General features: G+C 39.3%; 1 protein-coding gene and 1 pseudogene across 3 annotated transcripts; both read right to left on the minus strand.

The window, feature by feature from the left end:
* Nucleotides 1-22,414: 22,414 nt before the first annotated feature.
* On the minus strand, nt 22,415-118,695 carry CUL3 (cullin 3). 3 transcript variants are annotated; one of them, XM_045481466.1, is made up of 16 exons: nt 118,201-118,695; nt 96,824-97,021; nt 76,132-76,245; nt 54,802-54,962; nt 53,680-53,794; nt 51,473-51,701; nt 46,712-46,857; nt 45,548-45,724; nt 44,186-44,356; nt 43,445-43,552; nt 39,774-39,898; nt 39,222-39,318; nt 37,602-37,736; nt 30,976-31,162; nt 25,519-25,664; nt 22,415-22,882 (listed from the first exon to the last, which is right to left on the minus strand). In XM_045481466.1, exons 1-16 carry the CDS (start codon nt 118,264-118,266, stop codon nt 22,751-22,753), a joined length of 2,307 nt encoding a protein of 768 aa, XP_045337422.1. In that variant the 5' UTR covers nt 118,267-118,695; the 3' UTR covers nt 22,415-22,750. The 3 variants fall into 3 exon arrangements, with proteins under 3 accessions (XP_045337422.1, XP_045337423.1, XP_045337424.1); XM_045481467.1 differs by lacking the exon at nt 96,824-97,021; XM_045481468.1 differs by lacking the exons at nt 96,824-97,021; nt 118,201-118,695 and adding an exon at nt 95,474-95,536.
* On the minus strand, nt 56,301-57,195 carry LOC123599552 (annotated as a pseudogene).
* Nucleotides 118,696-137,112: the final 18,417 nt, after the last annotated feature.

The following is a 137,112-nucleotide window of genomic DNA, read 5'->3' on the forward strand; positions in this document are numbered from 1 at the left end:
CGAGCGTTCGCCTGGGAGTCTGATTCTCTTTCCTTCGCAGGCAAACTATATTTTGCGTCTCTTTTGGAAAATGCTTATTTTTAGCCTTAGAAGTCGAATCCGTGTTTTTCAATTTGTTTCTGCTTTCTCAATGGTCCCGCCAACATTGGCGAGGCATTTTGAGTAAAAAATTCACATTCTTTTTTGTTGTTGTTTAAATTTATTTTTTAATGTTTCTTTTTGAGAGACAGAGACCGAGCACGAGTGGGGGAGGGGCAGAGAGAGAGGGAGACGCAGAATCCGAAGCAGGCTCCGTGCCCCGAGCTGTCAGCACAGAGCCCGACGTGAGGCTTGAACCATGAGATCGTGACCTGAGCCGAAGTTGGACACTTAACCGCTGGAGCCAGCCAGGCGCCCCCAAAATCCACATAATTGTTAAAAGTGGGGAAATGTTCTCTAGGTACCTGTTTTTTTTTCTTATTCTCCATCTGCTGGCTGGTTTCCTAACCCTCCTATGCACGAATATGAGGTCCCTTTGGTCTATTCTGTATGTCTCTTCTTTTAGAAATTCTCTTCCGTGGTCTTTTTGCTTTGCACCCTGGCATACTTATTTACCCTTCTAAATCATTATTTCCATTTTGGGGAATGTTTTCCCCACCAGTGCTTCTAATAAGTTAAAATTTTTTTGACAGTTATGGTTTATTTCTAAGAAGTCTTTCTTATTTTTTATAAGTAGTCCTTTCTAATGACAAGATTGATTTATTGCTGCCATATCCCTGAAATGTTTAAATCTTGTTAAATTGTCTTCTACTGGGGCCGCTGAGTGGCTCAGTCGGGTAAGCATCTGACTTCAGCTCAGGTCATGATCTCACTGTGAGTGAGTTCAAGTCCTGCATTGGGTTCTCTGCCATCAGCACGGAGCCTGCTTCAGATCCTCTGTCCCCCACTCTCTCTCTCTCTCTCTGTGCACCTCCCCTACTCGCTCGCTCTCCTCCAAAATAAAGAATTTAAAAATAAAAAAAAGACTTAAAAAATTGTCTTCTGCTTTCTGCATTCATTCTGTCTTATCGGGGCCATTTATGGACTATTAATTTGGCATCCTATTTCCAAGTGGCCAACATGCTCAAAATATCCTGCTGTCTGCCTGTCTCCAATTTCACCTGTGATACTACAGCCCCGTTGTTTTGTTGGAGATGTGGGCTCTGTTGGTATCCATGTTGGTTTGACCGCAGGAGGCCGTAGCTTAGGTAGAGAGGGTGTTGGGGTGATCTGATCTCTTGGGAGCTAAAAGTGACCCTCCTGAGCGGTGGAAGCCTGTGGGGGTTATTCGCTTCCCGCAGTGGCCACAGGGAATTTGCTGGGTACGGAAGCTTCCCCTGCAAGAGAACGGATGGTAAACAGGCCCGTCTCATCTGTACCCTCTCCGTTAACACCTACGGCACCGAGCGCTGTTGATGGCACCCATCTCTGGTTTGGATGGTGAGAGAGTATTTTCTTTCCACATTAGGATTCCTGGGTGAGGAGCCAGGAGAGGGAGGAAGATCAAAACAACCTGTGTCTAGACTGCACTTTTGCTCACAAGTGCCTGATCGTTAACGGCTGGGGGTGGGAGGGACTGAGGCGTACCAGCTTCCGTGCAGTGTGATATTATTACATAATCCATTCAAGGCAAACGGTAATAGTTTAGGAAGAGGAAATCCTTGTCTTCTCGTAGTAGGTAATAATAATTTCCTACCTCAAGCCCATCAGTACCAGCAAATTGTTCTGCATGTGAAAGAGGTCGGAATGTAGAATCTCCTAGAACTTTCACAAACAGGGAAAAAATGTAAAATCGCAAGGAAAGAACTTCATCTAAATGGTCATATTTCACGGAAGCGCGTGTGGGCTATATTAAAAACTGTTTGTTTTATGGAATACTCCTTGGCAATGAGAAAGAATGAAATCCTGCCATTTGCAACAACGTGGATGGAACTGGAAGGTATTATGCTGAGTGAAATAAGTCAGTCAGAAGGACAGATATCATATGTTTTCACTCATATGTGGATCTTGTGGGGGAAGGGAAGGGAAGGGAAAAAATAGTTACAAACAAAGGGAGGGAGGGAGGCAAATGACAAGAGACTCTTAAATACAAAGAACAAAACTGAGGGTGGATGGGGGGGTGGGGGAGAGGGGAAAATGGGTGATGGGCATTGAGGAGGGCATCTGTTGGGATGAGCACTGGGTGTTGTATGGAAGCCAATTGGACAATAAATTATATTCATAAAAGAAGAAAATAAATTAAAAAAAACTGTATGTTCTAGTTAAAGACCTGACATTACCTGGCTTCAAGACTCACTATATATAAAGCTGTAATAATCAAAATAGCATGCTATTGGTGAAAGAATGGACAAGTGGATCAATGGAACAGAATAGAGAGCCCACGAATAGACTCACACAAGCATAGTCCATTGATTTTTGACAAAGGAGCAAAGGCAATTCAATGGAAAAAAGATAATCTTTTCCATAAATATTTAGTGGCAGAATCGGATGTCCTCATGCCAAAAAAAAAAAAAAAAAAAAAAAAAAAAAAATGTGAATCTCAACACAGACCTTGCACTTTTCACAAAAATTAACTCAAATGGATCATATACCTAATGATGCAACTTGAAACTATAAAACATCTGGAGTGTAACACAGGGGGGGAGATCTACGTGACCTCAGGTTTGGCAATGAACTTTTAGATTCAACACCAAAAGCCTGATCCATGAGAGAAAAAGCTGGTAAGATGGACTTCACCAAAATTTAAACTTTTGCTCTGCAAACATGGTTAACACATGGTTCAAAGGATGAAAAGCCACACACTGGGAGAAAATATTTGCACAACACATATCTCATAAAGAACTTCTGAAAACGTGCAAAAAACTCTAAAAACTCAGCAATATGAAAACAATTCGCTTTTTGGAATGGGCAAGATATCTGCGCAGACACCTCTCCACAGGAGATATACGGGTGGCAGATAAGCACGTGAAAAGACGCCCCTCATCATGTGTCACTAGGGAATTGCAAATGAAAATTAACGATGAGATACCACCACCCGCCTTTCGGAAGGACTAAAATCCAGAAACTAACAGTAACAAATGTCTGCGAGGATGTGGAGGAATAAGGACCCTCACTGCTGGCAGGAATGCCAAATGGTAGAGCTGCTTTGGAAGACAGTTTGACAGATTCTTACTGAAGCTCACCATGGTCTTAAGACACGATCCAGAAATCGTCGGTATTCACCCAAAAGAGTTGAAAGCTTAGGTCCACGCAAAACCTGCATACGAATGTTTATGGCAGCTTTCTCCATAGTTGTGAAAAGCTGGAGGCAACCAAGCTGTCCTTTGCTAGGTGAATGGATAAACCAACTGAGGTACACCCCTACGATGGAATATTATTCAGTGATGAAAATAAATTCGTTATCAAGTCATGAAAGGACTTAAATGGAGGAAACTTAAATACGTATCGCCAAACGAATAAAGCCAGTCACAAAGGGCTATGTGCTATATAGAATTCCAACTATGTGACCTTTTTTTGGAAAAGGTAAATCTGTAGAGAGTAAAATGCTCAGTGGCTATCAGAAGTTTTAGGGAAGCAGGAGACATGAATAAATGGAAGCTAGAGGATGTATTTTTATTTCTTTTTTATGTTTATCCATTTTTGAAAGACAGAGAGAGAGCACAAGCAGGAGTGGGGCAGAGAGAGAGGGGGACACAGGATCCAAAGCAGGCTCCAGGCTCTGAGCTGTCAGCACAGAGCCCGATGCGGGGCTTGAACTCACGAACCGTGAGATCGTGACCTGACCCCAAGTCGAACGCTCAACCGACTGAGCCCCCCAAACGCCCCTAATGGAAGCCAGGGGATTTTTATGGTAGTGACACTATTCTGTATGATACTGGAATACTGGCTACACGATATTAAGCATTTGTCAAAACCCAATTTAACTGAACCACACAGAGTGGACCCTAATGTAAAATGCAAATGTTAGTTAACAATAACACATCCATATTGGTTCATTAGTTATGACAAATGTAGCACACTAATGCAAGATGTTAATAATAGGGAAACTGTATGAAGAGAAGAAGGGATATGTGGAAACTCTTTGAACTTACTGCTAAATTTTTTGCAAACATAAAACTGCTCTGAAAGAATAGTCTATTAAAGAGAGTCTATTAACTAAAAACAAAACAAAACAAAACAAAACTATATTTTCCTATCCATTCTCCTTCAATTTTTCCCAAGTGAAAATTGAGCCAAGTGAAACACGGAAGGAGCAAGAAAGAACATAAAAGCCTTTCTGGCTGTAATGGCTCTCTCTCTTTTAATTTTTTTAATGTTTATTCATTTCTGAGAGAGAGAGAGAGAGAGAGAGAGAGAGAGAGCACAAGCAGGGGAGGAGCAGAGACAGAGAGAGGGAGACATAGAATTCGAAGCAGTCTCCAGGCTCTGAGCTGTCAGCACAGAGCCCGATGCGATAGTCGAACTCAGGAACCATGAGATCATGACCCGAGCCAAAGTCGGAAGTTTAACCAACTGAGCCATCCATCCAGGCGCCGCTGTATTGGCTCTCTCTCAAATAATGCCTGCACTCCCCACTCCCCACATGGCTAAGTAGTTGTGTGATCCGTCTTGCCTTTTCATTTGGACGGCATGTTCTTTAAGGTAGTTAGGTTCCTTACATGTAGTAGATTCTGGATGGCAACTAGCTAGATCAGCCTAATTTTACACCAGTTTTTCAAATTACTTTTGATATTTCAGACCCAAAGAGGATACATTAGCAAACACACTGCCCTCAGCAGGGAGAGAATTAAGACACAAAATTAAACCGTTGGCCTTATCTTCACATGAGTTTTCTACTGGCAAAACGCTTTTACATGGTCTTCTTCAAATGAATTGTTCAGCCCAATTAAAGGATGGACTTTTAGTAATTCAAAACTAATGTTCATATTGTGAGTAACCGAAGAAAAGGAACTGGTCAAGGGGACAAAAAACTAGAGGGGATCTAGAAGCTCCTCTGAGTTTTCACTACCCAACACTCATCACACAACTGTAGAGGTCTTTAAACTCCCTGGGCTTCTATCCAAGAAGAAAAGAAATCTTGATCTATGGTTCATTTAACTAATTATAATGTAGATTTTGAAGAAAAAGGTAAAATAGTTTACTTGGGTGTGACAGGCTGAATAGTGCCTCCCCGCCCCTCCCCCAAACGTCCACACCCATCCTAATCCCTGGAACCTGTGAATGTTATTATTTTTTTCATTTCCAAGTATTTTTTTTTAATTTTATTTATTTCGTTTGAGAAAGAGAGAGTGAGAGCAGGGGAGGGGGAGAGAGAGAGGAGAGAGAGGATCGCAGTCGGGTTCTGCGCTGTAAGCACAGAGCCTGATGTGGGGCTGGAACCCACAAACCATGAGATCATTCCTTGAGCCAAAACCAAGAGTCAATTGCTTAGCCAGCTGAGCCCCCAGGTGCCCCAAATATGTTACTTTATATGGCAAAAGGGACTTTGCAGATATGATTAAGTTAAAAATCTTGAGGTGGCTCAGTTCGCTAAGCATCCGACTTTGGCTCAGGTCACAATCTCGCAGTCTGTGGGTTCAAGCCCTGCCTCGGGCTCTGTGCTGACAGCTCGGAGCCTGGAGCCTGCTTCAGATTCCGTGTCTCCCTCTCTCTCTGCCCCTCCCTCACTCACACTCTGTCTCTCTCAAAGATAATAAATCAACATTAAAAAATTTTTAAAAATTTTGAGAGGGAAGGTTATCTGAGGTCATTAGTATAGGCCTGATAGGATTACAGGGTCCCTGTAAGAGGGAAGCAGAGGCGTCAGAGTCTGAGACAAAGGGGTGACATGACAGGGAAGTGGGGTGGGGGGAGGAGGAGAGAGTTTTGAGGAACTTCCATGCTGGCCTTGAGGGTGGGGGACCGTGAGCCCCCCGAAAGAATGTAAGAATTTCAAAGAACACCACGGGAACGTAGGCATCCTTCAGAAGCTAGTGAAGACAAAGAAATGGATTCTCTTTCCTAGTGCCGACAAGGACACAACCCTGCTGATGCAATGGCCTTACACCAGTGACACTGATTTTGGATTCTTGACCTCCAGACTACAAGGTAATAAATTTGAGCCACTATATTGTGGTAATTTATCATAGCAGCCATAGGAAACTCATACCTCCAGGCAAACACAATCCACTTAGTAGTAGTTTTCACTCTGGAACAAATGGATTTGAAATGAAGAAAACAACAATAAACAACAACAAAGGATGTGTTATGTGTGCACGCGAGCATGCACATGAAAATACATGCAGTCGATCCGGGGACTCCAAGAAATTGAAGGTCTACTAGGGAAGGACTAGAAGATATCTAGGAATCTTGGATTCTACATCAGGAAAGAACTCAGATCCAACCAAAAAGAGTTGATTTATAATGACTGGGCTTAGATTAAAATCAAGAAAAATGCAAATATTTGTGATTCTTTGTAGATCAGACTTTTTAAATGTATTATTATTATTTTTATTTGAGAGAGAGAGAGAGTGGGAATGGGGGAGAGGGGCAGGAGAGAGAGAAGCTTAAGCAGGCTCCACACTCAGTGCAGAGCCCAATGCCAGGCTCAAACTCACGACCCTGGGATCATGACCTGAGCTGAAATCAAGAGTCGGACACTCAACAGAGTGGCCCAGGTGCCTGTAGATCAGAATTTTTAAAGGACAGTGCCAATTATAGGAAGAATTAAATGTGACTGAGACGTCAGATCCCACAGCTGGAGGCCAGGAGACTACATTTGACAGCTGTCCCCTTCACACTGTAGTCAAGTCTCAATTTCGTTTTTGAATGGTGAGAATGGACATATCCGGCCTGCAGAAGATGTTTTGTCAGGGAGCTCACTCCCTCAAAAGGCACCAATTTCTTCTTCTGGTTGGAGACAAAAGAAATATACCTGACCTCAAGTTCAGTAGGTAGGAGAAAGGAGAGAAGCAGCAAGAGAAAGTTTCGGTGCGGACACTGTACCGGGAGGGTTACAGTAGGTGTGTGGTAGAAGCAAGCAGAACCTCGTAAGATGAAAGGGTGCGTCGGACTCGGACAAGGAATTGAAGGATCCAAGCTGGAGTCAGGCTGGGGTGAACCCCAGACACTCCTTCACTGAGGGCTCTGCCTCCAGGTGACAAGTTGCTTCCAGACATCAGCAGACTCGGAACTAATTTTCTTGGTTCTGCTTTGCTTCCCTGTACGATGTGGCCACACCCCGAGAAGACGAGGTAATTGGTGAAGGCTTTTGCTGCCGAGGAGGGAGGTTGGAGAAGGTTGGAGAGAAAAGCAGGACTCCTTTTCAAAGAACGAACATAAAAAAGAGAGAGCCCTCTAACTTTTAAGAACTTGATTTGCTGGTATCGATTTTCGCAAAATACAGTTAAGTGTGTGTGAATCATTAGTAAGATGCATACTGTACGTGTAGCTCATAAGCGAATTCTTTTTACGATAAAAATTAAAAGGACACACGTGGGTGAACCATTTTTCCAAATACAATTAGTACACCATGAAAGACAATGAGCTCGCGGTAGAGTTTGAATGTCAGCATCTTGGGGGTACTAAGATGTTTGGGGAGATAAGAGAACTCAAGGTGTGAAAGGAGGGTCAATTGCTGAAGATCAACACAGTGAAATTATCTTATTTAATCTCCTTACTGATTATAGTGAGTGCAACTGCCATTCAAAATGCCTCCTCACTGGGGCACCTGGGTGGCGCAGTTGGTTAAGCGTCCGACCTCAGCCGGGTCACGATCTCGCGGTCCGTGAGTTCGAGCCCCGCGTCAGGCTCTGGGCTGATGGCTCAGAGCCTGGAGCCTGTTTCCGATTCTGTGTCTCCCTCTCTCTCTGCCCCTCCCCCATTCATGCTCTGTCTCTCTCTGTCCCAAAAATAAATAAACATTGAAAAAAAAAAATTAAAAAAAAAAATGCCTCCTCACTGATGTTTTAATTTTGCTCCAACATAATTTTAAATATCTTCTGGGAAGAGGAATGATGTAAGACTTCACAATGATCTAGACTACACTAGATCTAAAAGAGGAATCTTCCATTTACACAGCTGTCACTTGTCGAAATGCTGGTTTCTCTCTCAAAGCATTAGTAGACCACAGCGAGAGTGAACTTCTCTAATTGCCAAGTTAGGAACGTCTGTATTCAACTACAATAACAAAAGGAGCGTATATATAAAACATTATCATTTATCTGGCATACACAGAGAGAATCAGACAAAATTTGGCTTTCACCTTCTGGACTTGGCCTTCCCCTGGTCTTTCCCATTGCAGTAAAGAGCATCATCACCCTCCTCCTGGTCCAAGCCCTTAAAATACTGTCCGGTTCCATCCTTGGCATCCATATCCAATCAGCAAGAGTGCTCGATCTACCTCAAAAACATATGGCCAATCCACCTTATCATCTGAGTTCAAAGCCACCATTATCTCTTAAGGAGAATACTGTAAAACCCTTTAAATTAGGCTCTTGTCCCTCATTCACCACACTACTGTTTAAATTGCCACTTAAAATTTCAAGTTATCCCTCCCCTGATTAAAACTCTTCATTGGCTTCCCACTGATTACATATATATATATTTTAACATTTATTTATTTTTGAGAGACAGAGCATAAGCGGGAGAGGGGCAGAGAGAGAGGGAGGCACAGAATCCAAAGCAGGCTCCAGACTCTGAGCTTTCATCACAGAGCCCAATGTGGGGCTCGAATTCACAAACCATGAGATCATGACCTGAGCCAAAGTCGGATGTTTAACCCACTGAGCCACCCAGGCACACACCCCCCCCAATCCCCTGCTGACTACCTTTAAAATGCAAGCAAGCCAAACTCTTTATCAAAGGCTGAAAGACTTCAAACTAGCCCTTTACCTAATGTATTTGGAAAAATTAGCTTTATTGAAGCCCAATTTACATACAATAAAACTTACCAATTTTAAGGGTACACTTCAATGAGCTTTGACAAATATACATAATTATGTAATGTCTACCACACTCATGATACGGAACAATACCATCAACCCAAAAAGTTCTCTCCTGGTCCTTTTACAGTTAATCTTTTCTTCCAATCCCCTGGCGATTTTTCTCTGGAAAGGGCTAGACAGTTAAAGAATTTAGGCTTTGCACCCCATATAGCTTCTATTACAACTACTCAAAAGCAACCATGATATGCAAATAGTGCATAAATGAGCATAGCTGTGTTCCAATAAAATTTTATTTATAAAAGTAGTCATCAGGACAGATTTGGCCCACAAGGTGATAGTTTTCCAACCACCGATTTATAGTCACGAGATTTTGAAAAATGTAGTTGATTATTTCTTCGGTATATTTTCAGTTCCTCTCCCTGGCTCTCCTACTGGGACGTCAATTACACATATTTTAGATCATTTAATATTGTGCTGGAAGTCATTGATGCTTTGTTCTTGTTTTGTTTTGTTTTGTTTTTAATGTCTCCATGCTTCCTAGATAGCTCCTACCCCTATGTATTCAAAGTTGAGCTTTTCTGCTTTAATCTCACCCAATGTGTTTTTCATTTCAGATGCTGTATTTTTCATCTCTAAAAGTTCCATTAGGGTCTTTTTCACATCATCTGTTTCTCTCCCCTTTAGGATCTTCTTTTTCTCTCCTTTCTGAATACGTGGACTGGATTTATAAGAGCTGTTCAAAAGTACTTGCCTGCTACTTGCATCATCCCCACATTACGGGTCTGTTTCTTTTATTTTTCTACTGATTATGGGTCAATATTCTATTTCTTGGCCTGTCTGGTAATTTTTTTAAGATTTTATTTTTGGGGCACCTGGGTGGTTCAATCAGTTAAGTGTCTGACTTCAGCTCAGGTCATGATCTCATGGTTTGTGAGTTCAAGCCCCGCGTCAGGCTCTGAGCTGACAGCTCGGAGCCTGGAACCTGCTTCGGATTCTGTGTCTCCCTCTCTCTCTCCCCCTCTCCCCCTCTATCTCTCTCAAAAATAAACATTGAAAAAAAAATAGAAAGAAAAAGAATTTATTTTTAAGTGGGCACCTGGGTTAAATGTTCAACTTCTGGTTTAGGCTGAGGTCATGATCTCACAGTTCATGAGTTCAAGACTCGCATCAGGCTCTGTGCTGACAGTGTGGAGCCTGCTTAGAATTCTCTCTTTCTCTCTGTCTCTGCCCCTCCCATTCTCTCTCTCTCTCTCTCTCAAAATAAATAAATAAACTTTAAAGATTTTATTTTTAAGTAATCTCTACACCCAATGTGGGGCGTGAATTTACAACTCTGAGATCAAGAGTTGCATGCTCCACTGATTCAGCTAACCAAGCGCTGCTCTAGTTATGTTTTTTATTGGATGCCAGATATTGTGAATTCCATGTATTGATTGCAGAATTTTGTTGTATTCCTTTACACACTGGTTCATAGTTAAGGTACTTGGACTTAGTTGGTAAACTTTGAGGTTTACTTTTGATCCTTGTTGGTGTTGGTCCAGAGCAGCCGTTAGCCTACAGCTAATTTTGCTTTTCTTCTAAGTTGACATCCTTCTGAGGATTCTATCCAATGCCTTTGTTTTGTGAGACTCTTCCATTTGGCTGATAGGGGCACAGATGATTCCCAATCCGCATGGGCTCTGAGAATCTCCTACATTCCCCTTTCTGGTGGATCTTTCCTTGGCTTTGGGTAATCTCCTCTCATGAATGCTCAGGTCAACACTCAGCCAAAGACTTGAGAGGACACCTCTGCAGGTGTGCAGGGCTTTCTCCTCTGGACCAGGACCCACAAATTCCATCCAATCTTTGACCACCCTAAACTTTGATCTTGGACTCTTCAACTTAGCAAAACTCCCAGGGTCTGTTGGGGTTCCCCCGTCCCTGTACTTAAGCCCGGAAACTGCCACCCCATCGTGACCTAGCGCAATCGTAGGGATCACCTTATTTTCCCCCTTTTCTCAAGGATCACAGTTACAAATACATGTTTTCCAAAATCTGAAAACCCATGTCTTCTATATAATTTGCCTAGTTCTCTAATTGCTTAGGGCTGGAGTGTAAATCTCACCCCTGTTGCTCCATCGTGATGGAAACTAGAATTCCCCCTGCCTGTCTTTTGACCTTATCTTCTACTTATTTCCCAGATTCCACACTGCTGGAGGTCTTGCTCTCCTTTGGCCCCTTGAAGCCACATCCTTCTCTCTTTCTATTTGTCACACACTCTATCCAGCATGCTTTTAGTGTAGATTTTTGTTCACCACTCTCTTCGTATTTAGATCTTAGCTCAAATGCTATTTCCTTGGAGAGGATTTGTCTAACCACTGACACAATTCCTACTCCTCTGGCACTCTGCTCTATTTCCTTCATTGCATGTATCGCTCTGAAAACACCCTAGTTTATGTACTTGTTCACTAGCTTACTACCCGTGTCTCCCATCAAAATGGAAACTTCATGATGGCAGGCTCTTTGCTTTGCTATTTCACTATCCTATCCCAGTTCCTAGACCAATACCTGAAATGCAGTAGACACTCAATAAATATTAGTTAAGATAATACACATAAGGAAGCATTGGAGTACATCTCAATATCCTATGCTTTCTACATAATAACTGATGCCTCCGATTATTTGAAAACAACAGAAAGCCCTAAAGTTCATAAGTAGAATAACGTAAGTAAATAGTGATACTGTAAGCAAATTAGGATGCTTATCAGGTAGAAGATCTGTCAAGGGCACCTCAAAAGCAGTCTCGCCTTGGGTAGCAGGTTGATAGACTCTCTAGATTCCGGCTAATGTTTCTGCTTTTGTGAAGGCAGCTGGTGATGTTCATGTTGCTACATCCTGATTGTCACGCTCATTGCTCATCATACATGACTTACAGGTTTTTTTACATAATCAGTAATTTCCTTCTTTGTAAATACGTTCTTTGCGTGGCTCCAGTGATACAACGCCACATTCTTTTGATGGTCCTCCCTTGGAAGCAGGCCACTTGCTTACCCTGACTCATCTGGGTCCCTTTCCCAACCTCTGAATGGCGAGGTGCCCCCAGAGCTCAAACCTCTTGACCTTTTCTTCTCTCTCTTTACTATCAGCTCTTCTCTGTCTGGGTCCACTCAGGTGATGGATACCACACAGTAATGTAAGTGAGAGAAGTTTAAAATAAGGAATTAGAAAGCCATCTTGGAAGACTATGGAGATTTCAAGGAAACTCTAATGGGCACCTTAGCCCAAGGGAGAGTGCTTGAAGAAGGACAGGCTTGGCAGGGGTTCGGCCCTCACCGAGGAAGGCGAGGCTGAAGCCCACTGGAAGGAGGGGAAATTTGCTGGCCCGCTGTCACCGGAAAAGCAGGAACAGCCCTCTGGGATGCAGGTGAGCTGAGGCTGACGGGTAGGTGTGCTTTGGGGGCTGGGTGTCTATGTTGGGAAGGTCAAGGGAAACAAGACCCCTAGGTGCAGGAGAGCTGTGGTTGATGATGGGATAACAGGGAATCAGTAGGACAAAGGGGGTTACAGGTGCAGAGGGGGTTGGGCCACCAGGCACTGCGGGGGCCGGGAGCTGGAGAGGCCTGGCTCTTCTGGGAGCCGGTGCACTTCTGTGCCAGGCGCAACCCCGACGGGCTGGACTATGGCACAGGAAGGCTGTCATGTCTCCCAGCACGTGTGCATGGGGCCGGGTAGGCTGAGGAGGGTGTGAGGTAGCAGTGATCCGTGCTGCAGTATCGGCCCAGTGTCTGGGGGTCTCAGCCCAGCTGCCACACCTAGGTCAAGGGCTTGAGAAAGCACTGGAGTGGGGTGGGGCAAATGCTGGGGAGAAAGAAGCAGGCCCTGGGGCACCAAGCACCAGAAAAACCACGCAAGCAGCATGAAATGGTGGATGAAAAACACGAAAAGTGCCCTCCCCAAAGCCGGTGGTGAACTCCAGGCCTGGGACAGGAAACCACTCCTCCCGCCCTGTGTCATCAGTACCTCTAGGGACAAAGCTCCACACCGTGTCAGCCGACAAAGGAAGACCATCCAAGGACCCAGATCCGATGGCAGAGATGGAACGGGGTGTTGGTAACTGGCCGCGACCTCGGTGAGTTCTTCCAGTCTCACCGCTAAAAATACCATGTACAGACTCACAACTCCGAAATTCGTCTTTCCGGCCACACCCCTGCCCTAAACCCCTGCCAGGCGGATCCAGGTCCTGCTTGATGTCCACACTTGCTTGTCTACCAGACTGACACTGAAGTCTCTAAACAGAACTCAACCTACCCCTTCCTCAAGATGAAATGACCAATTCTGCTGTGAACCTAAACTCGCTCTAAAAATGACTACTAATAACTAATAAACTAAGTCAAAAACCTAAAAAAAAAAAAAAAAAGAAACAAAACCACCTTACTCACCCTGACTAGGTAATGGTACATCTGTCTTGTCAGTTCCTCAGACTAAGAGCCTCGGTGACGTCTCTTTCTCTCAGATCCCACACACTATTCATCAGATGCTACGGGTGAAATACAGAAATACATGCAGAATCTGGTCACTCAACAGCCCGGCCACGTCCACCATCCTGGTCCACAAGCTCATCGTCCTCACCTTGGGACTGTTGCAATAGCCATAAAACACACTGGCTAGAGCAATCTTGGGAGGGAGGGAGGTCTGTGTCATTGCCATGCTGACGTCCCTGCGACGGTTCTCCAATCCCCTCAAGTAGAAGTCGGGCTGACAAGTCCTGCAGAGCCCTTCAGGTTCCCATCCCCTTGGGCTCCCACATCTCCTACTTCTCCCCCCTTCCTCCTCTACCCGCCGCCCCCCATACCAGTGATGTCAGCCTCCTCTCTGTTGAACATTCTGGGCAGGTCTTTGAACTGTCCTACTTCTTGGCCTGGAACTTCCTTTCCTGACCATGGCATGGCTTGCTTGTTCCTTGGCTTCCTTCAGGCCCTATCTAGCTCAGCTGTAACCTTTGGAAGAAGGCCTGGCTGATCATCCTAGTTAGGACTGCAATGTTATCTCCCCTCCACCATGCCATTCCTCATGCCCTTGAGCTGCTTTATTTTTTCTCAAAGTACGCATAGTCTGCACATTATATAATTTATCATATTTGGCAATTCTCCCCAACGTATTCTTCTTTAGGGCAAATCTGTGTGTCTATTTTTGTTCACTGCTGAGTCTCCAGTGCCTAAAACTCTGTCTGGCATATAGAAGGTATATAGATAAATACATATGAAGACACATATTAAATATGGTTAAATATTTAAAGATATATAATAAATAGTTACCCAAACGAATTCCATGAAAAAATATTATTCAATATAGTTTAAACATTTCATTACCTTCACATTCTTTGAACATAGTAGGTTATACGTAATATACAGACTATGGAACAGATGGGGAATGTTCATTTAGCAACGACATTCCAACTCCACCTGCGGATGAACGGGAATTCCCACCACAAATATCATTCACTGCTGAAAAGATGTGTATCTTATAAATTGCACACACTGTGTCTTGAGTAAATCAAGGAATAAACTAGAATTCTTTGTGGGATTTAGTATTGTCACCCTATCCTCCATGGTCCCTTTTCAATGCCTTCACTTCTTTGTAAAGAAGTCTTTTGTTTGTTTTCTTAGTAAAGCTGGAATGACTGAAATTTGAGGAATCGGAGCGCAGGGTACAGAGGCAATTTCACACTACACGCTTACACATTGTTATTCTGGAGGTTAGATTTCCCCTACACTTCAGAACCCAAACCCACATTGCCTCCCAACATCTAGGCAAACTGTCACAAAGTCAGGTCCTTTACTCCTCCCCAACTTGTGTCTTAGCCTCATTTCACTCCTCGACAGCAAATGGGCTCTGCAATTGTTTTGTTTCCTCTCCAGTACAGGGGAAGCAAGGGGGTTATTAGAGGTGGGCACCCTGAATAAGGAGGCAACTCACAGCCAGACCGGGAGAGAGGCCAGACGATCCAAAAGGCACAGCACTTGAACTACTGTAGTTGATGCCCATGGATCCAGTCATTAGATAGATCAGTTGGGCATGCACCCAACTCTTTTCAAAAAGTTGTAGACATGTGTAACACTTGCAGAAAGCTGACATCTGAAATTATAAAAAGAATATAAATCACGTATTTGGTTGCGCTAAATAAATATAGCATTTTTGTATATACTGTAGACATCCTCTATACGTATATCTGCTTCTAGTACATTTTTTACCAAAGAAGGAAGTTATTCACATCATTATATCTGACAATGACACACTTAATCATGGGGAATTAACTTATAAATACAACTTTATTTCTTAGTCAACAAACTTTCTAAAGAGTTCCATCTACGTAGGCTTGCATGTATGTGTACATTTTTTTTTGGCCTAACATAGTTTTAGTGATATTTAATAATACACTGTTTCTCAGCAAAGGTAATGAAATAAAACAAGCTTAACTCATTTTATTACTATGTCGTTTCCCATTTGATAAACTATGTATCTAGTAATTTCTAACAGAAGTTATCAATCTACACATCAGCCATCTCCTACTTCTAAGATCTAATGTCACTCACCATGCATACACAAATGTGCACACACACGTGCACATGTACACCCGTATCCATATGCACACATACATGTGCAGATCATTTGCACAAAACTGGATTTCAACAATGTGATCGGATTGTAACTGTTTTAGTAACTCGCTTTTTGGTCATATCGATTGCAAAAAATAAATAGGAAAAATGGGCCTTTTAAAGAAGGGCTGCAGGAAGTTCATAATAAGTAAGCATTATATTTTCAGTTATATGGGATCAAAGGAGAGGGAGAATAGTATGAACTAATTTAGTTTATAAACGAAAGTTTCTAGGCAATAAACTCAGTTGATCAGAGTATGATGCATTTAATAAGGTTAATGTAACAGCTTGGGTTAATATGCAGGGCTATTAACTACAGAAGGGGGAATGCTGTTACTGCCGGGTTGGAATGAAGTTAGCATTTATTGAGAACGAAGTTAACAGGCATGCTACCAGCTGCTCCTTCGCTCGATTCAAGCTCCAAATCTTCCAAGAGACCCTACTGAGGCAAATCCCCCTCAGGAACAGCAATGCTGTTTGTCACCCAGATCTACCCCTGGATTCATAGTTGGGGCCTACGGAGAAGTAAGAGTAACAAAGACAAGTGAACACGGATAGAGTGCATCTGCACTCGGGTCGAAGCAGCAATAATCGTGGCCAGGGTCATGAGCACAACAGCGATAGTGAGTAATCTCCAGAGGGCACCTTCAGAGACCCAAGCACCGGCTGGAAGGGGGCCCTCCCTGTTTTACTAACCTTGAAAATTGGATTTGCCTGTGGAGAAGCTTGTGGGTTTCCTTACGTACTTAAATCTTGCTGAGTCTACACACCAATCTGACGGAGCTATTTTTACGGGTCTTAATTTGGTTTTCAATAATGAGCAAAACAAGCAAACACACGGATCTTGCTTAAATTACTAATACGGGAAGAAGGGGATGCGGATGATTCTATGAAAGCTCATTACTGAGAAATAATCCCGAAGTCAGATTTGGGCAACAGGGAATTGGGAGCATTGTGTTTTTCAGGGAGTCACCTCAGGTCAGATCAAGCGGATGATCATCAGACCAAAGACTGAACTTCGCCAGGAGCACCTCACACCATCGGGATCACACCGATGACAACCAAGACTACGGCTTATACTTTGTGACCTCACGAAGTTGCCAGCACAGACACACCGATTTTTGTTACCCAGATCTCACTACCTGCTTCACAATCAATGGTTCTTAGACTAGAGGCATAAAGGCCCCTGAACTTTGAATACTTGGTTTCTGGATTCAATTTCTCCTGGGGGGGGGGGGGGGGAAAAGGCCTGATTATAAAACCTTTAAGACCGCAGGCTGCTCTTCAACTATGAGGACACTATTACTGACTCATCCTCCCCCCACCCCCAACCCCCACTCCTAGGAGGATCCACTGATGACCATTGGCAGGCTGTGATTAGTACTGTGATCTGTGACCATGACTACCTTGAAATTAACCAGCTCGACTTAGTGATCAAACCTCTTGGCTCGACCAACATGTTACCTTAACCAGCTGAGGTGTTAATTACGTGTAAGACGTTAAAGAAAACCTCACGACTTGCGTATCAAGTGAACTCAAACTGGGAATTTATAAGCTTTAATACCTATCTATAATCAAAAGTAACGGTTCCCAAATTTAGCTGAACAAAAGAAATCACCTCAGACCTACTAAGTAAAAATCTACAAGAGGCATTAGTTTTGTTGTGAAGCTTCCCTAGAAAGTCCTGGTGTGCGATTAGGTTTTAAAACACCAGGGAACTTGCGGCTCCTCTTTGGTGACAGTTTTTGAAATTCTGTGGCACTCTTGTGTAACCTTAATGATTACAACCCTTCATTGACTGCATTATTTTTTAATTGGTTCAAGTCAGTTTTGGTGACTATGGATGCCTTACTACAAATTTGGATAATACCAATTCTGGTTAAAAAAATCGTTAAGAATGCTTTTCTTAGGAGTATTGGAAAATGGGTTTGCAGGCAAACTTAAAATTTTTAAATGGGATGAACACAGTGTGCCTAGATTTCTTACTTTGAAGGCCATTCATTCCCCTTCCTTCCACTTCTTGGTTTAGATGTTTAAGTTACAGGTTTTCAACAGACTGATTTGATAGTTATACACACTACACTGGGTGCCTATTGCGAGAGCTACACGGGAACAGGATGCAGATTCTGTCCTACTCCCCACCGGATCCCATGCCCTTCAGATAAACCTTCCGTCTCTTTTGGCCTACAATCCCATTCCATTTAAAAATTAGTCCAGGGGTTATTTTTTTAATACAGAGGATAGCATCATCTAGGAAATAAGATTAATTCTACAGATATTGGTATCTGACATCAGTTATATCAACTTATTATAAACACAGTAATTTGCATATACCATATATACCAGTACACACAGCTAGTAACACCGATTTTTCTCTTAAGCACAGTCTATGTTTCACGAGATCAAATTCTCCAAGGAACACTTTCTAATAAATCAACACAAACTTTCACCAAAATACACACACAAAAAAATCTACTTTCAGATTCCAATTCAGTTTATAAAGTTCTGTCCATAGTTTACCAAATCAACCAGTTACTGGGAACACATGAACACTCATTAAAGCGTAGGTTTTGGAATCAGACAGATTTGGGGCCAAATCCCCACACCCTATTAACTATTAGTAGGATCTTAAATGGATTTTTATATCACTAAGTGTGAGTTTTTTCATAGCGTGTTGTGGGAGTCGAGAGGGCTTTAAAAATCAGTGTTAAATACCATCTGAACCAACAATTAGTCTACATTTTCCACTTTTTCCCTAGTTGAAAACCAAGGATGAAATCCTTTCCATTTATAGAAGTAAAAAATATAATGCTTATACCATGGATATTGTCATGCCTCCAATAATGCAGTACAAATTTCAATTTATTAAGTTCTTTTAAAACTTTCTTCTAAGACACTTCATTAAGCACATTCACCTGCGACTCACCGAGTGCCTACACCCACCGCATGCCAGACGTGCCGAGGCTAAGAATTGTAACTGCAGAAGTTTTGAGACTTAGATTTTTAATTTTCTCACACTGCAAGAATTCTTGGTTTCATGTATTATTTGAACTATACTTTGTTACCCAACTATTCAAATTTGAGAATTTAAGTTACTAAAAAAGATACAAGCCTATCTGGAGCTCCTCAGATCATTACAAGGCCACTTTTGCATGGTTCACTGGAGGTTCAACTTAAGACCCTAATATTGGACGATCAAACATTTAAATGACACAATCACAAATTTGCTACTTGTCAACTTCTTCAATGACTTTCCAGGACTTTCTAGCTATTTATGTTCTCCTGAGAGCTAGCTTCGTGATGGACCTCTGCACTCCCACTTGCTAAATTCACGGTCTCTCTTAGGTCTCGCCTTACTTCTGGCTGATTTGGTTCAGGGAAGGCACACGATAAAGAAAATGTTCTTTAGAACGCAGGATTTGATTTTGAGTTAAGCATCTATCGTCAACCACTAAAGTCTGTAAAAGTTTCACTGAGATTCCAGAATAGGAGGCATCACCTCCTGTTTCCCTTCCTACCCAAACTGATTATCAGTAAAATATGAACGATCTCAAGTTCCACTTTGAGATGTTTCATGCATCATCTTTTAAGTTTAGTTTGTCACACAACATTCTCTAACCTTCCTTCACGTGAATAAGATACGAAGTAAAATAGTGAGTTTATAAACAGAAAGCCATGTCAATCTCCAACACGCAATTCAGGCTCAGCAGTCAGAACACAGGATCAAACCCAGGTCCAACTTCATGGCTCTTCCATCTCCCGGCAGTAACCTTGGGCAATGCTGATACAATGAATAGTTCTCATCTCATAGAGCTGATGTGACAACTAAGTTAAATAATGCACAGAAAGCGCTCAGAACAGTGTCTGGCACGTGGTAATCAGGACTTCAATGTTTTTAACTGTTTGCTTAACACTAATTATCCCTGCTTCAGAGAATGGAAATAATTCATAATAATTTTGCTAACCTGGCACGTTTTAACGTTCCTAACCATGGAGTACAAAATACCAGACTATATGCACCGTATAAATAAAATGTATGCTCTTCAATCTTGACACCTAACAGTTTTTTTCCCAGTAAATACCAGACAGCTTATATAAAATTAGGCTTTAAAAATTGTCTTAAGTGACAGTAGACAGGCAAAAATAATACCCTGTATATTCGAAGTGAGTCTCTAAAACTGTGAACAAAAGTAGCATTATCTGGATCTAACTTATCAGAATTATTTTCCAGACTGAGGAACTAAGTAACATTTCGAAGGCTGAGACGATGCCAACCCAACAGCTTCCTAGGGATGTAGGTGTAATCTTAAGATCACTCACTGGTTGTCTCCTAAGCCTTTCCTGCTACTTACACACACACTGTGGGGAGTGGACCATCAACAGGGCTTTACTATGACAAGGATTCTTACCAAGAAGGTGTATCAGCATCTTGGGGGTTTGGGAGTGGTACATGTCTGTGTGTACAAGTCTACACAGGTGATTCTCATATCCTTTACAGACAGACATACATCTCTTCTGCCATCCCCTTTTAAAATTCACTGACATAAAAGAAATCCTTGCATTCACAACCACATTTTATTTTGTGAGGCTGTGTTCCCTAGTTGCAACGAATTTTCAATCTTATTAAATAATATAGCTATATAATAACAGTTCAAAAGAAACACCGTCCTGGGTTTCAAAATGATAGCAGAGAATTACAACTCAGCAAGTGAACACAGATTACATCATTTTTGTAGTTAGAAAACTATGTATCCACCCTCAAAATTCTTCAAGTAAGTCATCAAAATTTATTCACATCAACAGGATTAAATGGTTAGGATGTATTCCTCTTTAAAATTAAGACATTAAAAACCAGAAATTAACAGCATGAATAACCTCTTGCTGAAACGAAGGTAATGTCAGTATGTACCGTTATGAGCTAAAATAATACGAGTTAAAACATAAAACTGTTAGGTGACCCAATTTTGTTTTTCAATGCAGTACCATTCTGCAGCCATTCGATTCAACTGTAGCTCAGAAATGTGTTTCAATTTATTTGTAAGCATTTAGAGTTTCAAGCCGGTGCTCCCAAAATGACAAGTGTCTCTAAGCTCTAGATTTGATCTGTACATCCATTCTTGAGAAAAAAACATAAATTTAACTCCACTGATTTTTAGTACTTTAAGATGGCACTTAAACTTTTGCTTACTGAGATTTCAAATGAAGTTTTTACCCCTTTCGTGTTTATTAACTTGACCATCTGAGCTGTTCTATTTCCCGAGGTGTTATAATTATTTAATTAGGAATTGAGAGCAATAAGAAAAGCGGTGGCATCTCAAGGACCAGTATCTTTCCGTAGACAAACACCTTCCCATTACAGAAGTCCAGTTATGTAAACATCAGAAGGCTGAGCCCGCCAGCTTTCCATTTTACACCTGCCCTACTGTCACTCAAGTGTGGTAACAGTACCCTGAGAATAATGCTCATGGTAGTTTTCATCTGCATCTTAACTGCATCATGTAAAAGTGGAAAATGTAGAGATTAAGAGCATGAGGCTTGCGATTCTACAGTCCAAAAGGAGACAGAATTCAATGCATTGCCAACTCTAAAAGGAAAATTATAACCCAAGACGCATGGGGAAAAATATTTACGTGGAGTTTTTAATCCATATTAGAATTCAGTTGTTGTAACTTGACCATAAATTTAAACAGAAACCATCTTCCGAGACATACATTCTAATAAATGTATCAACAGTACTGATAGTCAACCAAGAGTCTGTTATTTGAACTCATTAGTAACATTTCGCTTTTCTATCAGACAGAAACCTATAGTGGTTTGCCCCGATTACACAGCTGAAACATTGTCTTATGAAAACAAAATGAGACAAAATTAAATAAAATTGAAGATAAAAATACTCTGAAGTTAAAGCAAACTATAATCCTTGGCGGATCAATCAGGTAAAAAACATTGGTGAAAGTTGGAAGCACAGGATAACTGACATGAATCTTCAGCACAAAGTACATCTTTGAGAACATGAAACGATGACTCTTTGGAGGACAATAGCTGAATACCCAAGAATCATCAGGTTTGAAAAATATTGCTTATCACTTCCCAAAACACATCTGCAAGAACTGAAGATCTCATTTAAAAATATTAAGGTAATCATATTTATTGCATCTTGAGAATGCGTTTCAAAACAGAAAATTAACAGTGCACCCCAGCTTCACCAAAATATATATTTAAGAGAGGGGCAACCTAAGATATTTATAAACAAAGTATAGGCTGCATGTGCTTTTCAAAGGGTCTGAATTAAATACAACCAGCTGCCAACTTTGTGCTCTGACATACTTGAGTTAGTGGGTGTGTGTATACGAAATCATTTATTTTTGTCTACAATAAACGAAATAAAAACACTGCCCTATACAATCCACTATTAGCAGTGAGTACAACAGCAAAAAATTATTGTACAATTTATACATACTAAAATATTCTCTCTCTCTAGAGATAACGCAGAACAAAACCTAATCATTATGACTTAATGTGGGAAATCTCAAATTACAATAGGGAAAAACGAAATCAGGGAGTGTATGGAGCCCAAGATAAAGGTTCCTGGTCATAAGGCTATAAGATTAGTAAGTGCAAGTGGTAGAATAAAGCATGCTCAAATGTATGCTTGGGTCTTTGTATATCTATCAAACCTTTAAATTAAACAAGACTAGCTGAAGAAATGTCTTAAGCAGAGCAAGATAACTGGGGACTGTGTCATTTCTTTTACCATTTTTGTTACCCAACTTATACAATGCGCAAAGTGCTAAGCAACACTACAAAACACATTTACGTCAACACTGAAGACCTGGGGAAATGAAATCCAACAATTTTATTTTAATGAGCTGTATTTTCTAAATTTTTGTTTTATTTTTTCCTGTTTTCATACAGTATTGAAAACAAAACGCAGCACATTCACATTTTCCCGAGGAACTGTAAAGATGATCTCTACAGGGATAAACGTAAAGCCTGAAGCTCAATCAATTGATGTTGAAAACTCTCAAAGGGAGTAAAGGCTTGATCTGAATGGTCTAGAACATGTACTGTAATTTAATAGCAGAGATGGCCGTCTTAATATTTAATGATTTAAAAGAACTTCTCAGTCCATGCGAAAAGTACAGTCCAATAAATCAAATTTCTGAACGCATTTTATGCTACATATGTGTATACTTTGCGATCCTCAGGTGTTCGTGCCAAATATTCTCTCTCAATAAGTCCTTCAATACGTTTCTTAATAACAACTGGACTTGGTAAGAATCGAGCCTTCAACTGCTGAGTTACCTAGAAGAGAAAGTAGAACAACGAATTCCTACCAGAAAATTTAAAAAAATATTTAACATTTCCATGTAAACACACAAAAATTCTTACCTTTGAACAGAACTGATGTGTCATTTTAAGATTCAAATCAAACTCTAGTAATGTGATTACTAAAGTCAAAAATTGACTTTGAAAATCAAAATAGGTTTTATTTGAAAATGTAATGTATGGGTTAGAATATACCTCATCAGAACGTGAATGCTAAGGTGGAATATATTAGCATGAATGTATACCACACCATGGCTTAACCATTTTGATGCTATCATCTAAACTTCTGGGTTATTCTCCCATTCACAGAATTTCGGAATCATAACGTCTTTAAGAACACAGACTCTGAACCCAGAGTATCTAGATTCAAATCCCAGCTCTTCCATTTACTAGCACTGGGACCCTGGAAAAGTTAACTTAACCTCATGAGACAGATGGCAACGTCTGGTCCGTTGTAAGGGCTACTGCTGTTGTTCTTTTCTCCAAGGGCTACTGCTGTTGTTCTTTTCTCCAACTGCTGTCAGGATTCTAGGTATTGTGACATTGCTAATAATAAAACAGTAACGACAGCAGCAGCCGAGGTCTGACTGTGAACTATGTATCAGTCACTCTGTATATGTTAACTTATTTAATGCTCTTAACCCTGCAAAGTGAGGAAAATAGCCAGGCAGCAAGACTGACATAAACTGAAAGTAAACCGAACCAATAGTTACAGATGAGAATCTAAACCTTTCCACCCCCAAAGTTCATGCTTTCCCCACTGATCTACCCTGCCTCCCTGCCTCTCTTGCAGAACACCTATCCACCCACAAGCCAGTTTCCTTTTTTTACTCCTGTTGGATCATTTCCCCAAGACCACACTGGATTGACAATTCTTTGAAATCTGAAACTTCAGTACTTTACCCCCCCAACTAAAATCTATCTCCTTTCTAGTATTATTACTCCACTATCAACACACTTGTTCCCAACCCACCTGAGATCTCTCACCCTCTGACCCTTCCTTATGAGCTACTAGTAATTTCTTCTGACCTTACCTCCTTCTTGACAGGGTCTGGATCACTTCAGCTATACTGTCAACAGTACCCTCAACTGCCAGATTCCTTTGGTTCTCTTCCACAAACACCCGTTCCATGTTCACGACATCATTCAAAATCTACTACTCAGTTCCCTGCAGGGTAAAGTTGTTTTTACACCTTTTGGGCAGACCAGGAATCAACAAGATGCAGCCCACAGGCCAAATACAGCCCCACTGCCTGTTTTTCTAAATTCTTCCTGGAACACAGCCACACTTAACTGTTACTGGTGGCTGCTTTCGCACTACAACTGGCCATTGAAAAAAAAGTCTGCCCATCTCTGGTATAGACTGATAACACACATTTAATGTGTTCTAGTTCAGCAAGTTCCTGAGCACCATCCCCTCACATCCTGTTTCACGCAGGGAAGAGAGACCACTTCAGCATACAGTTCCTTCGACTCCCACCTCCTTACACATACACATTTATTCACACTCGTATCCACCCTTGATTAGCACACACCCTGCATCCTGCCCTGGGTCCCAAGAGGGGCACGTTCAGTAGCATCTTTGTTAACACATCTACCGTCCACCTGTAGTCTTTACACAGCTCGCTCTCCTTTCCTCTCCTAGACTCTGTACGTCAACTGTCCCTCGATCCCGTCTTCTGTCCCTTCCTTCCTTAACCTTAGCGTTTAGACACGGGGAGTATCTTCCCGCCAGAAAAACAAAATCCAGGACGCCTCAACTTAACACCCAGTCCTCCAGGTTTGCTCTGCGCCCTTTCCCATGAGCCAACATCTTGAAGGACAGGGCACTCTCCTGGTTTCCCCTCCACTTCCTTCCTCTGGCCCAGCCAGCAGATGTCCACTCTACCAGAGCAATGCAAATGCCCGGGAAAACCCATGAGTTACCTAATTGCCAACAGGTCTGAAGTGTTTGACTTTTTTTCACTTTTTGAAAATTACTGACCGATCACTCTTGTAATTTTCTTCCTTTGCCATGTGATATAAACTCAGCTTGTGCAAAATTCTGCTCACGGACATGAAGAACATAGCGGCACACTGTCCCTCCTCCTCCTTAGCCAGAAACCGACGTGTGCTCGACTCCTCTCATTTCCCACGGACGGCCAGTCGGTAAATGGTGACTTCCCATTTGTCTTCACGCAGCTCTCCCCCCTCTACCAATATTTATTCAGCCCTAATCATTTCAATGGCCTTTCAAGGAGGCTTCCCCTTCTTCGTTTCCAAATTTACAATATGTAAGCACTCAATAAATGGTAAGTTTATTTATTTTTGGAAATAAAAGTAGACTGTTTAACATCAAAGCATTAAGTAGCAGCAAAATTTTTTTATTCTTCAAGTGACAATATTCTATTACTTTTATTACAAGGACATTAGTTCTCAAAGTGCACACATATCTAGATGCACCCCTGTGCTCAGTTATCAAGTAAGTGCCATACTTTATAAGTGTTACCTGACTATGGTTTCCTTATTCTAAAATTAGATTTTAAATAACTTGAATATAGTTCTTCCCTAAATTTGAACTGTTAGTATTATTTTGCCTTTTCGACCCTGATCTAGCCCCGCAGCGCCCTTACCTCTGCTACTAATACATTGTGCTGCATCTTCTTTCTGGACTTCATTATCCGCACTATAGCAGCTTCTATCTCATGTTTTCTGTCGTCGTCTACCTTCTGCCTCGTTTCTTTCCTTTCTGGGTCAGATTCACCTTGTTTGGCAGCAACTAAAAGACAAAGACATTTACCATGTAATTACCACGTAATGCAAAAAATGTAGTTTAGAGACAAAGATAATTTAGTATTATCCACAGAGACCCATTTCAACCTGAGTATACACATACACTTATTAATTCAAGAGAACATTGAAGAGAACATTCAAGAAGAACATTCAAAGGGGCCCACTTCAACATTTTCACAAATATTTAAATAAGTAACGATCACTGATATAAAAATTCTGCTTATTCTTTTTAAGTATTAGGAATTTAATTTTACAGAGATAATAAAACCAATTTTGTTTTTATTAAATACAATGATTCCTCTCCTGGAAGAAAAATGGTAGCTGGATATATTTAATAGAAAAATTATCAGTAAATAATTTTCATTGCTGTGACTTCCAGAGGTCAACTCGTACTTTACCAACATAACGCCAAGATATCTTAAGAGGAGGAAAGGGTTCTATATTGCCAAGATGTAGTTAGCTCAATTTAAATAATGAGAAAGCACCACTGGGATGTCAGCTGAAAGAACTCCAGAACAAGTACTTTATTTGTTCCTCTCACAGACTATCTAAACAATTTATCGTATGTCTTAATTTTTCTTTATGTCACAATCTCACTATCACTAATGCATAGTACATTCCAACCTTTCGGAGAAGAGAAGTCTTACTCTGTTATTGCCTACTATCTTCAAGGCAACTACTCAGGAATAAATACAGAAGTCCCTTTCTCTTAAAACTTTACTCTCACTGAAGTAGCAGAAAAAGAAAAGTAACAGATTTTTTGTTTATCTGGTCATCAATAAGAGATAGATAATGAAGTTTTGGGAGGCAGAAACTGGAAAATTACAAAGAACCGCCTAAGACACTGCTGGCTTAGGCACGGGCACATCCACAAGAGCGCGGACTGTACAGTTCAGAAGATGATTCTGGTGTGTATGTCCACTCAGCGGTTTCTAATTAGAATCCCCTGGTTAAGAATTCTTTCAGTACCTTTTTCCAAGTTAAAGATAATCAGTACCTTAAGAAGAGAGGAATTAGATTAAAATGACCTCCTAAGAAAGAATAATGCTTTTACTCAAAAAAAGCCAACGTCATTAAAAAAGAGAGAGAGGGGGAAGGAGAGAGAGAGAGGGGAGGGGGAGGGGGAGAGGGGGAGGGAAAGAGAGAGAGAGAGACAGACAGACTTAGAGTAAATAAAAATCAATGTAATGGGGAAACCTTAACTGAATCCTGGACCTAAAGAGTAAGATATGAAAGGCATTTTATTTTATTTTTTAATGTTTATTTTGGAGAGACAGAGTGTGAGCAGGGGAGGGGGGGGGAGAGAGAGAGAGAGAGAGAGAGATGGATGCAGAATCTGAAGCAGGCTGCAGGCTCTCAGCTGGCAGTACAGAGCTTGGCACAGGGCTCGAACTCATGGACACGAGCAGCAAGATCACGACATGAGCCGAAGTCAGACGCTTAACTGACGAAGCCACCCAGGTGCCCCAAGAAAGGCATTTTTTTTTTTAATTTTTTTTTTCAACGTTTATTTATTTTTTTGGGGACAGAGAGAGACAGAGCATGAACGGGGGAGGGGCAGAGAGAGAGGGAGACACAGAATCAGAAGCAGGCTCCAGGCTCTGAGCCATCAGCCCAGAGCCCGATGCGGGGCTCGAACTCACGGACCGCGAGATCGTGACCTGGCTGAAGTCGGACGCTTAACCGACTGCGCCACCCAGGCGCCCCAAGAAAGGCATTTTTGAGGCAACTGTGGACAAGTGGAGGTGGTATAAAATATCTATTTATACAAATAAGTATTATGGAATTATTAATTTTCTTGGGTGTGATACAGTATTACAATTATTTTGGAAAATACCTTATTCTAAGGAGATAAATGTATGCTTAAGTATTAGGGTGGGGGAGTGTAATGTTTGCAGATTAATTTAAAATGCTGTAGCAAATATATACACATATGTAGGGGGAGGGTGGGGTCAAGGGCACCGGAGCAAATGGGACAAAAAATTTAATGACTCATAAATACAGGTGACGGCCATACATACCTTTGTCCATTATCGTGTTTCTCACTTTTTCTATGGATTTGAAAATATTTAAAATAAAAAGGTGGAGAAAAGAATTTAATTTTTTTTTTTAACGTTTATTTATTTTTGAGACAGAGAGAGATAAGAGCATGAATGGGGGAGGGTCAGAGAGAGAGGGAGACACAGAATCTGAAACAGGCTCTAGGCTCTGAGCGGTCAGCACAGAGCCTGACACGGGGCTCGAACCCACGGACCGCGAGACCATGACCTGAGCTGAAGTCGGACGCTTAACCAACTGAGCCACCCAGGCGCCCCAAGAATTTTTTAAAAAACAATCTATTGTGTTCTGCTAGATGTGACCATGTAAATAGGTATATTCCAAGATAAATGGGAAGGCTGTGGTGATACACACTGGATTAGGAGGTTTTTTAAAACGTGAGGGCAGAAGCTCACTCTCAGTCTCACACAATACCCTTCCCTTAAGAAGAACATAACAGAGGCACATGCTTGTGTAAGGGGGTACAGATGTATCTAGCTATATCTGGGAAAGGGTTGGGGAAAAGTGGGATGCAGTGGTGGGGAAAACTGTTAACTATGGAAATTGCTGTAGATTACAGTGAAATCTAATTTTTTTTTTTTAACGGTTATTTATTTTTGAGAGAGAGACAGAACGCCAGCGGGGGAGAGGCAGAGAGAGCAGGAGACACAGCATTCAAAGCAGGTTCCAGGCCCTGAGCTGTCAGCACAGAGCCTGATGTGGGGCTTGAACTCACAAACCATGAGATCACGACCTGAGCTGAAGTCGGACGCTTAACCGACTGAGCCACCCAGGGGCCCAGTGAAATCTAATTCTTCTCAAAGGTTGTTTTATTTGAGTAATATTTTTTTTTTTTTAAATTTTTTTTCAACGTTTATTTATTTTTGGGACAGAGAAACAGAGCATGAACGGGGGAGGGGCAGAGAGAGAGGGAGACACAGAATCGGAAACAGGCTCCAGGCTCTGAGCCATCAGCCCCGAGCCTGATGCGGGGCTCGAACTCACGGACCGCGAGATCGTGACCTGGCTGAAGTCGGACGCTTAACCGACTGCGCCACCCAGGCGCCCCTTGAGTAATATTTTTAACTTCTTTGTCTAAACTTCGATTCCTGACTATAGTAAGAGCAGCATAATTAGGTTAGGACAGAGTCTCTGCATCTTCGATTATGAGCCAAAAGGCAAGGATGTATTTTGACAACTTAGGAAAAACCCATGTGATCACATACTTATCACCAGAAAGAAAATTTTAACTTCTACAAAATATTTTTAAGAGCCATGATAATCTAAGTGCCATTCCTAAATGAAAACATTATTTCTTCCTAGAATTTTATAGCTGAAAAGAACTTTAAGAGATCTAGCTGAATTCCTTACCATACAGAACTGTATTCGTATTTTAATTAAAGTGTTATATGCGCACATTTAACATCAAAAATAAAAAATTCTATTTTCATCGGATCTAAAATACCACACACACACACCACTGCCACCCCAAATTAAAAATCCAGAGAGAAGACTATTTTTTTTTTTTTTGAACAAAAATAGTATCTGAAATTATTGCTGGACATAATGGAATCTAGGATTATAAAGAGTTACTTATTTAGGGTAAAGCAGGGTGAGGTTTGGTAATTCAGATTATGTATCAGCATACATCTTCCTCTAAATCTAGAATACAAACAAGTCCTGAAATCCAAAACCTGTATCTACCTAAACCTGTAAAGTCTTATGCCCTGCACTGGGGAAAAAAAGATATTTTATTCCATGACTTTTTAAGCATAGTTCTGTTTTTATTTTCAATTTACATCTGTGTCCAAACATGAGGCTATTTTTGGTGATGAAGGTACAATGATACGGTCTGCAAACATGGGACAAATTAGGCAATGCTTTAAAAGAGACACCACCCTGCTTCAGAAGGCATACAAATCCAATCAGGGTCAAAAAGGTCAGTAGAAGTGTGCATACAATGTTTTTTTAATGTATTCTGGTAATCAGTTACAGATTTAACATTAAAATAATTTTTAAAAGACTCTTATAAACACAATTTTTTAAAGTTAAAGAGGGGCGCCTGGGTGGCGCAGTCGGTTAAGCGTCCGACTTCAGCCGGGTCACGGTCTCGCGGTCCGTGAGTTCGAGCCCCGCGTCGGGCTCTGGGCTGATGGCTCAGAGCCTGGAGCCTGTTTCCGATTCTGTGTCTCCCTCTCTCTCTGACCCTCCCCCGTTCATGCTCTGTCTCTCTCTGTCCCAAAAATAAAAATAAAAACGTTGGAAAAAAGAAAAAAAAAAAAACACTTATATTAAAGTTAAAGAAACTACAGTCATTTTTTTTTTTTTTCAACGTTTATTTATTTTTGGACAGGGAGAGACAGAGCATGAACGGGGGAGGGGCAGAGAGAGAGGGAGACACAGAATCGGAAATAGGCTCCAGGCTCTGAGCCATCAGCCCAGAGCCCGACGCGGGGCTCGAACTCACGGACCGCGAGATCGTGACCTGGCTGAAGTCGGACGCTTAACCGACTGCGCCACCCAGGCGCCCCACTACAGTCATTTTACACTTATTTTAAAATACTATTTTTCTACAAAGACTACAGAGCTGTAATGGATGAGTCAGTCCTGTGAAGCTCATCTAACAGTAATTTTGAAATCAGGGAACAAACTATGTTAGAGGTTTAAACATGAGCAAAGGTAAAGTGCTTTTTTCCCCTTAAATACATAGAAAACACACGTTGTACACTATGTTAAGTATATAATAAACAGGATGCTCATTATTAATTAAAAATAAACACATTAAAAATTGTTCACAATAGGGTCATTTCTAAGCTTTTAAATGAGAGATAATATGGGTTTTTAAGGTTTTGCAACTTAAAAAATACCCATCAAAACATAAATAGCTGCATCTAAAAATCAAACTTTAGATAAATAACCCCCAACTCTGACAAATTTGTAAATCAGTTCAAAAAAGATGTCCATCATTAGTTAACTCAACCAATTAAAAACAATTATTTTATAAATACTAATCTATAACAAAATTGTATTTACCTGTTGAAAACCAAATGGAAATAAATACCTTGTTCACACTACAAATTACTTTTTAAAACGCTCACCGTACTTGGATTCAACTGTATTTTGACAGGAACACATATGAATAGAGCTGCTTTAGTCCTTAAACCTACGTGTCACACAGCATCAGAAACGCAGTACTGCTTTTGAAGAAAGAAATCCAACAGATAATAATTTTTTCAGAGGAAAAATATAATTCCAGATACCTGTTTGAATCTTGACTCTGTGTAGTTTGGATGTGAACTGATCATTAACTGTAAATATGTGACCGTTTTCTATTTCCTTTGACTTGGGTTCTTTCGTGAGAACCCGCTGGGTTGGTTTACCACAGGCGAGGGACTGCAGGGCTCGAACGAGCTCTCTTTCAGGGATATCGGTCTCTTGCTGAATTTCCTGAAATTTCACCAGATTGATAGAATTAGACTTTTTGAAAGATTAAAGCAGATCGGTTAATTACTAAGTAAAATCAACTGAACAGGAGAGAGAGATAATTACATGAAAGAAATAATTTACAACAAAGAATTGCCTGATTATTAGGACACTTCACTAAAATCTCACTTATTTGAACAAACTAGAGGAAAAGGTGATTCAAATCACAAAATATTGAAAAGACATGTACTTTTTTATTTCAGGAGATATAAGGCCTAGTCTAAAAATGTCATCCAGCAGAGATTATTTGGGACCTGCTCTACTACTTAAGTAAAAAAAAACGAAACAAAGTGTTAACAAACACGATTGCTTTTGGAAAAGCTCTACGATCCTACAAGTGGACCCACACTACTTCTGCTCAGCAACTTCTTTTATAGAAAGAAGCAAAGTCAGCCCAAAGCTAAGGCACTCTACCATACAATCAAAATTCACAATCCGTGTTGACCATTTACTGCCTGTATGACCAAATGAAAAAAACATAAATTCCTGGTAATTAACATTAAACATGAAAAAAAGTGAGAAATGTTTTCAAGTCCAGGTGGTAATTTTTGCTTCTTACCATGGTATGAATAAAATGCAATAGTAAAAACAAAAGCAGTTTAGAGAAGAATGAATGTGTGATGTCTTGATTGATCACGCTCCTCTTTGGTCCACGGGACAGTAAGGGAATTGTACATGTATACGATGTAGTTCCTACATGTCTACAGATGTATGATGCCACCCAGTCTTCACAGCAGGGCAGATCACTTTGATTTGCTGTGTAAAAGCTATTCTTTCTCAAGAGCAGCTCAGGAAGAATAGGCATATGGATCGTGTAACTGATCTGGAGAGAGTCATTCTCTCTTTCGCAGGAGTCTGAGCACCAGCGTGGGTTTCTCTAAAGGACTATCAGGGAGGAGTGAAAGAAATGCGAATTTTAGTGATGATGAAGCACATTCCTTTGCCTCAAATGATCTCTGTATGTCTCCATACTTTAGTCATTTCAAATACTATAAATGTTAAACCCTGGCAAATTAAATAGGTGCTATTATTACAATGTTGATTATAATTATTATTATGTGTGACAAGTGACTTAATCACATATTCTATTGTTTAGTCACACTGAGAGAAAACTAGAAGCTCCTTCTTAGGTGATATTTTACAATTACAGATCATTCCCACAGGTGACTATTGCAATTCAGTGTGCATCCTTTAGGACTTTTCCTATACATCTACATATCCACACAGGAATACAAATCCATACACACATGCGTATGTACGGGAACATGCCCATTAATACACCAGTATTAATGTTAAATATAAATGGGATACCTCCTCTGTAACATGTACTTTTCCCATTCCGGCACATGTACCCTTTCATTTTCTTTTGCTTTATTACCTTTTTGGTAGAAGTCTTCTACCTTTCTCGCTAGAATGAGTCCTAGGAAATGATTATGATTCTTATTAAAATATTGCTTTCCTCAAGTTATTTTCTGATTAACTGATTTTTATATAAAAGTTGATTTTTCATCTGAACTCTTCTGTAAGAATGTTCTCAGGTGATTATCATAGTTGACAATCACCCTGCCTACAAATTTTGTCAACTCCTGGTATTTTATAAATTTCACTTTTTCTTAGTGTTAGGACCTGCAGAACAATGCTGAATAATAGTAATAATTAGGCAGATATCCTAAAATCTGTTCCTACCTTTCATGGGCAGAGGTCTAATATTTTACTACTAACTACTGCTTGCTTATTAGGTCTCTCGTTAGATATAACCTTATGACATTAAGGGGATTTCATTCTATTCTTAGGTGGCTAAGAGTTCCCCATATCCTGGAAATATGAAATGGAGACTGACTACTACAAATGCTTTTTGTGTATCTATAGAAATCATTAATTGATTTTCTCCTTGAAAAGTCTGGCAATACAGCAAATGCTCAGTTAACTTTATGATGATGATGATGATGATGATGAAGGAGGAGAAGAAACCTTAATTATGTTAACAAATTCCTTCTTTGTATTCCAGGGATAAATCCTATTTGGACACACAGAATCATTCTTTCAATATGCTGCTGAGTATGACCTGCCGATATTTTATTTAAGATTTGTGCATTTCTTTTTTTTTTTGTTTTTAAGTTTACTTATTTATTTTCAGAGACAGCACAAGCGAGTTGGGGAGGGGCAGAGAGAGAGAATGCCAAGGAGGCTATTGGCACAGAGCCTGATGTGGGGCTTGATCCCACGAACCATGAGATCATGACCTGAGCCAAAATCAAGAGTCAGACACTTAACTGACTGAGCCACTTCAAGCGTCCCAAGATTTGTGCATTTAAAGTTGAATAACCTATAGCTTTTTCTTTTTTGTATTCTCCTTGTTCACTTTTAGTAGTAAGCTTATGTCAACCTCACATATTTCCAAGAGCAAAAGGTGTATTTTGCTGAGTTGAAAGTTCTCTGTATAGCTTTCAATTTTAATTTGCTAATTATATTATTCAGATCTTCTAGACGATCTTTTTTATTGTCTTGTCAGGACATTTGCGAAGGATTTCTGTGATTGCAAATTGTCTATTTCACCTTGTATTCCCAAACACTTTCCTTTATATGATGTGAAATTATGTTATTAATGATGTTAGCACTTCTTCATGAGATACCAATTATCACTGGTTTTTAACCGATTTCTAAAATTTAAGTGCTACTGCCTAACGTTAATTTTGCTATTATCCATAACTAGTTTTTATATTTCAGACTCACTCTCAAGAAAATTTAAGAAGTATAATAAAGAACATTCAGAAAAATATATATTAATTAATATCTACATGCCTTTCAAAAACCAAATGCTAGTTACTATAATCTAGGGTAGAAACTACCACTTTATGTATTTCCTGATTTTAGCTGTTTTAAACCGTAACAAACTTCTATTCATTAAAAAAATACATAAAAAGAGAAAAAGCTTCAGCAGCTTCACTACCATGGATGAAATGTGACACAACATATAAATGCCACCTTTTGCAGGCAGCTTCTGAGATGGCCCATAATGATCCTGGTATGTTTTAGCCTTGTGTGATCCTCTCACAGTATTGGGGCTAACTTGGGTGATCAAGAAAGTAAGAAGTGACCGTATGTGACTTCAAAGGCTAGCGTCATAAAGGCATGCCAGGTTCTGCCCGGGGCTCTTGGATGGCTCGGGTTAGGGAGAGTTTCCCACTGGTATGCAAGGACAACTGAACAGCTATGTGGTAAGGGCCACGTGAGGAGACACGGAGACCTCTTTTATCAAGAGCTGAAATGAACTTGCCAGCTACGTGGAAGGAAGAATATTCCAACAGCTTAGAAGTGTATTTTCCAGGCACAAACATTAGATGACTGAAGCCCCAGGTGACATCTTCACAACCTCATGAGAACCTGTGAGCCAAAACTCACCAAATGAGCCCCTCCTAAACCTCTAACCCACAGAAACCAGGAAAGATGATACATTGTTAGAGCTGTTTTAAACTTAAGTTTCAGATGTGTTATGTAGCATTAAATAACACATACACCATTTTACTGAACTTATAAAGAGTACTCAGAGTTAAAAAATCAGCCTCCTTTTAAAGTATTACTTTCAACTATCCTCTCTAATTTGTGGAGGTGAGTTGTGTAAAAGAGCCGGCTAATAACGCTTACACAGCAGCCTAGAATGCAACATACGGTATGAGTACAAACTTCAAGTGCCTTCTCACAATGCCCCCTGTTCAAGATGCAAGCAGCCAGAAGGCTTTGGAGCCACAGGAATGGCATTCTACATATGCCATTTATGCTCAGGCATCTGGTTTGTTACTTAGCTAACATTTGAAATATTGGAGGAATTTTCTGCCTAATTTTACCCTCTACTTAATGATGCTCATTAGTATCAGTGATCCCAAGTCGGTTGGGAAAGAGAAGAGTAAGCCTGAACCACTAAAATTACTAGCAATTCTAATAATGGCTTTAGAAAATGAGTTTATGGTTTTGTCTCATTATTTTCACCAGCTCTTTATAAAGTAGGACTGAAAACCAACATTAATTAGCATTTATCAGCAGTTTATTTTGCTTAAAATATATTACCCATGGTAGCTGCAGATTAAAACAGTCAAGCTGTTAGAGATCATTTAATTCCACCTCTGTTTGAAAAGGCTTACAACTTGAGCAAGGTACTCAATACTTGCTTAATTAATTTCCTTGGGACTAAATCATATGTAACTTGCTCTGGACAGTTGAGGTTACTCCCCTAGATAAGACACACCTGGAAATAGATAAGACCAAGACCTCTTGACTTAGCCACCAGACCTACAACACTTGAGTTTCAAAGCATTTCCTTTAGGTGTATCCCATAAAAACAATAATCTCTTAAATGCAAGCATGAAGGTAGGTATAAAATAGGCCTACAGGGGTGCCTGGGTGGCTCACCTGACTCTTGATTTTGGCTCGGGTCATGGTCCCACGCTCACGCGACTGACCCCTGTGTCAGGCTCAGTGCTGGGACACTGGGCGTGGAGCCTTCTTAAGCGCTCTCTCTCTCAAAAATATCTACAATTCAATTCTGCCCTAAATTTCAAGTGAACTTATTTCTATGTTCACGGTATCTGAAAATTAGCTTTCAATTAAGAATAAATATGGCAATAATTTTACAGCTTTTATCTTAAATTTACACTTAAGAATCACATGATCTTGGGGCCCCTGGTTGGCTCAATCGGTTAAGTGTCCGACTTCAGCTCAGGTCATGATCTCACGGCTACTGAATTCAAGCCCCGCATCAGGCTCTGTGCTGACAGTTCAGAGCCTGGAGGCTGCTTCAGATTCTGTGTCTTCCTCTCACTGTCTACCCCGCCCCTCTCATATACTCTGTCTCTCTCTCAAAAATAAACAAACATTTAAAAAAAAATTTAGGAAGAATCACACGATCTTTATTTCCACTCAACGTACCTATTAAAGGCATGGGAAAAGACTAATTGCATTTAACGTAATCAAAGGTCTTGGTGGAGGAAAGAAAAAAAGATGGGTATAAAAAAGAAATTTGACACTACCAAGATAGTGTAAAACTAGCACTAGACATAGAAAGCGATCAGATTTGATTGCTCAGAGTGCAGAAACAGACCTACACATATATGGTCAATTGATTTTTTTCATAAAGGTGCCAGGTAATTCAAAGGGAAAAGAACAATGCTTTGGACAAAGAACAATGGAATGAACAACTGAGTATCTGTGTGTGGGGGGAAATAATTCTTAATTTTTACTTTATTTTTTGTAAGTAAATTCTAACATTTCTTAGACAGGATATCAAAAGCCATGAACTATAAAAGGAAAGTGGCAACTGGACTTTTTCAATATTAAAAGCTACTGCTCTTCAAAAAATATCATTTAAGGAAAATGAAAAGGCAAGTGACAGTGTGAGAAAATATTCATACCACGCAGATCTGACAAAGGATTTGTATCCAAAATTTGTAAAAAGCTTTCCAAACAACCCAATAAAGACAGGAAGAGGCGCTTCACCAAACAAGACATGTAAGTGGCCCAGGAACACACCCAGGATTCTCTGCGTCTTGATCGCCATCAAGGAAAGGCAAGTTAAATCCACAGTCACATACAATTACACGCCAAATAAAACAGCTACAATTTAAAAGTATTAAATTCTGTAGACGATATGGGGCAACTGGAACTCTCCTACACTGCTGGCAGGAATGTGAAAGAGCACGACACTTTGGGACATCGTTTGGCCGTCTCTTAAAAAGTTCAACCCATCTTTCTCTTCCTAACAGCCTAAATCTGAGAATGACTCAAATGCCCATCGCTAGGTAAGTGGGTAAAGAAAACGTAGTAAATCTGTATAATAGAATATCATTCAGCAATAGAAAGGAACGAACTACTGAAACCATACACACACCAACATGGATGACTCAAAAATACGTGATGGACAAGCACAACACATATTCTATGATCCCATTTACAGGAAATTTTAGCAAGGCGAAACTCATCTATAGTGATACAGAGCAGATCACTGGCAACGTTGGGACAGTGAGCTGGAACACACTGCAAAGGAGTATAAATTTAGGGGGTAATATTCTAGATCGTGGTTGTGATGGCACTTATACAAGTTCACAGATCTGTTAAAACTCCTAAAATTATGCACTTAGATGGGGTATGTTTTATCATGTAACACTCATGCTACATAAAGCTGGTTTTTAAAAAAACGAAATGAAATGTGAGCCAGTAAGTATGTGATGGTCAGATAGTTCCATCGCCCAATTTTACATTGTTTTCCCTAATGGTACTCACTCAAAGGTTACTTAATAAAAATAATACTCAAATGATAATAACTTTAAAGGTTATTCAAATAAAGACCCCTGGTAACCGGGGAGAATCAGAAACAATACAATTGCTTAAAATTTATATAAGCGACACATACCTCAAACGTGTATTTTTCTCTATTGTTAAAGAGCATTAAAATGGTCATCTGGAAAGTGGAGACCTGCAGTATGTGCTTCCGTGTATTAGAGCCAGTTACTTGGGCCCCTCCAACACCAACTTCGGATCCATCTTCCTGTTTCATTTTTTAAAAAATACAAACAAGACAGAATTATCTCGTGGTAACTTTAACAGTATGTTTGAAAGATAAGCACTGTAATATCCAACTGTTCCCAGAATAAAACTACCTAACTTATTCCTACATAAAAAGGAAACAGAACTTAAAAAAAATAGGTACGTGTATATGTACATATGCGCACACATGCACACACACACGCACACTCATTCATTATTTAGGACTGTCCTTTTTTTTTCCCATTATGAACATTTTAATATATCTGAGCAAGTAATGAATCAACAATTCCTTATAGTGATAGCTAAAATTATTTTAACAGTTCAGGATGGAATAAAAGACTTAAGAGACAACACTGTCATCATACTCCTACCAAAAGTAATAGGGGTTTCTTTCTGTGTGGTCTGATCACAGTAAGATCAAATAACAGCACAGGATGAGGGAAAAAAATCTCTGCCATCCTTAAGCCTGTTTCTGCTCTATGATTTAAGTACAAAGTAGAAAGTTAAGCCTTCAGCAATTAACATGCGAATTGTTTTTTAAAACCCACTATCTATTTAACCCAACTTCAAAAGAAAACATGATTATTTAGGAAAAAACCCTCTCCTTTAAAACAAAAGCAAGCAATAATTAAAAGCTGAGTTCGTTAGTATCCATAACCTTACTACTTACGCTCAAATATTTAATAGTGTCAAACATGAACTGTAAAGAATATTTTCCATTTCATTTAAGCATAAAAATTAGAACAGGTGTAGACATTAACAATATTTAAAAAAAGCGGGGGAGGGGGAGTTAGAGTAACTTCTATAAAACCATTAGGACTATTCTTAAAATACGGAATAAAACTGTTATTTGCTGCCTAGATGACAGTTCAGGTATTTTTCTTTTAATGTTTTTCTAAAAGATTTATTATTTATTACTTTCTTATTTGAAGGGAAATGACTTTGATTTGAATGATATCCAAGCAATGCAAGCAAGTTATTAGTCTAAACTTCACAACGTTGGATGTAAAAAAGCTATTACGTTTTTTAAACAAAAGCAATTCACTAGTGCCTTGCTAATTTTTAAAGTAAATACTTTTGTAGTATTTTGTACATCTCACAAATGCCATGTTAATTTTCCTGGTTTTGATTTACTGGAAACAAAGATTATAGGAGATGTGAGAATTCTGAAAAGGGACTAACAGCTTTCTATGCTCTTAAATAAGCTTTTATTAGCTTATGCAATACTGTCTCAAATCTAATCTTATACATAAAATGCATCATTATATTATTATACATTCCTGAAGGAAGGCTACTGAGTCTTCATAGTGTCCAATAAAGAACAGAAGGAAGGAAGTTAAAGCCAGTTTCCCCTTGTGAATATTTCAAACAGGTAGGAAAATAAGAGGAATACATAAATTACCCAGGTCAACAAAAATCAGAAATCAATTCCATAAACTAATTTCCAGTTACTTAATGTAAGTATGTTCCAACTGTCAACAGTTACCTTTTTAACTGGTCCGTAAAAGGTGGCATTGAGATCTGCAGAACCCATATGATGCTGGAGCGTGAGCTGTCGACCACTGTGTTTGGCTAAGTAAAACCTTTAGCAAATCAAACCAGGTTTTAGAGAGTCATGTAACTTACATATTTGAAATTATAAACTACAGGATAATAACCCTTAACAAGCGTCTATGTGTAAGGGCAGTATTAATTGCTATTAGTACACTTTGCCCCTGGCCTGCAGATCGGCTGCTACTGTCCCTAAGACCACTTTTCTCCACAGTAACCCAACAATCCGTTTGTTCTAAGCCATGGGCAGACGTCCACAATACAAAATACACTAAGGATGAAGACATTAGTAAACTGGCCCTTTGAAAAGAGTTTACACAACTCATTCTCACACATTAAAAAGCATGAAGAATACATTTGCCTTTTGAACACTAGGTAAAACATGAAGTACAGTCATCCTCAATCAGGAACACCACTAATGCTCAAGTTGATTTCAACTTTGGACAATTATGTGTACTTACAAATACAAAGTTTGATCTATGTTTACCTTCTGAATATCTCAAAAGCATGTCTTGGTGCTGGTGGGATGTTGCACTTTGGTGTGGCTGACTGAGTGGGCCAATATCCTGTTGTGAGCACCCGGACTGTGAGATCAACACCACCTAAAGATACCTGTGTAAAAGATAAAAAGATGTCCCCCACAAATCAACTAGGATTTGTTTTCCGTTCCATATAGACACTGTGTTAGAGTTATCCAAGTAGTTCGCTCCTTGTCCAATATCTAGCAAGTAAAACTTAACTTCTTAAAGGCTAGATCCATCAGTGTTTTCCAAATTTTAATTATCCTAGCAAATATTTGCCATGATTGCTTAAGATGTTGGCTTTAAAATAATGACCAAGAGAGAATTCTTACTATATAACCAAAAGTGTTAACGGTATCACTGAGAAGTATAAAGTTTTGGCCATTATGTCTTTTTAGATACAACGTCAAGGTGTCATGGAAGTATCATTTTAGAGAAAATTCTAAATCTTTCACCTTAAGGGTATCCACTTCTCATCTCATCTTTTACATATTTTTACCATCTTAACACACAACCTATTTCTAATATCTCATTCACATTTCCACCACATTAATCAAAACTTTCATGTTTTCACATGTAGTTCTTATTTTCACAGCCTCTGCAGAAGATGCTGCAGATCCAGTTCTACAAAGTGTGCTCCACAAATACTGTAAAATGGGTAACTATCTCTACAAAATAGATGCTAGCATTGCTGTCACAGTGAGGTATCTTCTTCCTTATCAACCCATTTCTAAAAAAACAAGAAAGCACATTAACAGTAACTTTTAAAGTTTCTATTTATTTTGAGAGAGAGAGAGAGAGAGAGCGCGCGTGCGCGCACGTGTGAGAGCGAGAGGGAGTACGGGGGAGGGGGAGAGACAGAGGGGGAGAGAATCCCCAGCAGGCTCCATACTGTCAACACGGAGCCTGATGCAGGGCCCGAACTCACAAACTGCGAGATCATGACCTGAGCAGAAACCAAGAGTTGGACGCTTTACTGACTGAGCCACTCAGGGGCCCCAACAGGAACTCTTAAGCGCAAATGAAATATTGTTATTGATATTCACAACTTGTTTTAAACCATTATTCCATATTTATCTAACCTGGATGATTAGTGATACAGATTTTTTTTTTTTAGTCTTTATTTTTTTGAGAGAGAGACAGAGCGTGAGCAGGGGAGGGGCAGAGAGAGAGGGAGAAACAGAATCTGAAGGAGACTCCAGGCTCTGAGCTGTCAGCACAGAGCCCAACGCGGGGCTTGAACTCACAGACTGTGAGGTCGTGACCTGAGCAGAAGTCAGACGCCTAACCGACTGAGCCACCCAGGCGCCCCAGTGATACAGATTTTTTTTTTTAAGGAGATAAATTTCATAAATATCAAGAAGTATGCCCCACTCAGATCTCCTGAAGAACTACTCAAGCAGCTGAAGCTAATAATCTTAGATAATGCACAGGAGAGATGACCACAGGAGACTCTTAGATGACGAACAGAGGTGGGCAGTGGCAGCAGTACATTTCCAAGTGGCAGTAATGGCGCCACAACTTGGCTCAATCCCTTCTCCCACATACCCATACATCTTGCTAATTTTCAAATCTTTCCTCAGAATGTCATTTTTTAAAGGAGGCCTTCCCTGACCACTCTGCCACTACAGATTTCCTATTACCTGTCACCTGCTAAGGTGCTATGTGCTTGTTTATCTCGTTCTCATCTGTGACCCAGATTAGAATGTAAGTTCCATCGTGGGAGGGAATTTTGTCTGTTCCATTCTCTGCTGTATACCCAGTGCCCAGAACAGTGCTTGGCATAGAAGGCACTTAATGAATTATTCATTAAGTGAGGGGAAAAAAAGGAAGAACCTCAAAGAAATATTCCTTCAGTGGTCTGCATCTCCTCTTCCTAGTTGTCTTAGTAAGTAATATTTTGAAGACATTCACCGTATATTCAAAGGCAGTACATGACAAGGGCAAGCGTACTGAGACTGAAGTAACAGAAACGGCTATTGAGTTAGGATACAACCTGCTGATATAAACAAATAGAAATATAATAGCAAGTCTGTTTTTCCTGCCCCTCTCTCAGTTTTTAAAATAAAAACACAAGAGAAGTGCCTGAGTGGCTCAGGCTGTTGAGCATCTGACTCCCGATTTTGGGTCAGGTACTGATCCCAGAATTGTGAGATCAAGCCCTACACTGGGCTCTGCGCTAGGCATGAAGCCTGCTTAAGATTCTCTCTCTTCCCCTCTGCCCGCCCCCTTCTCAAAAATAAACAAACTCTCTCTCAAAAATAAGCAAACGTTTAAAAAAATCTATGTGTAAGATTAGTGGAAGAAAAAAAATAAACAGGAAAAATAATTATATCTCATGAAAATATATTAGTGTATCAGAATTAAGTATAAATCTCTAAATAATCTAAAAAAGAAAAAACTACCTAGGATAATCGTATTATTCAGTTCCTGCCCAACCAAATTTCTATTTGTCACAGACTTGTATCTTTCCTGCTCTCAACCCTTCTCCACAATCAACTTTGAGGCAAATCATACAACTATATATAATGGGGAGAGACCAGAAGTCCCTCTAAGTCAGAATGCCTTAATATATATAAATGTCCATTTCTATAGAATTAGGTATTTTCACATAATTTGGCTTGTGATGACCAAGAGAAGTGATAGTCTGATATCTAAATGTCAGAGGAAATGACCTCCAAATTTTTTAAATGGCTGTTATGTCTTTTTTTTTTTTAATGTTTATTTAATTTTGAGAGAGTGAGACACAGAATCTGAAACAGGCTCCAGGCTCTGAGCTGTCAGCACAGAGCCCAATGCGGGGCTGGAACTCACGAACCATGAGAACATGACCTGAGCTGAAGCCAGACAATTAACCGACTGAGCCACCCAGGTGCCCCGGCTGTCATAGGTCTGAATTACGAAGTTGTATAAGGTCACTCGAGAAAAAAGGGAAAACCTGTGGAGTTCTCTAAACAGAAAGTTTAAGGTGAAGCTGAAAAACAGAGGGGAGGGGAGGGAAGGGGAGAGAAAGAGAATAAAAAGAAAATTCTGAACTTCATTAAACCCTCACAAAAACCCCATCAGACTCCAAAGCTGTTTAAAGCTGCAGCTTTACTGTCTTCCAGGAGGCACAATACAAAACCACATTTACAACACATTAATGTCAGCATTTTTATACTCTTGATCATTCCCTAGGGGCTCTGAGAATGTCAGACTCCCTTTATGCTGATCTTATGGATGAGAATACTGAGGTATAGGAAGGTCAGGCAACGATTCGAGGATAGCACAATCCTGGGGGTAAGGTGAGAGGAAGAGTGTAAAACTCAGCAAGTCTGCCCAGGCCCCATATTCTTTCCACAATCTGTAATGGTTACGACAGTGAAATCATTCTATCAAAGTTTCAGAACACTCCTTCAAGGAGAGAGGATAAACTAAATTTTAGAAGAGAAAGAAAAACCTACTTTAACAGTAATAGTTAAAAGAATGCTTATATGGCAGAAAACGATCTTTAAAGTATGCACAGACAATACAAATGTTGCCACTAACATCTGAAGAAATGACACCAGCAGTTATCTGATACATGGATGAAAATGCCCATTACAAAAGACTTCACACAGATACACACATACAAGTAGAAATTAATGGACAATCTTACCCCAGTTGCCTGTAGATGCTGCCTGAATTCATCCATAGTTGTGTTTGAGATGCTCATATCCCGAAACATTCCTTCCAGTTTTGATGTGAACTGACATCCACATTCAGTCTGTGGAAGAAAAACACAAATATGCACAAATAAACCATGGATTTTTCTATCAGCGAATGTGCAAAGAAATAAATTAACCATGGAGTTTTCTATGAGTGAACGTACAAAGAAATTCTTCCACGTTGCTGACATCCTTTCTAAACCTTTCCAATAGTTGCTCTATGCCTGTGGGCACCCAACTTAGCGGATTTAAGAACAGTGTATTTAAGAATAACCCACGAATAAAATGCAGGTTCCCAGACTCTTTCGGAGATTCCAATACACCTCATCAAAGGTAGGGACTGGTACTCTACGTTTTTAACAGGCACCCCAGGCGACAGGAGTACAGGTGGTCTATGAACCGCACTCTGTGAAAATGAAACTACACAGTGATACTTTTTAGTATTTCCCTTGCACTAATCCTCCCCCAAATCTCCATGAATGTATCCTGCCACACCAAGAGAAATTTCAGCAAACTCTGAATGTCTCAGAACCTAAGCAAATCTAAGTGCAATCTGCTGTAAAACATCTAGCTTTATTAATTTATAGAAATATTTTACATCAATTAAACATTTTCTAACTGCATGTTGGCGTTCAATCACATAACAAACATTAGTTAGGTGCACATCATTCCAGTTTATATATACACCTTACCTTTAACTTAGATATCATATTTTTTTCAGAGTCATCAGAAACACTTTTATTTGTGAGAAGTCTCCTTGCCAAGTGTTGTTTATAATAACGTTCAAATACATCTTTTTCTTGCATAAACCTAAAAAGGACCATTGCCTTATCCAATATTGTTTCTACTTCCTGTTCTGTTAGCTGCAAAACCAATTAAAAGACAATTTAGTAATTATAAAATTTTAGTTCTACAAAAATCGCACCACAGTTCATCTGCAGTTATAAGACTGATAACAAATGTGGGCTGGTTGAGAGATGTCAGAAGGAGGGACCCAGCTGGAGAACGTGCCTCCTCCTTCAGAGCAGCCCCATTCTTAAGTCCTCATCTAGTGTAGCACAGTTCAGGGGACAGGGCAGAGTTCTTTCCCCTCCCTAGAGGGCTACCACTGAATGCAGCAATGAGGTGATAATGGCTGCAGTAAAGGATGACTGAGAACAAATGAAATGAAATTCTAATCACAAAAAAGAATATTACAATGCTTTTCCATAGTATTTAGGCAGAGATTTATATGGGCAAAAGACAGGTATTTTGATGCAAGCTCATTCAAAATCTCAATTGTGCAAGCAGAAGGGTAATAATAATTGGCTGTAGCTCAAAAACTAAAAAGGCCCCTGCCCTCATCTTTTAAGTAAGGGTAAGATGCTATTATAGCCAATTAAGCATATATTTAAAAAATATGGAAGACGAAATGGTCTTTCCTATGGTGATCTTCCTCTTGTCTGTGCTTCTGTGCTTGGAAAACCTGCATTTATTGCTTTTCCCTTTTGCCTCACAAATTCTAAGAAGAAGTTAAAAAGACCAATGCATGTGTGACAACAACATGCTTAATATAATAAGCATATATAATTATATATAATATAATGAGCCTGATATATAATAAAGGCTCTCAAGCTACTTTCTGGTAGCTATTCTAATCTACTCCTTCAAATTCTAGGCATCCAAGAGTTGTTGGATACACAACACCCAGGACAAGGTGACAACAGCAACATCCCAAGCTATGCATTAGTGCGGTCTTCTAGTCGCCTCTCATCTCTACAGCATATCTAACCCTCATAGTCTATAAAGACTGTTTTAACAACTGTGACTGTGTAGTTGCTTGGTTTTGGTATAAATTATACATTAAGTGAAATGTCAAAGGACTTTGGACCATTTCAAATACCTTAAGCAATCCTTTTCAAAGATCACAGCACACATTTAAGCACAGCAAAGGGCTAGGCTTAATTTTATGTCTACAGAATTCCCTAATTTTCTATTTTGTAGTTCCTAATTTTGTATACAATTTTAAATCTAGAAATACAATTTCATGTGTTTTCAAATGCATTAATACTTACCCCTTTGACTCCCTTTTTCAGCTTATCATCAATAAATAATGAGAGGTATTCAGGGGACCTGGAGTTGAGGTTGAGAAAATACTCAAAGTCACCCGCAATAGTTTGTTTAAAGAGCCGGTCATTATTGAACGATTCCTGGAGGAAGCGATCAAACCTACTCTTCAGATCCAATAAGCCCTTCCAAATAAAAACAAAGAAATCAGGATACATCATAATAATTTTTTTCTATAAACAAGACACATACGATCAGGTATGTGTGCCTTAAGTTTGCGGGCTACAAATGTGTGCGCTCAGTGTTAAACTTACAGGTTCCATGTTATTATTTTCAAGCCTAGATCTAAGCCTGTATTCAAAATGTCAGCCATGAGGGAGCAGCCTGTTTGCTATTCACGTATCACTCTACCAAAGACGTCTAAGAGCTTCTGCACCGCTTCTCCTCATCCTTCCCTGTCCTGACTGAATGGATACAGCCCAAGAAAATCAGCTTTAAAAACGCACAAAAAAAAGCTGGTTATTTATACTGAAACATGAAAAACCTGAGGCATAATTTATTCACAGTATTGCTTAAAAGAAAACATTTTAGAACAAAAAGGATTTAATTGAGAAGTTATTTTTTCTAATACCCGGAGTGTGAACACTGAAGCATAGGAAAAAGTAATAACTTTCATTCTTGAGACCATGTAAATAAGATCTTCAACAAGCAGGTTAATTAATAAATGAAAAGCAGCCGCTGAGTTCGGTTCCCAGATATAAATATACACACTTTGCAAAATTCTAAACTATTTAGGAGAAGTAGACATACTTTTCCACTGGGACAATGAAGGTAAAAAAACACGTAATACATACAGCTTAGTAAAAGTGACCTTTCTTTTTTAATTTTTTTTTTTTTAATGTTTATTTATTTTTTTTGACAGAAAGAGAGAGCATGAGCAGGGGACGGGCAGAGAGAGAGGAAGACACAGAATCCGAGGCAGGCTCCAGGCTCTGAGCTGTCAGCATAGAGCCCGACACGGGGCTTGAACTCATGGATTGTGAGATCATGACCTGAGCCGAAGTCAGACGCTCAACCGACTGAGCCACCCAGGCGCACCAGTAAAAGTGACCTTTCTATTAGCAGGTGTCAAGTTACTACAAACATACAGAGATTCTGCTGTATTCACTCACCTGGATATAGTCAACAGGATTCTTTCCTTCTCCTTCCTCAGAAACAAGGGCTTTACCCTGCTCCCTCAAATAGGAACTCATACACTCACACATTGTTTTCAAGCCATTTGGCACGCGACTAAATAACTTGTACATGCAAGCGAGGTCTGCAATCAGAAAGAACATAAAAATCGGCTACATTAAAGATTAAGGGAAAAAATGTGAATCTCTGTTCATTCTGATTTGTGAAACTTAAAGAAGCTTATCACTACTACTCGCTGACCATGCGAAAAATTACTAGAAAACATCCAGCAAAATAGACAAAAGGAAAAAAAAATTAGGCTGGCTAATGGTTATTATTGCAATTTATGAAATACAGCTTTCAGATAAGATGCTTTGAGAGCATTAATAAGATGTCTCAGCAAATTTCAGTTTACGTGGAATATGCCTACACAGTGTAATGAGAAAGCCACAAAAAAAAGAAAACTGTAATTTTGAGTTCCTATACAATTCTAATCTAGAACCCAATCATATACTATGAAATGTCTATCAAAAGGATAACTTTAAGGATAACTTTATGGATTCATTAGTAGTCAACATAATAAGAACCAATGAAAAGTCTTACAGATATTTTTAGGTATGTCTATCTCAAAGTTCAAACAATAACATGATAATTAAAACAAAACAAAACAAAACAAAACAAAATAAAATAAAATAAACTATACTAGGATTTATTTCATTACACACCATGGTAAAGTGTATATGATATTTATGATATTTATAGTTTTATATGTTCCTATTCCTTAGTATTTTCCTCAAAACAATCCCTAACATTTTCCAGGGGATGTCCTAGGCCAATACTTGTATTTTAAAACTTGGTATCTCACTATATTGTTTTTATTTAGAATGAAAGTTCTGGACTCTGTCCATTTTGTATATCATTTTTCACAAGATCAAAACGTGGAGGTAGGGGCGCCTGGGTGGCTCAGTCTTGGTTAAGTGCCCAACTTTGGCTCAGGTCATGATCTCACGGCTATTGAGTTCAAGCCCCACATCAGGCTCAGTGCTGACAGCTCAGAGCCTGGAGCCTGCTTCGGATTCTGTGTCTCCCTCTCTCTCTGCTCCTCCCCTGCTCGTGCTCTCTCAAAAATAAATAAACATTAAAAAAAAATTTTTTTAATGTGGAGGTAAAATGCTTTGTTTCCCGTATGTCTGGGGTTTCTCTGAAACTTACTGGGAGACTCTAAGTGTAAGGACTGTACAATAATATAAAAAAAGTTTTATCATCAAGAACTTTTGAAATGGAAGTTAGAATAGCAGCTTCTAGATCGGGGGCTGGGAAATTTTTTTCTGGAAAGTGCCAGACAGTAAATATTTTATAGACTTGTGGGCCATATGGTCTCTCTTGCAACTACTTCAGTTCTGCCACTGTAACAAGAAAGAAGCCACATATAACACATAAATAAATGGGCATGACTGTGTTGCCATAAAACTTTATTTATGGACACTGATATCTAAAAATTTATGTAGTTTTCATAAGCAATAAAACGTTATTTTTCTTTTGATGGGGGGGGGCTCTAATCAAACTGCTGGTGGGCCAAGCTTGACAGACAGGCTATAATTTAGATCCTAATACTGAAGTTTTTCGTATTTGAGAAATACTTAGAAGCAAATGTTAGGAAAAAAGGGCTTCTAAAATTTGTTTCAGAGACTTTCAAAATCAAATTTTATTAAACACGAAGTTTTCAGCAATAATACACGTCCAAAGTCATCTCCACACAGCAAATCTTACAGTTTCTTACATTTGGCATAAATTACATCCAAATTTCCCATGTTAAAAACAGGTATTAAAAATGCAACAGTTGGGGCGCCTGGGTGGCTCAGTCAGTTGAGCGTCTGACTTTGGCTCAGGTCATGATCTCACGGTTTGTGAGTTCAAGCCCCACGTTGGGCTCTGTGCTGATAACTCAGAGCCTGGAGCCTGCTTTGGATTCTGTCTCTCTCTCTCTCTCTCTCTGCCCCTCCCCCAACTAGTGCTCTGTCTCTCAAAAATAAATAAATGTAAAAAAAATTTTTTTAAATTAAAAAATAAAAACGCACAGTAATTTATGGAGATTTACTATAGTAAATTTGGCATATCAAACCCATCTCTAACAAAATGGTTCCCAACTTGTCTATTTTGTTCCTCTGTTGTTACAGTTTTGCTCAATTATATGTTGCATATTTAACTATATGGAAATTAATACAATTTCACTGTACTGAATTCACCATATATAAATGTATGGTGTAGTGGGTAACGTGAAAGAGAAAATTAAAAATACTTGGGCATTCAAAAATCAAACGTTTTTGTACAAACTTAGTAAAATGAAGTGCTATTTGAATTTAAATTTCATAGAGCTATCTGCATCTAATAGCCAATCCAATTCAGCCTCCATTCATGGTCAGAAAGCTGTTTCACTTTCTGATTTATGAGACGCTTGGCTTCATAATGGTTAAGTTGTGCCTCTGACATATTCTTGACTTACTGCTCCAGAGCAGGGCCTAACACAATGAAGACATTTTGCAATTAGGTTCCTAGTGGGAAGCTGAAAAAATTGACACCAGCGTTTTAAAATTTAATTTACAATCACAGATAGCTGTTTACTTGCTAAAAACATTAAGTACTAGAGAACTATGGTTAGTATTCTGATATTTCTTCATTTATGTACTTATTAAGCACTTGCCATGTTGTCAGGCATACTTAATGCCTTTAACACAAGTCTCCATGCAGATTTCAGACATACTGTAATTTAGGTATGCCCAACAACCTCTCCATCAAACACTTCCTAAGCTCTACTCTCCAGCCAATTTAATTCACCCTCTCCCACCTTCCCCCAGGGTAGACAAGAAAACATTAACTCTAGATGAGCATTTAGATCAGGGTTTGTCCAACTATAGCCCCTGAACCAAATACAGCCCACTGTCCATTTTTGTGCATCTCATGAACTAAAAATGGTTTCTACATTTTTAAGTGGTTGGAAAAAAAAAAAAAATCAGTGTTTCATGGGAACACAGTCAAGTTAATCCATTTGTGCTACTGTCTATGCCTACTTTCTCACTATTACAACAAAGAGGAGTAGTTTACTGTATGGGCCTTTTACAAAAAAGTTTGCCAGCCCTTGACTTAGACTTTAGACATCCAGGGATAGCTTAGTTTAGAAAACATGACAAACATAATTTAAAAATGATTTTTTTTTTTTTTTGGCTTTTACAAAAGAAAACGTTTACCAGAAGCATCTTTTCTCTGGTTTAATAAAAACAACAAATTTACATACAACTTTCAGAAAGAAATATACAGAAATATAAGCATCTCAAAACAGAAAGCAAGAATCACACTTGAAGGCAGCACAGAAAACAACTTCCTTTCCTACCATCTTACTTTTCTCTCCTCTTATATCTACCTCTTTTTTAAGTGATTCACTTAAATATTGTTTTCATTCCCTGCAAGCTTACAACCTTGAGGCAATATGTGTTTCTTTTGTAATAAGTAAGCTGGCTAAAATACTAAGAGATCATCTAAGAAACAGGAAAATACCAAGAGTACCATGTTTATTTTTGAGAGAGAGGGCAAGCGAGTGCAAGTGGGGGAGGGGCAGGGAGGGAGACACAGATTCTGAAGCAGGCTCCAGGCTCTGAGCTGTCAGTACAGTACAGAGCCCAACGCGGGGCTCGAACTCACGGACCACAAGATCAAGACCTGAGCTGAAGTCGGACGTTTAACCGACTGAGCCACCCAGACACCCCTATTTTTTAACAGCATATTAGTGATTCCTAAAGTCATAGTTTTAAGTAAAACTTCAGAAATTAAGAATAAGGACAACATGACTGTTATTCTTTGATTTATGATTTCTCCTAAGGTACTTATCACAAAATATTGTTTTCAGGAAAAAAAGGGTAGAGGCACCTGGGTGGCTCAGTTGGTTGAACGTCTGACTTCAGCTCAGGTCATGATCTCGTGGTCCATGAGTTCGAGCCCCGCGATGGGCTCTGTGCTGACAGCTCAGAGCCTGCTTCAGATTCTTTACTCCCCTCTCTCTCTGCCCGCCCCACCCCCCACTCCTGTTCTGTCTCTGTCTCTCAAAAACGAATAAACATTTAAAAAATTTGAAAAAAAAAAAAAAAAAAGGGGGTAAATAGCCAACAAGAATAAATGCTACAGTTATCTCAAAACTGTGCTTTCACTTTTATGCAAGTTTCCTTTCTCTGAAGTCTGTAACTCTGGAGTTCTCAAAACCAGTCTACTAATTTATCTAAAATGTCACATGAAAGACACATAATTTTTGCATTTTCAACACCCTTATCACAACTAACTCCCAAAGGAAAGCCTATACAAATTTTATGATTGGAATGTCAGATTTTAAAACAATCACAAAAACGAGAGAGTACATGGCAATGAAGACAGTCCAACTCCCTTGTATATAAAAAGGACAGTAACAGAGGACCTCATTGGTCTCACCAATAACACAGACTTCTGGGTTAAGAAAAACACAAAAAATGAGGGAGAGTAAGATGAAAGAGGAAAAAAAGCCATTTAATTAAAAGAGACACCGAAAATCCACATTAATAAGTGTGGAGCTTTCCTGTTAAATCCTATCAAAGTAACAGCAGTTGATACATTAATGACACACACAACTTGAAAACTGACATTCATAACCTATTTTCATTATAGCAAAATAAAAAAAAAATACTAAGATCCTGGTAGAACTATAAACATTTAATTATTTTTCAATTGCTGATACTTACCTTCTGTCTTTCCATTTTTCAGCATATGTACTAGCCCAGAATTCTCCATTTCTACTATAGTTTTCATGTGCTTGGAAATGAGTTCCCTCTCAACCACCTTTACTATTGGCTCTTCGGTTGATTTGTCAAGGCAGTGCATCACCCGTTCTATTTCTTCATTAATTCTAGCTTCTACTTTCTTTATATATACTGAAGCACTGTTTTCTGCTAAAAATTTCTGGCTTTCCATCTGCAAATAAGAAACATGACTTTTTTGTTTTTAAATGTAGAAGCAAAATGCGTTTCTGCTTTTAAGTGGGTTTCTACAATCTAAATATCATTAGCACTATTAACATTTTATGTAGTTTCTTATCACACATACCCACATGGCTGAATTACATCCTTTAAAGCACTGATTACAGAAGAAAAATCAATACACTATCCTTAATCAGTGTTTTCAAACTTTGCCAATATACCTCCAATAACAGAAAAAGTGAGCAAATGCTAGTAAGGGTCAAAAGTACAGAACGGAGCATCTGACCCCAAGTCAGAGTAGGAAATTCTTCTTTGATTTGTTTTAATGTGTATAAATTATGCCTATAAGGATTTTTCATGTTTATCATACAGTTTTGCTCACACACTGCTAGTTACTAAAGTCCAAATGCCACCCACTCCCAGTCTCAAAGGAGCGTGTGTATTATGTACGTGTGTGCGCACGCGCGTGTCTATAAACTTATGATTGAGAAACAGAGCTTTTATGTAACTCTTAATCTTGTCTGCTAACACCAGCCTTACCGAAGTTCCACTAAATTATAAATGTTAACCCAGGTGATTTTAACCTATTTGATAGGAGGATTAACAAACACATCTAAGAATCACAAATCAGAAGACATGCTGATATAAACCATGTATAAAATTCAGTAACACGTTCCACTTTTTGACAACAAGTAGTTTTAATCCTTGAAAACAATCAAGTTTCTAAGAATAGACATTAACACACCAAATGAAACTCCAGGTAAGACCATCTTTCCACTCACTGTTAACAACAGTATGTACTATGTGTATACATACATGCATACACATTACTGCAGCACATCTGGGGATCTTGATGATTAATCTTCTCTTGGTATGTCGACAATGTAACGAAGGGAATTAAAACGAATGCACAGGTCAAAAATATCTAGAATGAGTTGCTGCATTCTTAGAAAATAGAAACTGTTTCCTACATTATGAAATTAATAGTTCATAAAGCACGGTCCAGGCTCACCAGTGCAGGCCACAAAGGTCTTCTTGATGGGCTACACACTAACTTAACAAACAAACAAACAAACAAACAAACAAACAAACAAAAAAGGCAGCAAGTCTATTCTTTATGTGTAAAGGACGCCAAAATTCACCATGTTCCATCTTTGTATACATCTCATGGCTCCTATGAATGACCTACTGAACTATTAAGAATTATTGTAACTTTGTATTCATTTATTTTTTAAAAAGCCTCCTACTGAAGTAAAAACTTTTAGTTAGTATTCAGCTAAGTCTGTTTTAACAACAGACTTAAAGCTCCTACTAGCAATGAGGTTTTCAGGAGGATGCATGGTTACCACGATCTTATAAATACGCCTTCCATTTTGTAACTTCATTACAAATTAGTACTAGTTTAACTTCACTTTTAGCAATTCAGTTGGTTTTGGGTGGTATATACTGCTGCAAGTTTCTATCAATTATACTTATGACCTCTAATTTCCTCATCAATAGTTTTTAAGATATAGATATACACAGACATATAGATATATATATGTGTCTGCGTGTGTGCGCGCCATGAGATCGTGCGTATTTCTATACTTATTTTACCAGTAACTTATATTCACAAAAGACTGAATAATGGGACTTCGTTAGTGATGCACTGCCTGTGAATTTATGGTAAATAATTTGTAACATATAAACATAATAAAATATTAAGGTTATGTCTAAGTTTGTATGTTTCATTACACATAATTTAAAAAATCATGTGTCTGAGTCCACACTCTTCAATTTTTCTTTAATGGGTTCCTTCCCTGGAATGTGAGAATGGGGAGTAGGTGGGGAGTAAGTGCGCTAAAGGGTATTTTTTGTACCCTCTTTCCCAAAAGGGCCTCAGTAGAAAAAGGTCAAATATTCAAATCAGTAACTGCACTCAGTAACTTTGAGAACATCTTCAAAGAGCATTTATTTAGATCTTCACTGATTACCTGAAAAAATTCTGCAGACATTTCCAAAAAAGGAGCTTCAAAATCTTCTTCATAGACGGATCGTCCTTCGAGACCTAAAATCATTAACATCTGGCAAGCATTTCTTATTGCGCCCCTGTCAAAAGAAGTTAAACCACTTGATCACCAAATTCCATTAAATATTCATGTAAAAAAACTTAACAGAACTTGTTACAAAGACTTTGAGAACATGTTTTAAATCAAAGTGACCCGTCTCCCATAAGCAACTTATTATACGTAAGGATGTGGAGTCATTTTAATTGGAAAGCATATCTTGACTGTACAGCTACTGATCTCAGGTTGTTCTCACATTGTTATAACCTTAAAATCTGCAAGAAAACATGTCTAAAATGTCTAAATATTCCTGTTTATGTAAAAATACAGAATATAAAAGGACTATGAGAAAGCAGGCAGGAGAAGTTACTTGACTCGGGCACAACACACAGCTACTCACAGGCATTATAATTTTTTTGTACCAAATGGCTTCCGGGCAATTCTGATCAAGCACCCAAGCCGAAATAAAAAAGAACTTCACAAGTCTTCCTCTAATAGCTTCTCTGAATACAGAGAAATAGAGAACGCAATCTTGTATGTTTCAAGCCACTCTTAACTGCAGTGTCACAAAAACTGGGCTGCAATCATGTAAGAAAGGGGGAGGGAATGTGACTTAACAGAAGGAGTACAGTATTTCTTAGTCATTGTAGACTATGTTCAACATTTTTCTTCAAATATGTTAAGAATGAAAGCTAGAGAGCCTTTTAAAGAAAAAGACAAAGAGAAGAAACAAAAAAGTTATCACACAGCAAAAAAGAACCAAATGCCAGCATGAAAAAAAATAAATGAAAAATAAAAAGAGAAGACTAATGGCTGATTTGCTTTTTTAAAAGTAAATTAAATAGAAGCTTAGGGTGGACTCTTCTAAAAATAGATATGTGCCTTAAGTTAAAATCTAGGTAACTTCGTTAATTGTGAAAAGATTTTTGAGGATTTTCACAATGTGCTGGACAATAAAACTTTTATTTCAATAGGATTACGAGAGCACATTGGTTCCCAAGACACAACCACTAAAAAACTAAACACTGAAGTAGAAAGAGATGATTATACCGATCTACAACTTCTCCTTTCCGCTCTCTTGCGATCATGTCCAATAGTGTTTGTCGTAGATGATCCCTAATACACCCATAACGTACAACTTGATCTCGAAAAATAATTAATCCCAAATTGTAGACATTCTCCACATTATTTTGTTGTACATATACACGGTCCTGCAGTTGAAACAAAATAACAGAAACACTGAGCACAACTCTTGCAAACATAAAAATAATCACCGTGAGCTACAATAATACAGGACCTAAAATTATAAAAGCGGTCCATTTTTTAGGTGAGAAACATTTCACACTATCTTAAGCAACACAGAATTTTCTAGCACCTCCCAACTTACATAAAAGTTGGTCTTTACAATTTACAAACAATTGGTTATATATAGTTGGTTGCCCATTTCACCTTAAGCAAAAAGGGGGTGGGGGAAGAAGGCACCAGCCGCAGGCAGAATACAGGTCAGCAGAAAGCAGGGGAGAAAGGGAGGCAGCAAGGTAGGCACATGCACATCTCCCTTTCTCTCCAAAGCCATACCATGCCCAAACATGGTTCTTGCTTTCTTAAATACCATACTTGAAGACCATATTCTCTGAAGAGCCAAAAGAAATACCGATCCATGTAACTGAAGTTGACTGCTTACTGGTAAATATTAAAAGGCTCTAATGCTTATAATACAGCAGCATTAAGTATTACATAATTAAAACGCTTCTAGTTACCGTCCTTTCAAACAGATTACTTGCAGTCCTCTTATTTTCAAGTTCTTGCCAACTTGATTACAGGTGTCTCACTCTATAGAGCACATACAATCCAGAATTATTGGCTATAGAAGTCCTATTTTGTGCATTATTTGCAAATCCACATTTGCACCAAAACACACCGGAATACTGTTTTAATTCACAAAGGATTAACAAGAGAATTCCTTTCTGTTCTTAACCAGGATCTCTCTGGGCTTTGGTGAGTCTCTGAAGAACTAAAAATTGTAAAATTACTGTGTGTTTGCTGGTACATAAGTATTTTAGAAACAGAGCCCATAGCTTTCACCAGGTTCTTAAAGGCATTTGCAATCCAAAACCAGTTAAGAACCACAGCAAACTGTGATCCTGGAACTTTTAAAAGGCACACTATCATTGCAAGCAACACCAAACAAAGCTACCAGGTGAACATTAACAGAAGCTGGACCACTATCAGCGACGCAACTAAAATGGCACTGACCACATCCTATCCTCCCGACAGTTTTAACTCAATTCTCCAGGAGTAGCACTCTCTTCATGTGACCGCACTCCTCCGACCTTATTTCATTCAGCTCCCCCAAGGGTACACACCTAATGGCTACAAGGAAAGCCACTCTGATTAGTATCTTCGCCGCTCACATTTCTACATTCCATACCATCTCAGCACAAGCTCACGTTTTCAAAACCGTGCATCCAAGTTAGTACGTTCAAAGTTTTCACTGATGACTCTCCAGTAGATTTTCTTTCCTTCTTCTTCTTTTTTTTTTTCTTTTTAACAGGCTTGGACCTTTTTTCCCTTGTATAAAACTATGTGGTGCCCACAGCTGGAGCCTGGGTCCTCTGCATGGAGACTCTGGTGTGAGTCTTTCCAAGAGGTCAGTGAATTCCTGACAGGGAATTGGTGAACACAGTCTTTCCAGACATCAGGGGTGAGGCAGCTGTAGGTCTTGGAAATGGATCAAATGTGGCCTTGGCAAAGCTGCCCAGGGTGGCAGTGCAGCCCCTAGCTGAGGGGCAGCAGTCGTCAATACGAGCCACCATCAGTAGCTTCTTGGGCACAGGGGCTGAGACAATGGCAGCGCCTCTGGAGGCAGGGATGAAGAGCCACGGTGGCCGGTCATCTTGCACGGAACAGTGTGGGGCTTGTTGATCTTGTTCCCCCCAGGAACCCTGCCACACAGGGACACTAGAAAAGCTTGGCCAGGATGATGACCCCAAGGATGGCAGTGGCTACCTCCCTGGAGGACTTAACACCCGGACCAACGTGTCCGATGATAATCTCGGATGGCAACGAACGCCTTGAACCTGGCCTGCGGGCCAGCGCAGGTCTGCTGCTGCACAGGTATTATCTTCAAAACCTCATTCTTAAGGGATGCTCCCAGGAAAAAGTCAATGACCTCGGATTCTTTGATGGGCAGGGAAGAGCGCGAGATCTCCTCCAGGGACTTCACCTTCACGTCCTTGATCAGGTGGCTCAGCTTGGTGATGGGGATCCGTTCCCTGTTTTCCGCCTTGCCTTTGCAAGCTCCGTGGCCCCGGCCTCACCCCAACCACCAACCACCGTCGTGACCCCAAGCCCCGATGGCACTGCCAAAGCCAACGAGGGAGACTCTGTGGCCTCCTAATCCAGGGCCACGGGCCCTCTGGCAGCACCAGTGTCTTCTCTCATTTGGTGTTTTCTTTCTCTGGTAGATACTTTTTTTTTTTAATGTTACTTAAAAACATTTTTTTAACGTTTTATTCTGAGAGAGAGAGAGAGAGAGAGAGAGAGAGCGAGCGCACACACACACTCGTTGAGTGTGGGGGGGGGGGGGGCGGGGAAGAGAGGGAGGGAGACATAGAATCCGAATCAGACTCCAGGCTCTGAGATGTCAGCACAGAGCCTGACGCGGGGCCTGAACCCGGGAACCTTGAAATCAATGTCCTGAGCCAAAGTCGGACTCTCAACTGACTGAGCCCTGCAGGTGTCCCATCTCTCTGGGAGATTCTTAAACTTCACACTTCCATCTCAAGATCTTAAATTCTGAGTGTCTCCTGACTGCACCCTTCCTCCTTTCTGACGGCCTTGTTTTGTAGGTACTGAAGCAACTCTCTACTCCCCTGCAGGCTTAGTCCTCTCCTACTATCATCCTGACTTTGGCTTACTTTTCTGCATAAAATGAGACACATTCGGGGTGCCTGGTGGCTCAGTTGGCTGAGCATCCGAACGTGGCTCAGGTCACGATCTCACAATTCATGAGTTCGAGTCCCTGTGTTGTGCTCTCTGCTGTCAGCACGACTGCTGCTTCGGATCCTCTGTCCCCTTCCCTTGCCTCCCCCCACTCTCTCTCTGAAAAATAAACATTAATAAAATAAAACAAGATACATTCAATAAAAGTCATAAATCTAAAAATTTTTAAAGCAACAAGAATCCTTTTTATTATCAAAATATTCTATCACATAAGTTATTTATAAATTTGATGTTTATATAGTTTTGAATAGTACCATATACAGAATCACTCTCACCCTATGGGATCAAAACCACTGACTGGCTGCTTAATTGCAGACAGGTGGTAAAAGAAAAACAAGCATACACACACGTCTGCATCTTAAAATTTTTACTTTAAAACATAATACATGTTCATAGAGATATCAAGACTTTTGTCTTTGAACATGAATCCTGTGATTAGAGTTCAGTGTTACCTTTCTTACACACACCCTCACCTAATAGACTTTTCTACTTTGTTTCATTAAGACGGAGCATGAACTAGAGACATTTGTGAAGCTGTATGAATGTAAAAACAGTCCTTCTAGATTTTTACAATCCCCACTCCAGTCTTTTAAATTACCCACACTTAATTCGAACCAATATTTAGTGATTAGCCTTTGTCAAGTCTTTCTAAAACATCCAATCTGTTTACCAAGAAATTCTACTGCTTCTAACACCATTTTATTGGTTTACACAATATTAAGTTATGTAATAACAGGTACAAGTGGCATAAACAGGTTTGAAAATGAATGCAAAAAACTCTCAGTAAACACAAAGCTCGACTGGTGAGAGCAAAATAGAGAAGATATACTAAAAGTAGTGAAATAGCAGTGAGAGAGTTTTTACTCAGGCTGTACAGTTAGAATAGAAAACACTGGTAATTGTGGCAAGCACAGGAAGTTCCGACTCTACTTCAAGCCCAAGGGACTTGTAGGGTGTGTGGGGGTCATATATGTATATACAATATATGATGTATATATGACATTGACAAGTTTAACCTCTTTAAGAAATCAAATGTTCTTAATTAAGAGAAATGTCTAGAGAATCAGGTCAGATTTTATTGTTTTTGGCAAAAGGCACAATACCAGTAAGAATTATAAAACAAAAGGCACATACAGCATAACCTTCAGAATAAATTATGAGTTTTAGAGTGGAGTTTTTTTAGAGTGAAATTTTAATGTTCCCCTTTTTTGGCTTTACTGCAGTATAATTTGCATGCCATAAAATTTACCTATTTTAAGAGTACCCTTCAATAATTTACAGTAAATTTCTATAGTTGTCTAACCATTGCCACAATCTAGTTCTAGACTATTTCCATCACCCAAAAAAGTCCCTTAAGCCCGTTTGTAGTCAATCCCACTTTCAGCACACCTGCTTTCTCTTTCTACAGATTTCCTTTTCTGGTCATTTAAATGTAACTGAATTATATATAATCTTTCGTATCTGATTTTTCACTAAGCATAAAGTTGCTAAGGTTCATTAATGATATAACATTTATCAGTATTTCATTCCTTTGTAGTGCTGAATAGTACTTCATTGTATGGATATGCCACATTTAGTTTATTTTACCAGCTGATGGATATTTTGGGCTCTTTTCAGTTTTTGTCTACTAGGAGTAATGTTGCTAGGCACGTTTGGGTACAATCCTTTGGTGGATACATGCTTTCATTCTTCTTGGACCAGATTTCTAGAAGTGGAAGTGTTGGATCATATGGAAATTGCTAAACTGCTGTCTAAAGTGGACTCATCAGTTACAGCAGATTTTTAAATGGAAAAATATTAGATGTGGAGTTAGGAATTTTTCATATGAGCTCTGGCTGTATCACTATTAACCGGCTGGGTGACCCTGAGTAAGTCATTTATCCACTCTGGTTCTGGGTAACACAAAAGGTTGGTAAAGATAATCTCAAACTCTAATATGATTTCTTATGAAGCTTTACTCTCTGATCAAAAGTTAACATATATGAAGGACCAAAACAGACTTCAATATTACTTATTCCCTTTCTATTTGTTACTAGTATCCCTGGCCTGGGTTTCCTTCTTCTCATTCCCACGCACAGTGATGTGGGTGAATCAATAACCTTATGGCCTATAATGCCATCTAGCTCAAGTCCTCTGAGAAGAGCCAAAAGCCAAAAGCCAAAAAAAAAAAAAGTCAGGTGCAGCTGATGGAATTCTCCAGGTATACTCTGTATGGGGAGAAACAATGCTTCAGTAAAGGAAGCCAGGTATGATGGGAACACATGGTTAGAGTGTTTGAGGGTACGCAACATTTAAGTCCATGGAAGATGATTGGAGACAAAAGAAATACAGATGTTAGTGTTAAGACCTCAAAGTTTGCCTTTTAAGGTGAGACTGTCAAGGTGTATATGATGATTATAATTAAATGACATATAATATTAAAACCTGTCAACCCCAAAATTTGATTATCGATAACAGAGCTAATAAATGGAGAAAACCCACAAAATTGAGTGTGGCTGTTTAAATCAGTAATACTAAAGAGTCATTTATATTAAATGTTTGGTATGTATGATTAATTACCATCAATCAAAATTAAGAGTGATGCATACATACACTCAAGTGTTTATAATAAGTGTACATGTTAAATGGAAACGCATGCACACGTTCACAAACTTATGATCTGTGCATAATATATATTAAAGTACTTGCTAAATAAACATGCTGAATCTTGTTTACTGCTTACTAGTACTATCTGAAGGAATTCAGGCTGTGGGTACACAATAGCATTTTCCTAACAGATTCTAACAGGAATGTCTCTGTTAAAAAAATTAGTGCCTGGGGGGCCCCTGGCAGGATCAGTTAATGGCACATGCAACTCTTGATCTCAGGGCCGTAGGTTCGAGCCCCACATTGGGTATACAGATTACTTTAAAAAAAACAGTTTTTTAAATTAATAAGTGGCTAGATTTATGCAATATAATATTAATGCAGCTCTAATTGTTTAAATCACTGTAGGACTTTCATTTTGTATATGTTTCTATGTGAATATTTAATTTAAAAGATCTATTTAAAAATCCCACCACTAGTTAACCTCTAAGAGAATACAACCTCAAAGTAAGGATAGATATAAACTCATACCAAAAATGAAAAAAAATGTTTAAAAAAACCTAAAACTATTATTTTCATAATCTCAGGCTTTTTGACCAAAATATAGTTTGTATGAGTTCACAATTAGGCATTGATCTATTGAGGAAAGCTAAGTAGAGATAGAAAGTTGGTGGCTGCTTCCATTCGCCTTTTTAAAAACATGTTTGAAAGCTTAATGTCTGAGTCAAACATTACATTTACTAAAGGGATATGAGCTTCAACACCACAGAGATAAATTACATTTTAAATCTTTATTTATGGTTCTGTCTCAGAGGTTGCTATTTTTGGCCAAGCAAATCTACAACCAGCAAGACTCTTCACAAGCTAGATGAACCCAAGGGTGAGGAGGAGGAAATAATGATGGGACCATCTCTTTGTCTTTCGTTTTATAGACCTGGGAAAAAGCCAGACTGCTTTTCCATCTGACTTCAACTGCAACACAACACCTACCTCACAATGCTATCGCACTTATTTCCATGTCTAGTCTTGAAAGAATAGCTTTTGGAAGGCCAAGTTCCCTGCCAAGAACAACTATAAAACCTAGATCAGAAATGAAAAAGTACTGGGGCACCCAGGTGGCTCTGTCGGTTAAGCATCGGACTCTTGAATTCAGCTCAGGTCATGATTTCGTGGTCTATGAGATCGAGACCCATGTGGGGCTCTTCACTGACAGTGCAGAGCCTGCTTGCGAGGCTCTCTCTGCCCCTCCCCCACTCGCGCGTGCTCTCTCAAAATAAACTTAAAAAAACAAACAACTGATAATGAAGTTCAAAAAATAACATTAACTCTTACTAGTTAATTTACTTGCAAGAAGTAGTTCAAGTATCTTTAACCAGCTGAACATTTTTTATTTTTTAAAAACAGGAGGATGAGGAATATAAACAGGTTTATAAATCTTTACAAATAGTAAATATTTGTCCTGCTCATAAACTAGAGATAAACCCTAAAAAGTTTAACTTATTAAAAAAAAAAAAAAAAAAGTAAATGACTCTGTAACAAGTAGCTATTGTCTGTTAGAACATGCTTGAACCTGCTTTCCCAAGCTTAATCACTAGGCAATCTTCTATCAACAAGCAATAAATGTAAGTGTTTTCAAATAGGGTTCACTCTCAAGCCATGAAATAAATACAAGAAGACTCAACACTATGAAAACAGAAACAGAAAATTAAAAAGCAAAACAAAACCCAGAAAAATAACAAAAAGTTTCTAGTGCAGAGTTATAGTAAAAAAAAAAAAAAAAAAAAAAAAAAAAAAAAAAAAAAGTCTAATTACAGCAAATTTTACAGAACTGTCCCAATATTTTCCGCAATGCTGGTGTCTGACTATACTGCTGAAAAGGCACTAGTAAGAGGTAATATAGTAAATTGCAGACAAATTAACATTTCTGGACTTAACAATGTTACTGGGTAAAGTACATGGAAAAAAAGCACAGAATACGGTTGGCTTGAAAATTTAGCTCCATGACTAAATCAAAGTCATAGTTTCCACCACTGTAAAATTAGTTCAAAATCTCTCATGGCTGTCACAGTTTTAAAAAATATATATAGTTTTAAGGAATTTTATTTAAAAATAACATTTGGGGCTCAGTTAAGTGTCCTGAGTCTTGACTTCGACTCAGACCATGATCTTGCAGTTCATGGGATCAAGCCCCACATCAGGCTCTGTGCTGAGCATGAAGCCTGCCTGAGATTCTCAATCTCTCTCTCTCTCTCTGCCCCTCTCCTCTACTTGTGTACACACTTGCTCTCTTTCTCTCAAAAAAATAATACATATGATATGTATATTATATATATAACTTCCATTTATTTTAAGAATTGTATCCTAGTCAATCCAACAAATCAAAACCCTAGTCATGTTTCTCTAAAGCTGTGTTAATTGTACCAAATCATAAAATAAACACAATGCTCCCTATTCTAAATTTTGACAATCTTAACAGTGTGGGAGAAAAAAGCATCAACACTAGAAAACAGTCCCTATTAGAACCATACGAGTAAACACCCTCAAGGTCTTGGAACAATGAGATTATAAGACTTTAGGAAAGAAGACCTGTATCAGAGAAGCAACATAATTCACTAGTTAAGAACTCAGATTTAAGGGGTGCCTGGGGCTCAGTCAGTTAAGTGGCCGACTCTTGATTTCAGCTCAGGTCAGGATCTTGCGGTTCGTGGGACCAAGCCCTGCAATGGGCTGTCAGCAAAAAGCCTGCTTGGGATTCGTGCTCTCCCTCTCTCTCTCTCTCTCTCTCTCTGCCCCTCCCTCGACACGTTCTCTCTCCCTCTCTCTCTCAAGATAAATAAACTTAAAAAGAAAAAAAAAGCTCAGATTTAAGAACCAGATGCGTTATTTCATTCCTATCACAGCCATTTACTAGGTGTGACTTTAACATCTTTGTAATAACATCTACCTTAAAATGCTATTTCACTTCCACTTCTAATATTGAAAGAAAGGCTTTTACAAGACCAATTCCTCTGGCAAGAACAACTATAAAAACTGTATGAAAATAAAAAGCTACACCCCCTCACACCCATCAAAACAGCTACTATTAGAACACCAAACAAAAAAACAGAAAATAACAAGTGCTGACAAATATGTGAAGAAATTGGAACACTTGAGCATTGCTGGTGGGAATGTAAAATGGTGCCACTGCTATGGTAAACAATATGGAGGTTACTCAAAAATTAAAAATGGATGCCACATGATCTAGCAATTCCACCATCCAGGTATATTCTTAAAATAACTGAGAATAGGGTCTTAGTGAAATATTTGTATACCCGTGTTCATAGAAGCAGTATTCAAAATAGCCAAAAGATGAAAACAACCCAAGTGTTCACTGACAAATGAATGGATAAGCAAAATGGGGTACACACATGCAACAGAATATTATTCAGCCTTAAGAAGGAAGGGAATTTGCAGGGAGCCTGGCTGGCTCAGTCGGTTAGGCATCCGACTTCTCAGGTCATGATCTCACGGTTCGTGAGTTTGAGCCCCGCATCGGGCTCTGTGCTGGCAGCTCGGAGCCTGGAGCCTGCTTCGGATTCTGTGTCTCCCTCTCTCTCTGCCCCTCCCCCGCTCACACTCTGTCTCTCAAAAATGAGTATGTGTAAACAAAAAAAAGTTTAAAAAAAAAAAAAAAGGGAAGGGAATTCTGAGACACGCTACAACCGAGATGAACCCTGAGTCACAAAAAGACAGACACTCTGATTCCATTTATATGAGGTACCTAGAGTGGTCAAGTTCATATAAACAGAAAGTACAATGATGGTGCAAAGGTTCAAAGGAGAGTGGAAAGGGGAGTTACTGTTTAACAGGTACAGAATTTTAGTTTTGCAAGATGAAAAGTTCTGGAGGTGATGGAGGTGATGGAGGTCACGGGGCACATCAGTACGAACATACTTAGTATCACCCAACTGTACACTTAAAGTTGATGAAGATAATAAATTGTACGTTATGTGCATTTTATAACAATTTAAACAAAGAATCACCAACTGTTTAAAAGCATCAAAGAACAACAAAGGCAACCTGGATTTGTGGGGCCAAGATTCGGGACAAAAGGCAAATACACTGACAGGAGGCCAACATTCGCCTTCAATCATTTGTTTTATTTGGAGGACTGGAAACGGGAGGCTAAGAAGAAAGTCACAGGTAGGCTGGCTATCAAGCAGCTAGGACTTATGAAGCCAAAGTCTGCAAAGGAAAGAAATGCAAAGAAGAACCAGAAATTCCGCAAGTAATTTTCATCAAGACGTTTCCTGACCTACTACCTAAGCGCGGGCAAGACACCAATACACTAGAGACAAAGCAGCCCTGGGAGGCTACAGAGTGCAACAGACACCACGGGTAGACCTGCAGGGGTGAGGAGACAGAAGATGGAATTGAAGGCACAGTAACATGAAGAGCAAACTGGTAAACACCTCAGGCTTCTAGACCCCAGCCAGCTATTCCCTACCAGCAAAGAGATGCCCTGGAATGAAGACAAACTCCAACAGAGGAACTTTAACAAAGCCTAAAGTCAGCTCCAACTAGACCATGGTAATCTGCCCATGCTGTACCTGCCTGCCAGAACTACATGTCCTTTGAAGAAAGATACTACCATCCAGTGCCTCCCCAATTTTTTATATACAATGTTAGAAAAATTACCAGGCCTGTCCCACACACCAAAACAAACACCCCAGGATTAAATATCTAAAAGCCAAGGGGGAAAAAAACTCCAGGAAGTCAAAGTATTCTGAAATTCTTATCCAGGAAGTGGTTTAAAATATACACATACGTAAGGTAACTGTAAGTCGGGAATCTATGTTATAATCTCTAAAGTAGCCACTACAATAATAATAAAGGAATAAATAAATAACAGCTAATGGGGAAGGGGTATGGATAATAAAACATACTTGATTCACACAAAAAAGGCAAGCAAGCTGGAAAAATCAATAAAGAACAGGTGAGATAAATAGAAAAAAAACCAACATAATGGCAAATTTAACCCCAAATATATTAATAATTACATAAACATAAATAAACCATATGCTTCCATTTAAAAACAAAGGTTATCAGATGGGGTTAAAAAGCATGTTACTGTATGGTGTTGACAAGTGACACACCTTAAATACAAGGACACAAAAGCTTGAGAAGGAAAGAAAGCTGCCATACAAACATAAACTGAAAGAAAGCTCACAGAACAATACTAGACAAAGTAGACTTTAAGGCAAGAAGTATTACAGGGAATAAAGAAGGATATTTCATAAAAAGAGTCTTTTCAACAGGAAGATAAAATAGCCCTAAATTTTTATTTTATAGCAAACCTCAAAATACATAAACTAAAAGAAGAAAAAGACAAATCCATAATCAAATCTAAAATTTTAACATTTCTCAGGAGCTAATAGGACAGACAACAATATTTAGTAAAGACGTGGAAAATCTGAACATGGTTAATAAATTTGACCAAACAGATATTTATGCACTTTACTGAACAACTACAGTTTAAAAACTGTAATTAATGTAAATTTAAAACTTGTCTTCGGGGAGCACCTGAGTGGCTCAGTCAGCTGAGCGTCTGACTTCGGCCCAGGTGATGATCTCGTGGCTCCGTGTCGGGCTCTGTGCTGACAGCTCAGAGCCTGGAGCCTGCTTTACATTCTGTGTCTCCCTCTTTCTCTCTGCCCCTCTCCAAAATAAAAAAAAAATAAATAATAATTAAAAAAAAAACACACACACACACACACACACACACACATTTTAAAACTTCTCTTCAGTGTGCCTGGGTGGCTGAGTTGGTTGAACATCTGAATTCCGCTCAGGTCATGATCTCACAGTTTGTGGGCTCGAGCCCCGTGTCGGGCTCTGTGCTGACAGCTCAGAGCCTGGAACCTGCTTTGGATTCTGTGTCTCCCTCTCTCTCTCTCTGTCCCTCTTCCACTCACACACACTCTCTCTCTCTCTCTCAAAAATAAATATTAAAAAACAAAACTTTAAAAACTTCTCTTCAAAGACACCATAAAGAGAGAAAAGGCAAGCCCAGAGTGGAAGACAATATCTTATAAAACATATATCTACAAAGAACTTTTATCCAGGATCCATAAAAGGCTCCTACAAGTGACTAAAAAGCAAACAAAAATCCTAGAAAACTCACATTAAAGAAAAATGGATAAGAAAAGGCTTGTGCACTTTTATTTACGTTATATATCAACAAAAATGTCAAAAAAAAATTAGAAGAGAAAAATCAGATAGTACACTGTAGGGCTAGTGTACTACCAAGTGGATGAAATAACCACTAGGGTATCTAATATTTTGGGTGAGTTTCTAAGTATTCCAGTATTTCTGGTTTTAAGTAACTTCTGATGACAATTAGGAATCTTAAGATCATACACCAAGTTACTTCTTCAAGGAGAATTTTAGTATCAGCTGCAAACAAAAAAATGAGAAAAGAAACACAGAATACTATTCTAATATGCTTCAATAGCTTACACTGGGGGCGCCTGGGTGGCTCAGTCAGTTAAGCATCCGACTTCAGCTCAGGTCATGATCTCAGGGTTCCTGAGTTTGAGCCCCGTGTCAGGCTCTGTGTTGACAGCTCAAAGCCTGGAGCCTGCTTCAGATTCTGTGTCTCCCTCTCTCTCTGTCCCTCTCCCGCTCACATTCTCTCTCTCTCTCTCTCCCCAAAATAAACTTTAAGACAAAAAATTAAAAAAAAAAAAAAAAAAAAAAAAAAGCTTACGCTTAGATCATGGAAAAAGTCACTATTCTTCGATTAGGTTTAGGGAACCAGGATTATCTGCCCAAATGGAGGTCCACATCATACAACTGCCCAATGACAGAACTTGGAAAAAGGAACCACAATTGTTTAGAGCAATGCTTAATACATAATACACACTTGCTGCATACTTGGTGAACGAATGAATTTATCCTCATAAGCACAAAGGTGAATGCATGTTAGCTCAACCCTGGGTAAATAATCATAAATTCTGTTAAGCAGAGTTAATATACTTAATTTTGCACTGAGGTAGTACACACAAGTGGTAAAGACCATGGGCTTTTGACTCAAAAAAGACCTGGATTCACAATTCCAGTAACATAGTTAACTGTGTGATCTTGGCAGGTTAGTTAATCTCTCTAACTTTGGTTTATTCATTCGTGAATTGGAGAGTATAATAACACCTGCAAGGTCAGGTATTTAAAACATTTAGCACAGGGAGACAGCCATGTAGTAAATAGTATGTGTTACATATTCAGAAAAATATTTTTACTTTTTTATAATTTTTTTAAATCTTTATTTATTTTTGAGAGAGAGAGAGAGAGAGAGAGGCAGAGTGCGAGTGGGGAGGGGCAGAGAGACAGGGAGACACAGAATCTGAAGCAGGATCCAGGCTCCAAGCTGTCAGCACAGAGCCCGATGTGGGGCTGGCACTCATGAACTGTGAGATCATAACCTGAGCTGAAGTTGGACGCTTAACCAACTGAGCCAGCCAGGTGCCCCAAAATATTTTTTACTTTTTAAAAGAAATTAAAAATGCAAATTTTCTTAATAAAAAAATAAAAATTTTATTGCTTTCCCAAACTACTGCTTAAAAACAACAATCAAAAGGTATTTTAAGGATTAAATGAAATATATTTAAATATGCTTAAAACAGTGCCTGGCACACGCTAAGGGCTTTGAAAGTGTTATGTGCTAGTATAAGGAACAGTACTGGGGAGACTCCTAGCCAACCAAGGCTTCATCAACCCACTTTAAGAGTTCCTAAAGAAACTGTCATCAACTTAATACTTCTCTTCTCACACCTCCTGTTTTTTCCTTCATTACAGACAACACAGGTAGCTGTTCACTTTCGGTTTTAAAATAGTATAGGGGCACCTGGGTGGCTCTGTTGGTTCAGCATCTGATTGTGGCTCCGGTCATGATCTCACAGTTCATGGGTTTGAGCCCCACAATGGACTCTGTGCTGACAGCTCAGAGCCTGGAGCCTGCTTCAGATTATGTCTCCCTCCCTCTCCCTGTCCCTCCCCTACTTACGTGCTCTCTTTCTCTCTCTCTCTCTCTCAGAAAGTGAATAAACATTAGTAAAAATTTTAATGGTATTAAAAACACCTTCAGAGTCCAAAGAACTTGAAAACTTAAAAATGATCTAACCAACACATCCTCCACCCATAGACAGGCCCATAGACAGGCCACAAGGAACCCATAAACCACTTGAAACCGTATATAAAAGTGTATGTTGTGTGGTGTGCAGATGCACAGATGTCTACTTTTAGTAGACGGTCCATGACTCTTGACCATTCTTCCAAGGGGTCTAAAATCCCAAAAAGATAAAAACCAGAGTTCTTACGCAACAAATCTATTTTACTTACAAATAAGGAAACAAGAGTTTTACCCAGAGAAGTTAAATAACTTAGGCAAACAATGACAACACAGGAACTGACAACATAGGAACAACATAGGAAGTGGAGGACCTCTTAATTCATCATTAAATATTTTTCTCCAGTTCTCCAAATTTCCTGGACCCACACACACAAAATATGGAAGCAGTCCCCTTTATGAACAAAAGTTTCATTTCCAGGGAGCCTCGGTGGCTCAGTTAAGCATCCAACTCTTGATATCAGCTCAGGTCATGATCGCGTGGTCGTGTGGTGTGATCAAGCCCTGCGTTGGGCTCATGCTGAGCATGGAGCCTACTTCTCCCTCAGTCTCAGTCTCAGTCTCTCTTCCCACGCCTAGCCCTCTCCCGGCTCGCGCTCTCCCTCTCTCTTAAAAAAAAAAAAAAAAAAAAAAGGTTTAATTTCCTTTACTACCTCAAGAAATATGTGCTGTATTTCTGACTGCACCACTTTATGCTGAATAAATACTCGCCTCCCTAAAGTCAACGTCATGCACTGCTACATCACCACTGCATAAACACAGAAAACAGTTCACAGGGCATGGTAATCAAGGCGTTTATGAGTCTATTAATTTGTTAGAAACAGGAACTGAGATGGAAGGCAAGGAAGAAATCCTAATTACCAAGCATAACACTCTTGACCTTTACAGTATTTATGATGATGCCCTGGTTTTTTGTTTTGTTTTTTTTTTTTTCTTATAACACAAAGGCCTGGTACTTGGATTGTAATCTAACCAGAAAAGGATGCCTCAGTATTTATATTGTCAGTTGCAAATGTGAAAACTACAGTACATATGGGTAAAATGTGTCTTTCCTGGGTCAGAAAAAATACTGAACAGGTGTGAAGCTCAATAATCTCAAAGCCACTGGATCCTATTTCCTATTATTTTGAACTTAAGATGTCATTTTAAAGGCAGAGAAGGTGCCAAAAGACTCATAAGCAACCTGTGCTCTTCCAGAATATAGCTATTTTCAAACTTCTCTAAATGTGCAATCTAGAATATCGTAAAGAAGAAATGTTTTTTGGACCTAAAGCATTAGAACCTAGCAGAAAATACATGAACACAAATTCCATCATCTCCATATTCTCATTCTATCATCTGACCTCCCAAAACACATAAATCCGTGGTAGCTTCAGCAAACAGCTTACTTACTTCTCTCAAGTCGGTTCCCTGCCACCTATTGTCATTGGTAACTCCAACACTGACAATAATGACCAATCTGACACACTCTACGGGTGCCTAAATTTTCACCCCCCACCTTATTTTATTCCCTTCACCCATATGTTGATATGGGTAAACGCTGAGCCTCATCATTAACAAGACACCAAATATCTCTGGTGCTAAAGATCTTCTTTTTCCTCCTACCTTTCCTACTCTGTTACCCTGAAAGGAACCTGCTCCTCACTCTCACTAGGTCTCCAGGTTTACTGATCCCTAATAGCTAATACTTCTATTTTCTAGGATCTTATGATTCAGTTGCCTACTTATTAAACACCACAGACCCACAATCAACCATTTCAATAATGCTACTACCCTTAGAATTCTCCCCCATACCCGATAAGGCTAATTCCATCAGTACGTATTCCTTATTTTGAACATTCTTGTCTGAAACTGTCAAGTATACCTGGAAAAAGTACAAACTCTGCTGACCGCCTCCACTATGCAAACATTGTGCCAACTCAACTAAATTATCCCCTCACAACTACAGATGACCCATTTATTTACAGATGGCAGATCCCAGCACAGGGGATATTCCAAACTTTGTCCTTGTGTGAGATTCCTATTACTGCTGAATAAATGACCATAAATTTGGTAGCTTGCTTACTTTCTCATGGTTCCAGAGTTAAGACTAAAATTAGTTTCCCTGGACTAAAGTCAAGATGTCAGCAGGGCTGGTTCCTTTTAGAGGATCTGAGGGGGAGCCCAGTTCCTTGCCTTTTTCAGCTTCTAGTGGTTACCTGTATTCCTTAGCTGTAGCCCCTCCTCCATCTTCAGAGCACATCGCTCTAATCCCTGCCTCAGTCATCACATCACCTCTGTCACCTACTGACCCTCCTTTTGTAATGACCCTGTGATTCCACTGGGCCCACTGGGGTAACTTAGGACAATCTCCTCACCTCAAGATCCTTAATCTAGTCACATTTACAAAGTTCCTTCTGCCCTATAACGTAACAATCCCTAAGTTCCAGATACCAGTCATGGGCATATCGGGGCGGGGGGGGGGGGGGGGGAGGGGAGGGCAGGTTACTCGGCCTACCACTTGACCTTTAACACCTCATATACTTCAGTTACCCTAAGCCAATGGTCCCACCTTCTACTTTACTAAGGAGACTAAGAGCATCAGAAGTTCCTCAGCTTCTCTCTTCACAAAGTTGCGGCTACATTTTGCTTGATCTCTTTACTCATCCTTAGCGACTTTCCAAATAAACAGCTTAAAGAAGCAGTGACACCCTCCTTTCCAGGGTGAACTCTCTCCCTATGCCTATGAATTTACAGCCTCGATCTAACCTTTCAGGAAAACCTGCACTACTACCATAGCTCTATTTGTGAAAATGACTGGAAATATGGACAAATTCAAGTAAAAGCATGCAAATAATTTCACCATAGAGTTTTATGCAGAAAATTTCTCTATTAACCTTCCAGTAACCCTATATATCACAATAGGAAATGCTTTTCTATTTCCTTTGGCATTAACTCTAACTGCTCAAAAGCAGCCTACAGAATACCATCCGTGTATTTACTTTCCCTTCTTATGACATTCATTTTTATAGTTTAAAAAGAAAAATCAACTGAGTAGTAATATATACTTATGGTTTATATTCACAAAATGATTACAGAACTAGGACAGATTTTCTCCATAACATGCTCAACTCTTTCCCCAATCACTCATCTTTTAAACAATGAAAACTGACAATGAAACTTTTACCAAGCAGCCTCAAACCAATCTTACAAGTTCAACATGGCAAGTTTCAGACACTAGGAAGGGGTGGAGTGGCAGAAACCAGAAGTCATGTACATTTAGAGACATGTACATTTTTCTTTTTGAAACACTGCACCTGCCAAACAACAAAGTTACATGAAACAAACTGTGACCAGTGGCTGCCTCCATGTAACCAGTGATTCCATTTTCCAGAGTCAGTGTGTCCCATAGTATCTACACATCCAGTCTGCAGCATGACATTTTATATCCAGACACCTCCTTGTTAAGAGTAAAAGTCAGCCAGCTGTAAGTAGGTGGTAGGGTGGGTAGACAGTGAAGCATCTTCTCTCCTCCCTTTCTGAGCCTGAGATCTCAAATTCCACCAGTTAGAGCCAGTATTCATAGGAAGAAAATATGTGTCTAAGGTCCATGACGGTACAGTCAGTATACTTCAGGTATATGCACTATCTAGCAGGTAGTCGCCTGAGAAGTCTGGAATGAGGGTAAAAATCTTCAAGGAAAATAATGTAAACATCAACAGAAAAAAAAAAAAATCTTTGTATTTTTGGAAAATTAAAAGCATTTCTACTTAACCAAAGTATTGGGTTACATAAATGCATGTTTGTCAAAAATAATTCATACACGCCAGTTCTGCACATTTCAGTGTATAAACATTACCTTAATCTTAAAAACCACTTATTTAATAAGCTCAGACACTAAACATAAAAAGACAAAACAAAGAGAATGAAGTCTATGAAAATGAAAGAATTCTATTTTGTAGGATGTGAAGATATCTTATCAATACTTTAATTTCTTTCCAAATCGACAGCAGCATATTTTTAAAAAGCATTTTGCAAAAGTGTACCTATAATCTGTTAAAAACCAATCTGTGTGAACTTATTTAAACTACATGTGAATGCCTGGTTTGTTCCAAGAGATGTGCTGCGTGTCGGGGACACTGGCCCCTCCTCCTAAAATTCAGTCTGGCATGGGCACCTGGATGGCTCAGTCGGCTGAGCATTCGACTCTTGATTTGGGCTCAGGTTATGATCTCACGGTTCATGGGATCAAGCCCCAAGTCGGGCTCTGAGCTGACAGCATGGGATTCTCTCTCCCCACTATGTTCTGCCCCTCCCCCTGCTTGCCCGTGCTCTCTCTCTCAAAAGTAAATAAACATTAAAAAAAAAAAAAAAAAAAAAAAAAAGTTTGGTCTGGCAGAGAAATGAGGCCCTAAACAGTTAATCATGATTATGACAAATGCCGCAAAGGAACAGCACCGGGTACGGTGAGACAACTGCAGTCGGTGGGCAGTACACAGCACAGCTCAGGGAAAGCTGCCCAGAAATTGAAGCTAAGACTTAAAAGGATAAGTAGGAGCAAATCACGTAAAGAGAGGAAACATTCTGGAAACATTTCCAGACAGAAGACATATGTGAAAATTTCAAGATGAGCCACACAAATTTCAGCAGGGCAGTAACTTGATATGTGGCTTTCAGATAATAACTCCAAGAGCAATACGGAAAAGAAAATAGCAAAGGACACAGTGAATGTTCTAAGACTAGTTACTGAATACTCCGAGAGAGAAACGAAGGTGCTTTCATCCTGGGTAGTGAGGAAAGTGGAAAAACTGCAGATTGTAGAAATCCATGAAGTAGAGAGAACGGGGAAGATACTGACAAGAATAATTCCCAGGTTTCTGGCATAGAAAATGGAATGATCAACAGGTTCATTTGAAAATGCCTATTTTGCAGTAGCTCTCCGACAACAAATACAAAGGCAACCATCAACTTGACAAACGAATGTACCAAATCTCAATCTCACAGAACGAGGCTAGAGATAAAATGTGGGAATCATGTGCACAGAGGCACTAACTGAAGCTATGGTAGCAAACGAGGTATGCCAGGAGGAGGAAAAGTCTGGGTTACTACACCCCAAGAAGGCCTCCATTTAAAGGGCTGATGAGAAAGAAGAGTAAGTACTTGAAAAGAAACAGAAAGGTAGGAGGCACACCAAAGGAGTGCTAGGTCACCGAATTAAGGACCCAGCACACGAGAGGAAGAAAGAGTAGCCATCTGTGCCAAAGGCCGCTGCAAGAGTAGTATTCACAGTGATCTCTGCCTTCAGAGATGTGCAGACCTGGTGATTCTAGTAAGAGCAAGACGGAACAGCACAGTTGAGGAAGCAGGTGGAACTGGAACATACCCAGAGTGATGAAAGATGAGAGAAGGGAGACAGCAAGTGGCGACATTTCTTACGAGACACTTGGCTGTGGATGGCAATGGAGACCCTGAGAGGCAGTGCAGGAGTCCAACAGAAAATTTAGTAGAATTTTATTTTGAGGATGTGAGTGGCCTGAACATGTCTCATGCTGATGAGTAAGACTCAGTAAAAAGGCAGAGCCCTGAAAATACTTTAGGTTTTTGACAAGGTAGAAAGGAATGTGATCCTTAGCACAGGAGGAACACTGGCCTTTAACAGGAGAGGAGACACTGCCCTCCATTAAAACAGGAGGGAAAGAAAAAAACACAAAAGGGGAGAAAATACAGACAAAACTGTAGGTAGAATGGTAAGAACCGAACACAGGTTCTACCCGATGCTTCCTGCTCTTTCCCCTGGGAGGTGGAAGGCAAGATCATTTATTTATCAAGAGTGAGGAGGCCAGCAGGAGAGCTGAACGTCTGAGGAGAAGTGGAGGGACAAGACGACCGCTGGACAGTGTGAAGGGTCAACTGGAGGTCCGTGACAAAGGACAGACAGTGGCACTGATCCACCTCGTGTGGGGTTTCCTCCAGCAGAGGCCCAGGAAAGGGAGCTTGCTGGGTTTAACCAGGGTTGAGGCACTATCAGACGGGTCTGATGAAAGAAGAAGGGACAAGAAATACTAATCCTAGTAAATTGTGACGGAGCACATGACGCTACGGTCCAGGTGCTGTAAGTGCTATGCATGAATGGCACCTTCTAGCCTCGTGGCTACCCTACCCGGTGAGTACAACAGTATGCTCGTTTCATAAATGAGGAAGCTGAGGAATAAACTAGTTTCTGGACTATGGTCACATAATAGGATTCAGTCTTGAGATTTCACTTGGGAACCCTCTCCCCGCTCCCCCCTACCCCAAAAGGGAACTGAAAGAAAACAGAAGTTTTTAAAATAATATTATGTCAGAGTGGAGGGTGTGTATAATATTAAAATATTCTTTTATCAATAGAGTAATGGACCATGAAATTACAAGTGGTTTTCTAGCTTAGTGTTTGTGTTAAAATTTAAAGACTCCTCAAATCCAGAACTTAATGAGACTATGCAGTACAAGCTAACTTGTTTCACATTTACATCCCAGGCAGTATGATGGATGTTTTCACAGGTGATGTCATTTACCTCAAACTGTCAGCACAAGATGAATCTATATCCTGAAGAGGAAAATGAGGCTCAGAAAGGCTAAATGATACGTTATACCTTTTAGCAAAGCCCTGAAAAGTGAAGTGGCCTTTCCCTGCCCGTCTTGCCACGGAGCCCCAGGAAACCAGGGCTCACAGGCCTGACTGGACTCTGCACAGAACAAAACACTTCACGGCTGTTTGCTCTCGTGGGAACTTCTTTCCAACCATCACTTTACTCTATCAAGTGAAAGAAACTAGGCCATGCTCTCACCACTATAACTAAAATCAAACTAAAGAAGCTGAAAATAAAAATTTGAAAAGCAGAGTAAAACCTGAGAAGAAAATCTTATGTCCAATTCCCAAATATAAACACTAAAGCAACAAGAAAAGTCATCAGACTTGATCATTCTGCGGTGACACAATAATTAAGCTTGATGAATGCAGCTCCCTACCATGAACACACCAAGGTAAGAAAAAACTTGGTTGTTTAATCTCTTTGAAAGTTATTAAACAGCTCAAGTCAATGTTTTCCAAATTGTCTTGCTGAACAAGATATTTTTCTTGACTCATAAAAACATAAAACAGTCGCAACAGATAAAAAATGGAATGTATATCTGAGTAACATATATACAGCAAAGATTTACTACGAAGTCAGCAGCTATTAGAGTGCACTTATTACAAAAATATTTGTATAAAACGACATCCTCATCACTGAAGATGTAAGGACATTAAGTTTTAAAAACTTGTAAGAGAATACTCAGCTTTCATCTGTCTGCTCGCATTCAACCAGTTACTCAAAAAGAGATGTCAGTAAGGTTTTCAGTATTTTCCATTTTGAAACACAATGTGCTAGATACTGAGAAAACAAAATTAAATCTTTCTCTTTCAGTTTTCCATTCTAATCATTAAATATAAACAAGTAAGATTTTAGTTCACACAAGCTAAGGTAGGTCCTTGCAAAGGAAATATGGTTTATTTAAAACAACAACACATTCCACACTGACCTGTAGCATCCAACTAAATGTGACAGAAAGACACCGTGTTTTGAAATGGCTAACTTCTAAAGGAAAAACAAAAAAGCTCTACTTACCATATACATTAGTATGTCTCTAATCATCACCATAGCTGTTTGATGATCATTCCAAGCTTGATTTAGCGTTTGAAGAAAGTTGTTATTCAATGAATTTAGTACATCTTCTCGCACCTATTGACAGAAGAGTTCATTACAGTTTGTTGACACGCCTACACGCTCTTGTACGTATACATGCACATATCTGTTCAATAAAACAAGGTGGAAATCTCCCATTTTCAATCAAAGAAACACATATTAGACCAGTGGAATTATTTTAAGCTCTAATATTACCTCTATACAGACAATTAACAAATGTGTCGTGTAGTCCAGACCCATCTCCTGACCTCCAGAATCAGAAAGCCACCTCCTGGGCATTTCTCAACCCTCCAACAACTTAACATCACAGTAAGAATAAAATGCTAAATACTCGTAAGGAACTACAGGGCCCCACATAACTGGCCCCAGGCTACTGCTCCAACTAAATTTCCTACGACGCCTCCCTTTCCCCATCTTTATAGAATGGTTGAGAATGCTGACTTTGGAGTCAAACTACCCGGGCTCAAATCCCAGCTCCCTGACTAGCTGTGTCACCTTGTGTTAAGTTATTTCAACTCTGTGCTTCAGTTTCCTTATATGTGAAATAGCAGCAACACACTTAGAACAGTGCTTGGCACTCTGAACACTGAATGAGCATCAACTATTAACGTAGTGTGCTCCAGCTACAACGGAGCTGCACACAGCAACCGTGCTCTGCCCTTTCTTCTGCAGGCTTCAGAGCTCACGCCCTCACTTCTTTCTGCTCAAGTTTAACCTCCACACAGAGGTCTTCCCCGACCGCCCTATTTCAAACAACAGCCTCTATCTCCACTCTTAACCCTAAATTTTTCCTCACAGTACTTGTCACTACCTACTCTGTCACATATTTATCAGTTTACCGTCGCTCTCACTAAAACGTAAGAACGACGGCAGCACGGATTCTGACTTCTCTGTGTGCCTCCCACACCTCACAGTGCCTGGCATCTGTACGACCCTTTACTTCATTCACCATGCCCTTGAACACCATGATCCACCTACAACACCGTAAGCTTTTTCAGGGTATCTGCCTTTGCACATCAAGTTGCCCGGAGTCTGAAATGCCGTCCTAATGCAATCTTGCTAAGACAACTCAGCCGTCAAGAATTCCTTCCCACAGTCTACAAGCATACTGCCACCTTCTCTAGTAAGAGGTTCCGGACCACTGCTATTTCCTGCCGTGTGATCAGTCCAATGGGAAGACTGCGGACTAGAAAAAAGAATGCAGACTCTGGTTCTAGCTTTTATCATGAAGAAGCAGTATGCCTGTTCTCTAAGTTCCTACAACACTTTGGGACCACACTGCCAACCTGTCAATCATGCAAACCCAACCAGCCCTCTGTGGTCTAGCTCAACTCCCAACTCCAGTGTCAGCAGACATGTTCTATCCCCAAACATCTGCAGTAGCGGTTAAACATTTTTAGGTTGGGGAGAATCTGAAGTCATGGTGGTCTGTGAGAAATGATTTCATACGTGTGTTGACATATACAGAGATCTATCAACTTGAATTATAAACAGTAAATAAAATGTCATTGTGTGTTAGCACTAGTATAAACAAGTATAAGCAAGTGGTTGGAAGTACCAAAGACTGAAAAAAAATACACGTAACACACTATTCCCAACACACGACAAAATAAGTTCAAACTGAGAAAAATGTATCTATCTTTTCTTCTATGTTAGAGGAAAAATGGTCATTAAGAGGTTTTAGTGAGGAGACAGTATGTCTGTTCTACTCTACGTGTCTTATGAAAACCACTAGCCTATACGACGTAATTTAGAATTTTATTTTATATATAATCTTTTCTTCATAAGACTAAGTGCCTTGACTTCAACACATATCACCCATCAATATTTGGACTATATATATCAAAAGTGATAAACACTCATGTAGGTTCGTAGACAGTACTGTGTTAAATAAACACATTTTTGTAAAGTGGGTAATGTATCATTTATTTCAACTCATTAAGTTTACCACTTGTCAGATGCAAATTCCCAAGGTAGCTAACGGTAGAAAAACTACAAAATGAAAATACACCTATTTATAAAATTTTTCACCAAGCTTCATATTCGTTCACTGAAACACTAAATTTCGAGTAGTAATTAAATTAAAATCATGACAATGCCAGAGAAATCGTACTATATGACAAAAATAAAATGTCTGTATTCCAAACATCAGAATATCTAGCAATTAATTATTCTTAAGGACTTAAATGAACTTTGGTATGACCCTTTGTTATAAAATCAAGTTACACTTAAACTGTATTAACGTCACCCTAATTTTGGAATGCAAAAATGTGCTTGGTGTATCTGTTAGATGAATGAAAAACTTGCCAATTAAAAATTTTAAGGTTATTTAAAAAAAGATGTTTCCTAAAATCACTAACTTATATACACTTTAAAATAAAACATACCAAGTACTTAAGTAATATTCGTATTTCTTGCTGCCTTTCAACAAAATGAAAAATGTGATCAATGAGCACAGTGTGTCATAAATTATAAAACTGCTTTATTTGCATACTTCAAAAATTTATCCTGACATATCAGTAACAATGAATTTTACTTAGCAGAAAATATCTGCTATTAAGTTAATTTTGTTATATTTCATTTGTCTGTCTACTGTTGAAGTGAGATGTGGCCATGGATCTGCTTTGGCCAATGACATAAGCAGAAATGATTCATCACTTCCACATGATGTAAACTCTACCAGCTTAATTTTTAAGTGTAAAGTTTGGCGGTATTAAATACATTCACAATTAGCTTTTATAACAGGACATGGGAGTTCTAAGAGGTGTCCCAGAAGATCTGTTTTTCAGACATACTCTTACATTTATTTTATTTATTTATTTTTTTAATTTTTTTTTTTCAACGTTTATTTATTTTTGGGACAGAGAGAGACAGAGCATGAATGGGGGAGGGGCAGAGAGAGAGGGAGACACAGAATCGGAAGCAGGCTCCAGGCTCCGAGCCGTCAGCCCAGAGCCTGACGCGGGGCTCGAACTCACGGACCGCGAGATCGTGACCTGGCTGAAGTCGGACGCTTAACCGACTGCGCCACCCAGGCGCCCCTTTATTTTTGAATGACTATGCACACACAAATACAGATATGTGACTGGAAGACATAAAATAAATGCCTTAGATACACTTGCTGCATTCTCCTCTTATTCAGATCACTCTGTGAGCAAAAAATTCTTCCTCTAACGCTGCCTCAGAAAAATGTTTTTCTACTCTGAGACATGAAGAGTGAGCAAGTATTTGTTCAAATACATACCATAAAAAGGAGGAAGGGGATGAAAATTCAACCTTCATGAAGATTAAAATGGGGTTCTTAAAAGAAGGTATGTTTGTACATAAGTCAAAAAACACATTAAATGGGGAAAAAAAGACTTAACCCTTATTTTACAAATCGTTAACAGAATACAGAAAATTTTAAATAAAAAGTGGGGTCAGTCTGTGTGTGAATTAACACTGTTCGTCTCGCTCCCTGACACACCCCTGCACTGGTTTTTGCACCAGCGAAGGCAAGCAGGAAGGAAGCCTGCCGTAGAGGTGGTCCAGTCCAAAGTGGATCTGCAGCTCAGGTATGTGCAACAATGTTATGTAAGAAAAGCTACATGAAGGTCGTCCAGATGAAGACCTGGAATTTGAAGTGTGAGACAAGGAAAAACAAGTAACAAAGTCATGAAAACAGAGAGTACGATGGGACCAGCTGACAAGGCTAAAATGAGCAGTTGAAACCTGATGGCTGTTCATAGCCCTTGGCCTTGCAAAAAGCAAGATACAGACAGCAGTCGAGAGCAGCAGATCACAAACCTGACAGAGAATTAGAATCACTTGAAGAGCAACAGATTTTGCTGAAGAGAATGAGATGACAAGACACATACTGGGAGAAAATATCTGCAAAAGGCCTATCTGGCAAAGGACTATTATACAAAATATACAAAGAATTCATAAGACTCAACAAGAGAACCCGATCTAAAATACTGGCAAAAGACCTGGCCACCTCACCAAAAAGATAACCAGATGGCATACTGAGAGATATTCAATCTCTGATTAAGAAATTGCAAGTTGAGGGGCCATCTGGCTGGCTCAGTTGGTGGAGAGTGAGACTCTTGATCTTGGGGTTGTGTGTTCAAGCCCCAGAGATTACTTAAAAATAAAATCTTAAAAAAAAGAAGGAAATTGCAAATTAAAACAACAATGGGACATCCTTTACGCATCTATTAGAATGGCCAAAATCCAAAACACTGACTACACTAAATGCTGAGGTGGATGTAGTGAACAAGCTCTTCTACTCATTACTGGTGGGAATGCAAAATGATACACAGGTCTGGCAATTTCTTACAAAATTACATGTACTCCAATCATACGATCCAGCCATGATGCTCCTTGGTAGAAGTACCAAAGGAGTTAACAATTTATGTCCACACAAAATCCCACATTCAGATGTTTACAGTAGCTTTATTCATAAAGTCCAAAACTTGGAAGCCATCAAAATGTCCTTCAGTAGGTGAAACAATAAACTGTGGTGCATCCAAACAATAGAATATTCTTCAGTACTAAAAAGAAATGAGGCATTAAAGCCATGAAAAGAGATGGAGGCACCTTAAATGCATATTATCAAGTGCAAGAACACAATCTGAAAAGGCTATCTAACGGTATCATTCCAACTACATGACATTCTGGAAAAGGCAAAACTAAGGAGACAATAGAAAGATCAGTGGGCATTAGGGTGGAGGGAGAGATGAACAGGCAGAGCACGGAGGATTTTTAGGAGAGTGAAACTATTCCGTATGGCACTACAATAGTGGATACATTTCATTATACATTCACTTAAATCCACAGAATGTACAACACCAAGAGTGACCTCTAATATAAAATATGGAACCTGGGTGATAATGATAAGTCACTGTGGGTTAATCATTGTAACAAATGTACCACTCTGGTATGAGATGCTGATAGTGGGGGAGACAGTGGGAAATACACAAAATGTCTGCACCTTCTTCTTAATTCTGCTATGAACCTAAAAGTGATTTAAAAAAATAATAAACTGAACTTCATCAAAATTAAAAACTTCTGTTCTGAAGACTGTTTAAACAGTAAACAAGCTACAGAATGGGAGAAAATACCAAATAATTTGTATCCAGAATAAATCTCTCACGTCTCTCTCTATATAGAGATACACAGGGAGAGAAGAACTCTTACAACTCTGTAAAGAAAGCAAACAATTAAGAAATGGGCAAAAGACCTGAATAGACACTTCACCAAAGACGTTATATAAAGCAACTTTGCACGTGAAAAGAGATGTCCGACAACACTGGCCATTAAGGAAATGAAACTTTTAAACATGAGATACCACTACACACCCATTACGATAATGGCTAAAGCAAAATATATTAACAATACCAAGTATTTGCAAAGATGCCAAGCAACTAGAACTCTTCTTATATACATTGCTAGCGGGAATACAAAATGGTACAGCCTGACAGGAAAACAGTTTGGCAGTATCTTATGAAGTTAAATATTCACTTGCCATATGACTCAGCAATCCCACTCCTAGATATTTATTCTTGAGAAATGAAAACTTCTCTTCACACAAAATCTATATGTGCATGTTTACAACAGCTCTCTTCATAATCATAAAACACTACATACAACACGTAAATGGATATGTAAACTGTGGTACATTCATACAATAGGATATACCATTCAGCAACGAAAAGGAACAAACTACTGATACATACAACACCTTGGTTCAATCTCAAAATAATTATGTTGAATGAAAGACATTGGTCTCAAAAGGTTATAGACTGTGTTGTTCCATTTACATGATAAACAAAACTATAATGACGAAACAGATCAGTGGTTGCCAGGTACTGGGGTGGGAGGACGATGTGAATATAAATGAATAGGAGTGTTTGGGGTGAAGAAATGTTCTGTACTGATCATGACAGCATTTACATGAATCTATACATGGGCTAAAATTCATAAAACTATACATAAAAATAAAAGGCTACTTTTATTGATATTGGCTTTTTAAGAACTTGCAACAATTATGATTCTCAAGTTAGACCATTTTATTATTATATATCATAAACATAAGCTATGATGCCACAATGCTTATTTTTTTTTTTTTAAACGTTTATTTATTTTTGGGACAGAGAGAGACAGAGCATGAATGGGGGAGGGGCAGAGAGAGAGGGAGACACAGAATCAGAAGCAGGCTCCAGGCTCCGAGCCAACAGCCCAGAGCCCGACGCGGGGCTCGAACTCATGAACCGCGAGATCGTGACCTGAGCTGAAGTCAGACGCCCAACCGACTGAGCCACCCAGGCGCCCCCACAATGCTTATTTTTAAAACTAACTTGAGAGGTGCCTGGGTGGCTCAGTCAGTTGAGTATCCGACTCTTGATTTCAGCCCAGGGTCATGGTATCGAGCCCAATGCTGGGCTCTGTGCTGAGCATGGGCCTGCTTAGGATTCTCTCTCTCCCTCTGCCCCTCTCCCCCACTAGCATGCTCTCTCTAAAATAAAAATAAAAAATCATCTCTTAAAAAAAAAAAAAAAATCCAACTTGAATGCCAAACAATGAAAGAATTATTATTTTGAGAGTGTAAACCTATGAATGACTCTGGAATAATTCATGTTGGCATACTACATTCTTCATTTCTGTGAACATAGCTTTTCCTGTCCTTTTAATTATATCCTTAGCAAAGATTAAAGTGGAATTACTAAGTCAAAAGAAAATGTTTATTTTTCACCATTGTGATAAAATCTGTTCACTGATAAATTAATGTCCAAGTTGCAGGAAACACATTCTCAAATCAATCAAATTACTGGCAAAAGGAAGAGAAGGATGGAAAGGAGGATGACAGGAGAGGCCAGCAGGCATGAGCAAGACCTCTAAACTCCCAGTCTTTGCCTTGAGTTTTCTTAACCAAATACCTTCATGGATTGACAAGGAGGCCAACCCTGGGCCAGCAACTCTTGGCTGGTTGGAGAATCAAAGGACATTAATGATCTCACAGTTCCCCCCACCCTCTAACAGCACTAGTACCCGGCGGGGGAGGGGGGCGGGTGCACACACACACAAATTAAATCATTCATTAAGATGTTTTCACCCTCTATAAGTTTCAATGTCTGGGCAAAATCCAAGCCAGCCAATCCTAATTAAATATTTAGGTGACACGAAGAAATTCATCAGCTAACACTAATTATAAAGATTTTGGCTGTGAAGTCCGCTGAAACTAGAACTGAGCCATATCATTAACGATGATATGAACTACTGAAAATGAATGACTTCCTTCTTAAAAGTCTCAAAATGCAGGACAATTTCAAATACAGACAAATCTCTGAAGTACGGAAAATTGTATTTAGCACTACCTTGCACTGAAATACACATTGTGTATTAGAAACACAAAATGGGTCATGGAGCACATGCTAATTACACAAAGAACATTCTAAAAATATCACAGAGAAACTCTAACTTTAAAAGCTGTAACCTCCTAGAAATCTGCCAGATTTTAACAGTCACCCAAGAGTTAAAACAATCAAATTAGTATTTGAAAACAACTTTCCAGGGAAGTTAGTAACTAGGACTGTGAATAAGTTACTTAACCTATCTGGTCTAGAGCTCCTCTCACCTTTTGTATCAGTGGGGTTGACAAGAACAATGGCATTCACATCCTGCTCCACTAAGATGTCTTAGTACCACTGCAGGGCAGGCTCCACTTCACTGAGCAAATATGATTTATATTGGTTTTGTATGATTTTAAAAGTGGGGCTTCCCACTGTTTGGAAAAGAAAAAAAAACCTGAGAGCCACAGGACCTGCTAAAAAGTACCTCTCTGGCTCTAAATTCTAAAACAAATATTGCTTATCTCATCTGACTGAACTATTTACGTAAGTGTGCAACATTTACATGATCACAAAATAGCGTTTAAGTTCCCACTTAACAACATCTGAACTTTTTCAGAGTCCCGCACACATGATTTGAGGGCTTGTCACTTTACAAATTTTACCAGTTAGGGAAACCCTATTTTTCCAAGGAATGTCATTAAAGAGTTATTCTTGAAGATCTCAAAAACCTTTCAACCACACCAGGGTGATGTGATATAAACCTGCAATAAAAGTGGCTACCTACAGGAGTGATCTCCAGAGAAGCCAAACCATGGAGTATAGAAGACATGTCTCTTAATCGGACAGTTTTTAAAAAGCTCCACAGCTCTTCCCTTTCTCCTGAGAATTCCTGAATTAAAAGATTAAAAATAGTGTTATGTTTTGCTATTTTTATGCAACAGTTCCACAGAGCGAATAGTGGCAACACCAGAGTGCAGAGGCTGGAAAGCATGCCTGCCTGATGCAAATTACAGATCCAACACTTAATAGATACGTGACCGTGAGTAACTTAATTTCTTTGTGCATCAAGTTTTTACAAAAGAGGAACAGTAACAGCACCTGCTGCAAGGAGCTGTTGTGTGGATAAAATCAGTTAATATACAAATAATGCTTTTAACAAGGCCCAGCCCACAGTAAATGCCATATAAGCATTTGCGAATATCAAAATGTTACTTGTATTACATATTCATATTATTAGCACAGATATTTGATCTTGCTACTCTATAAATGTCCACAGAGCACTGTCATCGTCAAGATTCATCATCATCATCACCTGGGCACTTATTAGAAATGCACAATCTCAGGGGTGCCTGGGCGGCTCAGTCGGTTAAGTATCCGACTCTTGGTTTCAGCTCAGGTCATGATCTCACGGTTCGTGAGTTCAAGCCCCGCATCAGGCTTGTCACTGACAGCACAGAGCCTGCCTGGGATTCTCTCTCTCCCCCTCTCTCTGCCCCTCCTCTGCTCTGTCTCTCAAAATAAATAAACATTAAAAAAGAGAGAGAGAGAAATGCACAATCTCAGATCCTATGTTAGCCCTACTGAATCAGAATCTGCATTTTCAAGTGCTTGAGATTTTGAAAGCATGAAACATAAAACATACATATGTTTAAATACTTTATACAATTATTTCCTAAGCCTCAATTCCCACTTGATTCTTGCTTTCCTTTCTTCTAAAACAGTTATTTCTCCCTGTAACTGGAAGGTGTCCTTTTTTTTTTTTTTACAGGTTGAGGAACTTGTAATGCAGCTAATATCCTATTATTTGTGTATTCAATATATGGCTGGTGAACAGACGTTGCTCTCTCTCGTAATACATATAACCACCTCAGAATTTTGTATTTCAAAGCAAACTTCTACCAAGGTTGGGAGAACTCATCTTAACTTTTGTAGAGATCTTACACTTTCCAAGCATTGACTAATGACAAGAAATTCCTGAATGATCTAAAGATCACTGACCTTTCAATATTTCCTAGACAGTGTTGTTTCTCATTTTTTCCACTAACTTTTAGAATAAAGGTGGCCGTCTTGATCAGAGGAATCATACCACTGACCAAACAGTAAGATAGTGACTACAGGGAAAACTTGTTTCTTGACTGCCAACAGAAGACTTTTCTAGAAGTAATTTTACTAATGTATACGTAGTTAGTAATAAAAGTTTAACCATTTTACAAAGAGCACATTACTTGTAATTTTAACATAAAACTCATTCCTAGTGGCAATATTCCCTCACTTGCTCTTTAAGTGTCAAAACGAAGCTCTTCACTCAAAAGGGTAACATAAAAATCTTTCTTCGAACTATCAGTTCAAGTATTTAATGATTACTTCCGACAAACAAACCAGGGTGCTAGCCACTATGGGGGATACAAAATGCATTCAGACACTTTACAGTCTCTATGGGGGAAGGGAGAAAAGAGGAGCCTAACATTAGCATTCATATGACCTTAATACAAAGTACAGTATGATGGGAAGCACTGGAGAATCACGAGAGGCTCAAAGTAGGGGCATGGAGTGGGAGTTAGGACAACATACTTTTTAATTTCATGCATGAAGAATATCTGCTACATATTTAAGTAACAAACTGTCTAAATTTGGCTTCATTTTTAAAAAATAAATTCACAGTATTAACTTAAAAAAATAATACACCTTAGAAAAAGCCTGATTTCTCTTTGAGTACAAAGTAGTACCATGAAAACTGGTAGCTTTTTACTTAATGGAGCCTAAGTGTACCACAGAAGGACATGAATTATCTAACATTTGTAGAGTATTCCATTCACAATGGTTAAAACAAAAGATATGCATAAAAAACCATTATAGCACTATCATAAACTTTGAACAACAGGGCCACTTACAGAGTAAGTAGTAAGACATATACAAAGCATGGCAATATGGCAATCAGTCTTTTCGTTTCTTGAGTTAACGTGGAGGAAAAAAGTCCACAGTTCCACAGGATCACACGATCTGGCTGCCAGCAGAACCATCTCAAAAAATGAGAGATATACAACCCAGAAATTACACTGTGCTTTTAAATGGTGAAATACACTCTGCTTAAACAGGGTTTGGATTCGGCAATTAACTTGGGTAGGTGTAAGTATCACTGCACACGTGGAAGACAAAACAGAATTTGGCAGTTCGTGGATATAAAGCATGGTTTCCATTTGACTGCTAGTATTCTCAGGGATTCATTTCAATCGACAATTACTGAGTGCCAACTATATGAAAGAGAAGGAGACATGAAGATGAATAAAACAGGTCTTACCCTTGGCTCGTCTGCTTATTTTATAATTAAAAAAAACATCACTAGACATTACAACCAGACAAGAAAGCAGAAAAGGTAGGTAACTGCCCTCACAGTGCTTACAGGCTACTTAACAATTTAAGCGGGAATAGCTGATATGTAACACATGGGTGAATTTACCAAATAACCTAGGCCAAGCTTTAAGCCTGGCGCTCCCCCAACATCATTTCTCTGCCAATCCTGTTAAAGTAGTAGCTACTCAAGTTCCTACTCCCCTCATATCCCATGGTTGCTATCTTCCTGACTCTCTAATGGTCTCTGTCCCCTACGCTATCCCCAGTAATCTCTTCCTCTTTGGGGATTACTCTATTCCTATTCAAGCCACCCTTCCAAAACATATTCATTAAGGGTTTGTACCTCTAGCTCAGAGCCTTCTTCCTCATCATCACCCCAAGCAATATTCAATGAAATGGATTGTTTCCTTCAACAACTTTTCAGTTAGAAAAAAAGGACAAGACAAGATGGCAGGCGAACGAAAGATGCCCAGCAATGAAGCACTGAAGAAGGAATGCCTACTAAATCTTTCACTCCATCTCCACTCCGGTCAGTCTCTTTTAGAAGGTGAAAACCAATGGTTCCCACCACCCACAGGATAAAACCCAAGTCCCCTACCATGTTTTTCAAAAACGAGTCCAACTAACTTTAACACTCTCATTCCCAAAAAATGCCATCAGACACCTTTTATATTCCATCTACACTGACCATACGTGACTGTGCTCATCGTACCTACCTGCCTTTTTGAACTCATATCGCCTTTGTTCACACGATGAATCTTTAATAATTATTTAAGGCTCGTCGAAAATGACCTCCTCTTTCTACTCTGCCCTGAATTCTTCAGGCAAAATAATTCTCCTTCAAATCTGATTACCTCCACTAAAATTGGGAGAGTCTTGCTGACAGGCATAGTGTCTTAATTATTTTTTTGGCAGATGAAACACAAGAGACTCAGTATCTGTGGGCCTCTGAAATGAAATGTCTTTGCTAAGGAAAATCTTATTCCTGAGTGTTTCTATCAATGTCCTCTTATAATTCACTGCAATCATTGTATTTATATTTTATAAATGCCATTTAAAAAAAAAAACCTACATTCATCCACATTTGCCTACAAAGAAAAGCACTAAAAAGCTTTCTTATAAAAAGTCAAGTCTGTTTAAATAACTGACTTATGGGGCGCCTGGGTGGCACAGTCGGTTGAGCGTCCGACTTCAGCCAGGTCACGATCTCACGGTCCGTGAGTTCGAGCCCCGCGTCGGGCTCTGGGCTGATGGCTCAGAGCCTGGAGCCTGTTTCCGATTCTGTGTCTCCCTCTCTCTCTGCCCCTCCCCCGTTCATGCTCTGTCTCTCTCTGTCCCAAAAAAAAAAAAAAAAAAAATGTTGAAAAAATAATAAATAAATAAATAAATAAATAAATAAATAAATAAATAACTGACTTATAAAATAGTCCAGAGCTTACCGGGAAATACCAACTTCATTTTCACATGCAATTAGTACCCTCACAGAAACACTTTAATTTACTGGTGAATACACAGTATTTAAAATTCTGGCTCTTCTCATTCTCTCTTTAAAAATGGGAAGAAAAAGCAATATATTGAAAGAATAGTTTACCCAGAGATACCATTTTCAGCAAAGGAAACCCTACATACAAAAAATAAACAGTAGTGTGTTACTTTACAGAAAGACTTTTCAATTTACCAAACATACAAACAAGACAAAAAACCTCAAACAAGAAAGCCATTTAAAAATTCAAACTATTCTTCAAAGCTTCAGTTTTTCAAGTGCTTAAGTCCAAAGCTTAAGTTCCCCAAAGGTAAGGACAAGGACCTTTGATATAACGTAAATGCTTATTAGAGGAGTGCCTGGCACATGAGAGGTCCTTAGTAGTTTTCTAAATGAATGAAAAGTGAGCGGGAGGAACCTCTAATCTGACTAATCTGCCTTCCTTCCAAAGTAAGATATTATTTGAAAAACACAGGTTATATGGATGGATTTTTTTTTCATTGTGTGGATATAATTCCATTTATTGAACAGTCTATTAGTTAACATTTAGAGAGTTTTCAGCCTTTTTGGCATTTAAATACAATACTACAATAAACAGTAGCATACTCTTTATATACATATTTAAATATATCTACAGGACAAATTCTTTTTTCTTTTTTTTCTTTTTCTTTTCTTTTTCTAATTTAAATTCCAGTTAGTTAACATAGAGTGTAATATTCGTTTCAGGAGTATTTAGTGACTCCTCACTTACATATAACACCCAGTGCTCACAGAAAGACTTTAAATAAATATTCTTTTTAGCAGTAAGAAGTTGTTTCTAGTAGAGCTAAAAAGTCAGTATCTTTTTTGTTCAAACTTTCAAAGCACAAGAATTAGCTCATTTATGAGGCTCCCACATTACTCAATTCTTACTACAGAGTTAATTTGAGAGAAAGAGAGGAAATTAAGCATAAGGCTAATTTAAGAAACTATTAAGCATCACGAAATTAGAATAAAATTTTTGCCACATTAAAATAAGAGTTTCTCCCCTGATTTTAAGAAACAATTAAAAATGTTTTTCTCTCTCAAAAATAAATAAACATTTTAAAAAGGAGGGAGGGGCGCCCGGGTGGCTCAGTTGGTTAAGTGTCCAACTCTTGATTTTGGCTCAGATCACAATCTCACGGTTTATGAGTTCGAGCCTCATGTTAGGCTCTGCGCTGACAGTGCGGATCCTGCTTGGGACTTTTCTCTCTCCTTCCCAAATATAAATAAATATTTTTGAAAAAGAAAATGTTTTTATTCTAAATACTTATTATGGCACAGTAAAGAACAATGGTAAACTTTAAAACTATAATCTTCCTAAGTCTTAATAAACCAAAATTATCAAGACACACAAGCCATTATACAATTTTAAAGCTCATTGAGATTATTAACAAAAACAATCCCAATCTCATTTTATAAATTAATAATCCGAAATCCAGGAGAAAGTCTAGTAATTTGTTCAAGACTGTTAGTGGTAGAATTAGGCCTAAAGCCCAGTTCTCCCTTCTTTCTACCCAGTATTTTTTCCACTGCAGCTACTTCTAGGTTATTTATCATTAAATATGGAGTGTTCAGTAGTGGATAAAGAAGAAAAAGAAGTCCTCAGTTACTTTACTATGAGCTTAAAGGCTTTCTGTCAAGTTTAAATCCCAAACAGCAATCTTCTAAACACATTAATATCTTAACAATTTTGTCAGCTACACCTCAATAAAGCTGAAGGAGGGGAAAAAAAATTAAAAACAGGATGGTTCTAACCTTACCTACCCCTGCCCACAAGTAACAGAACTGACTGGCACTACACTGAAATTTAAAGTAGTCTTTAGGGGCGCCTGGGTGGCTCAGTCGGTTGGGCATCCGACTTCAGCTCAGGTCATGATCTCACGGTTTGTGAGTTCGAGCCCCGCGTCGGGCTCTGTGCTGACGGCTCAGAGCCTGGAGTCTGCTTCGGATTCTGTGTCTCCCCCTCTCTCTGCCCCTCCCCTCCTCATGCTCAGTTTCTCTCTCTCAATAATGAATAAATGTTAAAAAAAAGTAAATTAATTAAAAAAAATAGTCTTCAGCCATTACACACACACACACACACACACACAAACACACACACACACATATACACACAGACAAAATGATTATGAAAACCAAAACTGCTAAATAAATGTTGACATTAAATGATTTTATAACTTAAGGTGAGAGCTGAGTCTTAAAGTACCTGGCTATTTTTCAGTTTCCATTGCAATCCTTAAATCTACATGAAACATTTAAATTCCTCAGGGTTAAATCTGAAGTCCCCATTCGTTTTCTTCTGTGTGAATTTATCCACTTCCAAAGTTTTATGTAGCATCTACATGCTCACAATTCCCAAATTTACATTTCCAGTCAAAATTTCTCAGAGAACTAGACTTGCGTATCCAATTTCACTGGCATCTTAAGATTAATATATTCAAATGGAAACTCCTTTTTCTACCCCAAACCTATGTTGAAAAAAATAGAAACACCTTGCTGTTCAAGAACCAAAAACCTAGAAGTCATCTTGGATTCCTCCTCCTCATTCCCTACACAATCTATTCAGAGGTAACAATCTTTCTATATTCAAAGTATCCTGAATCTGAAATGTCTCTATCCCCAATGTCACTACACTCATGTAAATCACCACTATCGCTCACCTGAATTACTAGATTACTCCTTCCTGCTCTGCTCACTTCAACTCTTGGGCCCTCTGATTTAGTCACCACATAGCAACCAGAGTAGTATTTTAAAGATCTGCGTCAGATCACGTCTCTGTCTTGCTTAAAATTCTTGAATGACTTCCTAATGCACATATAATTAAGTATGAAACCTTTACACCATGGTTTCAATGCCTCTCTCCAAACCTCATCTTGTCCCATTCTTCCCCACTGCCAATACTTAATTCCCCATTCACAACAGGCTTTGTTTTCAATTTCTCTATTCCAGGGATTGGCAAAGGATGGCCTGCTGTCTTTCTAAAATAAAGTTGTACTGGAAAACTGCCACATCCATTCATTACATATGGTCTACTGCTCCTCCGGTGTTACAACAGGAGAGGGCTGAGGGACTGCCGACGGAGAACATACGGCTCAGGAAGTTGAAAATATTGACTATCTGGTCCTGTAAAGAAAAAATATTCTACAGCCATCCCCTTTGCCTGGAATGCTCTTCAACCCACTTTTGTCACGAGCACCTTCTCACTCTTCAAGTCCCAGTCTAAACATCGTTACAAGTATTACTTACTCAGAGACCCCCTTCTTGGCCTACATAGTTACCCTCTTCTTTATCGCCACAGCCCATTTTCTTCACTATGTTTTATAACTAAACATTTGTTTACTTGTTAATCTGTTCCATGTGTGCAGGGATCAAATGCATCCCAACTAATTTTTTACACCTAAGTCAGAGGTAGCAAGTAACATACAGTTTTGAATGCTGAATTCTGTACTGATAAACCTTATGGGGATATTTTTGAGGCTTTAACAAAATGATCTACAATTTAAAAATCCTTAAAATTAGAAAGTAGCAGAACTTTTTTTCTCTAGTATAACCATGAATTTAAAGTTATTTTATTTAGAAATAAATGTTAAAGAAAAGCCAATCCCTGTGAATTCTGAAATGTTTTCATATTTTCTAAAATAAGACCAGAGTTTTTTCTTATGGCAAGGCACAAGAGCCATATCACACCCTAAGTTTTGCTTTGTGGTCTAGAGAAATCTACTGAATTCCTTCGGATCTCAGTTTCCTCAAAGGGACCATTCTTCCAGACCTAGGAAGAATATACTAACCAAGTAAGAGAAAAGCATTTAGCTTTTCTATGTCAGCTTCAATTTTGTGAAATTACCTCTAGAGCCAATAATCAGTTACTTTCATCTCAAAGAAGTTCCTCCATTCATGTGCTCTGATAGTTTACTTATGCCACTCTGCTTTACCAAAGATATTGCCCAGATGTTTACTATTCTCATCTTAAATCCAGGGCACTAGCAACTATGATAAACCAGCCCCAATTCTCCATAAAAATGTATTTCATCTGAAACCTTCAACATTAAAAAAAAAATAGGTTCTGGCTGCCTATACCATAGCACTGAAATGTTCACTTGAGTAGGAAATAACTTTGCTTTAAAAAAAAATGTTACTGCTTACGCAGTTCAGCAAACTGCTAAAAGCACAGTGAACAAAAAAACCCCTGATGACTAGACCACACAGTAAGGCTTTCAGAACCACAAAAAGGAACACATTCTGTGAGACTGAAGATGGTTACTTTGATCCCACAGAACCCTAAACCATTCTCTCACCTTCCTGTCAGAGAATTCAACGTACAAACAGGTAATAGCAATTTTCGTGCAAACTACACTTTTGCACATTATGTTAGTAACATTCCTAAGTCCCATTTGGCAGAAAAAACTGGGATTTCCTGCACCAGGGCACATTAATGTACAATGTATAATGTATAATGTATAATGGCCCTGTTCGTGTGCCCTTCATATAATAGTACTATATTTGTGTGGTTAAGAGTAAAAATGAAAGAAGTTAAGTAGAAAACCCAAAAATGAGCACAGATACTAGCAGAGGTTAAAAGACTTAATTCAGCTGAAATAAAGAAATGGATTCTGAGATAAACTAGTATTGGTACATCTCCTAGTCAGAAATTGCCTAGTTTAAACTTGTCAAATGAGTGTTTGTCAAAGAAAAAAAAAAAAATCGACGAACATGTTGAGATGCTGGTGATGTATCATTAATGCCTATGTAAGAGAAATAAAAAGAAGGTGGCATATATAATTTCTTCAGCACAATTAACTTGACTACATGTTCTCTGGAACATACATATTATAGGGAACTAACTGCCTATATTTCGAAGTAACAATTAACCTTAGGTATGGGACCACCTTAAGCAACTCACAAATATGCTGAAACTCTTACAGTTAGCACAGAGTAATGTTCACATGACTTCAATTTCTACCTAACCATGTTTCAGAGTTGAAAAATCACTTAAACACGGATTTTCCACTCCGGTCTCCCCTCCTCTCCTTGCTTTTTGGAGGAGCCAATTCTCAACACAGCACATAACTACAGATGTTTTTTCCGCATCTGTGCCCAAGCTGCAAAGCAGCACTTCAAGACAGACAAAAACGGCAAATCGCACATTCAGGCCAACTCCTACTGAGCTATCTTTTTCCTCACTTGCCAATTTCTTAGTATATACCCAAAAAGGGCTACTCCGAGTCTCTTCACGTTTCCAGAAGATGCACAGTTTAATTATTAGATTTGTAATAGTTTTAGAACTAAAGAATCTCAGGAGATATTACTGCCAGCTCCTTCATTTTAATTATAAATAAAGCAAGAGCTAGAATTTAAAGGACTATAGCTTTACAAACACTGAGGCAATTTACTTGAATCCCCTCATTTTCAGTGTGTTTACTGCATCTTGATCCATTCATTATGCCTCAGGAGCAGATCTACAGAGAAGTCAAGGGCTCAGCCTGAAGCCACGCTGCCTGAATACTGTTCCAGCTAGGCCACTTACTAGCTATGTTCATCTGGACAAATCACTAAGTCTCTGTGCCTTGGTTTCCCCATTTGTAAAACAGGGGAGAATCGTAGTATCTGGCTCATTAGTTTGTCACCAAGAACTAAAACATGTAAATAAATGCACTAGAACTGAACCAAGCACACAGTCACTACCATCATTCACCATGGAATCTCCGGCAAATGAGAACGTGCCTCTGTTCTACCGTTAATTCTCAGTCGTTCTCAATTCCGCACTCTCTCCATATCCAAGAACTCCGATGCTCCAGTCTTCTCCCCTTCAACAGCTTGAAGCAAAATTCTCCCACTCCACATTTCTTCTTTCTTTTGATGCCAAGTTTCTTAAATTAGACTTCTTCATTTCCCACACCTACGTACCAGTTTGTTTTTGAAGACTTGTCCTTTGGCTCTGGGATTTTTGTTCTCTGGACTCCAACACTTAATCCTCAGTACGTGCTACCACACGTCCAACCTCGATCTCCAGTTCGGAGTTCCTGCTCAAGCTCTAAACCTGTATATCTCTAAACACAATTCTGTGATGATCTCACACTCAATTTCCCTCACATGTGAAATGATCTCTAAGGCTGCTTCCAACTATAAAAATCTCTAATATTACCGAAAACAAAATCTGTCACCTCCTCAATCTATTCATTTCTAGCCTATCGCTTTACTCAAAAATTTCCAGGTTCTCCCCTGCTTCTAGCAAACAATCTCCCAATTCTACATTTATATATCATTTTCATCCTAATCTTCTTAAAATATTCTGTCACATTATCATCCACTTAAAAATTTCCAAAAAAACTGTTAAGTCCAAATTCCTTAGCTTGACATTCAAGTCTTTCTCCAATCTGTTCCCAAACCACCTTTGCAACATTACAATCTATTAATCCCTACAAATTATTATATACCTCAAATTCTTATTTACCACCTTTAGTACACATTAAGTATACCAAATTTATTATTTCTGTATAATCACATGACATCTGCCATCCTGGAATGCCTTCCACATTGTTCACTTATATCCCAAATTTTTCACGGCTCAGTTCAATTTGATATCTTCCCATGAAATCTTACAGCCCAGGATAATCTCTCCCTCCTATGAATTCCTAAGCCATTTACTGTTCATTCAATTCATTTGCCATTTAATTATATAACGCCTCACACTGGTATCCAAATGTCTGCATCATCTCTTACATCACAGTAAAGACAAGGGTATCATAACCCTTCGCACCCACTGCATTTTCCTAGAAAGCTGTGGAGAGCAGGCACTAAAAAAACCTGTTGATTGCATGAACACCACAATCACTTTGCTTCTTGAAACACTAGCTACCTGCTTACATAATCCCATTTAAGAGAAAGAAATTATGGAAGGAATAGTAGAAACAGAAAGTGACTATTTTGTAACCACCATAGTTATAATGATTCATGCAAGAATCATCAATGGATGCTAAAACCATCACATGAAAGTTTCTTGGGGAACAGGATATTTATACAGTCTCAAAATATATCTGAACAAATTACTTATGAATTACAAAGGGAAAAAAGGTACCTTCACAGTGGAGAAATCTGGCGGACACCAAGTGATCAAAGTTAACATCACCAATAATGGGATAAACTGACATCATGTGCCTCCTGATGTGATGCACTGAGGACACAACATCACTTATGTATTATTCCTGCCAAAAATGCATAACCTGAAACTAGTCATGAGGAAACAATCAGACAAACCAAAAACCGAGGGACAATCTACAAAACAACTGGCCTATACTCGTCAAAAATGTCAATGTGCTGAAAAACAAAAAGCTGAGGAACGGAGTGTATGATCCTGGATTGGATCCTGGATCAGAAAATGAACTGCTCTAAGGACATCACTGCTACAGAGGACAACTGATGAATATGAATGTGGACTGTATTTGGTAACAGTATTATAGTAATGTTAAACTGCCTAATTTTGAACATTGTTCTTTGGTTAAGTGAGAGAATTTCCTTGTTCTCAGGACAAACATCCCAAAGTATTTGAGGGTAAATGATTTTAAAACTTATTCACTAATTGTTCAGTAATAGTAATATCAATAATAGTAATAATAACAAGTATCAACAGCAAGATTGGCAAAATGTTAGCAACTGTTGAATCTACAAGAGATCACTGTACTATTTGGTGCAACTTTTCCATTTCTTTTCAAAATAAAATTTAAAAAACGAACACCCTACTACCACACAAAAACTTTGAGAAGTTTTTATTTATCTGTGGTATTTTACATTTCATCAGACAATCTTAAAAGCAAGACATACTTGCAATAGAAAAGTTTGCTTTATATAAAGATTTATTCTAAAAAAACAAAAACATCATTTTAGAACCAAAGAAACATTTTCTAATTTTAATAGCCCAACACTAATTTATGTTTTTTGTTTTTTTTTTTTTTTTTTTTAAATTCATGTTTACTATGGAACTTGGTTAAAACAGAGTCAATTTCAACTGGTGAAAAGTCTTAGACGATATTTTTTAAACATTGTAGCTTTATTCCTTTCAAGTATACAGAGGAAGTAGAGAAAGCTAAAATGGGCTGACTGATTAAGCATTTCAAGGAAAAAATAATGATCTGTAAATCACACATTAATAAACAAGCATTTATAAGTTAATCAAAGTCTGTTTCCTTAATAATGATTACAAAGAATGTATTTATCATAAATCACAAATTTCATCTTCCCTCAATTATCAAAAATTGTGACTTAGCCGGTTAGAAATTCTGAGTGAGGTTTTAGAATACAGCCACTAATTATTATTTCTCTAGGCTTCCTACAGCCTTTAAAGCTAACACTGCTAGTCACAGTACTATATAGTATATAAAGGATTTTCTAGATTCCATAGAATTAGCAATAGTCCTTTAAGGTTGGATACCTTATTTATGAGATGTTCGGTAACAACTTCTCTTAGTCCAGTGTAGAGCTTTTCTCCGTGTTTATGCAAAACCATTGTATAAGCATTTCTATAGAGCTCCTCAAAACTAAGACCACTGTTATTCTTACGCTGGATTTCTTGAATTGCATTTTTCAGAAGGTCCCAAATGCTGTTTACATATTTTTCATCCATGGTCATCTGTAATATCCAAGAGAGACAAAAAGACAAAAAAAAACACCAATGGTTGAAAATCTTTCTGTATTTGCCCACAGAGTAATTATTTTATTATATGGCTATGACTATAAATCTGCATTACTTAATAAGGATGTTAACAGTCTGTTCTAACAAAAATTAAAAAATACACATAAGAATAGTTTTTAGAGCTGACAAAAGCCAATTTTTAAAAAAATCCTTAAGACTTTCCTCCTTTCTTACATGCATCAAAACCCTCCAATTTAAATGAAATCATAATCCCCAATGTTAATACCTGGCTTTAGCCAAAAGTGTTAAGACATCCTTCCCTTAGTTTATTTAGTGGAATACAAACTCAGAGAGATGCTGAGACAGAAAGAGTTCCCTAATTAAAAACAAAAAAAAACGAAACTGAGGACATGAACACTATTTTCCTCTCCTGAAGATTTACAGAGCTCCTTAGCAAATTAAAGATTGGAAGAAGACGTGCAATTAAAAACAAAACAAAAACCCCACATTTTCTGTTTAACCTAGGATTCTCTTATTTTCTTCCTTTCCCAGTTCAGATTCCACAGCCCCATCATTTGTAGCTACCTTGTATACACCCATGAATCACTTGCCCCTCTCCCCTCCAAAATACTTACCATTCTAAACCACATCTACCCACCAACTGCTCACACTCACCCATGTGTGTAGCTGAAAGTAAATGAGTAACACACACACACCCATATTCAATAGGTCTTGGTTTAAATTCATAACCACTAACCACAAGTGGGCCCAGAGTACAACCCCACCATCCTACATTCTAGACTGTTAACTCTACCAAACAGCTGATTTTACACCATCTCCTTCATCCTCACTCTAGGATAATGACTTGCTTCCTGTTCTACTGAGAAAACAGAAACAATCTGAAGACACAATGCGCAAACCCCAACCATATCCACCAATCTATAGGATTATGAATCAATATACCCTGCTAGTCCTGGTTCTCAAAGTACCAAGTTCTTCTGCTCAAATTATAGCACAGGGACTAGAAACACAGACATCATCAAGGACTTACTACAGAAATGCAGAATTTCAGGCTCCACCCCAGACCTACAGAACCCTAATCAGCATTTTGAACCCAGAAGGAAGGAAGTTTAGTTCCATGCCAACTCACCTACACAGAAGGAAGTTTAGTTCCATGCCAACTCACCTATAAAGAACCTCCCTTTATCAATCTCCCTTCTCCTCATCATCACCACATTCTTTCCTCTCTGCTAGATAATTTCCACCCACATTCAAAATCATCAGTTTCCCATGTTAAAAAGAAATCCTCACAAACCCTCATACTTCTCCAGTACCATCAAATTTCTCTTTTCCATTTACAGAGAAATCACAAGACTTAAGAGATTTCTACATTCACTGACTCCAAGCCCCACTTCCCCCACTGTATCTTGACTCTACTCCAATAAGGCTTTAATTTCTGTTTCACTGAAACTACTTGAGAAAGTCATCAGCGACTTCCATCCTGCTAAATGTAAACGGTCAGAGTTTTAGTTCTCATCATACCTGACCCATCTGGCAGTTAATGAAAAAGCTGATCATGCCTACTCCTTGAAACAGATTCCTTGCTTTGCCTTCCAAGCATTACAATCTCTTGTTTTTCTTCCTATTTCTCTAGCTTCTATTTGTCAGTCTGCTTACTGGTTCCTTCTCACAGCAACCTCCCACCCTAAACCCTTCTGGCCACAACTCAGTTTTCAGGTGAAGCTGGTCTCATCTATGTTCACGGCTTTAAGTTAACCTCAAATTTATAGACCTCGTTTGGCCTTCTGCCCTTGATGCCAGAGTCCTACATTCAGCACCTTTTCAATGTTTCCACTTGAATACCTACGAAGCATCTCAAATTTACCGTGTCCAAAACAGAAATCCTAATCTTTGCCCCCAAAGTCTGCTTCCCCTGCAGCCTTCTCCAAATGAGCAAATGTCCACACCATCCTTTCGGTTGCTAAGGCCAAAAGCTTGTAATCCCTTGTATTCCCTCATCTTGATTCTAATCCAACAGGAAATTCTGTTGTTTTTACCTCCAAAATGTACCCAGAATCTAACTCCTGCTCACCTCTTCCACTACTACTAGCCTTATCCAAACCACCATCAACTCTCAGACCATCCCAACAGCCCCCTAACTGGTCTGTTTCTGCTCTTGCCCCACTATCATGCCACTCTTCTGCTCACAACCCTCCAGTGACTTTTCATTGCTCTTGGAGTTATAAGTCAAAGTCCTTATACAAACTACAAAATGTGACTCAATCTGATCATCTGACTTCATCTATTCCTCCTTGCTCACTCTGCTCCAGCACACCGGCCTCTTTGCTATTCTTCGGAAGGTGTCAAACAAGTTCACTTTGAGGTGTTTGTATTTGCCACTCTCTATTGTCTCTCAACTGTTCTTCCCTAAGGCATCTCCATAGCTCAATCACTTTATCAACCTCACAAACGCTGCTCATCACCATAAAATAAAGCTTTAACTGCTCACTCCCTTTAAAATAGCAGGCTACTCTTACTAGTGACCCCCAAATTCCAATACTGCATTCCATACTTCTTTTCCTGGCCTCCCTCTTCCAGCCAAATGTCCACTCCATGAAGGCAGGGATTTTTTTCACTGTGGAATCCGTCACAAACTAAAGTAATACATGGCATATACCAGACATTCATACTTGTTGACAGAATGATTTCCTACTGATCTCTAAGGAGCTGTTATTATGCCACATATAACCCACATGTTCTGCATTCACAACCTGGGAAACATGGCAACAATTACTCATCAGCTCCGCAAATATTTCTGACCTGAACAGAAATTACTGAGCTAATGGAATCCTCTCCAAAGAGGGTAGGAAGAAACTTTTGGAGGTGATGAGTGTGTTTATTGCACAGGTTATGTTGAAGGCTTCACAGGTGAATACTTACCTACAAATCCATCAAGTTGCACACCTCAATGAAGTGGTTTATGGAAAAAAACAAAACAAAACAAAACACAATCCTTTCCAAGCTATGTCCAATGGGTATGAATGTGGAAGAGTAAGGAACATAGGCAAGATAGTTCTTTCCGTCACCCTAGCAATAAAATATCAGTTCAACCCTCAATCATAGAGGATTCTTAAGCAGAGGACTCAAACTGAGTCTTATTATTCTAATCTTTTCTGGGGTGCTTAAAAAGGAACTCTTTAACAGAACAACTTTTTTATTACTCAAATCTTATTCAAATCCCAGGTCTACCAGAAACTTTTCCAAAACGGCCTTTAAAGAATTTACCCCAACATCAAAACTACTATCTATTTTTATCACATATCCTGATACATAGGATGCCATCCATATATTTTAAGATGTAGCTGGTCGTAAGTTCCCATAAATAAAATATACAAGTCCATGTGATAATGACGGCCTCAAGTACTCCATGTATGTGTGCAATGTGGTTTTAGTTTGCTGGCAGCATATACAGAGATTATTAAAAAGCAGACTAAAAACATCTCTTAACATTAAATAACGAATGAATAAAGCAAAACAATTCCAGAGAAAAACCAAGTTAATGTGGACTATAAACTCCAGTGATAACTATACTGCTAATAGTTGAGCAAAACTGCAAATGATCTTTCCAGGCTCTAAATAAGTTCCCATGAAAGCTAGAAAATGTACAAAAATATCTCTACCCATCATGAATTACTAAATTTGCTATTAGAAACTAAAGAATTTTAAAAAACATAAATCAGAGACTTTGACTATTGTAGGAATTTCCTTTACATTATAATAAATCATTTCTTACATATATAACTCAAGAGTCATTTTATAATCCAAGACTGTATGTAGTATTTTCTTCAGTATTCATGTTTTATGGACAGAGTAGAGATGGAGCGAAAGGATAACAATGTTTAGGTGCAGAAATTTTCAAGTAAATAAAAAGAAAATAGACCCACAGAGACTGAATGACTTACCCCAAATCACAGAAATTAGGATTTATATATCCCCAAATCTAGTCCAAACTACTGGAATCACATTACATTCCACTGTGCTAATATGGTATAGTAATATCACAGTGTCAGTCACTGGTTTTCCTGGGAAACATAGTGTGGAATATTAGTAGAGTATCTAACTTTCGCTGTCCAAAAGGCCTGGATTTGTGTCATGGTTTTGCTAAATTAACAACCCATGTGACCTTGGAAAAATTACTTAAATCTTCATTTCCTCACTTGTTAAGGAGGTTTAGTGACAGTATCCAGCTCAAAGGACTAACGTGAAGATTAAAGAAGGTCAGAAGAATTTAGCCCAGCCCAGGACACAGCACAATCCCTCACATGTCGACTAACAAAAGTTTCCAGTGATAGAATCTCTTGAACTCTCACCAATGGGAATAACTGTCACAAAGAAAAACAAAACAAAACAAAACTTTTCAAGCTTAATAAAAAAAAAAAAAAAAAAAGAGCTAAAACAACAATACTTAAGGGTACAACTATGCTAAATGCAAGTCAATATAATGAAGCCTTCTTTCAGAAACAGTATTCCCTACTTCATACCTCCTATTCTTCCAGTGCCATTTTAAATGGCATTTTAATCCCCAGGGCTCTGTCTTTGGCTGTTTTCATTCTCTACTGGGTCACTATGCATTTCCATCCATTATCATGATTACAATTATTACCCACACATCTAAAGTTCAAAAAATTGTAAGACACCAGATTAGCAAGGGATTCTGAAGCTTCCTAAAACTGCACACAAAATTTTGCCAAATAATGTTGTGTGCATTTTCTTTTTCTGGATGATGAGTCTTGAGCTCTTTCAGATTTCCCACGAAGTTTGGCCCACATCTCAAAGAATAAGTTACTGGCTTGTGTGTTAATTGCTCCCAAATCTGTACTGCCAGCCCAGCTGTTCCTCCAAAACATGAAACTACCGTATTCAATTGCCTGCTGGACATCTCGAACTAAATGCTCCAGAAACAGATCAAACTTACCATGTCCAAAAGCCCTGTTAAACTAACCCTCCTCCTATATTCTTTAATTCACAAACCAGCTAGTTTAGAAGCATGTATAACTAGCTGGTTTGTGAATTATTTATGTATAACTTTTCTTCTTCCTCTCTCATCCCCATCTCATCCAATCATCAGGTGCTGCTAACAGTAGGACCAAAATATTTCTCAAATATGCTCCCATTCTTTCATCCTGCATACTACTGTCCTAAAACTTTCCTCTAGGTCACTATGACAGCATTCCAACTATCATGAACTCGAATACCTCTCAGAATCTATCTTCCTCAGAATCACCATTTAAAAAATAAATATGAGCATCATGCCCCTGTTCAAAACCTAGCTCTCATTAATAACAGGGTGGAAGGATGTACTTTAAAAGTGTATTTTAATCATCTTCAAAATCTAGTCTATTCCTACTTCTCTAACTTCATCTTTCACTCACTACTACATTTATTCCTAACAACATTAAATCAGTGGTTATTCCCATCCAGTGAGACACCTCCCCCTCATTCACCACCCTCCCATGTCGCCTTTTTTTTTTCATTAAATTTTTTTTTTTTTTTACTTTTTCTTATTTTGAGAGAGACAGAGACAGCTTGAGCGGGGGAGGGAGAGAGAAAGAGAGAAAGAATGAATCCCAAGCAGGCTCCATGCTACCAGCTGCAGAGCCCAATGTGGGGCTTGAACCCACAAACTGTGAGATCATGACCTGAGCCGAAACCAAGGGTCAGGCGCTCAACCGACTGAGCCACCCAGGCGCCCCATCTTCCCATGTTTTCTTAAAATCCTCTCCTCTGCCTCTTCTATATCTGATTCTTTACAAAGATTCTGAACACAGCTCTGATGTCCTCTATCCCCCAGGAATCCTTCCCTGACCTTCTATCGCAGAGTGGACTCCTTCTCCGCTCTTTCATAATACTCAGGTCATATCTATCACTACACTCCATACTGCTTCATAATTATCTGTGCATCTTTTTCTTCCAGTAGACTACAAGATACTTAAGGAGTTACATATTTTTCTTCAATGTCACTTAGAAGGCCATAAACAAATGCCTGGTGAAAGTATCTTGATTTATCTGTATTACACTAATGCAATTTTGAAAACACGAACATCTGAATTAGTAAGCATAAAGATATGGAAATATATTTTAAGGTGCTTATCTACTGCAATTAACGTAATTTTAAAATAATCAAATGTCCTTTTCAAATAAAGTATCATCATGTGCAAGCAAGCAATAAACCCTTAAATTTCATTTATCAAGTAGTATTTTCAGATTTTCCTATTCACTTAACTACTTAATCATTAACTTTATTAATAAATATTAACTAGGAAGAAAATCACAGGCAGAAAAGCCCCTTCAGGAGAGGATCCATAAGCTACAATCTTTCCCCTAAACCAAAAAACTGAAAACAAAGGAAATGGGCTTCAAAGGCAGATTCTTCTATATGCATGCTTTTGGTCTTAGAATCTACTGAACATGTCAGTAACAGTGCTAAAATAATTATGTTATTGATGAACTTCAATTTCTCACCCATCCTTGGTACAGAATACAACATTAACTGCCAATGAAAGTTAAAAGAACTAAATGTTAACCTCTAATCTCATCAATATTTTTAAAAATTTTTTTTAATGTTTACTTATTTTTGAGAGCCAGAGTGTGAGCAGGGAAGAGGTAGAGAGAGTGGGAGACAAAGAATCCGAAACAAGCTCCAAGCTCCAAGTTGTCAGCACAGAGCCCCACATGGAGTTCAAACTTGCAAACTACGAGATCATGACCTGAGGTGAAGTCTGACGCTTAACCCACTGAGCCACCCAGGCGCCCCAAATTTCATCAATATGTTAACCATAAAAACATCAGTCTATATACTTCACTCAGAGTCATAAAACTTAAAGGCCTTAACATTGTGTACTTTTTTAAAGAGTAGTAACATTTTTTTAAAGTGATATTCTAAATTATTTGAGCAGGATTTTGATCTCATTGATGAAATTGCTTTACTTAGGATCCATTAATTGCAAATACACTCAGAAAGGAATGTAATGCCTCAACAAAACAATAAAATAATGGAATGCATACACACACATAATGTTTGCTCATTATTAGGCATATACAGTATTCTGCTCCAACAAGTTCAAGTTATAAAGTGATCAGCAAGGAAGGTAAATTCATTTAGCAAGAAAACAAAAGTTCTTTTTAAAAGGAAAGCTATAATTAAGTATTCTTAAATGCTTATGGTTTAATGAGACTTTTAAAAAACAAATCAAGAGTTTAATTTTTAAAAATGACCTCCACCCTCTTACATCTTCCTAATCCAGGATTACAATTCCCTCATTAGTAAGTATCAATAGCAAAAATAACCTTAAGTGTTTATTTTCTTTCACAAATATCTTTGGTTATTCATCTACAGTATTTCAAATGATGTAAAAACATAACCTTTAAAATGTCTGAATTTGAAAGGATGTCGGTCTGTTATATACTTACACATCTTGAAGGTTCTGTAATTACCAAGAGTTGGAGAGAACTACAGCATGAGCCAATTAAACTAAAATGAAGAGAACTGTATTCTTCACATCCACTGTATACAAAGCACAAGAAGTCTTTAGTCCCCTGTGAATAATTTTCAACAAGAAATTTAGAACAGGGTGGGTGGGGGAAAAGGGTGAGAATTTGAAATTCCAAGCAATTCAGAATGACACAGCTAGAAAAAAACAAACAAGGAAAAATGCTTAATCTTAATTTTGAGCTTCAGCCTCAAAAAAAAAAAATTGCTCTGGTACAAATATCTGAGGAATGACAGTATTCTAGTGAGACACAACTAAGCCATAAATTATGTACGGAAGCTGCCTTCCAGATTATAAGCAACTTAGAGTAATATAAAGTCTCTCTCCCTTTATTTTATTGTATCCTTTATAATATACAGGACAATGCCTAGGTGACTTTCAAAAACTATGATTTGAATGTAGTCCAGTTACAGTTAATGATGATGAGGAGTCTTATCTGATGACCAATGACTATACAACGGCTTATGACATCTGCAATAATCCCATTTATCCATCAGTTAATCTTTAACCAACCTCAACCATCAAAAATACAACCAAAGACTCAAGTATTAAGGAAAACAGTACAATGCTATACATTCATATTTTGGACAAGTTATTTAACTTTCCAGAGTTTACTTTCCTCACACGCTTGTGGCAGGAGAAATGGGAGATGATGTACTGTGTGGCAATTAAGAAAGTTTGTGAAAGCATCTGGCACACAGCACTTACTCAATACATTCGCTTCTTTACTACACAAAACTGACGTACAGCCTCACTTAATGACTTAAACCTGCATGTAAAGTTGAGACTGATGTTTCTTTAACCAGTTTCTCTGTGGTTACAGTGGAGATCAGATGAGTGCAGAACCATGCTGCCGAAAGTAGGAACTGATGTCAAGGGATCAGAGAAAAAGATGATCAATTAGAAAGGCACAGGATCCTGGGACAATTCTGTGAAATCACAACCTAAACCCGATCCACATTCAGCTGGCCTCTAATACCATTATAGAACAGTATGTTTATAATGAGAAAGCTAAATCATCAATAGAAGGTTCAATTATAATCTGCATTTCAGCACTCAGCAGTAGGAGGCTGTTCAAAAAATCAATATGGAAATTTGGAACAATTTTTTTTCTTTCAAATACCAAAGGTCAAACTTCCAGATTAGCCTATTAAAGTCCATGTAAGTCACAAATGACTTGACTACGACTAATATATTTCAAATATATCTCCATGAATGACTTTTGCATATATGAGAAAGGATATGTGTGACATTTCATGGTCTGATAATAATCACAGTAAGATGCAATTTTAAGTATTCTCACTGAGCCAAGAAGTTTGTCACTGTCCTACTGTGCTGTCCTCACTGAAAAAAAGAAAAAAAGGGGGGGGGAGGGGGAGGGGGAGGCAGGCTACATGCCTGGTACATTGAAACACATTTTATCCAAAGAATACAACATTCATTGTAACTGGAACTCCTCAAACATCATAATTAGAGACCTTCCCCCATTAAGAAAATTACTTATACTTTTTTTTTTAAATGTTTATTCATTTTTGAGAGAAAGAGAGAGAGAGAGAGACAGACAGGGCGTGAGCAGGCGAGGGGCAGAGCAAGAGAGGGAGACACACAATCTGAAGCAGGCTCCAGGCTCCAAGCTGTCAGCATAGAGTCCAACGCAGGACTCGAACTAGGAGCCGTGAGATCATGACCTGAGGCAAAGTCCGACACTTACCTGACAAAGCCACCCAAGGGCCCCAAGAAAATTACTTATACTTTATATCTGAGCGTATGTTTGAGTTCCATATTTCCATCCTAACAATCTAAAAGTATTAATTTTAATCAAAAGTGACAATATTTTCTTCTCTTTAGCCTAGGTCACTAAGTGGTTTTGAAACGAGTAAACCTTGTTTTTTAAAACTATGATAATATGTCAAAAGCCCTATAAATTGTAAGTTAGTTTACCCTGAAATCAGCGATACACAGTCCAACGGATGAGGAAAAAAATGTGAAAAAGTATAAATTACCTGTTAGCTTTGTCTTTGAATGAATCTAAACTGTAATCAAATGAGACAGGATACCAAAAGTCCATCAAAAAAATTACTACAAAAACCTGGTATCAAATCTGCTCAAAAATTCCTTGAAGCTACCAATTCACACAAAGTATGCCAAAAAAAAAGCAAAAAAAACCAGAGCTAATTTCCCACTGCTTCGTATTACTATTTAAGCATCATCACTGAAATAATACCATTCTTTTTTTTTTTTTTTAATTTTTTTCAATGTTTATTTATTTTTGAGAGAGCAAGAGACAGAGTGAGAGCCAGGGAGGGCAGAGAGGGAGGGAGACACAGAATCCGAAGCAAGCTCCAGGCTCTGAGGTATCACACACAGCCTGGCCCAGGCTCAAACTCATGAACCACGAGATCATGACCTGAGCCAAAGTCAGAAGCTTAACCGACAGAGCCACCCAGGCGCCCCTTAACACTACTCTGATTTTAAAGAACATTCTAAATCCAAAAGATAGGTAGGTGACTACTGCACCATCACAGAAAATGTTTTAAAGCATGGGAGAACACACCAGCATTCAGCAACTAGACTGGTGTATAAATGCACCGCCTTTTACTGAAAGTTTTAGAGCTGGAATGAGCATAAGATAACCACAAGTTAAAATCTCACTTTACAAATAAGGAAACTGAGGCCATGTGGCTTATTCAAGATCACACAGCTAATTAGAGCAATGAAGAAATCCCAGGGTCCTAAACTAAGTGTCCTTCTGTTGTTACCTCCATGTCAACTCAAATCACCTGGGTGCACAATTTTAAGACAACATTTAGTAACTAAACAGGCTAATGTTAACACTGAATTATTATGGCTATATGATCGTTTCAGTCTGGTCTAGAGAAAAGACCTTTAACTGGAAATCAGGCTTCTAGTCATGGTTCTTCCATAAATTCAAGTCATGAGAGTATCCCCTTGGGTAAATCATCCTCTCTAGTCCTCCCTTTCCCCATCTATTAAGGAAGACTGGCACAGATTTCTCTAAAATCCCTTTTAGCTTTTAAAAATTAAAATATGAATATAAACAAGAGCAAATAAATGACTTGTTTAGTTGGCTAGGGATAGCTTCATCAAAAAAAAAAACCAAAACACTTTTTTCATGTCTCATTTGCATGTACCATGAGGAAAAGTGAATTATTTTAAAGTATCTGCTCTTTGTGCTTCAAAATTGATTTTACTGTTTAACCTACTTCTTAGTATATTCTCAAAGACAAAAATTAAGGATTATATTAAAGTATCATAACATGCTAATTTCAAAGAATCACTTTTTTCTAAACCTATACTTAAGATGAATGTCTGCTAATTGGAAAAAGTTTAAAAAAAATTGTGCTATCAGTCTTCTAGTTTAAAAAGGAAAGTGTTAACTCACAAATGTATCAACTAATGTCTTTCTTATTAAGTTATGACTTTGCTTAATTCAAGTCAATACATATAAGGATACCCTTAATTTATCAACACAAATTTTACTGAATATACACTTCCATTGATTTCAAGTTTTTAGTAACTTTTATTCTCTTATGAGAGATGCATTTTATCTTCAATCTAGCAAGGTTTATACTTTCAAAGGCTCCTTCCAATGACCAAAAACTAATTTCGATTTCTTTTCATCAGGAGTACTGCACTGTATAAATTTTAGGGCCCCTGGACCTGCCCCTGGTTAATAATTTGAACAGCAATCTTAGAATTAATTTTCCAATATATTCCTATTGAGAAAGTAAATATTTCAGAACCTAGCAAATGCTTAAAAGAATACACCCAAGCAGTGTGGTACAGCGGGAAGAACATGAATTTTTGAATCAGATCTGGGATCTAAATCCCGGCTCTGCCCTTTCTTAGATGTACATGTGATATTATGCATACCTTACCAGGTATCTCTCAGACCTAAACAGATTTAAAACAGTAACATCTAAAGGATTTGAGATAATTATAGTTCCAAGTACCTAAAACACAGCCTAACATAAAATAGACATTCAACAAGTTGTAGTAATAATCTTATAAAGCAATTTCTCATACTATCTATAAATTGAAATAAAAAAAGAAAAAGAATTTATCATGATTACTGTCAAGAGGATAGAGCAAATAGGAGAGGTTAAGGGTTGCTCAGTTCAGAGTTGCTTCAGAAAAGAATGACGTGCAATCATTATGTTAAAGAATTCCTCTTACGATTGAGGGGTTGCTCTTATAGAAAAATATCTCCAAAAAAGCTTGTATTTTCTTAAAGTAGTTAAAGACGTTCCTTTGGAGTCTTCTTCGTTTGCTTAGCAGTAACCTTTGTCACTCAAAGAGTAAATCTGGGTCCATTCCTTTCTCGATTGCAAGTACTAAACGAATGAAAATCAAATTTAAGAAGTGTTACTTAACTACATTTTCAACTTGAAACTGACTTAACAAAATAAAGGAATGCTTTCTAGTAGCAAAACCTCCGGATAAAGGGTTAAGGCCAACGAAAGGAATCCGTTCTCAATTTGTTAGTAATTGTCCCAACTTGGGCAAGTAGGGCTCTCCTTGACTTTAAAAAGGCTGGATTAACGACTAGTGATTTTAAAGCAGTGGTTAATAGAACTTTTTAAAATGAAATCTTTTGTACAAATGACAACTACAGATGGCTTTAAATAACAAGAGAAGGAGATTTTTGAAGATACACCTACTCCACTCCTCCTATGCCTCCTAGGTCTTGGAGACCCTGTAAGTATTTGAAAATGACTGTCCTCCATTAAATGTATTACTTTTGTTTGGAAACTCTGCCTTATGATTAAAAAATTCTTTTATATGTCTCATTGATGCCACTGTTTCTCAGAAAGCACTTTCTCACAACTAACCTGTGAGAAAGACTGCTGTAGTTTCCCATCTTAAAGACAATAAAACAAGAGTGTATTTATTCACTGATTCATGCAACATTGCTGGATACTATGGTGCTACACTGACAAAGATCAATACAAAAAGACTTAACGCCTCCTCTAAAGAAAATCATGTTCTAATAAAGGAGATACAGACTATATACTTTGAAGACTTTTGAAAATAAAGAATAATAGTATGATAGCCAGTTACCATGATAAAACAAGAAAAGAACATCTTCCTTCTCTGAGCCCTGAGGAAAGGGGCAAAGAATGAGTAAAGACAGAGGTTAAAGGCTATAACTGAAAGGAAAGAAAGCTGAAGGAACTTATACAAGATAACATTAGTTTTCACAGTGAAGCAGTGGTTAAATTTCTGGAAGACAGATAAAAGAATTCTCAATAAAGAGCTTAAAGACAGTGATTAAAGTTCGGAATAGCTTGCACAGGAAAAGGAAGCAGGAGCTTACCAGGGACACACAAAAAAAACCTGCCCAGGGGCCCTGGGAGTCCAGCTTAGATATCACCATCGTCCAATTTTCCCCAGGAGTGCACAACAGCCTAAAAAATATAAGCAGTGAAGGCAGATGGTGGAATGATCCAAGACACTTTGTGCTATTTCTGGCCTTGCTCTGGGGAGGTAGTATGAAAGAAGAGGCAACTAGTAACTAGCAACTAGTTAACTAATAAGGAGGCACCACGGCTTAAAAGAATGGAAGGGATCTTCTTGAGATCCAAGAGCACATTAATGTCAGAAGGAAAACAAGCAACAAGTACAATAGAATAATGAAATAACAACCTGCATTTATTTAGAATGCTTACGTTGTGCCACACACTATCCTAAGAGCTTTACATGTATTAACTATTCTGAAGAAGTAGGTACTGTTTTCTCTCCTTACAAAAGAGGAAACAAGTGATTTGCTCACTACATCTAACAAATGGAGAAGCTAAGATAGAACGTAGTATCAAAGTTTAAGATTTCTAAAGCAACAAAATGACAAGCTCTGAGACAGAGTGAAGACCACTGTAATAAGAAGAGGCCAGGTCTGTCTGATCATACTGTTTGATCCTGACCCCCAGGAGGAACACATAATAACTGATTTTAAATTGAATAAATGAATGACTGTGCCACATGTATTGGATGAAATTAAGATCTGAACTGGAAAGAATGTGAGGAAGGTATGAAAGTCTTCAGTGACTAAAGGAACACGTTTAAGAAGTTAGGACACAGTCACAGGGAGTGCAAAAAAGAACAGTTCACAATGGCCCAGGCCACAAAAGGTGACGGATGTGGTTAATAAATGGTTTCTGGGCCTAATGATTTAAGAATTACAAGGAAAACAGACACACCAACTTAAGAAGATAAGCCTGAATTCCCAGGGTAAAGCCAGGTTTCAGATGCAAAGAAGGCAAAGAACTCTGAGAACAGGCTGAAGATACAGAAGAGTCAATCTGCAATGAAAATGGGGGATCACAGTGGACAGCTCAACAGGCTGAGAAGAAAAAATCATGGAGAAGGGAGTCAAATGCAGAGTACAGCTAGTGAACAAAAAAGGCTGGACTACAGGTTTGGTCTTCAAAAGCTCAAGCCAAGGTTACTACCAATGCATCATACTAGCTCCACTTTCAAATCATTATTGTTTCAGGAGACTAGGCTGACTACCCTTCAAAGGAAGTGCCCCAAGATCATTAATGACCTACTACATCTTAAGACTTCACTTAGAGTCGCAAAGAGAGTTCAAACATTTCAGAGTGGTACTTGCATCAACTTATCCAATTAATCAATTACTATGGTTCAGCTTAAAGGCCTAGTTTCTCATTTAATCAATCATTCACTAACCATCCACACACTATGTCTAACACTAAGCTAAGTGCTTCGTGGTTCAAAAGGGTGTCTGGTATAAGCTTTGGGCAGGGTCCACAACCTAGTTCATGAGAGAAACAAAAAAAGAAGGGAACAGAAAAGAAAGGGAAGAAATGAAGAGAAGCAAAACGTATTTTTAGATAAATATTTGGCGTGTACTTTTATTATGTACATCACACTCCCTCAACAAAGTTATCTAAGATGTGACATACTTATTCCAATGATTATGCAAGAATCATTATCACAACTTTTCTGAATCTACCCCCAAGAGCCAGTAGCATTCTTTGCAAGTGTCCCAACGGTACCAAACCTATATCCTTTGGGACTGATTTTTAGTGTGGTTCAAACTGGCCATGCAGGCTTTTCAAAATGTGAGCTCTAAAAATTGTACCAAAAAAAAAATGGCAGCATCACTAAAATGAGCATTTAGTATTACAATATAACAACCTGTAAAAATAACATTCAATCTTAACATTTAACTTGTGGCATAACCATGGCTAAATAGTGGTACAAACCGCACTTTTGAGCTAGGTAGTGTTCTAATGCTTTATTCTATTTCACAACAACCCTGTAAGGTAGGTCCTATTAGTATTTTCATTTCAGAGGGGGAAACTGAAGCTAGAAGAAGTAACTTGTTAAAGATGATGCAGCTAGAATAAGGTAGAAATGACACTCAAAACCTGGCAGTCCAAAGCCTATACTCTATTATATTCTCAGTCTATTTTTTAGTCAGACTCCCAACACACATGTTGAATAAAGTAAAACTAAAGGAAAATTCCCTACAGACTATCCATAGTTTTATTCTTAGGAGTCGTCAAAGACATGCAAATTAAAGTATTAAAGTACTATTTTTTCACCTATGAAATTAAAGATATAAAATGCTGGCTAAGGCACTGCTACACAATAGAAATACACTAATATAACCTTGACTTGTATAATTAATTCTGAAGAGCATTCCCTTTAGAGCCAGAGGGTCTACATTAGGATCCTAGTTCTGCCCCTTACGAGCACAGTGACCTTAAGAAAATTTCTTAGGTTTTCAAGGCTTCTTTTGTAAAACAAATGATGATAGTACTCCATACAGTTGTGCAAATGAAATGAGTACACACGCAAAGCACAGTAAAAGACAAAGAACAGTGTGTGTGGCACATGATAAGCATTCATTAAGTGTTAGCTATTATTAATTCCTACCTTTCTGGAGGTCAATTTGGCAACATATACCAATTCTGTCTGGCTCAGTAATTCCATAATCATGGATAGGTTCAGTATTTATGTGCCTAAATAATCACAGTTGCATTATCTGTAGCAGAGGAAATATGAACTAACTGGAATTAATCAAAATACCTGGCAGTAGGGAAATGGTTAAGCAAACTGAGGTACCGTAGAGTGTTACTCTGTACAAGTCATATTGATATATTTACCATGAAAATACTATATTTTAAAAAAAGTTTATGGGGCGCCTGGGTGGCGCAGTCGGTTAAGCGTCCGACTTCAGCCAGGTCACGATCTCGCGGTCCGTGAGTTCGAGCCCCGCGTCAGGCTCTGGGCTGACAGGCTCAGAGCCTGGAGCCTGTTTCCGATTCTGTGTCTCCCTCTCTCTCTGACCCTCCCCCGTTCATGCTCTGTCTCTCTCTGTCCCAAAAATAAATAAACGTTGAAAAAAAAAAAAATTTTTTTTTAAAAAGTTTATAACATGACATAGTACCTCAATTTTACTAAGGGTTCAGAAGTATATGAAAAATTAAAAGAAAACACATCAAAATGTAAATATTGCTTATGTCCAAGCAGTAGAACTAGAGGTGATTTTTAAAATTTTTTTAACGTTTATTTTTGAAAGATAGAGACAGAGCACAAGCGGGGGAGGGGCAGAGAGAGAGGGAGACAGAATCTGAAGCAGGCTCCAGGCTCAGGGCTGTCAGCACAGAGCCCGATGTGGGGCTCGAACTCACGACTGTGAGATCATGACCTGGACGCTTAGCCAACTGAGCCACCCAGGTGCCCCTAGAGGTGATTTTTATTTCCTTATTTATAAATTCAGATACTTAACGTTTTCTATCATGAATATGCATCACTTTTATAATTAGAAAATCTACTAAAATGAATTCACTGCTTTGACAGATTATGACTGGTTTTCACAATACACTGACAGACACTAATTGCAATTCCTATTATAGCTCAAGGATTTGTGCTTACTAGTAACACCTTTACTTTTTTGTTGCATTTACAATGAACAAACGAGAACTACTTTCAAAACTGGATTATTCAAAACTACAAATTGTCAAGTAACTTTTACAAAAATTTAACAAAACTGCTAACGAACATCAGATGATCTTGAAAGTAACAGCAAAAAGTTATCTCAAAGGGACAGCTGGGAGCAACTTAGAATACAAAGGGAAGGCATACTACTTTCTCTAGTCTTAAACATATAATCTTCATAAACTGGAAAAGTGCTGTTATTACTTAGCTACATTTAATGAATGAATAACGTACAAACAAATGAAGCTTTCTCTATTTTGTCTCAATGAGCTGACCTTGTGACTGAAGTATTATTTAGAAGGTCAATTTCTACAGTATTTTCTACACTCTAAAATACTTGCAAATTTAATATTGATACTAATAATTTTCCAGGCTCCTGTGAAGGGTTATCTAGGAAGATAATGCAAATATACACATCTTATAGATACCTACTTTATGCTTTTGTTTTTTAACTTCTAAAGCCAGAGAGGTACTAACAGCTACAACACAACTGGCTGTCCTGGAACTATTAGAAAGAATCAGTCTAAGTGTAAGTGACACTTCAATGAATCTGTTACACCTTACTCCTTAATTTCTCTACACTAGAGAACAAAAAATAGTTAATTCCCCACCCTGTGTGATTTGTCAGACTGTCATTCAGCTTTCCCGTCTATACACTCCAGTAGTCCTAGACAACAACTATGTTCTCTAAGGAAGGGAAATCTATTATGAACATCAAGCTATTCCCCCAAATTTAGCAAATTTTACTATAGCCAGGAAAAACAAAAACCTTAACTGTCTCCATTTGTTATTAAACTCTTGTGCTCGCAGGTATATCACAGATGATCTTTTTAACGTTTATTTATTTTTGGGACAGAGAGAGACAGAGCATGAACGGGGGAGGGGCAGAGAGAGAGGGAGACACAGAATCGGAAACAGGCTCCAGGCTCTGAGCCGTCAGCCCAGAGCCCGACGCGGGGCTCGAACTCACGGACCGCGAGATCGTGACCTGAGCTGAAATCAGACGCTTAACCAACTGAGCCACCCAGGCGCCCCACAGATGATCTTAAAACTCATCTCTCTCTAATGTTACTCTGTGCTTTCCACCTAACAATAACCTCCACGTCACTTACTGATCATGCCACACAGACAGGAGCTCTGTGAAGCTCATCTGGAATGATGGTGTGGACATCACTACCTGAGACTCTTCACCATGATTTAGCATGCGTCTATAAACTAACAACTGAAACCATTTCCAGACCACACTCTAAAGACTATCACTTTCATAACATGGTTCCTACTCTGACGGCTAAGCCAAAAAAGACATACCAGAAGAGAGGCCAGTATTTTCATTCAAACGTATCTCCTCCAATCCAATCCAATCCAATCCAATCTTTCAAGCCCATGTGGCCATGTGGAAAGTACAGATGGTGAGGAATGGCTTTTCAAACGTAAGAACAAAAGGTTCACCTGACAGCAACTAATCCTACATAGCGGAACAAAAGCTCAGGGGTGAGACGGACGGCAACAGCAAGGGAAGAAGTGCAGAACTTCCTGGGGCAGCACCCTGATCCAAATCCATAGAGCTTCCAGGAGTTTCACAACTCCAGGCTCCTTTCTTAAAAATGTTTTGCGGCCCTTGCTGTCATTTAGGGTACCCAAAAAAAAAAAAAAAAAACAGAATGTGAAATGCCATATATTTTAGTGCACTGCAGGAAAGCTAACAAACTGGGATAAACTTTAACTCCATCAACAATTTATAAATCCAAAAAGTCCTTTATTGTTTTCCATCTTAAAAAGAACTCATTTCTCTTAAAATCTTATGAAAAGCTCTACTTAAAATGCAAATTGTGTATAAAACTGTGGTATGGCATAACTTTTACTCTTGTGAACAATGATGAAGGCACACTTACAGTATGCCCTCAAAACGCTAAAAGGAACATGACTTTACTGATGGGACTGTATCTGCAGTAGGCTTAGACATCTATCAAATACCTGGAAGTCCACCTACCACTCTATTCTGCAACGAAAACAAAACAATCTCAATACATATTTTACACTTTCTGCATCAATTTATAAAACAGAATCTGAAATGAGCACTTGAGACCTCTGGTAAACTACAATTTTCTTAGACTACAGTACCTACAGTATATATCCAAACAGTAATGCAAAATACAATACCTGTAAGTACTATACATATGTATACACATAAATACTATTTTTCCTTTATGGAATACTATGTATTTGCTACTAGAAGATTGCTAACCTGAAAGAAAAAATTTGAAGGTCTAGGAAGTACTCAAACATTTACCAAAGGATAAGTCAGTGAAATACCATACCACCAACGCATGTATCTTAGTGAAGGCTCAAAGAACTATGACTTAAAAACGTATGTATTAAAAAACAGGATTCTTTTCAGTGGAAACTACTTAGGAGTATGAAGACTTATGAAATAATGAAAAATTATGCTTTTAAAAATTAGCAGATATTAAACCACTGAATATCAAACACCTGTCATTTACAAACTTCAATAGAGGATTTTAGAAAATCTTAGATGGCAACAAGTTATGGACAGAAAAGGTCCAAATGAGATCACAACCATAACACTACGTAAAAAAAAAAAAAAAAAAAAAAAAAAATCGGTTTCGGTACTCAGCGCTAACGTATCATATATTATAGTCCTCTGCTAAAGGAATAATGAAATTCTCTCCTGCCTCTTCCAATAACACAACATCCAGAAAGAAGGGGTCTTGATTCTTCAAGCTATACTGACATATTCCAAGCCCCTAGAACAGTGTGTGGCACACAGTAGCATTTATTGAATGAATGAGGGAATGAAGACCAGGTAGGAACGGGTAAACCTAAAGAGACGAAAAAATTGATCACACTTAAAATAAAAGTACAAGTGGTTACTCACAGTATTAACAAAAACGAGTTAACGTCAAACGTGAGCTATTACAGATTTTACTAACAAATCTGATTTAGAAGAACTCAAGACTTTAAGAATAGCAAATTTTCCTAGAAAACTTACTGTATAAAACTAAGATTCTTTTTAATTCTAAGTTCTGCTGAAAATGTTCACAACTGATTTAGTAGCAAAACGGCTACCTAACCCATTACAAACCCAGCTCACTTCATTATAAGGGAAAACATGCTGATCGACTTCATGAGTTCTCTTCTGTCAACATTTCTCACTTTCTTTTTCTTTCTCGTATTTACTGGGGGGAAAAAAACTTCAAAAACTCAAAATCCCTTTAATTGGTGTATCAAAACACTCAATTTTCCTGAGCATATCCTATCTTTACATAAAGCCTGGAGTCTCTATGCAGTGACATCACCACTCAGGTTAGTACAATTTCAGAACTCTGCATCAGGTCCATTTTTTTTCTTAAACGTTTTAAGAATTCAGAGAAGTCCTCAAGTTCTCTGGGTGGGCTTCTTACTCAACTGGGACAACTGTATTAGTAAGTCTCCCCTCACTGCAAATTGCCCTTGTGCAAAAGCATGCTTTAAGAAGCACATACAAACCACACCTTTCCCCCTTCGCAAGTTACGGGTCTATGATGCTAAGACACTGGAGATCTTTCTCCAGTTCTGGTGCTTTACAATCTTCCGTCCAATTGCTAGTTTGTCTATCTTGACGTAGACCTGTTACTGTAGCGACATGAGCATGTCCAGTTTGTCTGTTACAACAGTACATTTTAATTGCTTGCCATTGGCTACCTGGATCAGATCTGACATCCAAAGTTATACCCCGTATACTGAACGCTGCAAGCGCCTGTAACGCAACGTAAGGCTCAGAAAGAAAAGTTTCTAGGCAGAACCCGTTGGCGGTCACTAAAACCTACAGAGACGAGCAACTCGGGGCGGTGACTACTCGTTCTTTTGGGCTTCCAAGGCTAAAGAAGGGGCGAAACAATTGTCCAGTGCGTTTTCTCTGGCTTCCCCTTGACCCTCCTACGAGTGGCGAGGCAATTCCTGCGCAAGAGAGTTTGTAAAGTGCTTCGGGAGCCTGTGGACGAAAGACGCTATCAATACACCTGATGTTGTTAGTCCACAACTAGCGAGCGTTACGTGGAACCACTGTCACTGCGTCGGGGGGCAGGTCGGTGGCAAAAGCCTCCCCGAGAAGAGGAAGGGAGAGGGAGAGGACAGTCCCCTTCATCAGCCGACAGGTCTTGGTTGGCCATCTTTGAGGCCAGGGGATTTGTGAAACGGCAGCGAGCCCACACGTGAAAAGTTACACGCACGCCCCACACACGGAGGACTTCCACAGTCCCCGTCCCTGCGGGTCCGGTGGTCCCGGGAAGCGGGCCGGGAGGGGAGCGCCAGGGGCCGGGCCTACACCCCCAGGGACGTGGGAAGGTGCCAAGGGGCCCCGGCCAAGGGGCCCCGGCCGCGGCCGCCGCCCGCGGCTCGGCTGGAGGAGCAGCCCCCGGCTGGGTGCGCGGCGCCGGGCGCGGGGAACGGCCCGGGAGGGCGGCCGCGCAGGGGCCCCGCGCCGCCCCGTTGCCGGGAAGGCTCGCGCCCCGCGGCCGGCGGCGTGGGGGAGGGGAGGCCGGGCCTGCGGCCTGTTGGGGGGAGTTCAGCCCGGGCCTCGCGTGCGGCTCTCCGCCGGGCCCCCGGCCCCGGGGTCCCAGGCGCCGACGAGAGACTCACCGGAAAGGCCCGGATCCGCATCTTGGTGTCCTTCCGGCTGCCCGTGCCTTTGCTCAGATTCGACATGGTGCTCGTCCCCTCCCCGGCGGCGGCTTCGGGTCGCACTCCGAGGCGCCGGTGTCACATTTAAGGCGGGCGGGCAGGCGAGGGGCTACGCTGGGGGCGGCGGCGCGGCCCCCGGGCTGGGCTGAGGAGCTGGCCGGCCCCTGGGCGGCCGCGGCGGGGGCGGCGGCGGCTCGGGCTCCGGCGGCTCGGGCTCGGCTGAGGGGGGGCTGCGCTGGCGCGGCGGCTCCGCGGGGTCCCCCTCACGCCCGGCTCGGCTCCCTTTATCGCGCTCCTCCGCGATGGCGGCGGCGGCGGCGACGGACAAACATCTCACTGCGCAGGCCGAACGTCCTCCTCCTCCTTCTCCTCCTCCGCCTCAGCGAGACGAGATCCGGCCCAGAGGGTGGAGGGGGGAGGAGGGAGGGAGGAGAGCCGGAGAGTGGAGAGATTGGGGGGAGGGGGGGGGGTGGGAGGACGGGAGGGGGAGGCGGGCGGCCGCGGCGGGGACGCTCAGATCTCGCGAGAAGAGGGCGAGCGCGCGGCCCCGAGTGGGGCGGGGCGAAGCTTGGGAGCGGGAGGGGTCAACGGGAGGGGAGGAAGGGGCCGGCGATTTAGAGAAGTGGGAGGGATCAGCAGGACGGGGAGGTGGGGAAAGGGGCGGGGCTGAAGGCGGGAGGAGAAAGCTGCCTTTTTGAAAGGGGAACGTCGCGGACGGGGCTATGGACAGGGGTGGTTGCTAATTGGTGGAGCGCGGAGCGGGGGGGTGGGGAGGTCGTGGTCACGTGAACGAAGTGGGCGGGGGAGGTTCAGAGAGCCCGAGCGGGACTGTAGTGGGCTGGGTCTTCCTGGGCTGGGCAGGGCTGCGACGGGCCGGGCCAGGGCCGGACCTGGGTTGGGCGGGGCCGGGGCCGCCGGACGGTAGTCTCGGGGAGGAGCGTAGGGGTGCCAGGTGGATAACCAAGTCCTGGAACTGGTTCCTGTGCTTTTCTAGGGCATGTGGACTAGGGAGGTGTACTTGAGCAGAAGCCAGAAAGTTGAAAGAAGAGTTTGTGCAGGAGTCACCTGTAGTGTTAGAAATTAGAGGCCTGTATGCCTTAGGAGGTATTCTGTTTGGATGCGGCGACCCCACTTCTCAGCCCTGAGGGATGGGAGATGGTTAATCCATAAAATTTCCCTGAACTCCAAAAGTTTCAGGTTCTCTTGATTCATTGATACTTCCTAGGGGAACACAGGACTTAATAGCGTTAAAATCTCTTTTTTCATTATCCTTGAAATAAAATGACAACTCCCTTGATGTAGTGCAATATTTTGGTAAGTGGTGAAAAATAGGCGATAGGATGATAGAAACCGGCTTTAACCTGCCAAATCATTTTTACCATTACCAAAGAGGATTGTCGGCTTTGAAAGACAAAATTATTGTCCTTTATTCCAGTTTTCTGTAATTTGGGGAGTTATTGTAGTCAAAAGGTCTAGTTGGATTCATCAGTTTTGCTTTTTATCGTTTATTTATTATGAATTTTACTTCCTAACTTCTGTCTTTACCCAAATTAATATTATATTTAGACTTCTGACAGCAAAGTAATGTATGAGTTTTCACTAAACTTTGCAATCTCCTTTTAAATAAGAACCTATTATTGGGATGGGTGTCTACATTTGGAGGCTGAGGGTTTAATACTTCATTCACTTAATACTTTTTGATACCTTTTATAAGTTAGGCTTTTAATACTTTTTATAGCATTTGGAAACTGGTTTTTATACTCTTTTAAGATAAGGAAACAGAAATATACTTTTTAATTTGTGTGCTATAAGGTTGAATTTGCCCTAAGTTAACTTAATTGTGATGACTAAATTTAGGGATGTTGTGCTTTCATCCACTGTTCAGATGAAGGCCCCTTTGAAAATATATTTTCTTGCTTTGTTTTCTGGTATTTACTAATTAAAACTTGAGTTCAAAAATTAAGGATATTGCTTGATGCAACACCTCTGTAAATACTGAAGCTAAAAATAGGTCATCAAGAACTGGGTTGATAAGGTAAGATTGGGAAGGGCTCTGATTTAAATATAAGATAATAGGAGTCTTGGATAGGAGTTTATAATCTGTATGTTGATTGGACCTCTATTTCCATAGTCATTAGAATATAATAACAACTGATGTTTTCTCTTGGTTGCACTGTCATTTGGCCCAGTTTCTTTGTAATTTAAGACTGTAAGTTCTAGAGCCAGCACTACCACTTTACTAGCTATATTTTGTGTCTTTTGGGGAAAGAGTCCTCATCTGTAAATCGGGATAAAAATAATACTTCCTTCTTGGGCTACTGTGAAATTTAGATGATTAACACATTTTTAAAAGCCCTGAGAGCAGTGCTCAGCACAGAGTAGCCACTCAACACCTGTTGGCTATTATTATCATGGGTAATTAAGGCCAAGGGTGTGCTATCGTCCCTTATTCAATATGTAGGTTTCAAAAAAAAAAAAAAAATACTTGCATGCTTTTTAAATGAGTCTTGTTTTATTTAATTTTTTTTAAGTTTATTTATTTCCGAGAAAGAGAGCACGTAGGGTAGAGGCAGAGAGAGGGAGAAAGAATCCCCAGCAGGCTCTGTGCTGACACAACCCAACACGGGGCTCAGACTCACGAACTGTGAGATCATGACCTGGGCCGAAATCCAGAGTTGGTCGCTCAACTGACTGAGCCACCCAGGTGCCTCTGGATGAGCCAGTCTTCAACACTTGGATTTCACAAACCAATAAGGTATTTTTCGAAAAGCTGAGGAGCTAATATAGGATTTGGCAACTTTATTTTGGCAAGTAGGGCATTAGAAAGGAGTAACTAGCATAGACTAGCCCCGTTATCTAATTTTTAAAAGTATTTTTTAAAGTATCGGGGCGCCTGGGTGGCGCAGTCGGTTGGGCGTCCGACTTCAGCCAGGTCACGACCTCGCGGTCCGTGGGTTCGAGCCCCGCGTCAGGCTCTGGGCTGATGGCTCAGAGCCTGGAGCCTGTTTCCGATTCTGTGTCTCCCTCTCTCTCTGCCCCTCCCCCGTTCATGCTCTGTCTCTCTCTGTCCCAAAAATAAATAAACGTTGAAAAAAAAAATTTTAAAGTATTTTAACCACAGGAACAGGAGAAGGTAATTTTTGAATGAAGGACAGTTCTTTAAATTGATTAACTTAGCCTAATGAAGAATGATACATTGACCCGGTTTTTCTTATTTCATCATGAGCCTGAGAAAATATCATGGGCCAGCATTTAGAAACCTTCTGAATTAAGGCATATTTCCATGTAATTGTGAAGCATATCATCACCCTTTAATTTACAGTATTTGTTTTGTGAACCCACATTTTCATATGTTGGTTTTGCTTAAGCAAAATTTGGCTTCATTTTAAAAGAACCACTATCAACGGCATCTTTTTGTTAGGCCAAGAAAAACCCTTCAAAATGAATATGCCACTGACATTACTGCTAACTTATTTGTTCATTTATTCATTCACTCATTCAAGAAATATTTATTTAAGGCTGCTATATGTCAGGCACTAAAGGTGAATAAGACAGACGAGACCTGCCATCACAGAACATACACTCTTTTCCACATCTCAAAATTTGGAAACCACAGACCCAAGTAGGATTTGGCAATAACTTCCTATACACTGCAGTCCAGAAATCAGAGATTTTCTTTGTTAGAAAACCAGCAATCTCTCCTGTCAGAGTACCTGGAATCTCACCTTCTTGCTTATGGACAAATGTCCCAAATTACTTGGAAGACTTGTATGGGAACATAGGAAATATGTGCTTTATAATCTGAAATAGTGACGGACAGAAAACAGGATGCATATAGAAGTTTCCTCAGAAGCAACCCGTTGAAGATAAAGAGGAAAAGACTGGAGAAAAATGCATCAGATTAAGCAAAAGCACTTTATTATCATAAAACCTTTTCTATAGGTCTTGGAATTTGTGAATCAAGCTAAGCCCTCTGAAAATGGGATTTAGCACATCCTTAGAGGGAAGATATGAGGCGAGACTCCAACGTTCCAAATATCAATTTCCATCACACATCCCCTGTTTTAGTATTCCATCATGACTCATTCAGGACAAAAGTTTGGTTCAAACTTACAAACTGCCTATCTATAAAACACGGTTTAGAATCCTCGAAAGAAAAAAAAAAACAAAACAGCAATCTCAAAATGAGTATGAAATATTCTCTAAAGCAGCATGAGTATGAAATATTCTCTAAAGCAGGTATTCTTCTGTACCCAGTGGTATTCCCTGATTTGCAAATAGCAAATGAACTTACAAAATATTAGTTTTTCTGCCAACTGCCACCTGATCTAGCAGAGAAAGCAGTCCTGGGATAGGAACTCACTAGATGCTGCGTGCCTGCCGTTTGGTATTCTTACTTATGCTGACCATGTCCTGACACAGGAGAATAGTGGCCCCATTTCCATTTATTTGTATGGACCACGTGCAGTCAGAGAACCCAGGAGGCTGAGTGGGCCAGCCCCTTTTTGACATCCCTGTCTAAAACAATGGCACAGACTGTGAGAAACCAGTGACAGGGAATGGCCCCCTTCTTGACCATGAGTTTCTAGGTAGCCAGGATACCAACCCACTTTAATCACTGTATCAGACCTGATTTGACTGTGGAGATACTCGTTATTAAAACAGCTGACAGCCTACCAATTCAATTAGAAAGACCAGTTCTAGGGTTTTGAATAGACCAGGGAAAGATGTATTTTCAAATGGGAAGGGGAAGATTTATAGATGTTATCACTTCTTTGGAGATAAGGGCTAGCTCTGCTTTCTTCCTTGTCTCCTTGTAGTCCGTTAGGTTTGTACGTATTTAGAGTAGTAGCATTCATATGTGCCTTATAAGAGGATGTGTTATAGGAGTATCCCATTGAGAACATAGACACAGACACTAACATATATGAAAGCTGCAGGTTCATTCTGTGTACCTTTCCTACCATGTCCTTTCTATTTTCCAAATAAGAATCACATGAGATGTGACAGCATATGAGACAAGTTACACCATGAATTTAAAAAAAAGTCTTAAATATCTGTTATATCATAAAAACCCATCTCCATTTTTCATCACGTCATGCTAAATAAAATCCTCTCACTGGAAGCTCTGGAAACTTTCCCCTTAGCCTGGACAGTGTTGTGTCTATTCCACATTTATCAAGTAAGTTAATATCTTGGAATGAAAATATCTATCCATACAACCGAATTTAACGGATTATGAATTCTCGATTTAAAATTACAGGTGTGGGCAGTGCATGTAATTTTGTAATTTTATTTCGAAGAAAAAGAATTTATCTTGAGGAAAAGGAATTTGTTCTCACTGATAGCAGTTAACTGTGTCAAGAAACCTCCAGGGGACAATTATGAATATGTATTTCTTTATGATGAGGAAAGTATATGTTGAATTTTATAACTCATCAGTTCTTTGTGAAGTAGGTTAGTTTTGGAGTTGAGATAATAAAGCATGGTTCCAAAGAGCTATAAAAATAAATAGTTTAAATTTTATGCTAGATGTAGTAATCGTGTGAATTATAAATACAATAGTCAACAGTCAACAAATGTAATAAGATGGCACTTTCAGACTTCTTCAAAAAGTTTCTTTAGTTCATCGTTACACTATTCTTTACTATATCTTGAACTAGTAAAAATCAAAATATGGATAAAGCAAAAGAGTGCTCGTAGAGGTGAAGAATAAACTAAAAGACTAAGAAAAAATGGTGGGGCCAATTTCTAGCTGCAAATTGATATCATGAATTAATTCCTAGAGACACGTTGATTTGAAATTACTGGTTTCTGAATCTTCTGCTTGTTGAGTGGCTGGGGATTGGGCAGAAGACCCAATCAATGGGCAATTTTTAAAGAATTTTATTTTAATGTTTATTTACTTTTGAGAGAGAGAGAATGCAAGCAGGGGAGGGGCAGAGAGAGAGGGAGACACAGAATCCGAAGCAGGCTCCAGGCTCTGAGCTGTCAGCACAGAGCCCAACGCAGGGCTCGAACCCATGAACCTGTGAGTTCATGACCTGAGTTGAAGTCGGACACTTAACCGACTGAGCCACCCAGGCGCCCCGTCAATGGGCAATTTTGAGAAAGGGGACGTGGACATCTTGTTAAGGTGAAACCAGCAACTTTCTTTCTTTCTTTCTTTCTTTCTTTCTTTCTTTCTTTCTTTCTTTCTTTCTTTCTTTCTTTCCTTCTTCCTCTCTCTTTCTTTTTCTTTCTTTCTTCCTTCCTTTCTTTCTTTCTTTCTTTTGAGAGATTGAGAGCATGAGCCGGGGAGGGGCAGAAGGAGAGAGAGAGAAAGAGAGAGAGAAAGAAAGAATTCCAAGCAGGCTCCATGCTCAGCATGGTGCCTAACTTGGGGCTTGATCCCACAATCCTGAGATTGTGACCTGAGCCGAAATCAAGATTCGGACCCTCAACAGACTGAGCCACCCAGGCACCTCAGTAGCAACGGTATTTCTAATCCAGCTGAAAGTCTTTTAAAGAATTTGCTTTTATGAGACCTTTAGAAATAGTATTTCTCTACTCCTGAAATCCTTGTTGAGGGTGGCCTATCTCCACATGAACCTTTATCCTTTGGGAAAAGTTGCTTTAGATGCTTGGATTGTCAAGCCACTGCCACATGTTTTAAATTAATTTTTGTAATGTTGTGTGTCCTTTTGGGGGAGGGCGGTTGCTTTCTATTACCATCCTGATTTCTTGTTTCCAAGGATTCGCCCATTAGGTGGTGTCTTAGTCGGTGGTACTGTTCACTTCCTGCCACAACGGCCTAAAGGCCCGATCACACTTCTCCGCTTCCCAGCTCGGCCTGGGGATGTATAATGTACACCCAGCAGTCAGACCGTCTCTCCCAGAAACTCTTGAGTAGGTGACTGAAGAACACAGGGACAGTTGGTGAACATGCGGGCAGTGGCAGGTGGCCTGGCTCTTCCTGCTGCATGACTCATTGTCTTTCCTGCTCTTCGGCTTTCCACCGGTCCCCTGGTTCCTGCTCGTTTTCCAGCCCTGGTCCTCCCACCTTCCCTCATGTCTTTATTCTCGTTATTATACATTTTTAAGTTTAAGTATAACACACAATGTCACACGAGATTCCAGTGCACCACATAGTGATTTAACAAGTCTCTAGGTTACACCGTACTCACCACAAGTGTGCTACCGTCCGTCACCATAAAACGCTATTATTACAGTATCATTGACTCTACTCCACCTGTGGCACCTTTTATCCCCACGACTTACTCACTTTAGCTGGAGGCCCGTGTCTCCTACTCCCCTTCACCCATTTGTCCAGCCCTCACCCTCCCCCGCGCTCTGGCAACCACGGGTTCGTCCTCGGTATTTATGGCTCTGTTGCTGCCTTTTGTATGTTTCTTCATTTGTTTTTTTACCGCCTCCCTTCATTTCTGTGACTCCACACACGCCTCCCCCAAATTCCATATTTGCTTAAAATAGTCAAAATTTGTTTCCGCTGCGTATCAGTCAGGGTCCTGACAGGAAACAGATGGCTCAGTCAAACAGGGAAATTGAGGCGAGTTTAATTCAGGGACTATTTACAGAAGTGTGGGCAGAGACAGCGAGTGATCAAGGGCTGATGAAGCATCTCGGGATTAGCAGCAGTCGGGAACCCTGCAGCCCTTCTGGGTTAGAGGGGCTAAGGGAAGAAGCGGCCACCGGGCTGGAGAGAGGATTCTCTCTGTAGCTATGGGAGGGAACTGCCTAACAAGCTGAGGCCCCGGGAGAGGACGCAAGGTACAGACTCGGTAGGGAGACAGCCATGGGAAAAAACACCGCAGACTCAGTCTCCTCTTTCCCCTGGACTTCTGGCTGGTGGCTTCCATTCGATGAACTCACCTGGAAGCCAGAAGGCAAGGCAGCCCATTGGTGGAGCCCATAAAGGCCAGCCGTCCAAGGCACAGAGCAGAGTGAAGAAGGGTGGAGAACAGATCTGGAGGGGCCAACAAGATCCGTGTAGATTGCTTGCAAACAAAAACTCTTGCTTGACGAAGTCAAATAGACCTATACACTATTTTTTTTTTTTAATTTTTTTTTCAATGTTTATTTATTTTTGGGACAGAGAGAGACAGAGCATGAACGGGGGAGGGGCAGAGAGAGAGGGAGACACAGAATCGGAAACAGGCTCCAGGCTCTGAGCCATCAGCCCAGAGCCTGACGCGGGGCTCGAACTCACGGACCGCGAGATCGTGACCTGGCTGAAGTCGGACGCTTAACCGACTGCGCCACCCAGGCGCCCCTACACTATTTTTTTTTTAAAGCCCCCTCATGTAGTTGTGGAATCTGTGCACCGAACGAAGGTGCTTTGCTGAGGATGTAAATGGAAGCTGATATCCAAGGCACGTGTCCCGGCAAGTGCGGTCATTACCCAAAGGAAGGAGCTCCTGTTTCCTTATCAAAGATGCCACTGCCCTCTAAGCTGTGAAGCGACGGGGCTGGTTTCCTCTGGGTGGCGGCCGGGGTTCTTTGGCCTTGTCTAACTCTCATGAACACCGTCATATACACTCGCAGAGCCTGCATATTGCCAGTATTTGAAACCGTGAGATAATACAGCACCGTGGGTCAGAGTGCCAGCTCTGAAGTAGAACCACCTGGATTCTAATCTGAGCTCTGCCGCCTATCAAATGAGTCCCATGGATTCTCAGCGGTAAGATGAGGTCGTTAATAGTGCCAACCTCACGAGGCTAATGTGAAGATCAAATGAAGTACTGTAGATAAAGTGTTTTATACAACAGCGGCCACGTAGTTTGAACCCAGGGGGTATTAGCAATTCTTTTATGGTTCATCGCTAATCCCAGTTTTGACTCTTTGGTCTAGGTTTGGTGAATGACGGGGTTTACAGGTACACCTGCATTCGTGTAGCCACCACCATACCCAGTTGGCTCCACCTCTTCTCCAGGGCGCAGCCCCATCACCCCCTACACGATGGCCTCCCCGTTACCCATATCTGGTACCTGTATCTCCCCCCCCCCCCCCCCCCCCCCCGGTCAGTCACACCGTTTCCCAATCCGTACTCATCTTCCCCGCAGCTTTCCCTTCTTTTGGCCAACTTGCCAGCTTTCTCTTGTCTAGGGAGGAGGTTCCCAAATTACCCGTCCTTCTGGACAAACTCAGGGGCAGCAAGGCCCCTGAAAACAGAAAGAAAAAGCAATGATGGTTTGACCTTCAAACCAGGTCAACGTCTCCAACAAGCTTTAAATCGTTAAGACGCCCTCTCTGTACTTGACTGAGATGTGGTGTGACCTCAATTCTAGGATTAAAACTTTAAAGCTGCTATGCTTATTTTAAGGTTAGATAAGGGACTTTTAATAATAAGCACACAAAGCGATGTATCCCAACTATCACTTCTCCTGATCTTTCTTATGCCGTGTTCTTTCTCACTAAAGGATACAGATTATGAAATTTGGGTATGTAAATCATATATGGTCCAATTTGTCATTTGTGCTTCTGTATTCCTTTCCTCACTGCCACGTCACGTGTCTCATACATACACACCTGTCTCGTACACAAAATGATGAGTCTCAAGTCAATGTTAAGTACGTGACAAATTAAATTTATCCTTAAGACTTTGATCATAGTATGATGTTATATTATCTGCAATATTTTTATGTCTACTGATAAGAAGACTCTTCTTTCCATAATTGTGTCCAGACTTTTAGAAGCCAAAGAAATGGTCCATGTGGCTCTTATTGGATCAACTCATTCACCATCAGCTTTTAGTGAATTCACAAAGCTATCACCTAACGTTACACCAACCAGTGAGATATGGTAGTAAATGACTATGGGTAGGAAGAGGGAAGGATTACAAACTAACGGAATGTGAGCAACATCACTTTTAAAGCAAGCCAGCGGACTCTCCTTTATATCAATACCTGGCATGTAGTTTGAACTCAATATTCGCAATTATCATATGGTTACATCAGCGCAATCGAGTGGATGAGCATCTGAGGAAATACATGAAATTAGATGACTGTTAACAACTAAAATTGTTCACAAACATAGTGCGTCTGAATTAGCTAAATGGCTTTCTGCTTCAAGTAACAGAAACCCTAACTCGACTTGGCATAAGCAATGATCGAATCTATTATTGCACATAAAAGAAGTTCAGAGTTAGTATGGGTTCCAGGGATGGCCCATCAGGGCTCTGTCCCAGCTTTGTGGCAATTTTCATGACGCTGATGTTGGGCAGGGGGAGGCGACTGTAGTCGTTATGAGTATTACTTCACCAGACACAAAGTCCGGACTAGAAGAAGAAGAGAGACTGGCTCTTTTTTAGGGCTGTATGTTACCAGCTATGAAGCTATTCCCAGAAGCAGCCCAGGAGACTCTTCTATAGCTCACTGGCCAGAACTAAGTTACAGGTTTATTTTAACCCACACAGTGGCGGGGGTGGGATGGGGGTGGGGGTGGGGGTGGGGGGGTGGAATTTATACTAATCACTGGGGTAGAATAGATATTGGGAGTCGACTACTACCACCCATTTATTGATCTCTGAGGAGATTTTACATGGAAATTAATGAATTTGAGGAATTATAGTGAGAAGTGGTGTGTGTGTGTGTGTGTGTGTGTGTGTGTGTGTGTGTGTGAATAATAGAGTGTTTGGCTAATGAAGGGGGCTCAGGCTCCGAAATACACTGAAAGAATAGCTCTCAAACACAGATAAGGATATCAAAGAGAAGCATGTCACAGCAAGGGACCCGCGGAAAGGTGCAGCTTGTTTCGAGAAGATACCACGGGCGTGCACATTTACACGGACACCTGCACACTCCTTTCAGGGACTGTAAGCTTGACTTTCAGAGATGCTGGAGACACCTTATTCTTTGCTCCCTGCTTTCATGAGATCTATAGACAAGGATACCCACAGGCAAATGAGGACGAGGTGATTGCCCACATAAGGCAATCTGATAGGCGATAAAGAGGCCCCTTTACCCTCCAAACTCTCCCCTCTAAAAATAAAATGAAGCCAGCCAAATGCACAACAACACAGAAGGATTAAACTAGCCATCTGCTTAGGTGGGCAAGATAGTTAGATACGGGATATGGTGTGAGAGGCACCGTGTTTTCTCTCTGGACCCCATAACACTCCACTCTGAGCCCCAAAGCCAACAGTTCCACTACTGGATAAAGCATTAGGCTCTGAGGTCTTTTCAAAAGTAAATGCTGTGGGAAGAAGACCACATCAAGCCTCCAACACCTTAGCATTATTAATTATTATTTAATTATTTAATTATTAATTATTGTTATTAATCATAGAAATGAGGTGTACCTGGAAACAAGCAGATTTCCTACACGGGCAGGATCTTTAAAAAGGGAAAACCAACTGCTTTACCATTTTGCCTGTATTCCCAACAGGACAAGCATCTCTATGTAAAGCACACGGAAAGATAATGTGACCAATAGATTCAAATTCGTGCCCTAGATGAGTCAATAGGTGGGACAGAAAGCATCAAATTAAAACTCTAAGAAGAGGAGCCTGTGTGAACTTCTGGGAGCTCCTTCTCTCTTGAGGGGGGTCCTGGGAACCTTCTCTCCACTTCCTGCTTGTGACCAAGAGGTTGGCTCCTCTCCGTGTTCCAATGGAAATAATAATGACATCTCCCAAGAATGAAATCTGACCTTAGGCTCATTTTAGACCTTCCTCAAGGGAATGAGTAGGTATGTGAGGTTTTGTATTGGGATTTTTAGCTCAGAAATGTTTGTACTTGATACAGAAGTGTTTGTTGATCATTCTGGAAGCTTTCAAGCTCTTGATCCCATCTTCACTGTTTGATAGTAAAGATGCATCTGTCTCCCAAAGATGCAAAGAGATGGTGTAACAAGGAAACTTCTCTTTGGGAATAGAAGTTAGTATTTTAGGTCAGATCTATTTACTGCCTTTCTTTTTACATTCACTAAGTTCCTAAAAGTAAAAAAAAGAAATATCTAAAGTAGAGTTTCTGGGTGTTCTTATTTGCATACATTTTTGCAGAGGAAAGGAGGGCTACCATTGAGCATTTATTACATGCCTGTTTCGCTCCTCAGTTTTGCTCGGTTTGTCTTTCTAGAAATTCTGTCCCATGCCAGGGATGAGGACCTCTGGATTGGACCCAGCCTCCGTACTAATTAGCTGAATGACCTGGGTGGTCCTGTCGTTTCCTACCTCATGAGATCGTGTGAGAATTCAATGAATTAAATATTAAGTGCCCTTAGCACCTTGTAAATAACAAGCACTTAGTAAATGTCTGCTCTCATTTTATTGTTTTCCTCATTTTATAGATCAGAAAGTCCTATCTGACTGAGACGAAGTAACTTGTCATATCTGAGAGAGATTAAGTAATTTGTCTAAGGTAGCCACATACGTAAATTGTGAGAGAGGGATCCAAGCTCTTATATCTAATTTCAGCTTTGCTAATTCTAGCGTCTGCACATTTCACAACTACATTATTTTTCTGCTGAATCACCTATTTCAAACACTCTGTTCCACACAGGAGAGTAGGATAAAGATTCTAAAAGTTGAGGAACTAAAAAATAGTAATTTTCGGTATCACCCTGAGAGCTCTACCCCTGAAGGGCACTAAGCGGGTATTGTTGAATGACATGAAATGGCCAGTCTATGCCTAAGACTCTGACAAACTACCTTTTGCAGTTTTAAGTGATGACCCCAAACCGTAATACTACTCATAGCTTGGGAGAGGTGATGTGGTTTGCCCGGGATCACATAATTAGCAGGTGACAGAACCCTGATGGGAAGTGTGTGTGGCTGCAATGCCCATGTTCCTGACCACCTGCAGGATCACCCCCTGCTTTGAAAAAACTCTCAATGTGTGGTACAATGTACAGCAAAACATTGAATGACAAGAACCTGAGAATCAGGTGAAATTAATCAGGGTTTGCCAGAGAAACAGAACCAATAGAAACCGGGAAGATAGAGGTAGATAGATAGATAGATAGATGATAGATAGATAGATAGATAGATAGATAATAAACAATTGATTCATCATATATGGAGGCCAAGAAGTCTCACAATCTGCTATCTGTAGGTTGGAGAACAGGAAAACCGGTGATATAATTCATTCTGAGTCTAAAGACCCAATAACCAGGAGGGCAATACACAAGGGCAATAGAAAATGAATAGCCCACCCACAGGAGAGAGTAAATTCCTTCTTCCTCTACCTTTTTGTTCTATTCTGGCCTTCAACGGATTGGGTGATGCCCACCCACATCAAAGAGAAACTTGATATAGTTCAGCTGACATTTATAAGGTACGATTGCCCTTTGACACACCAGGATTTTATTTTATTTTTTTATTATTATTTATTTTATTTTTATTTTTTTCAATATATGAAATTTATTGTCAAATTGGTTTCCATACAACACCCAGGGCTCATCCCAACAGGTGCCCTCCTCAATACCTATCACCCACCCTCCCCTCCCTCCCACCCCCCCTATCAACCCTCAGTTTGTTCTCAGTTTTTAAGAGTCTCTTATGCTTTGGCTCTCTCCCACTCTAACCTCTTTTTTTTTTTTCCTTCCCCTCCCCCATGGGTTTCTGTTAAGTTTCTCAGGATCCACATAAGAGTGAAACCATATGGTATCTGTCTTTCTCTGTATGGCTTATTTCACTTAGCATAACACTCTCCAGTTCCATCCACGTTGCTACAAAGGGCCATATTTCATTCTTTCTCATTGCCACTTAGTACTCCATTGTGTATATAAACCACAATTTCTTTATCCATTCATCAGTTGTTGGACATTTAGGCTCTTTCCATACTTTGGCTATTGTTGAAAGTGCTGCTATAAACATTGGGGTACAAGTGCCCCTATGCATCAGTACTCCTGTATCCCTTGGGTAAATTCCTAGCAGTGCTACTGCTGGGTCATAGAGTAGGTCTATTTTTCATTTTTTGAGGAACCTCCACACCGTCTTCCAGAGTGGCTGCACCAGTTTGCATTCCCACCACCAGTGCAAGAGGGTTCCCGTTTCTCCACATCCTCTCCAGCATCTATAGTCTCCTGATGTGTTCATTTTGGCCACTCTGACTGGCGTGAGGTGATATCTGAGTGTGGTTTTGATTTGTATTTCCCTGATGAGGAGCGACGTTGAGCATCTTTTCATGTGCCTGTTGGCCATCCGGATGTCTTCTTTAGAGAAGTGTCTGTTCATGTTTTCTGCCCGTTTCTTCACTGGGTTATTTGTTTTTCGGGTGGATACACCAGGATTTTAAAGGCCTTTCAATGCATTATGTTCCAGGCTATAGACGATATAATTGGTGATTCGATTTTGAATATTGAAGTCACCATCAGAGTCAAATTGGAATATTTAAATCACCCCAAAATATTTAAAAAATGAATATTTTCATTGTATGTTAAATTTTACTGCAAATTGTGGGGGAAAAAAAAAGATCCACAAGCAAATCCTGGACTCTATTTAACAATGTACAGACTAATATGTCTAGGAGAGAAGTATACTGATGTTTTCCACTGCATTTGAAATGCATTAAAAAGATTTGTTGGATGGCTAAAGGAATGGGTAGACAGATATGTGAAACACTCTAGTGACATGTTAATTATGTGATCCAGGTGGTGGCGCTACGGATACTCACTGGAGAGTTTTTTTCAACTTTATGGTTGATTTGAAAAATTACAATCAGATGTTGGAAAAACATGAATGTGCGGATTAAGTTAGTTATAATCAGATTTTAGTTAAAAGAAGAGTTCAAGAGGTCCCACAGGAAGTGAATTTGATACATGAAAATGTAGAATTAACAATGATATTAATTGAGATTATTGAGTGCCTAGTATGTTCCAGGCACTGTGCAAAGTGTTTAATAAGTGTTACCTAAATTAACTTAACACTCATCAGTATTGTTCGAGGTATGTGTTACCATTCTTACTTTACAGGTTAGGAAAGAGTGTAAGAAGTTTCCCTAACTTGCAGGAGAGTGCATATCCAGCAAGCAGAACAGCTGAGACTCAAACCACATTTGTCTGAGTCACTGTGCTCTGTGAAAGGGAAATCTGAATTGGAGACGCTTAGGGATTATCTAGTTCAATTTCCCCACCCCTTGTTACATATGACACAAAGGGTCAGTAGCACTAGAATCCCAGAATTTCTACTCTTTGGCCAAGGCTTTTGCCACTAATCATAATGTCTCTCTAAGAGCAGTTGTTGTTTTTACAAAATGGATTCACTGTAAGATTCCTTTAAGGAACAAATTTCCATAACGCCCTTTAATTATAATTTGATGTAGTCGAATTTGATCTATGCACTCTTTTCAGGCATCGTATATGTCATAAACAATGGCACCCCGATGCTGTAAATAGTATGTCCAACAATCTACCATTAGCTTGTGCTTTTGAATGTGCTTAAATTGTGCATGTTTCCCTGGTGGGAAAGATGCATGAAATTCTGAAATAAATATGGATTGCATCCGTTTGAGTTAAAATGCTACCATTCTGATAATTCTGGAATTTTTTTTTCACAGCTCAATTCCAAACCCACGACTTTTCTGGGACTCAGTGCAAACCACTTAAAAAAAAAACCCATGAATATAGAAAAGGGAAGTTGAACATTAAAAAAAAAAAAACAAAAAAGGACATATTTATGCCCTCTCCTCTGCTTGCACCTCTCCCTTGACCCCAGCTCATGTCTTCAACACCGTTCCCCAAATTCTGGCAAGGGTGTGTGTGGCATTGAAGAAATGAAGAGATCCACTAAATCTTTTAGGTTTTCAAGTTCCAGATAGCTGACCATGTACTCTGGTGCTACGAGTCAAATGTTTGGCAGTTTAGGGTTAGAAGTCCTCAGTTTAACTTTTGTTTCCACCACTTACTAGACGAGTGCCAGTGAAGCTGCTCCTTATCTTCTGAGCCATTTTTCCATCAGCTATAAAATACTTACCTGACAGCATTATTGTGGACATCAAAGGAAAATGTATTTCTGAGTCGACAGCAGAATAACAAACATGTAAAAACCAAGAACGAACATAATAAACAATTTTTTAATGTTGTCATTTGCTTATTTTACAATTTTCTGTTGAAGACATAATCATGGTTTCATTGTATGATGAAAACGTGAACATTTTTTTTTAAATTTCAAAACACAGAAGGCAATCCTCCGTGGATCTCTCGCATATTGGCGTACTTTTCAAGTGAGGCATTGACTGTTTTTATTATGGACTCCCTTTTCAAAGATTTTGGTATAACTAACAGCCTTGAAAGACAGAGACAGCGTCTCTCTCTGGAGCAAAGAGCAGGCGTAACTATTGTCCCCTGTGAAAGACTGGGGTTCTCTAACCTCGGGGGTTTTCTCCCATAACACAGTCCACCACGCATAGTTATCCACCCGGGCTGGTCCATGTTGCCTAGTGGGAAACATGGGACCTGGTGCAAATCCGGATTCTCTAGCTCCTGCTATTGTCGTGGGTAAGACAGTCTTTTGTGTCTGACCCGGGAATCTTGTGTCTTCCACCAGCCTTCATCAAACTATGGCATGCCAATTTGTTTGCTGGCAAGCAGAGTAAAATCTCGGACCCTTCACGGTTCTTGACAAGAAGTTGGGATGCAAGGTGACAAATGAAAACAAAGATTCCTCCTCCTACCATGTCTTGAGACAATTTTTTATAAAATATATGCCATTTGGGAGAGGGGGTGGAGAACGAGCAATGTATTGTATTGCTTAAACACATAGACTCTACGGCCAGACTGTTTTAGTTCCAATTGTCTCTTTTAGTTTGGGTTCCCCAGAAACAGACTCTAAGAAAAGGATATGAGTGCAAACAGTTTACTTGGTAGGTAATCCCAGTAATCACTAGTAAAGATTGAGGCAATAAGAAAGGGGAGGGAAAAGAGCTGGTAAATAATGAATTTTCAAGCAAGTTATGACTGTGTGTAACATAAGTTTAGTGCCCCTTGGGAACTCTTAGTGGCCAATATAGTACTTGTGTTTCTTAGTTATCTATCCTACCTGAGGAGTGAGGGACCTAGGACATTTTACACGAACTCCCAGCCGTCAGTCATTGATTGAGGGCTCCTGGGAGGGCATCAGTGCGGATTCTAGCTCTGGATATTCTGGCCTGTCTTACATATAACACAAAGTGGGTTGCAGCAGACCTTGGCAGTTAGAAGTGAGGCCTCGGTGTGAACTATATTGAAAAGGCCCAAGGGGATATAGTTGGCATATCCCCAGTCTTTGCTACAGACAAACTCCAGCAGTGTGTTCTTGGGAAGTCACCTGTTTATGTCCTTGCTTCGTCACCTATAAGATGGAAATTATAATAGGACCAAGTACATAGGGTTGATAGAAGGATTAAAGAAATATTCAGTCCATGTAAAGCACTTAAAACAGGCCATAGTGTTTCATAAGCACTTAGTAAATATTGGCTATCGTTGTAGAAGAATATAATATTCATTTGTTGATATTTTTGTCTATATCATTCTCTGGAAGTTGACTTCTAATTCCTTAACACCGTGAGATTTATTTTACTGAATGCCTGAAACACACTTTTAGAGATTCAAGGTGTATTTATGCTTACCATTTGTCAAGGACTAACAACATTGGCTGCCTCATAGAAAGCACCAAGAAAGATGTGTTTAAAACTTATTATTCCTATTTAAATTTCCTTAGAGAATTTATGGGGCTAAGCACTCCTGAACTCTTTAATTTAAAGATTTACTGCTTTGTCAGAGAAACTAATTAAATCTTATTTGAAGTGTCAGTAACACAGCGGCATCAGACTGGATTTTCTATTCTTCTATTATGGGAACAAGAATATAAAAGAGAAGTGTGTTTTCAACTCAATTTTCTAGCATTATGTATCATTTATGTCAGACTCCTGTGAATCAGCATCATAGTAACAACAGAATTCACCTAAACAAAACACTTAAGAATTTTAGTAAGTCTACTGAACTTTTGATTAAGGTAAAATTCTACGATTAAGTGAAACAACGCGAGTAGGAAATTACAGCTTACCAGGGAAGAGGCTCCTGTTTAGGGAAATCAACTCTTCAGAGATCTATAGATTTGCTTATTTCTTACTCTAGTAACATTCCTGAGCCCCGTGCCTTTTTATTCTCCCTAAACAGTTCTCTGGGCTTGCTCTGAATCTCTTATTTAAAGATCTCAGTCTCTTTTTACCTATTACTGGAGTCTTAATATTAAGAAAATTGTCTTGGAGGAGGGTGGGTGGCTTAGTCAGTTAAGCATCTGACTCTTGATCTCAGCCCAGGTCTTGATCTCAGGGTCATGAGTTCAAGCCCTGCATTGGGCATCACACTAGGCATGGAGACTACTTTAAAAAAAAAAAAAAAAAAAAAAAAAAAAAGGAAGAAGAAAAAGAAAATTTTCTCAAAAAATTTCCCCTAAATCCTTTTTTTTTTTTTTTTCCATTTTTGTAGTGCCCATTAAAGTCTTTTCTCTGCGTCTATGGATATCTTAACACAACATTACACGTCCATATGAAAACCATTAAGACAATTATAATCTTTCTATAAATATTTTATCAGTCCTTAGCCTGAAAGAAAATGAACCATAATCTTCCACAGTAAAATTTGGACAGTTTTAATACGACATGCTTTGTTTTTACCTCTTGTTTATTGTTTTTTTTTCCATACCTGAATGACTTACACTTCACTTCTATTAAGTGGTGCTTCGTTTTTATTATGGACCAAGCAGAGTTGGAAAAACCGGTAGGCTTTCTTTTCCTTCATTAGTCAATGGTTGTTCTTTTGTTGTTGTTTTTTTCTAATTTTAAATGTCTTACTGTCCTATAAAACTTTCAAAAGTAGGAGGTAGGATAAAGTTTCCTATAAATTTAGTTCATGTATACTAGGATAGTATTTTTATATCTTGAAATTTCC

This window comes from Leopardus geoffroyi, chromosome C1, assembly GCF_018350155.1.
Source record: "Leopardus geoffroyi isolate Oge1 chromosome C1, O.geoffroyi_Oge1_pat1.0, whole genome shotgun sequence".
NCBI classification, from domain to species: domain Eukaryota; kingdom Metazoa; phylum Chordata; class Mammalia; order Carnivora; family Felidae; genus Leopardus; species Leopardus geoffroyi.

Excerpts from the sequence above, each read along its gene's own strand:
- CUL3 (XM_045481466.1), bottom strand. The coding sequence starts at position 118,266 with ATGTCGAATCTGAGCAAAGGCACGGGCAGCCGGAAGGACACCAAGATG. Across the intron at positions 25,665-30,975 it reads CAGAGTCAAGATTCAAACAG|TTGCTGCCAAACAAGGTGAA; the intron begins GTATCTGGAATT and ends TTTGTCTTTTAG. Across the intron at positions 22,883-25,518 it reads ACAATGTATTAGTAGCAGAG|GTAACTCAGCAGTTGAAGGC; the intron begins GTAAGGGCGCTG and ends TTTCTCTTCTAG.